Source organism: Trichosurus vulpecula, chromosome 3 (genome assembly GCF_011100635.1).
Source record: "Trichosurus vulpecula isolate mTriVul1 chromosome 3, mTriVul1.pri, whole genome shotgun sequence".
Lineage (NCBI taxonomy): Eukaryota > Metazoa > Chordata > Mammalia > Diprotodontia > Phalangeridae > Trichosurus > Trichosurus vulpecula.
This window is the reverse complement of record NC_050575.1, coordinates 246761792-246905970: the sequence shown is the minus strand read 5'-3', so window position 1 is coordinate 246905970 and position 144179 is coordinate 246761792. Positions and strand designations below refer to the sequence as shown.

At 37.0% G+C, this 144179-nt stretch overlaps 1 protein-coding gene across 1 annotated transcript; it reads right to left on the bottom strand.

Annotated features, from left to right (window-relative positions):
- Positions 1-104203: 104203 nt before the first annotated feature.
- Positions 104204-105227, bottom strand: LOC118844113 (breast cancer metastasis-suppressor 1 homolog). Its single transcript, XM_036751943.1, has one exon. The coding sequence runs from the start codon at positions 105218-105220 to the stop codon at positions 104384-104386; it is 837 nt and encodes a 278-aa protein (XP_036607838.1). The 5' UTR covers positions 105221-105227; the 3' UTR covers positions 104204-104383.
- Between the last annotated feature and the right edge of the window lie 38952 nt (positions 105228-144179).

Genomic DNA, 144179 nt, shown 5'->3' with positions numbered 1-144179 from the left:
TGTTTCAGAAATCCAAGTAAGTAGTAATCGTAATTCAACGTAATCAGCTCACCTTGTTTCATTTGACAGTTCTAGTACATGCAATTATTGACTCTACTTTGTAGTGTCATTGGCCAGAGCACTGCTGCAGGTTGCCTAGGGTCATTCTCAGAGGCTCTTGCATGACAGTGCCATTCTCCAGATCTCTTCTATAAGAGAAGCACACATACCCTGAAGGTCATAGGGAGATGGAGCAAGATTGAGGGAAAAAGCCCAAAAAGGAGAAAGCCTTTGAAAATGTCCTACCAGAAATGAACCAAAGCAGAACCCCTGATACCTGCCCTTTATCATAAAGACCCATTCCAACCCTTACAATTTTGCAATCTTGTGTCCCTTTCCTGCCTAAGATCTGAAAAATACATCTAAATCCTGAACAACTAGAGACTGCTTCAGCCTGAGTACATTGATGATCATGTGTGTGTGTGTATATGTATGTATATATATTTACTAATTAATTTATTTGTAGTTTTCAACATTCACTTCCAGAAGATTTTGAGTTCTAAATTTTCTCCCCATCTCTCCTCTCTCCCCACCCCAAGATAGTATGCATTCTGATTACACTTTCCCCCGGTCTGCCCTCCCTTCTATCAACACTGCCCCCCATCCCCTTACCTTCTATGTTCCTGTAGAGCAAGATAGCTTTCTATACCTCATTGCCTGTGTATCTTATTTCCCAGTTGCATGTAAAAACAATTTTTAACATTTGTTCTTAAAACTTTAAATTCCACATTCTCTACCTTCCTCCCTCCCCACCCACCCTGATTGAGAAGGCAAGCAATTTGATGTAGGTTATACATGTGTCGTCATTCAAAACACTTCCATAACAGTCATGTTGTGAAAGACTGTTTCCCTCCATCCTATCCCACCCCCATTTAGTCTATTCTCTCCTTCGACCCTGTCCCTCCTCAAAAGTGTTTGCTTCTGATTATCCCTTCCTTCCTTTTCCCCTTTCTTCTATCATACCCCCTCTCTTATTCCCTTCCCGCCTACTTTCCTGTAGGGTAAAATAGATTTTCATACCCAATTGAGTGTGTTTGTTATTCCCTCCTTAAGCAAAATCCGATGAGAGTAACATTCACTCATTCCTTCTCACTTCCCCCTTTTCCCCTCCATGGTAAAAGCTTTTACTTGCCTCTTTTATGTGAGATAACTTACCCCATTTCTACCTCTCCCTTTCTCCTTCTCTCAGTATATTACTCTCTTATACTTTAATTTTATTTTTAGATATCATCCCTTCATATTCAAGCTTCCCTGTGTCCTCTGTCTACACACATACACACACACACACACACACACACACACACACACACATTCCCTCCAACTACCCTAATGCTGAGAAAGATCTCATAAGTTACAAATATCATCTTTCCATGTAGGAATGTAAACAGGTCAAATTTAGTAAGTTCGTTATGATTTATCTTTCCTATTTACCTTTTCATGCTTCTCTTGAAATTTGAAAGTCAGATTTTCTATTCAGCCCTGGTCATTTCATCAAGAATGCTTGAAAGTCTTCTACTTCATTGAATATCTATTTTTTCCCCTGAAGTGGTATACTCAATTTTGCTGGGTAGGTGATTCTTGGTTTTAATCCTCACTTTTTTTAACCTCTGGAATATCATATCCCAAGCCCTCAGATTCCTTAATATAGAAGCTACTAAATTTTGTGTTATCCTGATTGTGTGTCCACAATACTTGAACTGTTTCTTTCTGACTGCTTGCAATAGTTTCTCCTTTACCTGGGAACTCTGGAATTTGGCTACAGTATTCCTAGAAGTTTTCCTTTTGGGATCTCTTTCAGGAGGATCTGGTTCTAGAATATCAGGACAGTTTTACTTGATAACTTCTTGAAAGATGATATCTAGGCTCTTTTTTTGATCATGGCTTTCAGGTAGTCCAATAATTTTTAGATTATCTCTTCTGGATCTGTTTTCCAGGTCAGTCATTTTTCCAGTGAGATATCTTACATTGTCTTCTATTTTTTCATTCTTTTGGTTTTGTTTTATAATTTTTTGATTTTTCATAAAGTCATTAGCTTCCACTTGCTCCATTCTAATTTTCAAGGAATTATTTTCTTCAGTGAACTTTTGAAACTTCTTTTCCATTTAGCCAGTTCTGCTTTTTAAGGCATTCTTCTCTTCATTGGCTTTTTGGACCTCTTTTGCCATTTGGGTTAGTCTATTTTTAAGGTATTATTTTCTTAAGCACTTTTTCGGGTCTCATTTTGACTCATTTTTCATGATTTTATTGCATCACTCTCATTTCCCAATTTTTTCTCTACTTCTCTTACTTGATTTTCCAAATCCTTTTTGAGCTCTTCCATGGCTTGTGACTAGTTCACATTTTCTCTTGGAGGCTTTGTATGTAGGAGCTTTGACTTTGTCATCTTCTTCTTGTTGTATGTTTTGATCTTCTTTGTCACCAAAGATTCTATCGTCTGATTTTTTTTCTGCTGTTTGCTCATTTTCCCAGCCAATTACTTGACTTTTTAGCTCTCTATTAAGATGGGCCTTTGCTTCCAGTATGGAGGGTGTACTGTCCCAAGCTTAAGGTGTTTTATGCAGCTGTTTTCAGAGATATTTCTAGGGATCTATACATTTACAGTTTTTCCAAGGTGGTGTAGTCAAAGGAGAAGTGTTTACTCCTTTCCTGGCCTGTGCTCTGGTCTCTGAGTGACCATAATCACTCTTTTCTGCCTTGGAACTGTGAGTAGAATTCCCTCTCCTCCACCACCACAAGCTCTGCCACATTAGCACTCTTCCTTACCCCAGGACCACCATCTAGCACTGCAACATAGATCCATCCATAGGCAAAGCAAGAGAATTCTGTCTCAGAGCCATCAAAGAGTTCCCTGTGATTTCCCTCTGATAAGCCTCTTGATCCCTCATTTGTCTGTGGGCTGAGAGACCACTGCCGCTGAAACCACCCCAAAACGGGGGTCATTGGGCTCCTCTCTTACCCATGTCTGACAGACCTTTCCTACTGACCTTCTAAATTTTCTTTGGTGTTTGTGGGTTGAGAAATTGGGAAACCACCACAGCTGCCAGTGATTCCATGCCCTGAGGCCTGCTGCAGGTTTGCTAGGGCCAGGTTTATGTCAGTGTGGCCAACGTTGGACTGAGCTCTTCCTCAAACTGGTGTAACAGACCTTTCCTGTTGATTTTACAGGTTGTTTTGGGTTGGAAATTTGTTTCCCTCTGTCATTTTGTGGGTTCTGCTGCTCTAGAATTCATTTAGAGTCATTTTTACAGGTACTTGGAGGGGTTTAGGAGAGAGCTCAAGCAAGTCCCTGCTTTTACTCTGTCATCTTGGCTCTGCCCTCAAATATATATATATATATTTTAAAGAAGGAGATGGAAAATTCAGGATTATAGTAGCCAAAATAATCTTAATGCACAGGTCCATGTAACTGTTCTGTCCAAGAAGTGCCAGTGACTCCCTACTGCTTCTAGTATTTTTTTTTTTATAAATTTATTTATTTATTTTTAGTTTACCACACACGGTTCTACATAGTTTTGAGTTCCAGTTTTTCTCCCCTCCCTCCCCCCTCCCTCCCCAAGATGGCATGAAGTCTCATATAACTGTCATGTATAATGTCGCATTGAATTAATTTATGCAGTAGTCAAGTCGTGGAGAAGAATTTTGACCAATGGAATGAATCATGAGAAAGAAGAAACAGAACCAAAAAAAAAACCCCAAAAACAAAAACAAAAGAGAAGCAGAAAAGGCGAGCATGTAGTGTGCCTCAGTCTGTATGCAAACTTCGCAGTTCTTTGTCTCGATGAAGATAGCATTCTCCATCGTGAGTCCCCTGGAGTTGTCCTTGCCCCTTAGGTTGCTGAGAAAAGCGCAGTATGTCAGGGTTGGTCCTCACGGAATCCATATATCTGTGGCTGTGCACAACGTTCTCCTGGCTCTGCTCCGCTCACTCAGCATTATGTCGTGTAGGTTTTTCCAGGTTGTTATGAAGTCTGCATCATCCCCATTTCTTATGGCACAATAGTATTCCATCACCTTCATATACCACAGCTTGTTCAGCCATTCCCCAATTGATGGGCATCCCTTTGATTTCCAATTCTTGGCTACCACAAAGAGAGCTGCTATAAATATTCTTGTACATATGGGTCCTTTTCCCGCTTGCATGATTTCTTTGGGATACAACCCTAGAAGTGGTATTGCTGGTCAAAGGGTATGAACATTTCTATAGCCCTTTGGGCATAGTTCCAAACCGCCCTCCAAAATGGCTGGATCAGCTCACAACTCCACCAGCAATGCAACAATGTTCCAATTTCCCCACATCCTTTCCAGCATTTATCATTCTCCTGATTTGTCATTTTAGCCAATCTGACAGGAGAGATGTGGTATCTAAGAGTTGTTTTGATTTGCATTTCTCTAATCAGCAGCGATCCGGAGCATTTTTCCATATGCCTGTAGATAGCTTTAATTTCTTCCTCTGAAAACTGCCTGTTCATATCCGTTGACCATTTCTCAATTGGGGAATGGCTTGTATTCCTATATATTTGGCTCAGCTCCCTGTATATTTTAGAGATGAGGCCTTTATCAGAGATACTAGTTGCAAAGATTTTCTCCCAATTTTCTGCTTCCCTCCTAATTCTTGTTGCATTGGCTTTTTTTGTACAAAAACATTTCAATTTGACATAATCAAAATTATCCATTTTGCATTTTGTAATGCTCTCTATCTCTTGTTGGGTCATGAATTCTTTACTTTTCCACAAATCTGATAAGTAAACTATTCCTTGCTTTCCCAAATTACTTAGAGTATCAACTTTTACTCCTAAATCATGAACCCATTTTGACTTTATTTTGGTATATGGTGTAAGATATTGGTCTATGCCCAGTTTTTGCCCTACCATTTTCCAATTTTCCCAACAGTTTTTGTGAATAGTGAATTATTAGCCCAGAAACTGGCCTCTTTGGGTTTATCAAAGAGTAGATTGCTAAACTTGTTGATTTCACCTACTTGTGTACCTATCCTATTCCACTGATCCACACCCCTGTTTCTTAACCAGTACCAGGCAGTTTTGATGACTGCTGCTGTGTAGTACAGCTTAATATCTGGTGTGGCTAAGCCACCATCTCTAGCATGTCTTTTCATTAATATCCTAGATACTCTAGACCTCTTGTTTTTCCAAATGAATTTTGTTATTATTTTGTCCAGCTCAGTAAAAAAAATTTTTGGTAGCTCGATTGGTATGGCACTGGATAGATAGATTAATTTAGGTAGAATTGTCATTTTTATTATATTAGCTCAGCCTAACCATGAGCAACTGATATTTCTCCATTTATTTAGATCTGATTTTATTCGCGTGAAAAGTGTTTCATAGTTATGTTCATATAGGCCCTGGGTTTGTCTTGGCAAATAGACTCCCAAATATTTTATAGTGCCTTCAGTAACTTTGAATGGAATTTCTCTTTCTATCTCTTGCTGTTGGGCTTTGTCAGTAATGTATAGGAATGCTGAGGATTTATGTGGGTTTATTTTATATCCTGCAACTTTGCTAAAGTTGTTTATTATTTCAAGTAGTTTTTTACTTGATTCTCTAGGATTCTCTAGATAAATCATCATATCATCTGCAAAAAGTGATAATTTAGTTTCTTCTTTTCCTATTCTAATTCCTTCAATTTCTTTTTCTTCTCTTATTGCTACAGCTAATGTTTCTAGTACCAAATTGAATAATATGGGTGATAATAGACATCCTTGTTTCACCCCTGATCTTATTGGGAATGCATCTAGTTTATCCCCATTACAAATAATGCTTGTTGATGGTTTTAGGTAGATGCTATTTATAATTTTGAGGAAGGTTCCACTTATTCCTATGCTTTCTAGTGTTTTTAATAGGAATGGGTGTTGTACTTTGTCAAAGGCTTTTTCTGCATCTATTGAGATGATCATATGGTTTCTGCTAGTTTTGTTGTTGATATGGTCAATTATGCTAATAGTTTTCCTAATATTGAACCAGCCTTGCATTCCTGGAATAAATCCTACCTGGTCATAGTGTATTATTCTCGTAATGAGTTGCTGCAATCTTTTTGCTAATATTTTATTTAAAATTTTTGCATCAATATTCATTAGAGAAATTGGTCTATAATTTTCTTTCTCTGTTTTAACTCTACCTGGTTTGGGTATTAGTACCATATTTGTGTCATATAAAGAATTTGGTAGGACTCCTTCTTCACCTATTTTCCCAAATAGTCTACAAAGTATTGGAATTAGTTGTTCTTTAAATGTTTGATAGAATTCACATGTAAAACCATCTTGCCCTGGAGATTTTTTCCTAGGGAGTTCGTTGATGACCTGCTCAATTTCTTTTCCTGATATGGGGTCATAAAGAAATTTCACTTCCTTCTCTGTTAGTCTGGGCAGTTTATGTTTTTGTAGATATTCATCCATATCTCTAAGGTTGTCAAATTTATGGGCATACAGTTGGGCAAAATAATTCCTAATTATTGTTTTGATTTCCTCTTCATTAGAGGTGACCTCACCCTTTTCATTTTTTATACTGGTAATTTGATTTTCTTCTTTCTTTTTTTAAATCAAATTGGCCAAAGGTTTGTCAGTTTTATTGGTTTTTTCATAAAACCAGCTCTTTGTTTTATTTATTAATTCAATAGTTTTCTTGGTTTCAATTTTATTAATCTCTCCTTTGATTTTCAGTATTTCTAATTTGGTATTTAATTGGGGGTTTTCAATTTGCTCTTTTTCTAGCTTTTTCAGCTGTATGCCCAGATCATTGATCTCCTCTTTCCCTATTTTATTCATGTAGGCATTTAGAGATATAAAACTTCCCCTAAGAACTGTTTTTGCTGCATCCCATAAGTTTTGGTATGTTGTTTCATTATTGTCATTCTCTTGAATGAAATTATTAATTGTTTCTCTGATTTGTTCTTTGGCCCACTCACTCTTTAGAATTAAATTATTTAGTTTCCAATTAGTTTTTAGCTTATTTTTCCATGGTACTTTATTAAAAATGATTCTTATTGCATCATGATCTGAAAAGGATGCATTGACTACTTCTGCTTTTCTGCACTGGATTGTGAGGTTTTTATGCCCTAGTACATGGTCAATTTTTGAGTATTTGCCATGTACTTTTGAGAAGAAAGTATATTCCTTTTTATCCCCATTCAGTTTTCTCCAGAGGTCTATCATATGTGCCTTTTCTAAAATTCTGTTTACCTCCTTAACTTTTTCCTTATTTATTTTGAGGTTAGATTTATCAAGTTCAGAAAGGAGGAGGTTGAGGTCTCCTAATATTATAGTTTTGCTGTCTATTTCCCTTAACCTCTCCTCTAAGAATTTGTATGCCTTACCACTTGGTGCATATATGTTAAGCAATGATATTGCTTCATTGTTTATGGTGCCTTTTAGCAGGTCAGCGTCTTACCGGAGCTCTCTCACAAGGTCTGTCAGATTCCTATAAAAAAGTGAATTTGAGCAGATTTGAGAGAGTCAGAAACCGTGAGCAGTCTGCGTGGGGCAAATTTCCGAGCCGGGAGAGTCTGAAAGGCTGGAGGAACGAACCTGCAGGCTCGGAGAGTGCTCGGTGCGGAGCTGCTCCAGACCAAGGCGGAAGCGGCTGGCCAGGAAATCCACGTGGGAGACGGGCTGGGAGAAAGCTGGGCGCCCGAAACCGGCGAAGATCCCCAGGACTCCCAACACAGGACGGCAGTCTGTGGAAGTGACGAGAGGCGGCGCAACGCCACCGGCCATGAAAACACCCAGTCCTGACGCTTGCAAAACCCAGGAACTCAGCTTCTTGAACTTCCAGAAGACTCAATGGCCAGGTAAAAGGCTCTAATCCCTACCCCCCTCACCCAGAGAATTCCTCGGGAAAAAAAAAAAAGAGAACTGAAACAGAGGAGAGAGTAGTGGGGCCTCACAGGACAAATACTAGAAGCTCATTAGTCCCATAGGGGCAGAGTTGGCAGGGGTCAACACAGGGAGCCCAGACGTAACCTTGCTCCCCCAGGGGAAGTGCCAGACATCAGCTCAAACAACAAACAGCTGAGACCATTGCTGAAAAGCAAGTGCTGAAGAGCACCCACAGGGAGTGAGACGCCAGGGAGCCAGATCCCTCCCCCACACCTCAGGAAACTGAAGGTTATAATTCTAGATGCACGACCCCCAGAATAAGAAAGCTGGGACAGAAAGCCCTGAGGCCTAAAGGTAGAAATTTGTTGTAAAGCCAGCAAAAGGCAAACCAACATGAAGAAGAACACAAAAAAACCCAGGACAATAGATTCTTTTTATGGAGACAGGCAGGATCAAAATACAAATATGGAAGAGGAAAGTAATGATACTGTAGATACATCAGATGCCTCAAAAGGTAATATGAACTGGTCTCCAGCCCAAAAAGCACTGCTGGAAGAGCTAAAGGAGGATTTTAAAAACCAAATTAGGGAGCTAAAAGGAAATATGGAAAAAAATCCACTGATGAAATCAAGTCCCTAAAGAATAAGATTGGTGAAATGGCTACGGAGATTCAGAATCTAGAGAGAGAAAAGGACACCCTGAGAGGTGAAATCAACCAATTGAAAATTGAGGCTCAAAAGCAAAATGTAAACACTAACTCATTTAAAATTAGACTTGAGCAAGTGGAAGCTAATGAATCTATGAGGCATCAAGAAGTAATAAAACAAAACGTAAAGAATGAAAAAATAGAAAAAAATGTGAAATATCTGATTGGCAAAACAACTGACCTGGAAAATAGATCCAGGAGAGACATTTTGAGAGTTATTGGTCTACTGGAAATCCACGATGAAAAAAGGAGCCTTGACAGTATCTTCGAAGAAATTATCAAAGACAACTGCCCAGACGTCCTAGAACCAGAGGGCAAAATAGTCATTGAAAGAATTCACCGATCACCCCCTGAAAGAGATCCCAAACTGAAAACACCAAGAAATATTATAGCCAAATTTCAGAGCTATAAACTCAAGGAGAAAATACTGCAAGCAGCCAAAAAGAAGCAATTCAAATATCGTGGAACTACAGTCAGGATCACGCAGGATCTCTCAGCTTCCACATTAAAAGACAGGAGAAATTGGAATATGATATTCCGAAGGGCAAAGGAGCTTGGACTACAAACAAGGATCAACTACCCAGCAAAACTAAGCATAATTTTCCAGGCAAGGCGATGGACATTCAATGAAATAAGGGAATTCCAGACCTTCCTGATGAAAAGGCCAGAACTCAATGGAAAATTTGATCTCCAAATACAAAACTCAAGAGAGACATGAAAAGGTAACCAGGGGGAAAAACCCCACAAACCTCATTAACCAATAAGCTTAGGTTGTTTACATCTTTATGTGGGATTATATCATCTTATGTATGTTTTTTATGTATATATATATATATACATATACATATATAAGTCATTCTTGTGAATGGTACAACTATTATGACAAATGAAAGGGATATACATAGGTTGTGAATGCCCGTATAAATTAACTGATGTAAAGATATAAAATATAAATAAGAGATATAAAGGGAGGGCTATGAGTGAAGTGGTAAGGAGGTAGTAGAAAAGGGTAAATTACACCAAAGGAAGTGGCAAAAAAACATATTATAGTAGAGGGAAAGAAGGGAGGGAGAAGAGCAGTATTTGAGCTTTACTGTCATCTGATCTAGTTCAAGAAGGGAATAACATACTCTGATAAGTTTAGAAATCTAACTTGTCCTACGGGAAGTGGGAGGGAAAGGGGGGAAAAAGGGAGGGGGGAGGGCAGAAGGAAGAGGAGAAGTAGCAAGTGGGTAACGGTAAGATAAGGGAGGGGAATAAAGAGGGAGGGTTAACTGAGGAAAGCGGCAGTCAAAAGCAAAACTTTGTTGAGGAGGAGAAGGGGAAAGGGCGAAATAAAAGCCTAAACAGGGGGAATTAGGATGGAGAAAAAGACACAGATAGAAATCATAACCCTGAACGTGCAGGGGATGAACATTCTCACAAAACAGAAGCAGATAGCAGAATGGATTAAAAACCATAATCCTACAATATGCTGTTTACAAGAAACGCATCTGAAACAGGGGGATACACATAGGGTTAAGGTAAAAGGCTGGAGTAAAATATACTGTGCCTCAGCTAAAGTAAAAAAAGCAGGTGTAGCAATCCTAATCTCAGACAAAGCAAAAGTAAAGATAGATCTAATTAAAAGAGATAAGGAAGGACATTATATCCTGCTTCTAGTATTAAATGCAATTTTCTCAGGGTGGCATTTATATCTCTTTGGAGTCTTATTTTACCCTATCTTTTTAGTCTTAATTAAAATCACCCCTTTCACTTACTCTATTCTAGGAAAACCTATCTACTTCCTGTTTCCTGAACTCAATATTTCATGTTCCATATATATATTTTTGCATTGTCTGTTCAATTTTCTAAGAGCATCCATTCTCCTCACATTTTCCCTCTTGGAACATTTTGCTTTTATTAAGGATCATATGAAGTGTTATTTCCTCCAAGGAACATTTTTCCTCCACCAAGTAATTAGTGTTCTCTCCCTTCTCCAGTGATCATACATACACACATGCATGCAGACATGTGTATAAATATTATCTCCCTCAATTAGAAGGTAGGCTCCTTGATGGGAGATGCTTTTTTTTCTTTACCTTTGTATCCTTAGGGCCTTGCACACATTAGAAGCCTAATAAGTACTTTTTAGATTGAATTCATTCTCAGGTAAACACAAGCAAAGTTTAAGTCTTTTAGTTCAAACCGTCTAGTCAATGTACCTTCTGCCACCTAGTGCCAGTACATCTTAATGATAGTTCTATTCGTTTGAATTCTGAATAAATCCTTGAAAAGATATATCACTAAACTTAAACTTAAAGTAATAATAGTAATATTAAAGTCACCAAAGACAATAAAATTAAATTCACTACACCTCTCCCAAACTGTTTCATTTTCCCAAATTATCTTTGTCACTGACACAAATCAATTTGTCATCCAGGTTTGAACATCTTGAAGTCATCTTTAACTTATTCTTATTATTCATCACATATTCAGTCCACCACTAAACCATCCTGGTCTTTCTTTTTATATCTGTCTCCTATATACTTATTTATCTACAGCTTCATGTCCAATATCCTGGTTTAGGATCTCTTTACACCTAATCAAAGGAGCATAGATAAAGAGAAGAAAGGGAACTTAAGAGGTCATCTAGACTAACAGTTTCATTTTGTAGATGAGGAAATTGAGGTCCAGGGAAGTTTATTTATGTACTTGAGGTCACATACATAGTAAGTGTCAGGGCCTTTATTAAGACTGCTCTGTGTCTACCAGGCACTCAACTTTCCCATGTGGCTTCAAGAAGCTATAGCATGTGCAGGGACCACACCCTGGTAAGCCATCTTAGCACAAAGGCTATACCAGGTTGAGAGTAATCAACAGGGCACAAACCTTTCAGTGAGTTGGGGTGTGTGTGCCTACTCCAAGTACGTGAAGACTTCTCCTAGAGGAATGGGCAGATGAACAATTTGTGGAACACTTTGAGCTGTGTCTAAAACACCAAGGTTATCTACTGTACGCCAGGCCATCATGAATCATCCTGACTTTTGTCTTGCCACTGGACTTTGATGACTCTGGAACAGAGAGTGAGGCTGACAACTTTGAGCAACTCTGCCTTACTTAAATCTAATTCATGTACCACCCATGATGTCTTTGGTTCTCTTCAAAATCAAAGGACAAACAAGTGTCAGGAGAAGGATTTGAACCCAGGTTCTCTGACTAATATGTTTTCCATTGTACTGCACCCCTACTCTTATTGATCCTGCATACTACAGCCAGACTAGTTCTAGTAGTCTTAAAATAAAACAGTCCTAAGATTCAACTTTCATCAAGCCATTTGCTTCCTCAAGAATTTACAATGGCTCCCTATTACCTTACAGAAACAAGTTAAAACTTCTCTGTCTGGCTTTCAAGGTACCTACAATTAGTCCTCATTTTACTCTACATTCAGTACCCCAACTCAAATCCTTTACTTCATTAAAGCTAGTCTCATCACTCTCCCCAGCATAAATTAGATTCCTGACATATAAGCTGTGTTGTATATTGAAAATGACACTAGAGGGAAAGGGCAGACTAGAAGATAACAGAGAGAAGTCAGGAAGTTGCCTGAGTTTTTCCCAGTTTCCCACAGAAATAACGTTAAATCAAGCCTCCAAATGGATTTTGGAGTGACAGAACCTAAAAAAAGATGGAATGAAACAGCTTTCCAGCTTAAGATAAATTAGATGGACTTCAGGAAACATCTATTTCATTTGGGTAAAGGGGAGCTCAGCCCAGTGCAGTTGGTGTCGAGGCAAGCCAGTGGGAGGCTCTTAGCCACAGCACAAATCAACAGCCGAGGCCCCTCATTCCTGGCTCAGCAGACCAGTGGTACAGCAGGCCAGCTGTGAGGCCTCCAGCCCCAGAACAGAAGGCAACTTGCCAGCCCCAGAAACAACAGGCATGACTATGCTGGGCCACCCCAGTGCAGTGAGCAAGCTGCCAGCACCTGAGGCCCCAGTGCACAAGGCCAGTACCAGGCCTCTGGCCCTCAGGACAAGAAGCTTGGGACAGTGTCACCTCTGCCCCAGGAGGAGAGCTCAATTTTAAAAGCCAAGAAATAGGCAAAATAATGAGTAAGAAGCAAAAAAGAACCTTGACCATAGAAAATTATTATGGTGACAGGGAAGATCAAAACAGAAACTCAGAAGAAGATGGCAATGTTATAATGCCTACATGTGAAACCTGGAAGGGGAATATGAATTGGTCTCAAGCCCAAAAAGCCTTTTTGGAAGAGTGCAAAAAGGATTTCAAAAGTCAAATAAGAGAGGTAGAAGAAAAATTGGGAAAAGAAATGAGAGGTATGCAAGAGAGAGTCAACAGCTTGGAAAAGGAAGGACAAAAATTGACCGAAGAAAACAACTCCTTAAAAAGTAGAATTGGCCAAACTGAAAAGAAGGTACAAAAGCCAACTGAAGAAAATAATTCTTTAAAAATTAGAGTTGGGCAAGTGGAAACTAATGACTCTATGAGACATCAAGAATTAGTCCAACAAAATCAAAGAAATGAAAAAAAATGCAAGAAAACATAAAATATCTCACTGGAAAAACATCTGACTGGAAAATAGATCCAGGAGAGATAAGTTAATAATTATTAGTCTACTGGATAAAAAAGACCCTGGACAACATCTTTCAAGAAGTTATCAAGGAAAACTGCCCTGATATCCTAGAACCAGGGTAAAATAGTCATTGAAAATCCACTAATCTCCTCCTGAAAGAGATCCTCAAATGAAAACTCCAAGGAGAGTTCCAAATTTGAAATTCTAGAAATATCAGATTAAGGAGAAAATATTTCAAGTAGTCGGAAAAAAAGCAACTTAAATATTGTGGAGCCACAGTCCGGATTACACAGGACTTAGCAGCTTCTACATTAAAGAATCAGAGGGCTTGGAATATGATATTCCAGAAAGCAAAGGAACTTGGTTTACAGCTGAGAATCAGCTACTGGACAAAACTGAGCATAATCTTTCAGGGGAAAAGATGAATATGCACTGAAATCAGGGACTTTCAATCATTCCCACAGAAAAAAACTGGAGCTGAATCTTCGAATACAAGACTCAAGAGAAGGATAAAAATGTAAACAGGAAGGAAAAAATGTTATTCAATAAGGTTAAATTGTTTATATCCCTACATGGGAAGATGATATTTGTAACTCTTGAGAACTATATCTTTATTATGGCATTTAGAAGGGGTATATGTTGACAGCGGATATGGGTATAAGTTGACTTGATGTCATGATAAAAAATAATTAAAAAAAGAATTGTACTGGGAGAAAAAGAAAGAGGGAGGCAATAGGGTAAATTATATTACATGAAGAGGTGCAAAAGACCTATTACAATAGAGGGAAAGAAGGGATGGAGTGAGAGCATTGTTTGAACCTTAATTTCATCAGATTTGGCTCAAAGAAGGAATGGCATACACATTCAGTTGGGTATAGAAAACTCTCTTACCCTATAGGGAAGTAGGAGGAGAAAGGAAAGGGAGAGGGTGGATAGAAGAGAGGGCAGAAGGGAGTGCAGAAGTAGTAGGGGGAAGGAGAAAAAAGGGAGGGGCACTGATAGAATGGAGGGAAGATTGAGGGAGGTGGTGGTCAGAAGTAAAACACTGGTGAGGGGGGAAAGGGTGGAAGGAGAGAGAAAAACATAAATGGGGGAGGGAATAGAATGGAGCGAAAGACACAGTTAGTAATCATAACTGTGAATGTGAATGGGATAAACTCTCCTGTAAAATAGAAGTGGATAGCAGAGTTGATTAAAAACTAGAATCCTACAATATGTTGTTTACAGAAACACATTTGAAGCACAGAGATTCATGGAGAGTAAAGGTAAAAGGCTGGAGCAGAATATATTATGCTTCATCTGAGTTAAAAAAAGCAGGGGTAGCAATCCTGAACTCAGGCAAAGCAAAAGCAAAACATAGATCCAATTAAAAGAGATAAGGAAGGAAATTACATCTTGCTAAAAGGTACCATAGACAGTGAAGTAATATCTAATTACAGTCCTAATACATTGTTGGTGGAACTGTGAACTGATCCAACTATTCTGGAGAACAATTTGGAACTATGCCAAAGGGCTATACAATTCTACAATCTTTTGATCCAGCAATACCACTATCAGGTCTGTATCCCAAAGAGATCATAAAAATAGAAAGGGACCCCCATGTACCAAAATATTTATAGCAGCTCTTTTTGTGGTAGCAAAGAATTTGAAATTGAGGGGATGCCCATCAATTGGGGAATGCTTGAACAAGTTATAGTCTATGAATGTAATAGAATACTACTGTTCTATAAGAAATGATGAGCAGGTGGATTTCAGAAAAACCTAGAAACACTTATAGGAACTGATGCAGAATAAAGTGAGCAGAACCAGGAGAACATTGCAGACAGTAACGGCTACCTTGTGCGATGATCAACTCTGATAGACTTAGCTCTTCACAGCAATACCATGTCAAAGAATTTCAAAAGATTCATGATGGAAAATGCTTTCTACATCCAGAGAAAGAACTATAGAGTCTGAATGCAGATCAAAGCATAGTATTTTGTCTCTTTTTTCTGTTTTGTGGTTTTCCCTTTTTTGTTCTGATTCTTCTTTCACAATATGACTAATGTGGAAATATGTTTAATATGATTATACATATATAACCTATGTCAGATTGCTTGCTGTCTTTGGGAGGTGGGAAGGGAAGGAGGGAGAAAAAAAATCTGGAACCAAAGTCTGATAAAAGTGAATGTTGAAATCTAAAAACAAAAATAAATAAGTTTAAAGAAAATAACATTAAAGTTGTCATCAGAGAATCTGGGTTCAAATCCTATTTCTACTAGTTCCTAGCTGTGTGAAATTGTCAATGCCACTTGTACGTTGAAAGACCTGGAGCTAGAAGAGTTTTTAAAAGTAATCTAAACTAACCCTCCCACTTGGCAAATGAGGAAACTGAAGCACAGAGAAGTGCCTAAGGTCACAGCAGTAGTAGGTAGCAGAACAGGATATGAAAGAATATACTTTGACTCCAAATATGATGTTTCTTTTGCTGCATCAGGCTGCCTACATCTCTATGTTGGTTTCCTCTACTTTAAAATGAGAATCTCTAGAATAGATTTTTGGACTAGAAGATTTCTATGTCATTTTTTTCTGTTTTAGATCCTTTGATCTCTGGGCCTTAATTCCATTTTTTTATACATGACTAGGTGTTTACAAAGGTTTATACAGGGTTACACAAAGACCAAGTCTTTATCGTAATGTCTATTCCAGCAATAATAGTGTATGAATCTCAATGCAGCCTAATACTTTGACATACCACTATGTTATAGGACCCTAGACAAGCAAATCTACTGATAGAATAGCAGGATGGGGAAAGTATTTTTAAGTATAACTTATTCTCACCTCTGCACTTTTGTATGCTGTTTCCTTGTTTGGAATGCTTCAGCAGACTTTCTTTTCTAAATCTTACCCACTCTTTCAGGTCCAGTTTAAGTCCAGCCAACATAATAATCTGAATTCCTGTAATACCTCTTAACACAGAGCACAATGTAGCTGTTACTGTGTACAGTGTTCTCCTGGTTCTGCTCACTTCACTCAGCAGCAGTTCTTGTAAGTCTTTCCAGGTTTTTGTCTGAGATCTTCCTGCTCATCATTTCTTATAGAACAATAGTATTCCATTACATTCATAGAGCACATCTATTAATTCTAGACTGGCTGTTATTGTGGAATCCTAAACTATATTGTAAACATAGAATCCTAGATTTAGCATGTGAATAGGTTTTAGAATATAGGATCATAGATTTAGGGCTGTATGCTAACTTAGAGGTCTTCTGGTCTATCAGTTTCATTTTACAGGTGAATTGATTCAATGGCCTGCCTAAAGAATGGGGCAGGTCTCTTGATACCAGGACCCAATACTCTCTCCACCCCACTTCACTTCATCAAATCTGATAGTTTTGTATTCTCATTGATGAGTAACACAATACTAGATACAAAGTGGGAGCTTAAGAAATATCCATGGGATTGATTGATGAGAGCCTATGTTTAGTTCTTACCCTACAAAACATTTTTCAAGACCTTTACAATTCTTAATTTTTAAAAACATCCAAACTGAGTATTTTAAAATATGTCATTTTAAAACTTAGAAAAATAGAAAATATTTGAGTTGAAGAATGTGAGATCTGTATGAAATTCAAAAACTACAGTGAAATTTCTGGAAATCTACATACATGAATATTATTGCACTATTGGAGGAAAGGTTCTTGGGAGCAAGAGAAGAGGAGAAATCATGACTTCATAAATATGCATTCAGCTAAAATGTAACATGAATTCTCAGTACCAATTCTTTCCATCCTTCTATACGCAGCCTAAATTTCATCTTTTCCATGAACTCTTCACTGACCAGTCCATTTGGAAACAATCTAGACCTCATCTGCAATCCATGGCATTTTGTTTATATCATTCACATGGTTCTTAAAGCATCCTGCCTTACATACTTGTCTGTGATACTGCTTTATCTGCTTGATTAGATTGTAAGCATCTGAAGGATATGGACTGTACCTTATTCATGACTCTACTTGCACATTACTCAGAAAAGTACTTTAGTGAGAGAATGACAGTTTTCAGACCCAGAAAGGGAAATTCTAGAATTTAGAATCATAGTTCTTTTTCTGGGTGGCTACTCTGAAGGGCCATTCTATTAACTGAATAAACATTAATCACATATTTGCTAAATGCCAGCTATGTGAGGAATACTTTGGTGGAAACTACAGGCATGGTTCTTGTGTTCATTGAGTTCAGAATTTACTATGAGACAAGACAGAAGCACAAATAGCCGTAACCTGAATTGTTATATGATTAAGGCATTAGAAAATGAAAAAAAAGGTGCTAGGAAGGTATGAGGAGAAGATCACATTGTCCCAGGGATTCAATTGTCAGTAAACATCTATTAAGGAACATATCTCCTTTTGCATATACTTCTGTGTTTTTTTTTTGAGGGAGGAAGGTAGGGCAATTGGGGTTAAGTGACTTGCCCAAGGTGACACATCTAGTAAGTGTGTCAAGTGTCTGAGGCTGGATTTGAACTTAGGTCCTCGCGACTCCAGGGCCAGTGCTCTACTCACTGCACCACCTACCTCCCCCACTGCATTTTGCATATACTTCTAACATTCTTTGGCCTTTTGGAGTAGGAAATCTTATAGTCTATAGGACTATTTTCTACAGAGGAAAAAAAAAGGAATAAGGCCTACCAGCTTTTGCATCTCAGATGTATAGGAGAAGACAAGTGTTCAAAGATCCCATCCACCTTGGAGGAGGGTGAATGCTCCTTTCTACAAATGCCACTGTCTTAAGAACTATGCAGGTCTCTAACTTCATTGATCATGGTACTCTATACTCTTAGTATAAGTAAAAATTAGATATAGGGAATTGGATTAGCCCTAGGAAGGTGTTGCCACTCATACTTGGCCAGCTTTGTGTATATCAGGTAAACCAAAATGTTATTAGTGAAAATATGGGTTCTCATTTGTGCCCATAAGAGGAAAAGATAGGAAAAAGATAATAACGCTCCAGTTATTGCCAAACTTTTGCCCGTAGTTGGAAGAACTAAATGAAAATGGCAGGGTATAGTTCTTCCATCCCTTGTGCTCTTCTTCCCTCCTGCATGGAAATAGTTAATGATCAGCAGCTGGGCTTGTTGCAGCACTAGGGGAAACAGATTTCTCAATATGACTCTAGTTACTGGATGTTAGATGCTCGTAAAGTGCTCTTTCTGAACGAAAAGGTAATTACAGCATTTAATAGCAACTCCAGTAAGTGTGTTTTATAAAACTTTATTTTCTTTTCTTTAGCTAATCGAAATACACCCATGCACAGATCCAGTTCCTTCACTGATCCAGGCTGCCTTTGGATACAGTCTCTAAAGTAATAATCCCTTGGGGCATACTTCAGAGCAAAAGCAAAACAAAACAACAAAAACACAGGCAGGCAAAAAGACACCTATTAGTTATACTTGCTCCAAAGAATCAGTTTTTTCTGGATGGCAGTTCAAAAATCTCTGGATTTTTGACCAGACAGGACAAGTTAGTTATCTGTCTCTTGCAATTTTCCTATTGTGTTTCTGAAAATATTTGTCAAATTCTTAAATCTAAAAGTTTGTTGCAAAAAGAAAAAAAAGAGTTAAGTATGAGCTGAAGCTATCGTAGTTCAAGTGCTGAATTGGGAGACAGAAAGCCAGGACTGTGTCCCTCCCCAGCTCAGTCACTCAGTGACCTCCAATGAGAAAGTAATTTAGCATCCTTGAGTTTTTAATTCTTCCTGTTAGTGAAATTGGATTAATAATAGGCGCCTCCTCCTTGACTCAGAAGGATAAGAAAATTAAATTCAGAAAAGCATTTTGATGTCCTCAACGAAAGGTACTTTGTGAAAAGATGGCTCTATTATCTTTCCCTATCCAATGCTTCTCTATTGGAAGATTTTTAATGGAACAAAATTCAGTTCAACAAATATGTAGTATGTTCAAGATACTGTGCTTAATACTGAGATGTTGAGATGATGAAGTCTTTGACCTCAATCAGCTTTCAGTGTAATAGTGGTTAAGAGGCTGGACTGGGTCAGACCTTGAGTGTAGAGGATAGATAAATGCAAATATGAATGAAAAAAGGAGACTATGATAGAGGCAAAACAGAGATCCAGGCAAAGTGTTAAGGCAAATATAAGAATGGGACAGATCATTTTCATTGGAGGTGGTTGTTGTTCTTCAATCTTTTCAGTCACATTGGCTCTTTGTGATACCATTTAGGGTTTTCTTATCAAAGATACTGGAGTGATTTGTCATTTTCTTACCCAGCTCATTTCAGAGATAAGGAAAGTGAGGCAAACACAGTTAAATTACTTGCCCAGGTTCAAAGGGCTAGTAAATTTCTGAGGCTGGATTTGAACTCAGGTCTTCCTGCCTCTAGGGCTGGAGTTCTGTCTAGCACCACATAACTGCCTTCATTGTAAGGGAGTGGGGAGGATGGAGAAAGGGAATCATTTCCCTCAGTGTACCTGGAGGGGAAGGGTGCTGAATCCATTTCAGTAATGGGGAACTTCGCAGAAGGTTAGCTGAGAATAAAGGATTGTAGCAGAATATTGAATCTTTAAATGGAAATAATATATATTTTAGAATCAGAAGACATAGAAATCATGCCCCTTTCATTTTACAGATGAGAAAAGTAAAACCCAAGGAAATGACATGACCTCCTTGAAGTGATCCAAGTAGTAATTGAACCAAATTTTGAATTCAGATTTTCTGGCTCAAATTTTGTGCTCTTTTCTCAAATCTCTATCCTGTTCATACTTTAGCCCACAATAACTCTCCCTTCTCCAACTCTTTTTGTAATTGTTGTTTTGTTCATTAATTTATGTGTGTGTCTTTTGTCCCCAACATATTATAAACTCCCTGAGGGCAGAAACCAGAATCTCCCTCTGTTATATCCTCTATAGTATCTAGTGTAAAATTATGCCCACTATAAAATTCATGAAGTTACACAGACATTTATTATACACTTATATGTCAAAGGAACGACACTGAGAGCAAGGGATACAAAGAATATGTTTGAGAATTTTGGCAAAGTGTAAACAACTGCATACTTTGGGGGCACTAATTTGCTTGCTGTTGAAGGTTATATCCCTGGCTTTTTTTTTCTTCTTCACAAAGTGTCATGACATTCCCTTGATACTGGTATGTGTGACAGAAGAAATAAATCTGGGTGGAGTGAAGTAAGGAAGGAATGTAAACTGTTAGAGCATTTCCTAATGTAAGCTCCTTGAGGGCAGGGAATGTTTCATTTTGATTTTTGTGTGTCTAGGATCCAGCACATTGTCTGATGCATTGGAGGCACTTAAGAAATTCTTGATGAATAAATGAATGAATAAATGACAAAGAAGTGGTGTTTGTGATTTAAGTCTTTTAGTATGAAGAACTTTAGTATGCATGTGAGGGAGAAAGAAGGGAAGAGTAGGAGGAGGAAGATGGGGAGGATGAGGAGGAGGATAGGGAGGGGCAAGAGGAAGAGAAGAAGAAAGAATGGTATCATGAATGAGAATCATCTTAATGTGTGTGTGTGTGTGTGTGTGTGTGTGTGTGTGTGGTGGTGGTGGTGGTGGTGGTGGTGGTGGTATTGTTGGAAGCTTGAGAACCCAGCTGGTTTGAGCTGTAATGTGCACAGGGTAGAGGAAGTGGTGGAAGTGGAAGAGGAGGATAATGAGGAAGAATGAATTCATGAATGAAGGGGAAAGTAAGAGAATTATAGGGAGACACAGATAGAGACTAAGAGAGAGTAATTAGGTTGGGAGAGTGAGTTAAATGAGGAGAGTCAATGTGAGTTATAAATTTAATCTGTGGTCCTTGCAAGTAAGTGCCCACAGACTTGATATGAGAATATTTGTGTTGGCTGTGTGGTTGAACTTTATTCAGTGTTTTAGTGGCCACCCTCTTCTCTGAACAAGGCGGGATTATAAAGTAGAAAGAGCTGAATTTGGTCTCAGAGAATATAGGTTCAATTCCTGTCTCTGTCACTATACAACCTGCATGACCTTGAGCCAGTCACTTAACCTCTCTAGGTATCAGTGTCCTCATTTGTAAAATGTGCTTTTTGGATGAGATGCCCTCTAAGGTCCCTTCCATCTTGAAATCTATTCTTCCATAATCACTATTTAATACCAGAATTAGGAAGTCTTGATGGGAAATCATGGTAAGATTTTGTCTGAATAGTGGATTTATAAGCCCGTGTAATCAACACATAGGAAGTATATCATGAGGTAGTTGGGAATTCAGAGGGGATTTAAACATAGAACGTGAAGGTGAGAATAACACGAGAATACATGACTGCCACACTTACAATCTAGTAGGGAAAGAGAAGAACAAGAATGAAATTAATTCCATACAAGGAGGAGTGAGTTAAGTAAAAAGTAGAGGTCCTGGAAAAAAGCAATAAGAAATTTGAGGAAGGAAGAATAATTTTCACCTGGGGATGGGGAGAACAGGGTATCTGGGAAATTTCTTGTAGAAGGTGTAGACCTCTGAGCTGAGAAAAAAAAAAGATTTCTTTTTAGATGTGTACTTCTTTTCCTAAACAATTTCTTTAATGAAATAAGCAACCTCAGTATATGCCAAATTCTCAATAAATGTGTATTAGACAACTACATGGCAAAGTGGTTTGAGTGTCAGACTAGGAGTCAAGAATACCTGAGCTTATTTTATACTAGCTGACACTGGGCCAGTCACTGAACCTCTCAGGCTCAGTTTCCTTATCTTTAAAATGAGGATTATAATATAACTTACTTCATAGGATTTTTGTGAGGATCAAATGAGTTAAGGTTTTGTATAACTGAAAGTTACAAAAATTCTAGATATGATTATAACTTATAATATATTTGCGTGAACGTTATTTTTTTTCTAGATCTGCAAATTTGCTGGCGTAAAGAACTCCTTCCAGTGATGCAGATAAGTAATTCATTTGTAACATACAGTTTGAGGGAGTTTCCCAAGGATTTTAAGAGTGTGATTTGTCTGTGCCCATGATGCCACTATGTGTCAGAGGCAGGATTTGTACCCAAGTCTTTAAGACACTAATATTGTCCCTCTATCCTCTATGCAACACTGGCTTTTATGTGCATCTATAACATGTATATATTTACATTTATATGTGTCTACTTATGTTCTACTCAGATGCCTTACTGTGGTTTGAAGGCAAGCCCGGGTTGGTGAAGTTGTAGGAACAGAATGGAATCTTGGGCAGCTATTACCAAGTTAGAAAGGTTCTTGACCTAGTATTTAGGTTTTTGTACTTATGATAGATCTCAGAAGCCATAGAGTCCAAACCCCCCATTCTATAGTTGAGGACAGTTAAGAGGCCTGAGATAAACATATGCACATATATATATATATGTATATATATACATACATATATATATATATATATATATATATATATATATATATATATATATGTGTGTGTGTGTGTGTGTGTGAGTGCATATACTGGGTCAATCTATTTTATAAATTGTGTGTGTGTGTGTGTGTGTGTGTGGCCTGAGGCCACATGGGATTCATATGGGACTTGAATTGAGGTCCTGTAACCTCAGTCAATGTCCTTCCCACTGTGGCATATAGACTTTGAGTTGTAGATTATAGGTATGGATTGCATGTCTATCACTTGCAAGATCAGCTTTGCTAAGTTTGGAGAGACTCGTCATCAGATTGTTTTCAAGTTTTTATCCATAACAGCTCTAAGTGGTGTAGTGGATAGAGAGGGCTGGGTCTGGAGTTAGGAAGATCTAGCCTCAGATACCTCCAAAATGTGTGACCATGGGCAAGTCACTTCACCTCTATTTGCCTTAGTTTCCTCAACTGAAAAATAGGGATAATACCTTGCAATATTGTTGTGAGGATCAACTGAGATAATATTTGTAAAGCTTTTAGTGCGGTACCTGACAGCACTATATAAATACTTTTCTTCTTCTTCCTCTTCTTCTTCTTCTTCCTCTTCTTCTTCTTCTTCTTCTTCTCCTTCTCCTTCTCCTTCTCCTTCTCATCCTTCTTCTCCTTCTCCTTTTCCTCCTTCTCTTCTCCTTCTCCTTTTCCTTCTTCTTCATCCTTGTCTTCATATACACAAAAATTTTGAGACATGTATCAATGGAGGGAACACCTATACCAAAGAAATAATAGCTCCTAAAAGTATCACAGTGCAAGTAAACATATATATATATGTATATATATATGTGGGATTATGATGTCATAGCTATTAAATATCCAGCTGTTCATCTTCTTGCACATTTGTTTGTGTTGTGGGATCATAAACCTACATCTAAAGCCTGAAGGCTCATTAACTGCCAGCTAGTCCAACCACCCTTTTTATCTGTGAGGGGAGGTCGAAAGGGATTAAGTCTCTGTCTCCTTATGTATGTCTGTATTTCTATATGACTGCTCTCCTCTCTGACTCCTTTTTCCATGCCATACCACTTCATTACTTGCTGCAGTCTTCTCTGGCTGTCTGGGCACATAGTTTGGTCTCTTCTGAAGTATGTGCAATTCCCACCATAAGTGTGGTTCTTAGTTGATCTGTAATTGTTGTTGTTTAATCATTTTAGTCATTTCTAACTCTTCAGGACCCCATTTTGTTGTTTTCTTGGCGAAGTTACTGGAGTGGTTTGCCATTTCCTTCTCCAGCTCATTTTTACAGATGAAGAAACTGAGGTAGAGTTCAGTGACTTGCCCTGGGTCACACAGTTAAAAAGGGTTGGAGGCTGGTTTTGAACTCATGAAGATGAGCCTTCTGATTCCAAGCCCAGAACTCTAACCATTGCACCACCTAGCCATAGTTCCTTTCTTTCATGTCCAAAATAAGTCTTTATGCTCTTCAAATGCCATTAAATGCCATTTTTGGCACTTCTATATCTCCTACAGAGCCTATCATACTAGACACACCCATCACTCAGTAAATATTTATTGATTTTTTTTTGAAAAAATGAAGTTGTATATCACTAGATAGTGATGTTATAATTTCACTGGAAATGTGGCTCCTGAATTTGCCACTCCTTTTTGTATTTGAGCTTGATTCAGAGTAGCTTTACAAAATTCATTCTCAAGATATTTTTTTTCAAACAAAGTCTTTCCTTAAAATAGAAACATTAAAGAAGGCTGAGTTCTTCTGAATATTCTGGACCACAGAAACAAAATTCCAGAATTTTGCCTGTTTACCAGATACTGGCAGTGAAATATCAACACTTGATATACTACTTAAACAGTTCTTGTCTTGTGATCCTATCAAGCCTTCCCACCTTTGCTAAAAGAAACATGTGTTGTAATTCTTCCTCACCTCTATAAGGGAAGACAGGATGAGTTATACTCATTCACTCAGTAATAAGATTTATTAAATTTCTAGTACAAACCCCTTCATTGTATAGTGAGGAAACTGAGGGCCAAAGAGGGGAATTATTTATTCAGCATAACACAGATTGCTAATAGAAGAGCCAGGATTTTGACAGAGATTTTCCAACTCCTATTCCAGTGCTCTTTGCTCTCTGGTACACATTACCTATCCACCCTCTACCATTTTGTATGGTGTCATTGAAGAGGTTTTAAAAATTATACTAGTATTTAACTTCAGAATATGCAATTTATACGCAGAATATTTATTTTAAATATAATTTTTATTTTAACTAAATTCTTTCATATGGTTCTAATTATTTACTTGTAATTCAAGCTTTTATGGATCTATGAGCTTATCAATGTGGACATTTTCTTTAGTGTAGACTAATGAATGAATAAAGAATTTATTAAGTGCTTACTGTGTGCAAAGCACTGTGCTGAGCTGGGGATACAAATAGAAAAGTACAAATGACCTTTCTCTCAAGAAGTTTACATTTAAATTGGGGAGTCAATGCATAGGGAGGGGTTCAGCTGTAATTTAGGTAGAAAAGTCCCATATTCCCTAGGGTACAATGGCAAAGAGGAGGTTAATGCCTCTTTTTCAGTGTTATCACTTTATATCCCTAATGCTAAGGCTTTGGGGTCAAGGTTCCTGGCTGTCCCCATCCGAGTCTGAGAGGTGGTGGTAGTTGAACTTGCTTGGTATATGCTGGATCCTGTCTCTCCCTCAGGGTGCCTTGGTGCTTTGTCTAGCTTGGCCAGCCTGTGCCATGTGTAACAGTTGATTGGCAGCTGGTGGGGATGGCTGGTCTTTCACAAGAGTTATTTCCCCAGATGATTGATGGCTATGAGAGCTAGACTAGAAACATGGTATTTGGGTTGGAGGCAGGTACAGTCTGGGTTATCACAACCAATCCATGCCTTCTCATCCTGTGAATGAATAAATGATTAGAAAAATGTTCAATAAGTGTGTCGGGCACTGTGCTAAGCCCTAAAAATTAAGAAGAAAAAGATAATCTCTACTCTCAAGGAGATTACACGCTAATTGGGGGAGAAAACATATAATAGTTCACCTAAAAAGACTAGGAAGTGTTTAGGGCTCTATAGCAGGACTGATGGTAAGACATAAGGCATAAGACATAAGGTCTCTTGGGTTCTGTCAGATGGTCATATAACAGTGTCCAAACTCTGGAGGGTATTAAAGGCAAGCATATAGTAAGGTCTAGACAAGGTGGCAGGGCAAACGGTAAAGTGCGGTGGTCTCGTGTCACACTAGGAACAATAGAATTGGTGACTCTCATATTAGCCTTACATACCCAATGGCTTGAAACTCTTTCTCTAAGTCTTTTTATATTTCATTGTGAAGGATACATGTGTCCATCTGTTATTCCTTACTTTCATCATGTGAGAAGACCATTTCCTTTTCCAATCATTCCTTTGCTGGATACTATCTCTTACATCACTTTTCACATGTAGGTCATTATTAGAAATAGGCTGTAGCCTGCTTATGTCCACCATGTGTGTCTCCCTTGCCCTTTGTGTCATCTGCAATTTTTATTCTTCAATGATTATGATGTTGCTGGATTTGCAGCTATATAGCATCACTGGGAGGATATTTTTTGTTCAAGTGATGACTTCTGTGTCAAAGAGCAGCTTGGGATCATTGAGAACCCTGCACTAATCCCAAATGCACTCCAGCCCACTCTTCTTCCTATTTAGTTTTGGGTCCAGCTCATTGTCCATCTGTAGCATCTGTGCTGGACATATGTATTGATATGCTAGCTCAAGACCACCATGAAGATAATTGCAGCTTATGTACCAACATCTGGTGAAGGGGATGGAGTTAGGAAATTCTTTTAAGAATATGACAAGATCCTCAAACCAAGTTATTGACTCCCTTGGATATTTAAGCAAAATGCAAGGGAAAGCAGTGTGTGTGTGTATGTGTGTGTATGTGTGTGTGTGTGTATGTGTCTATCTGTCTGTGTCTGTCTGTCTGTCTGCATGTGTGGTGTGTGTGTGAGTAGTAGTAGTGGTAGTAGTAGTAGTAGTAGTAGTAGTAGTAGTAGTAGTAGTAGTAGTAATTTATCTCAAGTAATATCTTCTCATTCTATAGTACCTAGTACTAAAAAACTCCAAAACCCCTTTCTTCACAAGAGCTCTGTTAATTGTGAAGAGCCAGGATCATTACCCTCATTTTAAACATGAGGAATCTTAGCTTAAATTTTACATGGTAGTAATTTTCAGAAGTGGAGTTTGAACCCAGGTCTCTCTTAACTCCAAATTCATCAGTGTTTCCATGACATCATATTGATCATTATTTAGGTGGGAGAAATACTGCTATTTCATGTTCCAAAAATAGTATTTATTCACAGAAGAGTCATATATGAATGATATGTAAAAGTGGTGCATTTTTTTTCCTGTGAATGTTTCCAGAGATCCCAATTTTAGGAAACATGAAAAATAGTGAATTGTCGATTCAAACAATGAGGCAATTCTTAAAAGAAAAACAAATTCAGGATTACTTTCTTATGAAGAAGGTTGATGTTTGGATTCCATAACTTTTGAATACCTGAATATTCAAGTGGATCTTTGACCTTATCAATATGATTGTTGCCTCCATTAATGTAAATCATAATCCATTCATGTGCATTCATTTTGTGTAATTCAGTCATGTCCTCCTAAAAGTCATCAAAGAGAATTAATCCAACATTTCTGGATCCTGATATATTTTCTCTTGACAACAAGAGGAATGTCAACTATTAATTAGTTATCCTATACTCTCAAAAGGTCACCTACACATCTTTTTTGATCATAATAATTTTTGATGACACACCTTACACTGGATTTCCTTTACAAGTCCTTGTTTGTTGTGTATTTAAGCCTGCTAACGTACACATCATGCACATTTCTATTTCCTTTGGGTGATCCTCACTTAATTTCTTTGAGGACTATAATATTCCATGACTCTTTGTCATAAAACAGCACAGGAAAAGTATTAGTATTAAATAAAGATGGGTATTTTGTTTCAGGGAGATGCTTAGGAAGATTAAAAGAACTTTGAAGTTTCCCAAAGGCAATTCAGAGCACTACCCTCCTATTAAATTATATGCATGCATACTTACTTGGTTCTATATACACTTTGTAAAAAGTTGCCATGCCAGCCAATTTCATTATTTCATTTCGTTATATATGAATATGGTATATTAGAACATAGCATACAAACAATGTGAACATACACATATATACACATGTATGCATGCACACATGTATAGGTATGTATACGTGGCAATATATGTATACACAGGAATATATGTTCATACATGCACATATGTATACTCATTCACATATGTAAGTATACACACACACAATGAAAGGCAACCTTGGAGTCAGTTAAACCAGAGTTTATGTCTGGCCTTTGACATATCATAGTAGTTTGACCCTGCATAAGTCAATGAGTTGATTCCCTTAGTGTCTGAGGAAGTACTCTAAGACTATAAATTCCAAAGCACTTGCTGATCTTTATTCATACAAAGTTGTTTAATCTAAAATATCTGCGACAGTGAAATTATGTGTGTGTGTGTGTGTGTGTGTGTGTGTGTGTGTGTGTGTGTGGGCAGCTAGGTGTCACAGTGGATAGAGTGCTGGGCCTGGAGTCAGGCAAATTCATCTTCTAGAGTTCAAATCTGGCCTCAGAAACTTACTGGTTGTGTGACTCTGGGCAAATCACTTAATTGTGTTTTCCTCAGTTTCCTCATCTGTAGAAGGAAATGGCAAAGCACTCTAGTATCTCTGCCAAGAAAACCCTGAATGTGGTCATGAAGAGTCAGACACAACTGAAAAACAAGTTAACAACCACCAAAATATATATGTGTGTACACACACAGACACACACACACAGACACACACACACAGACACAGACACACACACATTCTAATTGGTAAGTTGCTGTATATGTGCATATGTATGATGATATAATATATGTTTATATTTATTACTATGAGAAGGCTGGGGTTATTTAAGGTGAAAGCTGTGCTTCTTAGTTGTACTTGGGGGCAACAATATTAAACCTCAACCCTCTTTTCTATTGGCTTATCTTCAAGTTAATTCCTTCTCACACTCTCTGGGTTTGAAGGCCATCTAGTGAGTATGTGCTGGAATGTTCTCAGAAAATAGCAGAATTTTATAAATTCTCTAAGTGGCTTGGCCCTTGCCCTGTAGTTGCACTGGGGAAATCTCTTTTTCTGTGGTATAGCTGGTTTCTCCTATATCTATCTTAAACTATGAATTTATTACTGTTGGTGGATGTGTCCTCAATTAGGAGCATCAAATGATGGGGGGACGGGAGGAATATTTCTATCCTAGGTGATAGAATTACAGAAGAAGATAGTTAATAGACAGATGAAGTTTTAGAGTTAAATGAAGTTTAAAGATATTTTTAAGCCCTATTGATCTACAAGTGTGAAGGAGTTCCCCTTGATAGAGTTAAAGAGGCAGTTTTTTCATTGGTTGCCTGAAGATTGACCATCCTGAAGTTCCTTAAAAACTAAGTTTGCTAGCCCTGAGAGTCAGTCAAATAACATTTGAAGCAGAAAATAGCTTTGTGGAGACAGTTCTGCCAAACAATAACAGTAAGGAGGGAGACCAGAATTATTTGTCTCTCCCCCTGCTACCTTGATTTTAGTAGTCATTATTCTTATCATACTATCTTAATAAATGACTTTGCTTTTAGTTAATTTTGGCTATGGGCTGACTCTTAAAGCTAAGTAAACCAGTAGGGGCTTATCTATAATTTTAGGAATATAGACCCACAGTCTACCTTTTGAACCTGGGAAGAGTAGCTATTCCCTGGGAGAATGAATCTATGAATGTAAGTGAAAATTGGGGGAAGTAGTCCTCAGAGAGGGAGCTATGCAAGTAACAAAAGCACAGATAAATATTCAAAAAGGCTGTCATGGGAATCACAGCAAAGATCAGCTTTGTCTACTTCATCCTCCTTCCAGGTCTGTTTCTCAGTTAATATTAATTATCATGTCAAATTTAATTAGACTTTGGAAATTGGTATTTACTAAGGACATTGTAATAAAAATAATTGACACAAATATTCCCCCCAAATGGGAACATACTCTCCCATACAGGGACCAGGGGAAAGTGGGCTGATGCTTAGAGAATTCATGTGGCAAAGGGGTGAACTCAAAACTATGACAGATGTTTTTCTCTTTTCATGGAGTCCTCACAAAGTCCACCATCTCCTTAGGTTTAGTGTAGATTTGTGCTGGGTTTTTTGTAGAGTTCTGAATCTGGACTTGTGTAATTTCTTCTTGGCTCCTGCTACGGATATCACCACTCATTCCTTTCATTTCAGGGACACTACAAGGACACTGGTAAAGAGGGCAAATGTTCTAGACCCTTTGAAGTTTGCAAAGTCTTCCTCCGGCTAAGATTTGTGGTGTAGCATACTAAGGCACTTCTTCCCAAACCATCACTCTCAGGGGCATGGCTGAACTGCTGGCCCAGCCTCTGAATGCGCACGTTCTGAACTAGCTTGCTATCTTATATAAGACTCACAGGCATGACTAAATTTCCTCAATCCATCTCAACACATCTGTGTAGTATCACTGTTTCATCCAATAACTTCCACTCCTTTCAAACTGATCAAGGATTTCTCCCTGTAGTATAATGCCCTTGATTGATTCATTGATTCGATGCAGGGGTCTGGGCCTTGTTCAAATCCTGTTCATAGCTCAGCTTGATTAATTCATATGAGAGATCTGAGTCATCTGTAATATTGAGGTAGGAGGAATGGAGCACCCTTCTTACGTACATAATTACATGTGTTTATTTGTTTATATTTACATGCACTGATGGATGAATACTACCAGTTTCCTAGTCAACTGCATATTTTGGGCTCAACTTTAAGTCTGATTAATAGACATTCTTCATTCTCTTGGGTTTTCCTTTGTGGATAGTTTGGTGCAACATTTTAAAGTGATAGTGGATCTCATATAGGAGGCTCTGCAATGTTCTGAAACTTGATGTAGTCAGCATGATGTCCTCTGTGAACAGCAGCATCTGGAGGAGCTCATAATGGAGCATCTGAGTGCTCAACTTGGACTCTGTGCTGTACCTCTTCCATGATAGTGGTGAATAATTTTGATGAGTATTTTTCTTTTTGTTTATGCTTCCCTTTGTATTAATGATCAGAAGACTGTTGAATAAGATTGCCCTGAGTGCTCAACTTGAACTCTGTGCTGTACCTCTTCCATGATAGTGGTGAATAATTTTGATGAGTATTTTTCTTTTTGTTTATGCTTCCCTTTGTATTAATGATCAGAAGACTGTTGAATAAGATTGCCTCTATTGTTATATATGTAGATAGATCTATCCATCCTCTCTATCTCTCTTTATGATTCATTGGGGGATTGGGAAATTCTTCTTTGGAAAGTTGTGTTTGATTTCTGTCTTGGAGGGAGAATGGAATTCTGTGAGGATGAGGTGAGAACACAGTGGCTTCCAGGCATGAGGGATGGTTAGTGCAAATGCCAGCAGATAAAAAAGAATGTTTAAGAAAGAAAGAGAGGGCCAGTTTGGTTGTATCAGAGTTTGGGACAAAGAGGCTGAAAAAATAGGCTAGGACCAGGTCATCAAAAGCTCAACAGAAGTTTATATTTTGACAAAGAGGCAAAAGGAACTACTGAAATTTATTGAGTAGTGACATAGACAGAACCTGTGGTTTTAGAAAGTCATTCTGGCCATAGTTTGGAGAATGGACTAGAGTGGGGAAAGAGTTTATGAAGGTAGACTAATTAGGAAATCATTGAAATACAGCAGAAGAGATGAAAAGGACCTGAATAAAGCTTGTGGCTGTGTGATTAGAGACAAGAGGTTGGATGAGGTAAAAATGAAAAGATTGGAAAAATGTTTTGATAAGAGGGAGTGGGATGAAAGTGAAGAGTCAAGAGAAAGAAGGCATATGGGCCAGTAGTTTTCAAAAACAATAGTTTTTTTTTACTGTATCCCTTTTGAAGTAATAAGATTTTCCCACAACTTTAATATCTTTCCCTCCTTAGATATTTTGAGAACTGATCTCAATACTTACTAGATTGTATTTTAGCATAGACATTCTATGTGTATACTTGATCTTCTCAAATGGCTTTCCCCATTTTTGTCCTCTTTAGTGCCATTTTTCACTATAAGTATAATCTAGGATTACAATATTAGAATCTAAATGAGGTCACTGTTTTGTCCTTGATGGTTAAAAGAGAAAGTCATGAAAAAAATCTTTGCAGAGCTTTTCCATCTTTTGTCTGTCTTCTCTCCAGGTTACCCTTCAGTGCCCTTGGTATGACTTTGCTTAGTCAGATTTCTTATACATGTAAGTTGTTCTTTGCTGCCACATCTTTCTTCTTGGCAAAGAGGGAAAATGTTTATCAACTAAGAAAGTTTTAATAATCTTTTGCTCTCTTCCTTATGATGATTTACATTGGTTAAATTTCTGTATACAATTGTTATAGCCTATCTCAATCTCCTTTTATCTATCCATTTTCTATTATTTTTCAATAATTAATTAATTTGGGTCATATTGGATATGTTTAAATTGGATGCCATAATTTTCATTCTTTCTTTGAATTTTGCATTAATTTTCACTTTGCTGTAATGAATTAATGATGTGACTTTATAAAGGCAGCTTATTTCAGAATGATGACCACATCAGTAGTGAATCATTCTCTATTTGTTAAACGATAATAAATTTCATTTTTTTGGTGCTACTCTTTGGTATTTGTCAAGTCTAGCACCTCATAATTCTTTTATCAAATGAGGTGTTCTTGATATATAGATATGATGCTTCTGTGTGGGTTACAAGGAAGGAAAGAAATAAGCATTCATTAAACACTTACAATGTGTCCAGGCAATGTGCTAAGCACTTTACATACATTGCATGAGTATTGTATGTCTTTGACAAAATATTACAAATCATTCCTGACTAAGAATTAAGAACCATATTTTCCAACATTTTTTGATCCCAATTTCATATTGAAATCACCAAGTATCAAAGGATATGTTCATTTAATGTGCCTTTTCTTGTTAAGTTCTTTTGCCTCTTCATCTACTGCAACTAATGCTGGCAAATAAACTATAATTATTTTCACAGCGGTCTTTTTGTAAATACTTATCATAAGTACTGCAGTACTGCAGTTATGTTGCAACATAACCAAATGTTTTATGAAATTATGTTTCTTGATGATCATCAATAATTATTAGCTTGGGGTGGTATGCTATAGGAACATAGTGGGGTAGGAAGTAGGTATAATGAACTCCCAGAGGAGGAAATGCCTTTCTTCAATTAAAGAGTTGTCTAGAACATTGAACTGTTGAGTGACTTGCCTAGGATCATATAGTATATCTGTGTCAAGGGCAGGATTTGAACTCAGGTCTTCCTGTCTTTGAGGATGGCTATCCACTAAGACATGCCACCTATCATAAAAAATGACATGTTATATATACATATATATGTTTATATTGAATATTAGGAAATTAGGGATATTAGGAAAGTAAGTACCTGCATACTTACAAAAAGATGAAGGCTCTCACCCTTATATTCAATTGTTAAATTTTGCTGATTCCAACTTTATAATAAATCAGGCAATTGCTCCTTCTTTCAGTTGCCATTTAAATTACTCTTTGTTAAGGTTTCAGTAATAAATTTATGAACTATTAACTTGTCTTTCTAACTCCAAGCTCCTCATATTCCTTGTCAATTTAATCATAACTAGCGACCACTCTCAAAGCAATATTCCTATTTTACCACTCTGGTCATATCACTCCACTACTCAACAATCTTCTATGACTCCCTATTGTCCACAATTTGTAGCCAGAGACCCAATCTAAGGTTCTCTGTGATCTGGCTTCCACTTACCTTTCCATCCTTTTTCTCAGACTAGTCTCCCTGACTTTTTTATATTTCTTAATATGCAATACTTACCTCATTGATATGCAATATAAGTATATATGGCAAGCTATTTTTATAGTGTTCTACCCCAGAAGGTCACTTATTTACTAAAGGCAGTTTAGAATTTACTAAAGGCAGTTTTTATTTATGAAAGGCAGAATGGCATAGTGGACAGAGAGCTGACCTCTTCATCAGGAAAACCTAGGTTCAATGGCCACATTTTACGCCTACTGACTGTGTCACTCTGGGCAAGTAACTTAACCTCTCAGTGACCCAGAGAATTCTCTGACTCTATAATACAGAGAAGGTGCCAATCTACATTGCTAAATGAAATATCTCAATGTGGTCTCCCTATACTAATTAAATTGCAGGTATTGCATAAACATGTATGTATGTATATATGTATATATCTATTTATCCATCTATCTATCTACTACATAATTACTTTAAGGATCCATGTTTTCTCCAGTGTGGGTATCCTACCCCACCCTCCAATAATCTATATAGCAACCTTTTAAGGTTTATTATTGCTTTTCTGGTTTACTATGGCTGAACTGTTTGGCCACTGAAGCCATATGTCTCTCTGAACTTAATTAGAATGTAATTAGAAAGCTTGCTCCTCTGATGACAAACACATGGTCTATAACAAGACCCATACCTAAAGCCTTTCCAACTCAGGCCCTACTATCATAGCCTTTGAGAACCCAGACTCACCTCCATGTCATGATGAGGCATCTCAGTGGAGCTCTGTATATAATTTTAGCTACTATGGCTGGCTTTAAAAATTGAGCTGTGGAGATGTGCTGTGTTTGATGCATTCCCTTTGAGTCATGGGCAAAATAGATTTTCTCTCAGCTATCTCTCTCAATTGAGCAATATTCAACATCTAAAAGCAATAATAACAGAACTCCACACAAATGCTTAGAATGGGGCTACCATGGAGACCACATTTTCTCTGATCTATCTTAGCTACAAATGCCTTCAGGATTAGTGGTTATAGAAATGGATGATTTTAGTCAACACTGCATCTCAACTATCCAAAGGAAGAGAATCCTATTTTGAGTATCATGTCTGTTTGAAGCTTCAGTAATTTTCAATTCCAAAATCAGCAGTGAGGCCACTATAGGAAGTCTGCCATAAAATGAGATTACTTGTCAACATGTGGGCTTTGTAGTGATTGTAGTCATCATTATTGTTTTTTAAAATAACCTTTTAATTTACAAGTTTCTGTGTTAGACTTAAAATATGGATGATATTTTCATCTTTTTTTTTCATTTGTGTTATTTTGGGTTTCCTGGTAGCAGTATCTTGGTTGTCTTAAGGAGGGGAAAAAGGAACTAATCAAAAAAGGCAATGCATCTCCTCAAAGACTCACATAAGTTGAAAAGTCTGACTAAGGAAAATGAAAACTTTGTGTTTTGATGTTTTAACTTTAATAAGTTTGTTCTTCTGGAAAATGTCCAAGAAGGAAAATTTTCCAGTGTTTTACAAGGCTTCAGGATCATAATCATGGAGTCTCCGAATTGCCAGGAACTCCAGAGATCACCTAGCTGGGAGGACTTTGGAATCAGTCAAAGGGCCACACTTGAGGATCTGGGAGCCACATGTGTCCTCAAGGATACAAGTTCCCCTGTCCTAGACCAACCCATTCCTAAACAGGAATCCTTTTTTATCATAACCACAACATAGGGCTATTTAGACTCCAGTTGAAGATCTCCAATAATGGGAAATCTGCTGCTTCTTAGTTACCTATTCCACTTTATATTTACAATTTTCTTTAACCTTTCATTCATTTCCAAATAAATTCCTACTTATTGTGTTATCCTTTATAGTAAGGTTTAAGCAAGAAAAGAAAAAATAAAAGTTCAGCAAAAGCTGATATATCAAGCATGTCTGACAGTATATGCAACAAATCTTATTTTTGAATAGTTCTAATCATTAGCAAGATTTTCCTTATATTTAGTTGAGGTCTACCTCTCTGAAACTTGTACTCATTGTTTCTAGCTCTGCCCTCTGGAGCCAAGTGGAGCAAGTTTGATCCCTTTTCTAAAAATCTTTAAATGCTTGAAGACAAAGTTGGCAAATCTTCAGGCAGAGAAGGGGAAAGGGAAATGATCTGGTGAGTGAAATCAAGGACCGTTACTGTTTTTTTTCACTATTTACCATTAAAATTCTGATCAAAGTGTTAACTAAAATTAAAGAGATTTAAAGAGTTGGTTTTTTTGAACTAAGGTCTTCTTGATCCCCAATATTTTGTAGGTAGGAGAATATAATTATAATTGTATACTAGTATACATACTAATGAAAGAACTCTGTGATTAGAGTCAGGAGAAATGGCTTTGAACTCCTGCTTTGTTAATTAGGGTCTTCAGACTCTGTGCAAATTTAGATAGATCTCAATTTCCTTATCTGTAAAATGGGGATAAGAATACTTGTATTATTACAAGGTTTTTATGAGAAAAAAGCTTTGTGAGCCTTCTTGCACTGTAGTAATATGTGGTCATATTATCATATTTATACAATACCCCCTTCTGTATTTAAAGATCCTGCCTTGGCACATAATAAGTACTTAATAAGTGTTTTTCATCCATTCATTCATAAATGCTTTTTGTTCTCCTTTATATGAATGTAGAAATTACAACTGGCTATATTGTAAATGGTTTTACAGAGGAAAGGTTGCATATATACATATATACATATGTATGTGTATATATGTATATACATACACATGTATATTTATATGTATAATAGAATAAGTAATGTTAGTCTATATAATAATACCAAAGAATTTGAGAATTGGAAGGGACCTCAGCAGCCATTTTGTCTAGTCTGTATGTGAAAAGAATACCTATTGTAGCATATCTGGGAAGTAGTCATCTAGCCTTTGAGCGAAGACTTCCAAGAAGGGAGAACCCACCACTTCTCAACACAGGACTTTTGGACAGCTCTAATCATTGGGGAATTTTTCTTGACATCAAGTCAAACTTTCATCTTTGCCACTCCCACACATTGCTCCTAGTTCTGCCTTCTAGATTCAAACAAGACAAGTCTAATCTTTCATCTACGTGAAAGAGAAGTCCTCTTTCCTTCCAAGCTCTCACAACAGTCCCATTCCTCATTCAATCACCAGAGCATCAAGTCATCATTCTCTCCTGCAAAGAGAAGAATCATACACAAATCAGGCTTGAAATGCAGGCTATATACATATGCACATATACCCATATATCCTGCTATTCTTTGTTTTTGTGCCTAAAGCCACTGATGCCATGACATGGCACTATCACCAGTAGATCATAGACTTCTGTCTGTTTTCATTTTTCTAATGGAGAAAAACAATCTTATTTCTCATTGCTGCAAAACAGGTGGGCTTATTTTGGGCCCTTCTTTCTCAGTCATCTGCTGCTCCACTCAGCTATGTTCTGCCCACTTATTTGAAGTGGTGCTTTCATGAGTTCTACAGGGCTTGCTTCTCTCCATCTTGTCAGCACCTGCTCTATTTAAGTCCACCCTAGAGTGATTGCATGGATGTTCTGTTGTCCTTCTTTCATCACATATGTCCCACTTAGCAGTGTCTGGCTGTACCATGTATAATGGAAACCTTCACTTCAGTATTGGAAGATGGGCTGAATTCCAGGATCTTGTTTGCAGCAACACTGCCTACCTACTTAATGTTAAATGCTGTTGAGACTTTTCACATTAAGTGTGGGTGTTGGTAAAGAAGCTTCTTCAAGATATGGTTAGCTGTTTGGAAGGTTAAACATTACATCTATCTGTGAATCCTTCAATTAGACCTAGTCTCCTAGGTGCAGAATGATATAGACCATAGAAAGATAAAGTACAACCTCTTAAAGGAAAACAACAACAACCTTATTTTTCCATTCTTAGCAAAGGACCACCTGTCTTCTGCTTAAATGCAGCCAAAAACAATGGACTTATTACCTAAGGCAATCATTCCTCTGTTAGGCAGCTACCCTTATTAGAATATTTTTGTGTTAATTCCAAATTTGCCTACCCATAATTTTTACTCATTGGTCCCTAGTCTCTGGTACTGCGCAGAATAAATCTTATTCTTCTTCTATGTGAAAACATTTCAACTCTTTTAAGATAAGCATCCTATGTTTTCTTATTCTTTTCTTATATAAGGTAATTTTTGATTCCCTATTTATCTTGATTGTCCTTAGATCAGTCCAGTTGATAAACACTCTTCTTAAAATGTGATTAGAACTCAGAATTGAACATAAAACTTAAAGCGTTATCTGATTCAGGGCAGTGTATGATGGGGGGGGGAGAGGATTGCAAGGTATGGGAGATGTGCATTTGCTAATATATAATATAGCCTTAGGTTGTAGGTTCTCCACTACATAAGATCATAGATTTATATTGAGAAGGTACCATAGAGACTGTGTAGTCCAAGCTCCTCATTTTACAAATAAGAAAAAAATGAAGAGACTTGAATAAAGTCCCATATGGAGTAAATAGCAGAATCAAGATCTGAACCCAGGTCCTCTGAGTTCAGATTGAACATCCTTTACATTTTGCCACATTGCTTTCTACAATCTTTTTAATGCTTCATTGCATTGTGGAAATGTCCCTGGACTCTTAAAAACTATACCATCAAAACAGAAGTTCTTGTGGGCCCTATGATCCTGAAAAGGCTTCATGATATTAGCAACACACTGTGTCTATCTGAGTACTATCCTTTTTGTATTCAGATAGGCTCATCACTAGGTTGATTGCTCTGTGATGAATGATTTGGCCATAACAACTCATGGAGAGTATATTCATTTTAAGGAAGTGGTTCTTATAATTTTTAGTAGCATGGACCTTTGGTAGTCTGGTGAAGTCAATGGATCCTTCTAAGGATAATGTTTTTGAATGTATAAAATGCATGAAATTACAAAGGAAAGAAAAAAATGATTGAAAATAAAGATGTACGATCCCATGGAAACTGTCAATGGACCATTTGAAGTCTCAGTAGACTCAACGTTAAGGGCTATTCTAAAACATAGAGAGATGGTGTCCCACATTGGAAGAGAGAGAGTGAGAGAGAAAGAGAGAGAGAGAGAGAGAGAGCGAGAGAGAGAGAGAGAGAGAATTCTTATACTTATACCATGATTTATCCTTGAAATATTGAAGAAAAAAGTTGTATTACTTTTTTTTTTTTAAAAAAAAGCAACTGGACCACACTATTGGCTTATCGTAATCTCTCAGATGATCAAATTCCTTAGCTCTTCACATGGACTGTTAAAAAAGTAAAATCCTGCCCTTTGCCCTCCAATTATAAAAATATGCAGGTGATTTTTTTGAACCTGATTATAGGTCTTTATATTTTCCCAATTAAAATTTCACCTATTTCAGCCAGTTATGCTCTCCTGTTAAAAGCATTGTGGTTTTGATATTTATCAAATTAGTTCTTGCTTGAAATTTTGTGTCATCTACAAATTTGATAAGCATGCTAATTGTGCTTTCATTTAAATTATTGATGGTGATTTTGAATAGGAAAGGACTAAAGGAAGAACTCTACAGCATACCATGAGAGAATTCCAACTAGTTCACCCAGAGCAGTTAATCATCACTCTTTGGACGTGATTGTCCAACCAGCTATAAATATACCATTCTCCATCTTGTCCACAAGGAGATCCTGGGAGACTTTTTTAGATTATTTGTTGAAAAGTTGTCTTCTGATCTCTTTTTCCTGATTTATTATCTTTGAACAGCCTGCTACGCGATTGAGGAAGTTGGGCTGGGTTTCTAGATGTAAATTCTGAAGAGGAAGTCTATAGCTTAATGTCTATCTCTTACTCCCCTTTTCTCACTAATGCATCCAAGAACATTGCACTGCTACCTTGTTGATATCTTATCTAGTCTCTTCAAATACATGGATGTGATGATATGGAAATCCTACTGCTTGTTTCTACATATGCTGAGGTGGTTGTTATGGTGTTTAGTAAGGTAGTAGGCAGGGACAAGAGGACATTGAGTCCAAGGTCACTCTAACTGTTATGTGCCATTTTTTTTTCATTTTCTAGAAATGGAAGATAGAATATTCCCATCTTCCTAAAACAATATTATCTTCCTACTACAATACAATATCCCCCTATGATACTTAGCAATGGAAATTTTCCTTATATTTCCAGTTCTAACTTCTTCCATGGAGCCTTATTTGATATCTCTAAATGGAAATGATCCTTGCAAAGTTAGCATTCTCCTAATGCCTTATTCCAACACTTATTTTTTGAATTTTTATTAGTTTTTTTAGTTAGAATATTTTCCTTTACAATAAATTATAAGCTCTATGAAGGAAGAGGCCAATTATTATTTACTTTTGGATTTCCTCACCCCACATCTTAAGTGTCTAGTACAGGTCTTATAGGTAGTAAATGTTTAATAATTGTTTAATGAAAACAAGCAAAAGACTGAATGAATCAAGTCCCTTGTATAGCATTTTATCATTCTATCTGTAGTTTCGGAGTTGGCTTGCAGGATTTGGGGTTGAAGGGGAGAAGGAATTATAGTGTAGCATATCAGTAAAAACAATCACCACTCAAGTTTATCACTTGGGTGAAGTTTCCTATGAGGGTGTGCACAAATCTATGAGCATGCATGACTCATATAACTTCTACAATGCAACATCTCACATTGGGTTTGGGACATCTGTTCACTCTCCAGCCTGGTGTTATTCTAACATGCCCTCATACTGGCAGGTCTGGGTTCCTAGAGAAAGATGGTGGTTAACAATCTGGATAAACTCAAATTCTTTTCAAGGTCCTAGAGTAGTATCCCTGTTGTGGAGAAATATGCTATGGCTACTCCTCACTATAGCTTTCAAGTCTCTCCTGGTGCACTTCCATTTATATAAAACCAGCCACTTATAATCATGATACCCTTAGACCTTAAACATAATCATTTACTTAACAATAAAGCAAAACAAAAATGTATCCTAAGCACTAACTACAAACCAAATGAATAATCACCATATCACAGTCCACTTAAACTTGAGTTACATTATCCAATCAATGAACTCAGCATCTATGGAGGGAAGGTGTGCACTCACAGAAACCTGGCCTAGAGACACTATTGTGGAGGAAGCATACTTTCCCACAACTTTGGACTATAGGTCCTTATGTAATTGGTCCATTTGGCAACATCTATACCACATAAAGCTGGCTCTCTGATAAGTACTCTACTATGAAATTTATAAAGCAAGTTAAACTAACAATCATTTTTATTTTTTTCAGGAAAAATATAGTATTTTATTTTTTCCCTAGTTACCTGTCAAGAAAATTTTTATCATTCATTTTTACAAGATTTTGAGTTCCAAATTTTTCTCCCTCCCTTCCCTCCCCTCAAGTTTGATGTAGTTTATAGATGTGCTAAAATGTAAAAAAAATTGCATATTAGTCACAGTTGTGAAAGAATAAACAGATTAAAAACCCATGAGAAAGAATGAAGTGAATGAAAAAAATATTCTTCTTTTTGCATTCAGAGTCCATCAGTTCTTTATCTGGATATGGATAGCATTTTCCTTTGTGGGTCCTTTGTACTTGTCTTGGATCACTGTATTGCTGAGGAGAGCAGAGCCATTAATAGTTGATCATCACACAATGTTCCTGATACTGCTAACAATCATTTTAAAAAGGATACTGAGAAAATCTTACTGTATTGAAGCAACCTTTCACTTTAATCCAGAGAACTGCAAAACTCAGTAGGCTGACTCTCTCTGGGTGATATAGACAGGCACACAGGCAACTTTTCACTTGTTGGATTCTGAATATTTCAATGAACTATCAGCTTTCTAATTCAATAGCAAATCAGCTGAATAGTCTAGTTTTTTCTTCTTTTATTTCCTCCCCTTACCCAATAGAGCATCAATAGAGAATAAGTCACTACTGAGAGACTTGACCTCTCTTACTCTACAGACTGAACAAGAGGGCAATAGCTGTTTTCCAAAGAGAATCAGCCTTTTCCCAGCCAATCAGGAACTAATGGCTAAAGCCTACTTCCAAGGAGACTCTTTTGCTGCTATTTTCCTCATGCAGCTTTGTCATAGGCAGCTTTTCAGTCACTGTTGGGTTGCTATTCTTCTACTTAGTCCTCCCCTTCTGCCCTTTATGGACCATTTCAATGGGTCCTAATTATTTTGATTTCTCAAATCAGGGGCTCCTGGTACTTGGTGCCTCATCTTTTCCTTATGAGAGAAAACAAAAAACTCCACCAAACTTCTAATATGTCCATTTATATTAATTATAAAACAAAAAATCTTTATTTAATCAACACATAGCCTTCAAACACTTATGTGTTTTTTTTTATCATTTTGTGAGTTTTAACCTTTTAAGCCTTAAAATAGTTTGGATATCATACAGCCATGCGGCGCTCAAAATTGAAAACCATGTTTCATCAAACTTGTATTTTTTATTTGTTTTTAAATAATATTTTATTTTTCTCCAATTACATGTAAAAACAACTTTTAACACTTTAAAAAAAATTTTGAGTTCCAAATTCCAAATACCTTCCTCCCTCCCCTACCCCTTTCCCTGAAATAGTAAGTAATCTCATACAGGTTATACATGTGTAATCATGTAAAACATTTCCATAGTAGTCATTTTCACACTTTTGTTTTTAAGTTTTTGTTACATAAATGTTCTTTTTCTTCTCCTTTCAGACCGTAAAATATTCACATAAGAAAGGGGCATCACCCTATGTTCCTTAGAAGATGATTTAAATCTTTTTTTAAAAAAAACAAAAGCCCATGAAATGGCAAGTAGCTCATCTCATCTAAAATCTACTTCTTAACATTCAGATTTTTGGGGGGTGAGGATAAATATTTCTAGAGCACCTGTTATGTGCCAGGCACTGTTTTTTTCATTTTTAATTTTTTTTTCAGAATTCACTTTATTTATTTAATATATTTAGTTTTCAGCATTGATTTTCACAAGAGTTTGAATAACAAATTTTCTCCCCATTTCTACCCTCCCCCCCCACTCCAAGATGGCGTATATTCTGGTTGCCCTGTTCCCCAGTCAGCCCTCCCTTCTGTCACCCCACTCCCCTCCCATCCCCTTTTCCCTTCCTTTCTTGTAGGGCAAGATAAATTTCTACACCCCATTGCCTGTGTATCTTATTTTCTAGTTGCATGCAGAAACTGTTTCTTTGTTTGTTTTTGAACGTCTGTTTTTAAAACTTTTAGTTCCAAATTCTCTCCCCTCTTCCCTTCCCACCCACCCTCCCTAAGAAGTCAAGCAATTCAACATAGGTCACATGCGTATCATTATATAAAACCCTTCCACAATACTTATGCTGTAAAAGAATAACTATATTTTGCTCCCTCCTATCCTGTCCCCCTTTATTCAATTTTCTCTCTTGACCCTGTCCCTTTTCAAAAGTGATTGCTTTTGATTACCTCCCCCTATCTTCCCTCCCTTCTATCATCCCCCCCTTTATCTTCTTCTTCCTCCTTCTTTTCCTGAGGGGTAAGTTACCCAATTGAGTATGTATGGTATTCCCTCCTCAGGTCAAATCTGAGGAGAGCAAGATTCACTCATTCCTCCCTCATCTGCCTTCTCTTCTCTTCCTACAGAACTGCTTTTTCTTGCCACCTTTATGCAAGATAATTTACCCCATTCTATCTCTCCCTATCTCCTTCTCTCAATATATTTCTTCTCATCCCTTAATTTGATTTTATTTCTTTTAGATATCTTCCCTTCATCTTCAACTCACACTGTGCTTGCTCTGTCTCTGTCTCTCTCTCTCTCTCTCTCTCTCTCCATATATATATATATATATGTAATACACATACACACTCATTCACTTATACATATATATATATATATATATATATATATATATATATATATATATGCATATTCCCTTCAGCTACCCTAATACTGAGGTCTCATGAATCATACACATCATCTTTCCACATAGGAATGTAAACAAAGCACTTCAACTTTAGTAAGTCCCTTGAAGTTTCTTTTTCTTGTTCTTTTTCTTAATTACCTTTTAATGCTTCTCTTGATTCCTGTGTTTGAAAGTCAAATTTTCTATTCAGCTCTGGTCTTTTCACTGAGAAAGCTTGAAAGTCCTCTACTTTATTGAAAATCCATATTTTGCCTTGGAGCATGATACTCAGTTTTGCTGGGTAGGTGATTCTTGGTTTTAATCCTAGCTCTATTGACCTCCGGAATATTGTATTCCAAGCCCTTCGATCTCTTAATGTAGAAGCTGCCAGATCTTGGGTTATTCTGATTATGTTTCCACAGTACTCAAATTGTTTCTTTCTGGCTGCTTGTAGTATTTTCTCCTTGATCTGGGAGCTCTGGAATTTGTTGACAATATTCCTAGGAGATTTCTTTTTGGGATCTATCTGAGGAGGTGATCGATGGATTCTTTCAATTTCTATTTTGCCTTGTGGCTCTAGAATACCAGGGCAGTTCTCCTTGATAATTTCTTGAAAGATGATATCTAGGCTCTTTCTCTGATTATGGTTTTCAAGTAGTCCAATAATTTTTAAGTAATCTCTCCTGGATCTATTTTCCAGGTCAGTGGTTTTTCCAATGAGATATTTGACATTGTCTTCCATTTTTTCATTCTTTTGGTTCTGTTTTATAATATCTTGATTTCTCATCAAGTCACTAGCCTCCACTTGCTCCAATTTAATTTTTAAGGCAGTATTTTCTTCAGTGGGCTTTTGGACCTCCTTTTCCATTTGGCTAATTCTGCCTTTCAAGGCATTCTTCTCCTCATTAGCTCTTTTGCCATTTGAATTAGTCTATTTTTTAAGGTGTTGTTTTCTTCAGTATATTTTTCAGCATTTTTTGGGTCTCCTTTAGCAAGTCATTGACTTGTTTTTCATGGTTTTCTTGCATCCTTCTCATTTCTCTTCCCAATTTTTCCTCTACTTCTCTAACTTGCTTTTCCAAATCCTTTTTGAGCTCTTCCATGGCATAGGACCAGTTCATGTTTTTCTCGGAGGCTTTTGTTGTAGGCTCTTTGACTTTGTTGACTTCTCCTGGCTGTATGTTTTGGTCTTCTTTGTCACCAAAGAAAGAATCCAAAGTCTGAGACTGAATCTGGGTGTGTTTTCACTGCCTGGCCATATTCCCAGCCAACTAACTTGACACTTGAGTTTTTCAGTGGGGTATGACTGCTTGTAGAGTTTAGAGTTCTATGTTCCACACTTGGGGGGATGCGCCAGCTCTGACACACTAGCACTCCTCCTTCCCCAAGAACCCCCAACCTGGACTGGACTTAGATCTTCAGCAGGCTCTGCATTCCTGCTCTGATACACCACTTAATTCCTCCCACCAGGTGGACCTGGGGCCAGAAGCAACTGCAGCTGTAGTTCTGTAGCTGCCCCACCTCTGCTGCCCTCGGGGCAGTACCTAAACCGGGAACTCCTTCCACTCCTGCAGCTTTTCCCACTAACCTTCTCTGTTGTCTTTGGTGTTTGTGGGTTGAGAAGTCTGGTAACTGCTGCAGCTCACTGGTTCAGGGCGCTAGGGCCCGCTCTGTCTGGCTCCTGGTCTGGTTGGTCCACACCGCTCACTCTGGGCTCTGCTCTGCTCCCAGCTCCATGCGGGATAGACCTCACCCAGAGATCATCCAGGCTGTCCTGGGCTGGAGCCCTGCTTCCCTCTTCTGTTTTGTGGGTTCTGCAGTTCTGGAATTGGTTCATAGCCCTTTTTTTATAGGTTTTTGGAGGGACTCAGCAGGGAGCTCACAGTAGTCCCTGCTTTCCAGCTGCCATCCTCAGGCACTGTTTTGATCACTTTGCAAATATTATCTCATTTGATCATCACAACATCTTTGTGAGGTAGATGCTGTTTGTTATTGTTTCCAACTTATATTTGAGAAAACTGGGGCAAACAGAGATTAAGAGATTTGCTCAGGGTCACAGAGCTTGTAAGTGTTTCAGCCAGATATGAACTCAGGTCTTCCTGATTCTAGGCCTATTAATCTACTTACTGGGCTACCTAACTTCTTCATTTTAATGGTTTTTATTTTATTATTTACATTGTTTTAGTAGTTTTGGTTATATTATTTATATTATTTTGGCAGTTTTTATTTTTAAAAGTTATTTTTCTTCCCCCTTTTGATTCTGAACTTGTCATATACAAAAGGAGCATTACCTGACATTCTTCTCGAGTTGATTTATTTCTTGATTATGTAGTACCTTTTATGTACCTTTCAGCTGTAAAACTCACTTCTTAAAAGATCAGTAACTTACACAAGAAAGGATTGGGCGATTTTAAATTGACTATAGAATACATGAGAAAAGGGAAAGGAAGTTGGTATGACTGTTTAGTTCTTGACGTGATTAAAGGCTATATATTTATTGACAAGGTGTCACAATAAGCTTATTTACTTAATAAGGTTCATAAATAATATAATGATATATAATCTAATAATATAATAATGAAAATAAATAAATATAGTTAATCTTGAAAAGAAAGAAAAAATGACTGAGATTCATTAAGTGAAGGCAGACAATATTCCTATTTGTTCAAAGACATGGCCACTGACAGTTCTCTGAGTACAAAAAAGCTAAAACACATCTATGTTCTTGGAATTTTCTTTCAGACATACAGTGGAAGTCTCTATTTCTTCTACCGTACTTTCATTAGCTCTACCATAGAGAAGTTGAGGTTAAAAAAATATGAAATTACAAAAGCAGAGTTTGTATATTTTCTCTCTCTGGCTCTAAAATATTCCAAACCATCACAACAATCTCCTCCACCTACTCCAAAGTGTTCACTCTCAACAAAAACTTAATCATTTCTGGAAAGAGGATATAGCCACCTCAGTATTCCAAAAGGAGGAGGAGAAGAATGACTAGGACAAGGATGAGGATCACGATGAAGAGGAGGACAAGGATGATGAGGACAATGAGAAGGTGGTGGTGGTGGTGGTGGTGGTGATGGTATTCTCTTCAATGAGAAGACAATGGGAAGGAAGTACAAGTACCACGTATTTTAGCATTTTTTTTGCATTCAGATAACAGTATTTGGTCCAAGACGAATAAATATTTTGTTGGAGTCCTTTTGTGTCTGTGAATCAGATCTTCCTTGGACATAGAGTGGTTTGAATATCCTTTTATGCTTCTGTGGAGTATGAGATGATTTTTCTTTAAATCACAACTGTCTCATGTTGGTCCAAGTTCTTAAGCTGCTTGGTATTTGTCACATAATGGGGGGTGAGTAGGCCAGAGTGTCCATCAAATAGAAACCTCAGGTTACTCAGATGAATGAAAGTCCAACTTAATTAAAAACTCGTTTCTACTCCTGAAGAAGAAAATATGTAAGAAGACAGTTCAATTCAATTCAGGAAACACTCATTAAGCACCTACCCTGTGCAATGTATTGGGGATACAATGATGAAAATCAACCCTTTCCCACACAAATACATTTTGGGAGGATCAATAAACTAGTACATCCTTTGGTAAAAGCAATGCCTATGACTTTAGACCAGAAAGAACCCCAAGGAGGCCAAAGTGCCATCTGTACCAAAACATTTTTCACAGTAGCAAATAACAGCAAACAAAATAAATGCCTATCAATTAGGATAATTGCTAAATAAATTATGGTACATTAATGTAATCGAATATTAATGTGCCACAAGAAGCAATAAATATAAAAAATGCAGAGAACCATGTGAATATATATGAATTGATGCAAACTGAAGTGCACAGAACAAGGGAAAAAACTAACTATAAGAATATAAATGGAAAAAATAAAAACAACAACAAAAAACAGAAATTGAATGTTATACCTTTTGTCTTGAAGAATAACTCTTTCCTTTTGCATAAATGGTACACTATTAGTGTACCACATATACTGTCAGACTTGGATAATATAGAGAATAGTTTTGTGAAAATGCCTTAATTCTTTTTGTTCTTTGATACAAGGGATGGCTCTCTGAGAAAGGGAAGTATATATTTTGAAAATGAGGCTGTAGAAAATAGATTGTCAGTAAATACTTTTAAAATGTGCATTTGAAAAATGACACTGTTATTGCTTTCAAGGACCTTATAGCCTAATTATGGGCTGTGACATATACACATAAAAATAAAATACACAAAGAGACAAGAATAAAATAGAGCTTTAGTCAAAGTGTTCCATTCCTCATTCTCTAGATTTTGTCTCTCTCTCAACAGCAGCTTTCTATCTGTCTTTCTATTTCTAGGAGAAAGAAATGGCCTCTTTCATCTGGAGGAATCAAGGAAAGGTTCATGAACCAGATGATGACTGAATTGGACCTTGAAGGCAGGTAACAATTCTGAAACACTGAGATGAGGGAGCACATTCCAGGCATAGAGGATAACTTGTATAAATATGCATAGGTGGGAACTGGAATGTCAAATTCAGGAATGGGCTAATACTCTAGTATGGCTAGAATATAGAATGTATAAAGGGGACTGTAAGAAACGGGGGAGCAGTTTTGTTTCCACAGAGTTGAAAGTATTCCTCTTCTTCCCCCTCCCCCCTCAGCTTTAACAGAATTTAAGTCAGGTGACTGGTTAGAATTAGTTCTAATCAAAGCTTTAGGGTGAAAGGTCAGAGGCTTGTACCTGTGCTTAAACAAGCCACTTGAGGAGGGCATGATGTAGGCAGTCGGGGGTTTGTATCTGGCCAATGAAGAGCCTAGCAGGGAAGGAAGGGTCTGTAAAAGGACTGGCTTCCATCTGAGTCCTTTGTACTCTTCTGTACTCTGTTCAGGGGATGTACCCATTTATTCAGATCAAATACATGTAAAAATATAATTAGACTGCCCCCAACCTCTACCACTTGGGTGGTGTCCTTTCTCATGAGAACGAATAATAAATGCTTTCTCTGATTTCAGGCTCAGACTCCAAACTTTTTATTGTGTTATTGCACACAGTTTTGGAGGTCCTACCAAAATTTTCCTGCACCTCTCTCCGGGGAGGGGAGGACTTCTCAACCCTGACTGACCGGCAGGATGTCCCACTGACCATTTCTCAGTGGCCCTCAGGTGGGCTGGGGGCGATTCTCCTCTGCGGGGAGTAGGGCCAGAAGGGAGGACAAGACTGGAGCAAAAAACGTGGTGGATGCTCTACATTCTCTGTGAGTGATCGCGGTCATGTAAGCCCATGCACGAACCCAAGTAAGGGAAGCTTGGGTGACATTGTGAGGGTGGGATTGGTCGAGTCTGGCTAGATATTGAGGAGACCGGGAGGCTTGGGTTTTTGGGGGACCTCAACGGGGGGGGCTTTCGACGAAGACTTCTCAGACTCTAAGCCTGGGCACCCGTATATCTGGACCAAGAGACTGGCACAGTTTGGCCAGATCTTGATCTGCGGGGAGGAAGGCATGCAGATGAGCCTCCTTCCTAGTCTCCAAGATAAGGGAAATTTTGCTCTACACCCTTGAGCAGGCTCTCAAGAAATCCCGAGCAAGAAACAGAGAGTCCTTGTGAGGACTGGCTCTGTTGAGTTTGCGGGGTTGAGGGAGGAACCCAAGAAACCTCGACCAAGAAACAGGGATTCTCTCTTGAGACTGGCACGATTGAGTTTGTGTGGTTGAAGGAAGACAAGAACAATATGGGTAAATCGCAGTAACATATAAAGGAAGGGAGCTCTCAGAAGTTATGACTGAATTCAAATTCTGCATCATTTGTGTGCAGTGTCTTGTCCACTGTCTTGTCTGTGTGTTTAAGAAAAGTTTTTTTTAACTTCAGGATTTAAGATCAGGAAAGAACTCCTATTTGTCTTAGGCTTTTATTGGGAAATTAAGATTTTTTGGTTCCAACACTGGCCAAGTTGGAATACCAGACTAGAAGTTGAATTGTGAAAAGCCTGTAGATTTTAGAACTGATAAGGAAACAGAACCAAAGCAACCCACCCAGAGGAGGAGATGGCTGATAAAGAGAAGAAATCTGGGAGCTCTAAATTAAGGTTTGATTGGGTCCTAAAGGTTTAAAAAAACCTGTGTGTTTGGATTGACTTGTATCTAACATCAAGCAAAGTGTTTTAAAACTGTAGAAGTAAAGGGGGTCTTCTGTATGATAATTAGATGATTATTTTAAAGGTTCAGTCATCTGTTTAGAATGTGATTAAATTGTTAAGGTAAAAAAAGCAGCTTGAAAAGAAGCTTGATAAGTATAATTTTTTTTCATTTATTTGAAATGTCTGAGATAGTTTGGGTCAAGATTAGGAAAGAGATTGAAATTGGAGTGAGAATACAGAGAGTAAAATGTTTCAGTAAAAATTAGGAAAAAAAAGAGAGATTGAAATTATTTGAGTGGGAGTGAAACTATAGCTAAGTCCATGTGGCTTTGAGTCTATGTGCTCTTAGCCACCTCTCCCCTTATTCTGCATTGGAAGACTGTGGGTGGGTCAATCAGGAGCTGGGGTTGAAAGAACCTTGTAGGCTGATTGGAAAATAAGGCTGATTAGTTAGTAATGAAAGGTCTTACTGAATTTGGGTATTGACTATAGTAAAGATATTGATTTGTATAATTCTTAGACTCTTTAGCAATTGAGAAAAATCCTTTCTCAAAATTATCTGAGGCAGAGAAATGGAAAGGGAAAGAAAGTATTTTAGCTTGGTCCTTTTTTCTTGGAAGGGAAGTGGCCACACCTCCTTAAAATTCCTTAGGCATTTTGTGAATTGTGAGTAAGGAATTGGAATGCTTAAAATGAGGCTCGGAGAAAGCATGTTGCCAAATTCAAATATGGATGAATTATAAAAGCAAGTAATGATATGAAATAAAAATCTTTTTTTTTCTAAGTTCACTCATGGCCAGGCAAATACTAAAACCTAGGCCAGAGGCAACAATTGGCTTAGAAGAGCTATTCAGTGTATGTATTTAAGGTATTAATGTAGTAATAGATGTTACTATGTTAATCTATTAATATATGTTATATGTATTAATATATGAATACCAAAAGTAGTAGGAATCTGAAAATGTAATTGAGGTTATCTTATTTATAAATTGTATTTTTAGAGTTCTTTTAGCCTATAAAATTTGAGAGACCCTTGTGAGGTCTGAATTTTGTCATATAGGAATTGATTTAAAAAAATAGGGGTATGATTTTCCAACCTGTTTCACCTAAGGAAAAGCTTGGTAAACTTTGTTATTGTTATTTGTTATTTAATTGGGTATGTTAGAAACGAAGTGTCCTCTCCACTACAAACACCTTTTTGACTAAGGAACTTTGTGATATTTAGGGATTCTGTAATAACTAGGAATTTAGTTTCTTGATAGTGCTTTGAAATTTGTGTTACTTAAGGACTTTTGCACCAACTCAATTTTAATGAATTCCAATGTTTAAAGATTTATTTTTGCTTTAAGGAACAAGAAAGAGATTTCTAACATTTTAAAACTTTCCAATTAATTTTCTTCATAAAAGTTTAGTGTTTATTCCTCTTAACATCAGGATAAAATTTTAAACTGTTTTTTTTAAGAAGGGGAAATACTTCTAGAAATGTTTTGAAAAATCTCTTGTGTGATTTTTAGAAGGCCTACTGTGAATTTGTAGTCATTCCATGGTCTAAGCAAGAGTTAAAATTAGTGTTTGAACTTATCATATGTAAAAGATTTAATTCCTGAAGTATCTCATTCTTCTAGACTGAGTATAATTAGAGAAGAATAGACATGCATATGAAACAAGGACATAAATTGGTCAACCTGTGGGGTTAGTCATTAACCTCTTTGCTTTGTTTAAGCTGGAATGGGATTCCAGTACAGTAGTTATGTTAGTAAAGGGTAATAACTTATGAGCTATCTTGTCTTATGGTTGAAATGTAAAGGAAGGCTGAATTATGGGTAGTTTCAAATTTTGAATACATGAAAATGTTTAAGGCGTTAAATTTGTATTGTTTAAACATACATTTGTATGGTTTAAATGTTGTTAAGAATTGTATTATCAGAAAAATGATAAGGAGGTTTAAAAGCTGTTATTGAACTATTATTGAAATTAATTTTTGTCAATCATGTACACTGTTATAATACTTTAGGAATTTATGAACAGTAATTCCCCTTATAATCTAGATGTTGTTAGATTAAGAATTGTACTTAATCAAGAATTGAGGCTGTTAACTAAAACAATGATTTTGGATGTAAATTTTTATCAACCCTGTGTAAAATCTTGAATTTTATGAGTCTGTGGTTGGGACCAAATGCTAGGGAGATATGCACAAGCTGAATGTGCCCCATAGGGATACCCAGACAGGTCTAGGCAAATGTTAACACCCCCTTTTGTTAAGTGGGGTGGAAATTGATATCTCTTTGATCAGGATCCAGTCACCTAGGTCTACCCCAGAACTCACTTTAATATAGCTCCCCTCCTGGAATATAAGCCTGTCAATTGGCATTGCTTGGGAACACCTACTCTTTGGTAGAAAGGAAAGAAGGGGGATGGGCAGCAGTTACTGAGATTTAAGTTTTACTGAAAGAAAGAGAAGATCAGGAGTCAGAAGCCAGCCTACCTCCAAACCTGGCTTTTTAAAGTCAGTGGAACTGATTCCTACTGATGGGGTTTTAGGATAAGATTAGATTTTGAGATGCGGGTCCTAGTAAAGTATCAAAATTTGCCATCTGATGTAAAAGAACCCACCCTCTGGGGGAGATGATATGATGCTGCCTTTTTTAATGGCAGGTCTCTGTAATCAAAAATAATTAGTTAGTGATAAAAGGAAAGGTATCTGTCAGAATCTGTTATTGTTGTGAAATGAAGTTGTGATACCTACAGACCTAGACGGTTTTATGGGAGAAAATGGAAAATCTGATTAATGCAAATATGTGAAATCTTGTTGTTTTTAATCAAATGATTGGGTTAATTGGTACTCTTGTATAGTCATATGAAGGATAATATTCTTTCTAAGTATTAATGGGAGTAGTTAGACAAAGGGAAAACAAGTTTGTGAAATAAAGACACAAATGTAATGTTGAGTCATAATCCCATAGGCTAAGGCTGGGATTTAAAGTTACTTTGTATCTATGTAGAATAAGGTCCTTAAAATGTTTCAAAGTGATATAAGAGCAATTGGGTATTAAGACAAATTGTATAATTAGTTACTGTGGTTAAATCAGAGACATTTTCAGTTTGGGGAAAATAATTTCAGTGTTCCTTAAAGAGAGATAAGTTGTAGAATATTTTTGCATTGATGGGAAAAATTAGATGTGGCTATTTGGATTTGAATTCATTCCATGGTCTAAAACGTAAAGATAGAGTTAGTATCTGAACCTATCATATTTATATGATTCAATTCTTGAAGAATATCTCATTCTTTCAGACCAGGCATAGTTAGAGAAGAATAGAAAAGCCTGGGAAACTGATGCGAATGTGTTAGAGCAATAACTTATGATATTAATGGGAAGATTTTATCAACAAGGGAGGAGATGCATGCAAGCTATTTAGGGCTCACTTTGTAGATGTTCCTTAAGCAATATGAGATTATAGTCATAATTTAACTGATTATTGAAACTTGCTATTCAAAGACTTAATGGTACTGCTAACTGACTGTTTCTGAGTCTAACTCCAGGTGTGAATATCAAGGAGGGTTGTCTGAGCCACTGATCCATGATGCCAGCATCCCTGTGAAGGGGCAGGCATGAACTGCAGGTATGATTTCACGGTAAAGTTAAGAGGGCAACTATTCCACGTATGCGGAGGTGGTACTCTCTTGACTTGATTCCTTAACTGTAACCTGGCAGACTTTAAGCCTGGTTCAATTCAACTTGCAGTTTGACACAACTTCTACCTGGAGTTGACAGGAAGTTGGGGAAATACCATCCCCTCATTATAAGTCCCTAATCTTTTGGTGGCAAATTTCTATAATCAGGAGGTTTTGTAAGTTCAGTAACAAATCTATTAAAATAATTGATTATGGAACATCTTAGGTTACCATAGGACTAGGACTAGTGCTCCTGTGTGTGGTCTTGTATAAGTTAGGGCCCTTTATAAGGGCCTTGTATAGGGTCATGTTTGAGTTAGGGTCCTTTAATTCTTGGTAATGGTATGGAGACAATTAGGTCAAGGGCTTGTGAGAATATTATTTTGTTATTTGGTTAATATCATGCTTGTCTAAAGCTTTGTTACAATTAATAATGCTGAAAGAAGAATGGTTTGTGGTTTATTTTGTAAATGCCATCAAAGAAACATGGTATGAGTAAAAGGTTAAGGTTTTATAAATACTGTGCTAAAAATTTACTATTTAATGTATTTATCTATGTACTAGAGCCTGTTAATTCCTTAGTGAAATCTCATCCTCCTGGTGAGGAAATTAATAATGGGTTAATGTAAAGTATAAGAAACTGGGTTCTGATGTGAATACTTCTTAAACATGACAATTGTTAGAGGTTCCAATTTTGAGTTCGTAAAAAATGATCAGGGTATAAGGATTAGCAATGGTAACTTAAAATTATGCTAAGGTCACTTTTGTAGGAGAATGGAAAGAAAGCTGGCTCCTACAAGGGGACAAGAAGAAGAAGATGCTGAGATGCTGTGCTTCAGATGGCTGGAACAAATACCAAGACCAGAGGACTTCATTGATGATATTGCCTGTCAGACAGATGTATGGGAAGAGACTTTTGAACCTTAAAGGGACAATTGCATTATTGTTTTCTTTTGGGTCTCTGTTTCTGTATTTATAAAGGGGACTATCCCCTTTGATTTGTCAATGTATTGATCAACCTTTACCTCTCCCTATATTTAATTAAAGGGTTTATGGTTAAGGGAAAAAAATTCAGATGAGAAAGAGAGTAAGAGAGTATTAAAGATGTGGAAACAAAAATTTGAATAAAAGAAGAGGGGGAATTATAAGAAATGGGAGAGCAGTTTTGTTTCTACAGAGTTGAAAGTATTCCTCTTCCTCCCCTGTCCCCCTCAGCTTTAACAGAATTTAAGTCATGTGACTGGTTAGAACTAGTTCTAATCAAAGCTCTAGGGGGAAAGGTCAGAGGTTTGTATGAATGCTTAAACAAGCCATTTGAGGAGGTCATGATGTAGGCAGTCAGGGATTTGCATCTGGCCAATGAAGAGCCTAGCGGGAGATTTGAAGGAAGGGTATATAAAAGGACTGGCATCCATCTGAGAGTCCTTTGTACTCTCCTGTACTCTGTTCAGGGGATGTACCCATTTATTCAGACCAAATAAATGTAAAAATATAATTAGAGGGCCCCCAACCTCTACCACTTGGGTGGCGTCCTTTCTCGTGAGAAAGAATAATAAATGCCTTTTTTGATTTCGGGCTCAGACTCCAAACTCTTTATTGTGTTGTTGCACACAGGACTGATGTGAAATATTATTGTTCATCCTTTGTTCTCAAAGAGCACCAATGACATTATGAGGGTGATGGCTTGACTTGTGTGTGAATTAGATTTAAGTGAGCCAGAGCTATACAAAGTCATCAGCCTCACCTTCTTCTTCAGTCATTGAAAGCCAGTGGCAAGACAAGATTCAAGATGGCTCGCAATAGCCCTGGATGCAGTGAGTAACATAAGCCTTTTTAAATTAAGATCTTTCTAGGTCTCACTTTGTCTGAGGCAAGACCCATTCAATGACTAAGGGCCAGGTAAGAATTGCCATCACAAAAGAAGACTCTCAGAGTTTGTGGCCAGAACAAAAAACAATTGCTATTTGTACTCTAAGCCATCAAAACCCAAACAATGAGCAACAGAGGCTTGGGCTGGGGCCTATTATTGGCCATTGAATGAAAGCCAGAGTGATTTGGGTTTAAAGGCATAGTGAAGCAGCTACATATGAATACAATGGATTTTTTTAAAAGTCTGTATTTTCAGAATTATATTTCAAGAAATCATAAATAAAAACTGCATAGGACAAAAAGAAAATTGTCCCAGCTTTTTGAAAAAAAATCTAGCCCCTCAAACCCCAAGACATTTTGCAAAATATAAGTGACCAAAAGTTATATTCCTTTGGACAGAGCACCCACATGTGAGGGTATGATGCCCCAAGTGGAGAGAGGGACTACATGTGGCAATGAAAGGAGGAGGAGGAGAAGTAGTAGTAGTAGTAGTAGTAGTAGTAGTAGTAGTAGTAGTAGTAGTAGTAGTAGTGAAATAAGGCTGAAAAGATGGGTTCATAGTACCGTTACAGAAAAATTAATATTTCCTTGTCAAAAAGGAGGAAGATAATGGATAGACATTCCCAGAGTACAGGATAAATATGAAAATACTTTTGAAAAAAGAACAGACCTCCCTATTCAAGGCAACAATAATGGCTGACAATTGGTATTTGATACCAAATTTGTTGAATCTAACAAAAAAAGTTTATCCTTGGAAACAGTTTATGAAAATGGTAATGATCCAAAAGTGGAATCAAAGGGTCCTCCATGGGTAACCTCCCCATGAATGCCAGCAACATTCATCAAATGACTGAACCATGGAGATTTGTTTATGGAAATGGAATAGTGATTCAGAGTAGTCATTGCCACCAGAAATTATAGAAAGGTATTCCATGAAAAGTCTGGACTTATTAATCATTTCAGCTCATACAGTGATGTTATTTTGTAATTACATCAAGAGAATGAGAACTATGTTGAAATCTGCTGAGACCTGCATTCCTTTTCATTTCATGCTGTTTTAGTTTTGAGGGCAAAAGCATATAATGTACTGGCAGATATATGACTTCAGATAAGTTTAATAAGAATGATGGTAATAACTCTCTTAAAGTTTAAATCATTGACCATGGTGTGTAGAAAATACAATGGCAAAGTAGAGGAATGTCAGGAAGTGTTACATATAGGCAAAGCACATGTCCAGAAACCCTTATGGAAGCTAAGAAGTCCTGGCAGGAACCTTGAAACCCTGGAGAACTAGGCTCTGGTGATACCACTTATTAGGTTAGCATACCAGTTCATGTGATACAACTGCTCCCAATAGGCAAAGAAATAACACATTTTAAGGTTTCAGGTGAGCCCTGTTAAAAAACCACCATGATAGTAAGCTTGAGAGGGAAGATAATAGTGAATTTTCTAGGACCACAAGTAGGCAAGATATATTATAACAAGTCAGAAATGCCCAATCCTCTACCTACTGGAAATGTTTCAGAGCAGATGGCATTGACTATTTAAGTGGTCAGACTACAAATGCTCATGAAGTGACTGATGAAATGAATATTTTGATTAGGTTATTACAACAAAATTGGAAATAACATCTTGCTAGTTATAGTTAAAAGTTTCATGCTGCTTCTTCTCAATAGTAGTCTCAGCTATAGGTTAAACAACAGTGTCATGCCAACCATTGCAGAGCAATAATAAAAAATAACTTCATCCCTAATCCTAGATTAAAAAGAAAAAAATGAGATAAAATCAAGAAGCTATTTAAGTCTGAAGAGGCAACAGTTGAAGAAACTCATTGAGAATGAATTTCAGGAAATATACTTATGGAATAAAATGGAATGAAGTGTACCTAAGGCAGCATGGTAGAGGGATTGGGTAAATATTATTTTGTAGAAGAAACTTTTGGAACTCCTGAAATGAAAGCACACAAGGATGTCCTGACTCTGCTTATTCTTAGACCCCCAGCTATACATTAGCCATCAGCTACATTTTGTGAGAAATGTGATGATCATGAAGAAAAGTAAGTTTTTTGATGATGTTGTAGGACAAAACTGAGGCTTTTACAAGTCCAACACAGACTTTTCATAGAGCTTCTGGCTTATGAAGTGCCATGTTTTCATGATCAAAATCTTTGAATGGAATGCAGCTGCACTTGTCAGACTTTGGCTGCCTGCACTGCCACTCATGCAATGGACAGCAATTAAACTAGTCATTGAATGCAACAGCTTTCAAAGGAAATAGTTTTCTAATTATTGAAGCCAGTTTTGATGATACTAGAAATGAAATCTTTTCATTCCTAGAAAATGAGTGTGTGTGTGTGTGTGTGTGTGTGTGTGTGTGTGTGTGTTTAAAGAGAGTACTTGCTGACTTTCTGGAATCTCTTAAAAAAAATTCCTGACATTTTAGTTTTGCTTTTCTTTATTAATGTCCCATGTTTAAAATCCACCATGTGCTTATGGGAGGATCTAATAAGGAAAAAGAGACTGTTCCACTGTGTCAAGTTAGGGTTGACTTATGGCAGCCTTACCATGTTTATGACTTTTCAAATCTCCAGTGGTTTTTCAAAGTTCTGGGATGTTATAAAGTGAAACATTTTTTTTTTCAGTTCAAACTTACTCCTGTTTTGTTTTTAAACTATTTAATTTTAAACTATATCTTTTGAGATGCCATGGAATCCTAATATTTAGGATTCATTCATACAAATCATAAAGCTGCCATTTTTCCAAGTGCTATTGGGAACACTAAATAGGCATTGTGGCATAGTGGATAGAGAACTGGCTTTGCTGGATACTTGTCAAATTTTGCTTCTGACACTAGTTGTGTGACCATGGGCAAACCATTTAACCTTTCCGGGCTACAGGCAACTCTCTAAGACTATGAATTTAAGATGCATTGTAATTTTGCATTGGTATAGGAAGTTTCCATAAAAGGGAGATACACCTGTAGAATTTGTATTTTTTGGGGGGGAGGGAGGAAGATTGGGTCTTCCTACTATGCATAGGCTCAAAGCAAGTCAGGCACTCATGGATCCAATTCTAATATTGATTGGCATGGGATCTTTGACCTTCTCTTTTTCTGACCAGGGCAGATTTACCCTTCCTTTGGCAGCCTCTTAACCTCACTGTTCCCAGGCCCTTACTACATTGAAGCTGAACTTGTGAAAACCTAATATAGATAGTCTACTGCATCTCAGAACTCCTAAGCTCAAGCTATCCACTAGCTTCAGTCTCCATAACATCAGGGTTTGTAGGCTTGTGCTACCACACCTAGTGAAATGTTTACCTTTTCTTATACTCCCCCCCATCCATTCCTATTCCCCCATTCTGACTCTCTAAGAAAGTGATTCATAAGTCATAGGTCTAGAGCTAAATGGGATCTTTAAGGTCACTTATTTTATAATCTTATTTTATAGATGAGAAAATTGATGGTTTGATTTGTAATTTACATTCTTGAAGTCACACAGGGAGTAAATTATAAAACTATGATTTGACTATAATCTTTATTGGGATTCCTTCCTTTAGGAATCAAATTTATGTTTTTCCTTGAAAAACAGTTTTAAAAATGCATGTGTCTTAATTGTTTAAAAGGAAAAAATTTAAAAAATTCTAATTAGTTCAGTCAAAAAGATCATGGCTGCAAATGCTAGTATTAAAACTTAGTCCTATTCTCTAGATTAAACAGAAATCAAAATTTCCCTTTGCTTTTTCCTTATGGAGATTTCAATGTTCATTCCATGAAATAAACAGGAAACTGGGCCTGAAATGAAAATTCAGAAGGACCCTTCATCTTCTTTTTAGGGTGTCCCATTTTGTATGTAAAGGAAACGTGTACATGTTTTTGAGAAACTATTGCACTAAATTAAATAAACACCATGGGGCGAGAGTTAAATCTTAATGATTTAAGATTTCAGGCCCTTGGTGTTTTCCCCTGAAACCACGCTGACTAAGGCACCTGTCTCCAGGGCAGCTCACTAATCAATTCTGTCAGCAGGGCTTTTCCAATAATGTTCAGGGGATCTAAACGTGATCAACAACTGCATTGCTTTGGGGAAACAATCCATGCTTCAGACCTTGAAATTATGTTCCCCAGGAAAGCTCAATGCTGAGATAGGCAGCATCTGTTTTTTATTGGGGTCTTGCTTCTACCTAATTGTACAGCTGGGTTGAGTGAGGAAAAAGCATGTCATGAAAATTTGCTTGAAATCGCATGGGGAGGAAGTGGTTCGGCTTCTATTTGAACTCTAGAAAGGTCCCGAGAAATAAATCCTAGGCCACTTCATTTCCCCTGTTAAATAATGTGTGGCTCAGTATTAAAGAAACTCCCCCAAACTACCTTTGTTATTAAGGTAAACAAAATCAATATGACAATAAGACAAGTATAATTTGTTAGTAAAGAGTTTTAATGCTTGAATATTTAAAGGCATCCCTAATATAGATCTAAATTATTCTTCTAGTGTCCATCACATTGTTTCTCTTGTTTAGAGACAAATTAGACTATTAGCCTCTTCCAAGTACAAAATGGTATCTCTGACCTCCATGCATTTATGTAATTCATGTGCCGTGTCTAGAATATGCTTTATCTAGAATATCTATATCTTTCAGAATTTTTATTTTATTTCATGATTCGGGTCTGGTGACATATTTTTTTTATGAAGCATCCTCTGAACCATCTACCCCCCATCCTATTCCCACAACTAAGAACATTACTGCCCTGCTTAAATTCCCCCAGAAAACTTTGTTTAGATCCCTCTTTTATATTGTTTAGGCTATACTATACTTATATCATGAGTTTGAAGGCATTCCCCAGATTCCACATACTTCTCTGAATGCTTTCTAATTCCTTAATTTCAGTCCTGGTACCCAGAACTGAGCACAAAACTCCATATATGGTCTGACCAAAGCAGAGATCAATGGGACTATCTTCTCCTTGTTCGGGGACACCATGCCGCTCATAAGATAGTCTCAGGTTATATTGATTAGTTTCTCTCATGCCATATCATTGACTCAGAATGAACTTGCAGTTGACTAAAACCCTCAGACTATTTTCAAATGAGTTTCTGTCTTCTCAGTACTTACAACAGCGTAGATCATAATCCATCCTTTTCATTTAATCTCTGAAACACAAAAGCAAACCCAGGAATGAACCATAACTTTGTCAGCATAAGGAACTCCCAACATGATAACTTCCTTCCCTATTCCAGATCACAACCTATGGATTTAAGATAGATTTCTTAGGGAGCCACCTAAGAAAACAGGTATTAATAAAAATAGCTAACTTTTTCATATCCTTTTAAAGTTTGCAAAATGATTTATTTATTTACATACATATATATACATATATATATATATGTATATATATATATGTATATATGAAATTTCTTTTGTTCCCCACAATAACTCTGGGAAGTAAATGCTATTATTATTATTTTTTTTACAGATAAGGAAACTAAGACTGAGAAAGGTAAATGACTTACCCAGCCAAATAAGTGTTTGAAGCAGGATTTGAATTCAGATTTTCTTGACCAATTTCAGTATTCTATTCACTGTACAATGCTATTCCTGAAACATCTGTCATTATATTAATAACTCATATTTACATGTTTGTTTAAGCATTTAAAATTACTTTCCTGATAGCATTGAGAAGAGGGTAGTGCAAGTATTACTATCCCTATTTTATAGAGAAAGAAACTGAAGCTCTATGAAATTGAATATTTTGCTCAAGATCACACAACTGGTAAATATCTGTTGGGATTTAAGTACTTGACAAAAAAAATCAGAGAGGAAAATGTCTTTTCCCAAATGATGGTAAGATAATTTATCATATAATGGATTATATACCTAAACAAGGACCCTTAGAGATCATCTTGTCCAGCCCCATTATTTTAAAGAAGTAGAAACGGAGACTTAGGGAAAGTTGGTTGTTCCCAGTGGGACAGAAAGTAAAAACCAAGTTCTGATTCCAAATCAAGTTCTCTTTCCATTGAACCTTATGACTGTAGAATTCCATTTAAAAGGTTGTGAATTGCATTGATCTTTACAGACAAAATGCAGGAAAAAAGTTGATCTTCATATGCCTATGTACATGCCTCATACTTTATTCCAGGCCTATAATAGTCTTTTAAACTAATTTGAGGATTTTCATGACAGTTCCCTCTTAGTAGTGCTTTTTTTGATTATGTTTCTTCCTTCAAAGCTTGGCTTAAGTGTCACCTACTCCATGAAGTTTTTCTTGATTACTCCATTTTGAAATTCCCTCCCTCAATTCTCTCCCTCAATGTTTTTTCTGAAGAATTTTTTCTATGTATCTGCTTTGCCCATTGCATCCTAAGCTGTATCATACTTAATGGAGAGCATCCCTCACCCTTCCTGTTAGATTGAAATCTTCTAGTCAAAGACTGACATTTTTCATGTTTGTGTCCCCAGTGCCTATCATAAAGCCTTGTAAAAAAGAGGCATTTAATAAAGTGTTTTAGAAATTGTCACATTTAATTTTAGTAATTGAAATAACAAAAGTACAATCAAGTAAGTGTGAGAAATGATAGCTATGTTTTAAAATAGAAAAAAAGAAGTCATCAAATACTTGGAATAGGCGACAATGAATGGCTAACATTTTTCATTAGAAAGTACTTGGTGAGTAATTTACTCATCTTAGCAGAGTGCTTCAGTGATAGATTCTTGAGTAGATCTAGAGAGATTTGAAAATTACAACTCTACCCAGGAGGGAAGAAGCATTGTTTTATAAGGAGGTACACAGATATAGTTTTATTCTGTTTGTTTTGTTTTTGAGCCAACCTTTGAAGTTACGAAGGGAAAATGTAAAGAAGGCATTAATGGTTATAACAGATTGCCTTCTCACTGTTTCATAGTTATAAATGGCTATCCCCCATGACTGAAATGATCTCCCTCTTTGTCTCAGCCTCTTGGCTTTCCTGGATTCCTTTATGTTTTGGCTAAAATCCTAGTTTCTACAAGAAATCCATCCCAACATCACTTAATGTTAATGCTTTCCTTCTCTTGATTATCTCCAATTTTTCCTGTCTATAACTTGTTTCTACATAATTGTTTTTATGTTGTCTTCCCCCATTACATTGTGAATTTCTTGAGAACAGGAACTCTTGCCTTTATTTGCAGTGCTTTATACAGTGCTAGGAATATAGTAGGTGCTTAATAAATGTTGTTAAATGAATGCCTGAGCACTCAGAGGAATAACTACTATATCCTGGGGATTATTACCCAGTCATCCAAATATCCCAGGATCAGGCCCTCATGACCACCATAGAGATTGTGGATTAGTTACACACATATTAGATGACAGAGTCAGAATAGTGTTCTGAAAATGCTAGCCTAAAAAGAAAGTATATATCTTTTAGAAGGAAAAGTCAGTAAGGTGACTAAATTTTTTACTAGGTTTGTATATTAGGAGATAATGTGGTCCAGTTTAACATATTAGACCCGTAGAATTCCTTGGTTAGGGAGGGTCATTAGTTCATAGCAGTTAGGCCTGGAGATGATTTTTAGACCACGTAACCCAGCTCTTTCATTTGGATAGAAGAAGAAACAGACTCTCAAAGGAGACAAACCTTGTTCAAATCTACATGGGTAATATTTACTAAAACAGTGATTTGAACTCAGGACCTCTGATTTCAATTCCCACTGGAGCTCTTTTCATCACTTCATGATTTCTATACTTTGAATTACAAGGACCTGTACATTGCAGTGTGATACTGAGGTCATTATTAAGGAGTAATGATAATAATTCACATTTATATAGCACTTTGGGGCTTTTGAACAATCTTCACAAATGCTTGGCAAGACATATAATGAAAATATTTTTACCTTCATTTTATCCATAAGAAAACTGAGACTTAGGAAAGTAAAAGGACTTGCCTAGTCTTACATCATTAGATAGCTGACATAACTTATATTATTTGAGAGCCAGGACACAAACTCAAGTCCTTATGACTCTAAGAAAAGCAGTCTTTTCACACTTTTCTTAATAAAAGCTTAATGAGTATCTGCATGACCACACAGAGAAACAACTATTACGTCCCAGGGATTATCACTTGGACATTAAAATATTCCAGGGTCTGAGCCCTCATGACTGCAATGAAGATTGTGGATTATCCCATAATGGATAATAGATCCATAAAGTATTTTGAAAGTGCCAGCTTAAAAACAAAGTACAAAGATATGTGCAATTGTAAGGCCAATCAGTAAGCGAAAGATCTTTCCCATCCATTGAATAGGCCTCAGGTGGGGCCAACAAAGAGAGGCCTGATTAGAGGCAGGCCCACACCCTTTCACTAACTAGGTGTGAGGCCCCAGGCCCACATCCTTTTGCTAGTTAAGCCTATGTAGATGTAAAGGCATCAGGGTCCTAAGGGGAGTTGCTAAGGCCAGAGCCAATGGTATATGCACTGAGTTCTAGTCAATCAGATGCAGGCTAGGACTGTATAAAAAGAGAGCCCAGAACTGACAGCAGCAGAGCAGCAGAGCTGAGAGCATCAGGATTCAGAAGCAGATATCAAGTGGACATTGAGAGGGTGAGAGCTACAGAAATTGGAATTCAGCCCAGGGAGAAGGAGCAGGAACTCTGAATCTATAGAGCTGCAGAAGGGAGTGCTGATTGGAGAGTTAGGATTCTTGAGTGATTGTTTACAGGAAGGCCCTAGTGGGGGAGAGAAAGTTACAGGATGATTTGGCTCCTTGCTATAATATTGTGTTACAATTTCCTTGTTGCTACATTGAGGTGGGCTTACTGGCTTTGGAATATTATTGTTACTGTATGGAATTGGAATTACTGGTCCTGGGATTGGATTCTCTCATGTCTAAATAAATGTTATACTTCCTCTGCCTTCTACCTAGAGAATTTCTTATACTTTGTGATTCTGAACCATTCAGGCATGTTCATCCTTGAGGTCATGAATCTTGCCTTACTGATATAACAGTACAGTGATGAGGGGCTTGGACTAGTTGACCTTGAAGGTAGGTACCTTTCAGCTCTAAATCTTTGATCTTATGATACTATCACACACAACAAATAATAAAAGAAGTGTAGTAGTAGTAATGATAATAATAGTAATAGCAATGACAACGGTAATACAAATAAATAATCCTGGAGTAAGTCCATTTGAAAATTATTGTCCCATATAAAATGCACTGACATATGACTATCACAACCACATCTTCCATTATAGAGATAATTAGCAGCTCTAATGAACTGCTTTTATTTGGGACCAGCCCTAGGCAAACTTGTAAAGCAGCTGGACTTTGCCATCTGAAGCTCCTCCTCATCTTTCCACAAAACTTCCTTCACTGTCATTAATTCCTTTTACCTTTCTGGTAGCTGAGGCTTTCTTGGTGTTTCTGTTCCTTCTGTCTCAGGGAGCTATCTAACAACAAATTACAGAATCACATAGCTGCAAAGAAGTGAAGAAACTGTCTATTCTATATCTGAATAGAAATCCAGTAGTGCTGTGGAAAGAACACCAGCTTAGGAGTCAGAGGAACTGGGTATAAATCCCACCTTTACTACTTGTGTATGACCTTGGGTGAGTCACTCACAGGTAACTTGCCTGGACTTTGGCTTTCTCATCTACAAAATAAAGGAAGTGGACCAAATTGTCTCTATGGTGACCATGCAGATATTTATCTATGATCCTGCCATAAATTTCATGACACAGTGGGAAAAGAACTAGATCTGGAGTCAGTAAGCCTGGGTTTGAGTCCTGCCTCTTTTTCCTGTGTAACCTTGGGTAAGTCATTTAGCTTCTTAGGGCCTTGGTCTTCTCATTTTTAAAATGAACATATTGGGCTGGATGGGTTGGAAGTTCCTTTCAGTTCTAAATCTTTGGTCTTATCATCTTATGATCCTCTATCTCATCCCTAAGAAGTGACACTTCTGTAGAAAAAGGTAGCATAATAGTCAGTTGAAAGCAGTGGAGTATGGAGAATTGGGCTTGAATCCAAGGGCTACCTTGTAAACCCTAATAAGTATGGGACTCAGTTTTATTTTCTATAAAATTATGAGTTGTAATAGATACTCATTTAATTTTTAAATTAATATACATTTAAAAATCTGTCCAGTGGTCTGCTGGTAAATCTTTTACAACTTGCTCTCCAAAGGAAAAAAAATGAATGAATGACACACTTTTAAGTTTGTTATGCATTATTAACATTTTTCTCCATCACTTAATTAGTCTGAACAATCAGCAAAGCAATAAATCAGTACTGATTTATGGGATTTGCTGGTTCCCAAGGTATAAATGTTCATACTGAAAATTTAAAAATTGACTCTTGCAAGCTGGGTCCAGCTGGCTTAAGCACAGCATTGACTCTATTCCACCTAATACCCCTGTTGAACAAATTAAAAAAAATACTAAATTCATAGCTGCATAATCTAGCAAAATAAAATCTCACATCAGTCACATTAAAAAATATATGTCTCCTTCTGAATTTTAAGTTATCACTTCTCTGTCAGGAGGTGAGTGGTATGTTTTATTTTTCATTCTTTTGATTTATCATTGTGTCAACAAGAATTATGCTTTCTTTCAGTTATTTTTCTCTATGATGTTGCTATCACTGAATAAATTGTTATCCTAGTTTCACTCACTTTGTTCTCCATCACTTCACTGATATCTTTTCAGTTTCTTTTGAAATGGTGCATTTCTTCATTTCTTATGGCACAGTGATATTCTATTACAGGCACAGGATTCATTTAGCCATTCCCCAGTAAATATGCACCCCTTAGTGTCTAATTATTTGGCTAGCATAAAAAGAGCTATTTTAAATATTTTTTTTAGCTGCAGATCCTTTCCATCTTTCTTTGATTTCTTTTGGATATAGATCTATAGTATATCTCAGTCAAAGGATATGCATAGTTTGGCAAATTTCTGGACATCTAGATTTCTTTCTAAAATGGCTGTATCAATACGTAGCTCTACCAACAAGGCATTAATATACCTGATTTCCCACAATGATTCCAACATTCCTCTCTCGCTTCAGGTACACAGTGTATTTCATTTTGGTGCCTCTAGAATCATGGTTTGTCATTACACTGATCACTTATAAAATCTTCTCAACTTTTTTTCTTCTATTTAATGTTGTTATTTGTATAAATTGTTCTCCTAGTTCTACTCAATTTATTCTGAATCAAGTCTTACAGTCATTGCTAGTTTTCTCTGATGCAATTTATTTCATCATTACTTATGTCAAAAAATTCATTATATCTATATACAATCTATAGCTGACTTAGCCATTCACCATAGGTGGCCATCTCCTTAATTCCCTGCCTTTTGCTATTAAGAAAAGTCCTGCTATAAATACTTTTGTACACATTGCTTCTTTTCTTTCTTTGATCTCCTTGAGATATAGATGTGATGGTTCAAAAGGTATGCTCTGTTTAATGACTTTTTGAGAAAAGTTCCAAATTGATTTCCAAATAGATCAGTGCATTTGTTAGTGTGCTGAATACATTATTGATGCCAAAAAGTGTCTAGCTGCCGAGGACTTGGATTATAAGCAGAATCAACAGGATTTCCAAAATGGTAGAGTAAAAATGGAAATTGCCAAGAAAAATTCCTACTTCCTTCACAGTTGGGGCACATTAAAATGTAGACATCTCCAGTGAAGTGTTTTACCCCAAAGGCCTTTAGTCTGTGCAGTGGCAGCAAATATAGATGGGTCTGGCCTCCAGCCTTATGGGTTTTATAGTTGAATTTCCAAATAGTTTTATGAAAGACAGATTTGTGGTAAAGGCTTTTCACCATTGCTATGTTTTATGTATTCAGGAAGAACAAATGCTGCTTTGCTCACACCCCACATTTTTACAAGCAATTAATTTTACTCCTACTATGGCTGACTCAGTGATCAAGTAAAAATTCTCTTTCTTTCTTTTTTTGCTTTATACACTTCCAGGACTTTTAGTTTCCTCAGTAGAATGAAGAAAGCAATCCTTTTATAACTCACAAAATCAACTTCGAGAGTTGTTGTGGCTCCAGAATTTATCACCCTGAAACAAACCTGTTGATAAGCCATCCTGAATTTAGCTAGGCTGGATAAAGAATGATAAATCAACAGAATCATTTCCTATTAAATGTTCACAATAAATACATATTCCTTGTTATCTAACAGTTTCTTTGCCATAGTATAGCTCACTAAATTATAATCCATCCCAAAGGACTTCATAGCTATTATCTCACTTGATCCCCACCAGAAAACCCTGAAGAACATAGTACAGACATAATTTTCATTTAATAAGTGAGAAAATGAATCTCAGAGTTTTGTGACTTGTCCAAGGTCATATTATAGTATCTAAGGTTACTGTAGTATGTGGAAGAGATGAGATTTGAGCCCAGATCTTCTGATTCAAAATCTAGCATTGTTTTTCCATACTCTTCCTACATTGATAAGTCCATTTATATGCACAATTCAAATAAATATCTTTGGACTATCTTTTCCAACTTGTCTCCATAGCTGAGAAATTTTTGCTTATGGACATTTCTTCCTTCTAGAGTTTATCTCATTTCCTTACCTCTCCTTTTGATTTCTTAGGGGAAGGGCTGTTTTATAATTTTTTCATACCATTCAAAAGAGAAATCAACTACTGACTGAGGAGGTGGCTTTACTCAAAGCTTGGTAGACCAAACTTTGACTAATAAAGAGAGATAACAAATTCCAAAGAGGCAGAATCAGGACATATTATGTTCAAATAGGCTTTCTCCAAGCTATCACTTGTTAATTCCTAGATTAAGGTCATTACTGCTAACTATCAAGAGAAACATGTATAGTAAGACTATACCCCTTGAAATGCCAAGATTTACCACTAATAATATTTGCCTTGAATAAACAAACCCATGCTTATTGGTGGCATCTCTAGAACTACATCTTTATATGAAATATTCTTAATCTTGGGTGACTCTCTTCTTTCAGCCTTAGTTTTCTCTTCTGAACAATTAAGGCATTTTGCTATTCTTTCATGATACTAACAACTCAATCCAATCTTATCCAAATCTTCTCCTGCTCTGCCCTGCCCCCTCCTCTCCTCTCTTGACCTATGCTCTTCTACCCTATCCTATCCTTCTCTGTCCTATTTTATCCTATCCAATCCTATTCTATCCTTCATTATATGCCTAACTACAATATGAGCCTCATTCTTCATGTAATAAGTATATGTGCTTTCCAAATGATATACAGCTTCCTTGAAAACAATGATTTTCAATGAATAGGAATAGAATGAATGGTGGAGTGTATTTTATATTCAAGGGTCACTGCCCAATATCTTTTACCTTTGGGCATGCAAAGTTGTTTTCATTTTTATTAGTTACCTGAATAAAACTCAGTTTGTCATAATGATTCACTGGGGAGTGATAAAAAGCAAACCATAGGGGGGTTTTAAAAAAATGGAAACACTTGATTTGTCCCCAAAGCTAGAGATGAAGCTAATGCACAGAGCAGAACATAAATATCTCACTATTGAGGCCTAACACCTGGAAATAAGTTAGCTGTTAACAGTCTTGATTCTTGTGTAGTGTCTATGAGACTGCAGGGATTTCTTTCTCCAGTGTGTCTGGAGTTGTTGCCACAGGTTGGAAACTTCATAATGATTCAGTTTGGAGGATTCTGAGGTGTGAAAACAGGAGGGAAGATAGTTCTCCCCCTTTGTGAGAAATACAGATGACTTGTATATTACAGTAATTGTACAGTCAAAGGAAAAAGCAACTTTCAGAAAAGAGCATGGTGAACTTAGGTCATTGATGACTTGGACTCAAGAAGAACTACTTTCAGGGTCTACTCATGGAATATTACTAGTTGTGTGACCTTGGGCCATTCAAATAAACTTATTGAATCTCTATTTTCTCATCTGTAAATTAAAAATTTAGATGTCTTTATTAGCTACCTAAAAAGATTGTCATGAGCTAGACATAAGCTAATGTAGGTTGTGTTTTGGAAACCTGAAAGGTAAAATGTTTTATATATAAATATAGCAAAATCATGACCCAGAGTAAAAGTGCACGAAGTCTAGAAAAGAAACCTAAAGTTTTAAAACCTATGTTTTAAGAATAGTAATTTGACACCAGCATGAAGGATGGAATTGAGGTGAAATGATGACACATCTATTACTCTGGACTCTGGTCATATCTTAACATCACCATCCTAAATTGTTCCAATTTTAGGGTCTGAAATTCACTGATAACAATCTTTTTGCTTCTACTTTTTCCTCTAATTTTTCCCAAATCTGATCATTTCTATCTCTATATCTATCGGTATCATATGTATGTCTATATTTGTGCACCTATTTTTCACCCATCTTTTACCCGTTAAGTCATTTGTCTCCTAATCCTCAACCCAGCATCCCCCAGATGAATATATAAAAACCTCAAATTCTTAATCAATCAGGAGTCTTTACCTTGAGGAAGCAACAAGAGGCTTCAGGAATTTCTAATATTATTTAAAAATGAAGAGGCCTCCTGTTTCTTAAAGCATATGGTTGTCCTTGCTGATAAGCAAAACCTTAAATAATTCAAGGAGTTAACACAGCTGCACTTCCTTTGAAGTCCTTTCCCTTTGATGATAAAGTATATCTATTTTTTAAAAACTACAAATGGATAATTGTGTTAATTGGTGGTATCTTATTTTTGAAATTATTGAAACCTCTGTTTTTCTTTATGGAGAAATGTCTGTTTCTAAATTAAGGCCTCATTTTTTCTCTATCATGGAATTACAAAATAAAGTCTTACTTTTTCCAGTGGTAATTCACTTCCCTAGGAATTTTTTTTCCCTTTACAATCCCTGCTATCTCCCTTTGTTCAATTACTTCAGAATTGCTACTGGTGGAAACTGTTGACCAGGTCTACTAAAATTTTGATGCATGGTAATTCTTTTATTCATCTTTGACTTACAGTCCCAACACAATATCCATAGTTTCAGTTCCGATCTTGCTTCTCTTTTCAAGTCTCCAACTCATCTGAGCTCTTTGTTTCTTTCAGACCTTACTACATTGATTATTTCTTCTCTGTCTTTCATCTTCAGTCTTTCCCCAGATATTTCTCCCTCTACAATCATGCTTAGATTTTTGTGGTTATTCCAAAGTCTTTATTTGGTCCCCTCATGCCCTCAAATTGTCATCCTATATTTCTCTCCCTTTCCCTGCCAAATTTCTATAAGGGGGAGTCAATAATCATTGCCCCCCTTTCCCTTATAAAACAAAATTTCTGAGTGCCGTACAGTTTAGCCTCTTTACCAACACTCTGCAGTCCTGACTCTCTCCAATATCAAGAGCAATCTATTAATTGCCAAAATAAATGACCATTTGTAAGTCCTCATCTTTCTTAATGTTTCAGTAGCATTTGATGCTGTTGATACCCTTCCTTATTAAAAACTTTCCTCCCTTACATGCTGTGAAACTACAATCTCCTGTTTCTCCTATTTCATATCAAACTACTTCTTGGTCTTTTTCTTTTACTCATATTACTTTACCTGCCCCCTCACTATTAAATATTCTTCTCAGGCTCTGTCCTCAGCTTTCTTTGTAATCTCATTTATTCGCACGTCTTCAATTGCAACTCCTGTATGGATGACTATGCATGGTGTCCCCACAGGCTCTGTCCTGGGCCTTCTCTTCACCTTCTCACTATTCTGGTTTTAGATTTTTTCATGGATGCAATTATCATCTCTATGCAGATGATTCTCAGATTTATTTATCCAGTCCTAATCTCTCTACTGACTTCCAGTCTCACATCTCTAACTACTTATTGGACATCCCAAACTGGATATCTCACAATCACCACAAACTCAACATGTCTAAAAGTAAATTCAACATTCCCCACCCCCTCTACTCTGCCAACCCCCACCAAAAAGAAATCAAAATCTTTCATATTCCTAACTTCACTATTGCTGTCATGGGGACCACTATCCTGCATTCATCCAGGCTTACAACCTGTGTTGTCCTCAATTCCTCATTACTCTGTCTTCCCCCACCCCCATTCAATCAGTTACCAAGTCCTGTCGATTTTACCTTTGTGGCATATTTTTCACATTCCCTCTTCTCTACCCTGACACTGGTACCTCCTCTGGTATAGACGCTTGCTACCTCACTCTTTTTTTTGAGGGAGGAAGGCAGGGCAATTGGGGTTAAGTGACTTGCCCAAGGTCACACAGCTAGTAAGTGTGTCAAGTGTCTGAGGCTGGATTTGAACTCAGGTCCTCCTGACTCCAGGGCCCATGCTCTCACTGCGCCACCTAGCTGCCCTGCTACCTCACTTTTGGACTACTGAAAAGCTTGTTGGTTCTCTTTGATTCAAGGTTATCCTTACTCTAGTTCATCCTCCACTCAACTGTCAAATTGATCTTCCTAAAGCCCAAGTCCAGTCATGTTACCTCTTTGCCTCCTTATTTCATAAATGCCAGTGTCCCTTTCATCTTCAATATCAAGTATAAAATAGTGTTTGACATTCAAAGCCCTGATTTATTTTAATTTTTTCAGTGTTCTTATGCCTTATGTCCATGTGCTCTGTGACCTGTTTGCCTCAGTTTCCTCAAATGGTAATACTAATAACACATACCTTTCATGGTTGTTGTGAGGATCAAATGAGATAATATTTGTCAAGTGCTTGGCATAGTGCTTGGCCCATAGTAGGCACTATGTAACTGTTAGCTGCTGTTGCTGTTGCTGCTTCTGCTTCTGTTGCTTATTATTCTTCTCCTTCTCCTTCTTCTCCTTCTCCTTCTCCTTCTCCTTCTCCTTCTCCTTCTCCTTCTCCTTCTCCTTCTCCTTCTCCTCCTCTTTCTCCTTCTCCCTCTCCTCCTCCTCCTTCCCCTCCTCTATCATCATCATCATCATCATCATCGTCATTATCATCTTCTTCTTCTCTTCCTTCTTCTTCTTCTTCTTCTACTACTACTACTGTAACTACTAGTACTACCACTATAACTACTACTACTACTACTTCTCTTCTCCATAGTGAACATACTTAATTTTTCCAACTCATTCTTGAATTGCACCTTAAGTGCCTTGATCTTTCTTGTTACCCTCCAGATACCTTGTGAATCATACTTGCTGTTTAAATGACTAGAGAAATGGAATAATGAAGGAGTCTGTATGCTAAAATTATTTATGAATTTATAGGAATGTTTATAAAATGTTTTCTTTAAATACTTCAATACATATTATAGCACTGTAAATCTTTATTGACCATGACTTCCTAAAATTCCTATAGAGTCCATTTGCTTTAGAGGCACAATGTAGAAGATTGAATGAAGGCTCTCTATGTGAGTTCTAGGAGTTTTAAGATAAAAAGAAGACATGATCAATAATTTCTACTTATTTCAATTACTACATTTGATGGAAAAGAACTCTCAATATTAGTTAGAATGTAGTAATTCAGTACCCAAACTAAGGAAGGAAAAAGTAGAAACCCCATGCACAAAACTTAAATATCAAAATGAGCTTGGTTAAAGGATAGCCTGTATAGTTGAAGTCCTCAGGAATACTGGCCATAGGATGGGAGTTCTGTGGTCTTTCTAATCTGTTATATGGGGTGGTGTTGTTGCAGCTTTCAATATAGCTTCCTAATTTTCCCTTTTGTAAAGAAAAGTTCCATCTCATATATGTTACAGGTGATCCCTTATTTTTCAGGCATTCCTTGATGGTTATTGGTGAGAAAAGAAGATATTATCTGATACCTTTTTGAAAATCTACACTTTGAGCTGCTTGAACAACATAAAAGGTAAAGGAGAGAAGGGAAAGAAGCAAGCATTTATTAAGCACCTACTGTGTGCCAGGCAATGTTAAATGTTTTATAAATATTATTTCTTTTGATCCTCATAACATCCCTGGGAGGTAAGTAGTATCATTATTTCTGCTTTACAGAGGAGGCAACTGTGGTTCATAGGATTGGAATCCTGTGAAGTAGGAATGTTTTCCAATCTATGTGAGGATCACAAAAGGGTTAGGAAGAATTTTATTTATGATCCAAATTGTTATAAGTCCTCTTGGTTCCAGTGGGATCCTTATCTATGAAGTTATATTTAAGCATATGGGGTTAACCTTTTCTGGTTTTAAGAATGAAAGTAAAAATAAGTGTGAACCAAGTAAAACTACATTGGTATATAGTAGATCAGCCAATTAAAATGATCATGAGCCATCTCAGGGAGTTCTGCCTTTCAACTGCCTGGCCATTGCTAGGAGGATAGCCTTGGGTTGTTCTCCATTATGAGGATAAAATCCCTTCTAATGGAGGCATTTATAATTTCCTCTTGGGTTCTACATTTATATATTAACTTAGAGACTTTATGGGGAGGGGAGTGTACTAACTTCCAATACATAAGAACCTTAACATGGAGAAAAGGCCTAGGTTATGAATATAATGACACATAAATATGTTCATGAAGTTATATATTCTCTATCAAGCAATATAAGTTAATTTGCATTTTTCAGAGAAGAATGGTACTTCTAGTTACAAAATTCTAAGAAGAACATACTGCTATTTATCAAAAGAAGTGTCATAGAAATAAATGACCAGATGCTACAAAATCAGTTGTGGCAATTATAGTTTAATGGGCCCTGTAACACCATTGCACTGTGAAAAGAACTCTAGTATTAGAATTAAAACATCTGGGATTGAGTGCCAGCTCCAGTACTTACAAAATGTATGGCCAACTAATATGTCAGAGTTTTCATTTTCCTATTATAAAAATGAAGGTAATAATACATTGATTACCTACCCCTAAGTTTATATTGTGAGGGGAATGCTTTACAAGTTTTAATGTGCTACAGAAACATAAGTAATTATTATTCATTATAGATTCAAAAAGTGATTTAGAGTTGTAAGGTATATTAAAGATCATTTGGTTGAACTCCCACATTTTATAAGTGAAGAAATCAGAGGTCCAGAGAATTCAATGAAGTGTACAAGATCATAAGTATCATAAAGCATTTGACATTTGGACCCAGGTCCCTCGAGTCTGAATCTAGTGGATTGTTGTTGTTGTTTTTCCATCATAGATGATGATGATGACAGTTGTGGTGGTGGTGGTGGTGGTGGTGGTGTTTATGACAACAAAGGTCATACTTCAGTTTTAATAATGAAAGCAAATGAGAGTATGGCCATGTTGAAAATATTACTGTTCTTTCACAAGAAAATATTCTAAGATGCTGCTTCTGAAAGGGAGGGAAAACATTCAGCTCAGTTCAGATGATTACAAAATACTTACATATTTTCTCCTTTTAAAAATTTCATTTTTATAGCAAAGAATCTATTCAAATACAAATGGAGAAGAAAATCAAAATAATATTTATTTCAAATAATTGTTACTTCCATATCTCTACTTTTAATTTGTTTTTTGCTTTTTCCAAACAACAACCCCTGATTCTGGCAGAGATTCTTGAAGCAAACCAATGGACATTTTTTCCATGTGTTATTAGATGGTATTTTCTCTTTACTTCATATTAATTTAATTAATATCTTGTATTTTACATTAACTCCCTCCATATAACTGAATAATCCCTTATAACAAAGAATAAGAAAGAAATAGAAAAAAAGTACTCCAGCAGAAGTAATTTGTGCAGCAAAGAAATTTGAAAGTATATGCAGTGTTCTATATCTAGCATCCCAAGGACATTCAAGGATGAAAAAGGGAAAAAAATTATAAACTGAACAAAAATAGAAAATATTTTCCAAAAATATTTCAACCAATTGTTTTCTGCACCATCCACCTACTAGCATTGAGTTCTAACTGAGGGACCCAAGAACTCTCTATTTCTCAAACTTATGATGCATTCTCCAAGGTTCTAAACATCTATATCATGGTTCTTGTTGAATCACCTATATTCATGGACAGAAATACAGATCATAAGAGGCAGCCAGGGTCTTGATATACATTCACAGGTTTACTTAGCCAGGTTTATTTATGTGTTTGATGCCATTCCAATTTCTCCACAGTGAATTCCAAGAAGAATTCAAATATTTACATGTAGAAGATTGTTATAAGAATGAAAGTACTGAAATTTTATCTCTTTTTAAACTTTACTGATTGGGCAGCTCTTTTTGGCTTGGTGTTATATCCTATCTGGGTTAAATCTAGACCTTTTCCCTTTGCTATATCAGGAGCTAAGGAACTATGATATCACCCCCAAGCTCTTTATTGCTCAGTAAATGGCTCTAGAGAAGTAGCCAGAAGGAACTCATCTCAGCTTCATACATCCTCCAGGAAGTAAACTCTACCCACTTATATAGCACAATAATTATCAATTAAATTCATGTCACAACTTGTTTAGTCACTCACTAATCAATAGTCATCTGTATTATTTCCAGTTCTTTGATATTGTAAAAGGAATTCTATAAATACATTGGTGTATATATAATCTTTTGTTACAGTATATTACTGACCTCCTTGGGAGATATACCAGGAATAAGAGTGGAAAAATGTGAGACACTCATTTTATAATTCCAAATTACTGCCCAGAATGGTTTGATCAATTCACAGTTCCATTAAGAATGGACTAGTGTATCCATCTTTCTATAATCCCTTTAATATTGGTTATTCCCCTCTTTTGTCATCTTTGCCAAATTGCTGTGTATGGTGAATCAGTTATTTTGATTTGCCTTTCTCTTATTGTAATTTGGAGTATTCTTTGATATGGTTGTTAATGGTTTAAACTTCTTCATTTGAAGACTGTTCATTTTTATCCTTTGACCAATAATTTGTTGGAAAAGGCTTTTGGCATTATATATTTCTGTTTTTATATATATAATTGACTCTGTATCTTGAATAAAAGAAGTTTCTTAAAGATGTTGATTACAAGGGCTGTTTACCCAGTTGATTATTTCCTTTCTTATCATAGTCACACTAGTTTTGTTTATGAAAAAAAATTTCAAAGGTCATTACATACTTGAAATTGTCTCTTTTCTAATCACCTCCATCTTGTGATTGGTTAAGAATCAATCCTCTACCTATTGTGATGAAAGATGCCTGATCTGATTTCCTTCTATTTTTTTACAGTAGTATTTTTAATATTCAGATCACATGCCTATTTGGATTTTATTGTTACACATGGTATAAGATACTAGTCTAAGCCTAATATCTGCCTATTTTTCAATTTTTCCAGAAATTGCAAATGTATAATTTAACATTTATTAAGTACCTATAATGTGTCAGGCCTTGTGCTGAGCACTGAACATACAAAGAAATGAGATGAAATGATAGCCCATGTCCTTGCAGTGCCTTACAATATAGTAAAAAACTAAACAGCATGTAATACAAGCAAGCATAATTCAGGTGAGAATATGATTATGTGCAGAGGTGATTTCAAACAGATGCGTGACATTTGTTGAGTGAATATTTCTAATTGGAGACACTAGGATGTAACATTTATGCTAGCCTTTGATAGAAGAAAAAGATTTTAACAGATGATGACAAGGGAATAAAATGTTTTAGCTCCAGAGGTCAGCATGTATGGAGGCAGGATGATGTAGGATAAATACGTGAAGAAGAGTAATATAAAATAAGATTAGGGTGGGTTGATGCTAATTTATATTAATTTATTTGTCTATTAGGCTAAGGAGTTTGTTTTTTATTCAGCAGGCAAGGGAGAACCACTTATGATTTCAAGAAAGGTGAGTACAGATATTGTCAGATCTGTATATTAGGAAGCTTACTAGGAAAACTATGAAAGTGGAAGAATCTAAGAGAGGTTTGGTTGCAGGAAGACTGTTCAAGTGCACATGACAGTAGTGCAGGAGAGGTGATAAGTACCTAGACTTATTTGATGTCTCTATTTGGGTGGAGAGAAAGCGGAAAGTGGGAGGTAGTTTGTGGATGTAGAATTTAGAAGACTTGACAACTGTTTGGGTGTGGGGAGTGAGGGAGAGGGCAGACTCAAAGGTGATTGCAAGGCTTAGAGCATTATTCACTGGGAGGATCCTAGTACCATTGACAGAAATAGGGAAGTTAGGGGGAGAATATTTGGGGTAAAATAAAAAAGAGTTCAGTTTTTAATATGTTGAATTTATGGTCTCAGAAGACCCTCAAAGTGGAGATGTTGAGCAGGCGATTTGAAATATGGGCCTGGAATTGGAAAGGGGGAAAAGAGTAGGGCTATGGATAGTTTTGAGAGACATAGAAATAAAACTGATTTTTGAAGCTGTAGGAGGAAATTCTAGTAGAACGAGAGATCGAGTAGAATGAAAAAAGGAGGAGAGATAAGAACAGAACCTCGAGGGATAACCACCCTCAGAGGGCTAGAGGAGTGAGAACCAGGAAAGAAGATTAAGAAAGGGTCATTTGATGGTTGAGAAAGGTAGTTGAGAGCAGTGTCATGGATGGGAGTGATGCTTAACAGATTTAGATGCTGCAAAAAAGAGATATCTCATTTGGCTATTATGAGGTCATGGAGGACCTTGGGAAGAGCAATTTTGATGGAGTAGTATGAATGGAAACCAGACTGAAAAAATAGAGAAAGGCATGAGTGGTAAGGCATTTGAGGGAGCAAAAATTCTTTCTAGAAATTTATGAAAGGGAGGAGAGGTTGAGAGGAAAGTCATATCAAAACCAAATATTTTGTTTGTTTCTTTGGTTGGATGTAAGCATATTTATAGAAAGAAGGAAGAGATCAGTTTTGCCTATGGGGTAGGGTATAGAGGGCAGGACAGAAAAGAGAGACAGTATAGCACAGTGGTGACAAGGGGAGATTTTAGAATCTGAAGGCCTGGTTTCAAATCCTGAAGCTGATGCAAACTAGCCATGTAACCGTGGATTGTCACTTAGTCTTTTAATGCTTTGGGCAACTAAGGCTGTAAGTTATAAAGACCTCTGAAACTGCATTTCCAACTTAAGTTTTTTTAAAAAGAATAATACCTGATCTGTAAATAAAATAAAAATGAGGCACATTATCTTTCCTATATGCCCTTCTTTTTCACTAATTGGTCCTTTTCTCTTCAGAATGTAAAATTCTTAATGTCAGGAACTGTAGTTTTTTTTTGTGCTTAATAGGATCCGACACATAATAGGTGCTTAATGAGTGTTTATTAATTAATTTGAACTCAATATTGAAGATTGTATAAGATTTGGATGGTGGGAGCAGAAGTGAAGTGAGTTCTGTAGCATAGGGAATGGTATGAAAAAAAGTTCTGGAGGGGGAGGGGATTGTTTGAGAAAATGTTTTATCATTTTCAAAGTAGGCAATAGGTTAAATTTAAAAGGAAAGTAGATTCATTTAAAAGGATGCAGTAAGGCACCTTGAGGAAAGATAGGTGGTAGCATGTGCCAGGGAAATCAAACCACCATTTTGCCCTTGGAAATTGCCCCCCAAACTGTTAGACCTGTTTTCAGCCACATGCCTATAGCCATCACTGAGGGGAAAATTATGTGGAACTGGGTGCCACCTTGTTCATCACCATAAGCAACAACTACTGACCAATCAATAGGTAAGTTCAGGAACTCTGGGAGTGTGAGCCCAGTCTTTACAGCCATCATACAGGGAAACGACTCCTGTAAAGAAAGGGTCCAGCCATTCCTTCCAACTGCCATGCACAGAGCTGACAAGCCAGACTAACTGAAGCAGCAAAGCACCCTGAGGGAGAGATAGGAAGCAGCATGTGCTAGGCAAGTCAAATCATTAGCGACATGGCATTACCTTGACCATCATGTTCCCTCAGACCCTGATGGAGATGGCCCAAGACCCTTAACCTTAACCAAAGAGCCTTGAGAAATGTAATACTTTCCAGCCTAAAGCCCTCAGATATCATCTTAGGGAATTAATTCTTGTGGAGAGACCACCTGATAATTACTCCTCTAGGTGACAGAGCTATAACTACTGAAAACCCAGAAAAGAAAGTTCTTGTCCACAAAGTCTTTCATGCTATCAAGTGGTTATCCCAAATTGATATCCTTTTATCAGTGGAAATGACATTAAAGAAGAGGCATTAATGTCTACTTTCCTCCTGAGGCTCCTCCTTGTGTTGGGGTGGTTTCTCCCAGAACTTCCATTTAAGGAGGGCACCCTGGCCAGCCATCTCTTCATTTCTCTACCAGTCCATAGTCTGGATTTCTTCACTTTGCCTTCAGGTTAGGTCTTGCCCTCTCCCTTTCAGCTTCCTTTTATGTATTGTATTTTTCCATTAGAATACAAGTTTCTTGAGGGCAAGACTTTCGGTTTTGCTAGTATTTGTATTCCCAACACTTAGCACAGTGGCTGGCACATACTAACTGTTTAATAAACTATAGTTAACTGAATGGTTGACTGTCTCTTTTGCTGCTACACCCTAAGAATCATAGGCCTTTTACATTTTATTAGCAGATGAAATCTTCTATATATTTTGTCTAACCCTTTAGAATGAGCATTGAGACAAGATTCTGCCTCATTTTACTATTTGTAACCCCAGAATTTAGTACAGTGCTTTGCATACAGTAATACTTAATATCAATAGTGAGGATGGGGGGGCAAGAACTAGTTATCATCATTCTGTTATACCCCCAATATATCTGCCTTTCACTTATCCCCTACTCATTTTTTCTTAACTCTTCTTTCTACTTCATTGCTCTTTTTCCAATAATGCCTTTTACTTTCTGTGGGTAAATATGCATAATTACCTAAGACCTAAATTCATGGCTGATCCTTATTCTCATGAAGAGTTAAAGGAAACAGCATCCTAAATGTTTCAAAGTCACATTTTCATTGCTTTCTAAATTATATTATCTGTCTATCTCTTTATGCTAAAATTACATAATTTTAGAGTTGGTAGGAACCTTAGCAAGATCTAGTTCAATCCATACCCTAAAGGAGTCTGTACTCCATGTACTGCACAAGTGTTCATACAGCCACTTCCTGAAGATCCTCTATGAATGCAGAATCCACCACTACCTGAGGAAGCCATTCTATTTTTGGACAGATCCGGTTTTTAGGAAATTGTTCCTGATGTCAATACAAAAATTGTCTCTTTGCAACTGTTACTGTTCCTGCCCTTTGGGACCAAGTAGAACAATTCCAGTCCCTTATCCTTGTGATATGTCTTTAAATACCTAAAGACAGCTGTCATATTTCCCTGAGTCTTCTTTTAGAATAAATACCTCAGTTCCTTCAAATGATCTCTGTATAATATATTTTCAGATCCCTCAGCATCCTGGTTGTCTTCCTTTGGGATACTTTCCAGTTTGTTGATTATTTCTAGTTTATTTTATATATACCTTGTTTGTACATGATTAGTTTCATAATATGAACCTTCTCCCACCCCCAATCAGGCTGTGAGCTCCTCAAGAGCAGGAACTGTCTTTTGGCTTTCTTTGTATCCTTAGTCACAGCTCCTGGTACATAGTTGGAGTTTAATAAATTCTTATTGACAAAATAACTGCTTTATTTGGCCTCTCAAAGATCAGGTTAAAGCAAATACCCAAGTTCTGGATTTCTAGAAAATTGGTACTCATGATATAATCATGAACTTTATCGTTATGCTACACAGCAAGAGGCAAACAAAACATGCAAAATATATGACAAAAATAAACAGCCAGGGGTTTGTCTCCACACACAAGAAGCTCACCTTAACCTGAGGGTGAGGGAAACAGTGCTGGTAAGAGAACATGCTCAAAGTTGGGGTTCTGGTGGCAAGGTTATGTCTACTAAAATGGACTTGGTTAAGAACCGCTAATCGATGCCAGATGTAGGAGGGGTATTTATTCCTAATCAGACCATGATGTGGTGGAAAAGTTCTTGGGGTACCTTGTTGATATCACAGTTGGATGAAGTTTGGGTAGGGGGTATTTCTTTATGGGGACCAAAGATTGGTGGCAAGATCCAATGTTAACTAAGGCAGTAAAAGAATAACTCAAAGGCCCTCCAGAAGGTCAAGAATTCATCCAATCAAAAATCTGCAAGTTTTATCTTCTTGATACAATTAACAGTGAAAAAGTACAACTGTCTGATTTGCTCTTCTATGAGCATTAGGACCACTTAGCTTATGTGACTCCATATTGGAATCCTATGCTATAATTCTAGTATGAAACAATAACTATGACATTGAAGAGTAATTATAATGTCAAAAATTCAAATATAAAATATTACACTAACAATATGCAAAACTGAATATAATAGTTGAAATATGATCTCTCCAAGACAGAGTAAAGAGGAAAATCACCTCCTTACTCTTGGAAGGGAGGCCTCTATATATATGCATCCTAAAATCATTTCAGCTTTTTTGGCAGCCATATCATATTGTTGATTCAGAATGAACTTGCAGTCTGCTAAATGCCCAGATCTTTCTCAGATTAAAATGATGTCTAACTATGTCTCTTCATCTTAGACTTTCTCTGTTTATCCTTTTTTCCCTCCATTACTTTTGAGGCATTGCTATTTTCTTGTTGTATTCTTACCTCTCTGACAAATTGTTCTTTATCTTCTGTACTGCATCATCACCCAACTCAAGCAGCCCTAAAACACAGGTATCGTCAAAGACTCTTTTCTTAATAAACTCTACCTTTCTGATTTCATCCATGCCTATGCACTCAATTCTCATCTAAATGCAGGCTCCCAAACCTATGCATTTATCTTTGGTGTCTCATTTGAACTTTAGTACCATGTATTTATTGCCTTCTAGACATCTCAGTCTGGATTTTGGTGTGGTGAAAATGCAGTTCATTATGTTTTATCCTAAACCTTCCCTACACCAAACTTCCTATTTTTACAGAGAACACTACTGCCATCTTCCCTGTCACTAAGATTTATAACTTCATTTTATTTTGATTTGTTTCTAGATCCCCAATATCTAATCAGTTTTCAAGTCTTGTTTCTACCTTCACAAAGTTCTTTCACTTCCTTCTCATTCTTTCCATTCCCATAACCATCATTGCCTTATCCCATCAGACATAGACAACTTGAACAGTCTCCTTGGTTATTTTGTCTTTGGTCTCTCATCTTTCAGATATTTTATTCATGTTGATTGTGTCGTATCAATGATATTTCCAAGACACAGGTTGGCCATACAACTTTCCTGTTCAGAAACCTTCATTGTGTCCTAATTGCTTCTAGCATAAAATACAAACTCCTCAAAGTAATATTTAGGACCTCCACAATCTGCCTCTAACTTTTGTAGCTATATTTCTTAATCTCTTTTATGCATTTTCTAGTCCAGGTAAACTGGACAACCAGCTGTTCCTGAAATTCAACATTTCATTTCCAGTCTTTCTGTCTCTGTATCTACGTCCCTTTTCATCCCTCAATTCCCTCACTTTTCATCTCCACATCTCTCAATTTTTATTATCCTTTAAGACAATTCAAATTTTATTTCCTCACTTTACTTTCACCTTTCTTCTTTTCTTATATTACCTTGTATACATTATAGGTGTACATTTTATATTTCTTCTAATAGAATGGTTATGTCTTGAAGACATGAACTGTTTGATATGGGTCTTTCTAATTTTAAAACCCAGCACAATGCCCTGTACACAGTAGGGTATTAATAAATATTTATTGGCTTGAATTCAGGTGACTTCTATGTTTTTTTTTCCTCTTTCTCCCAGGAAAGCCTGTGGTTTGAGGACCACATTATTTTTTCCCATTTTTTGTTTTTATAGGGTTTCTGTGACTGAAAAGAAGCCTCAAGCTGAAAGCTTGGAAGTCATGCTAGTTACCTGAATACTTGGAACACTACTAGGACCTCAAAGGTACCTATTTTTGTCTTAGGAAAGAAAAAAATTAATAATTAAACATTGAGCATCATTTCCTCAGTGATATTTCTAATATTACTTCTCTATAAAAATCTAGTCATCATATGTAAGGCGGGTTGTCAGGTAGACCCTAGGGAGTCATCTGTCACCTTCCTCTAATATCTTTAAGAATGAAACTAAAATCAGGAGTTGTATTTCCAACTTTTTGTTTCCGGTGTTTTCATTAAAATTTTAAATTCTCATTAAAATACAACTACTAGCTACTAAAATGAATCACGAATTACGATCTTCCACCAGATCTTTGAGAACAATGAGGATGTTTGTGAAATCTGACTTTTGAATGCTTTCCTTTAAATATCAATGTACTACATAATTTTAAAGTAAAAAGAAAAATATGAATAACAAATATTTCCCAAATCATGAGAGCCCAAAGATATTATGAAATTATGATCCAGATGTGTCCCTTCCATGAACTGTAACATATTGGAGAATTAGCCCCTTATAACTGAATTACTCAGCTGACTGAGAAACAAAATTCAAAAAAATAAAAAGAATATTAAAAACTCTTGCCTGAAGGCAGCATTGTACACAACATGTGGTTGTATGAGTTACTTGCCATTAGAGTGTTTTTTTTTCAGTGTTAAGGGGACTGCCTGATCTCTAGAAGAAAAGAAAGAGAAAGTCCTTCCTATCGCTGTGTAAGGTATATTCTCTTAAGTTAGTGAGGAAAATGTCAGTATGAGATCAAATGGCTAGAACATATCCAAACATTACTTCCATTAGGATGTATGCTTATTAGAAAGGCAATATGGTGCAGTTGGTATAATAATAGATAAAGTCATGAAGAACTGGGTTCAAACCCTGTCTTAGATACTTACTATCTGTATGACTCTGGGGAAAGCAATTAACTTCTGTACATCTCACTTTCCAGGGGTGTAAAATGATGGGGTTATACTTGATGACTTCTAAGATCTCTTTTAGCTTAAAATCTATTATCACATGATCCTTTAAGGTAGTGAATGTTTTGTTTTTTCCTTTGTGTTCCCAGAATTTAGCCATGTCTATTGTTAGTAAGTTCTGAATAAAGCCTCCTTGAATTGCTAACCTTCCATTTTCACAATGTCACTATCAATTGAGTACAAAATTTATGGTGATTACTCCAAAGTCAAGTGTCATGTTAGGGCTAGTAAGGGTTAGTCAGTTTTAGTTTCCACTATTCTCTAACATGTTTTCCCATTTTTGCTCCTCAACTCCTCACCTAAACTGATTATTTTCTTCTTACTGTCTCACAGATATTCAATGCTTATTCTTATCCTTCTGCTTTCCCATGTTATTCCCCTCTTTGGAGTTAATTATTCAGTTGTGTCCATCTCATCATGACCCTATGTAACACCAATCATGGCAGCACACTTGAGGACTGCTGCTATGAATAGCTTTAAGGGTCTAATCCCATAGTATAATGAACTCTCCATTTATTCAGAACTAAACCTTATTCAGGAAATAAAACATAACATTCACGACAACATAACATAACAAATTTTTACTAAGGTGGCCACATAGTCTTAAACAAAACATATTAATCAGTGTATCTTATAGCATTCCTCAGAATATTCACAAAGCATATATCATTACATGCCCAAAATACTTGTTTACACAAGCAGGAGGTCCCAGGCCAGGGTCTTCCCTAGTACAACATATCATCCTTAAGGGGTAGCAGAAAATAAAAATGCCATCCACCCCTAGGTCACAGTAAGTTACAATCTTCTCAATAAATACAGAGTGTCCAAATAAAGTCCTCTTTCATCTTGACTCGGGGCTGACTTCCAAATCCCAGTTTCTTCTCTTTGGGCTGAGCGCTCCCAGCTCTTGCCTGGGTTCACATACAGGTAGCTCTCTGCTCCTGCTCCTTGTCTCAGCTCATGGGGACTCCTCCACTCCAAGACAGCAGGCTCCAGGGGCTCCTGCCTGTAGCTTCTATTTCTAGGACAACAAAGTTTAACAGGGCTACAATAATATTTACACACATTATCAGTACTATCATCTCAATTCACTCATAAAGACCAATAGACAGGGCTTCTGTCTGAGAAATTAACACAGACCAATAGACAGGGCTTCTGTCTGAGAAATTAACACAGAGCAACACTGGCATCACAAACATTCTTTCTGCTAGGCTTCTTCACAATCAAGTTCCCCTAACCCCCTCATGCTTGCTTCTCTCTCTCAGCTCTGCTTCTCTCTTCCCTCTCAGCTCTACTTCTCTCTCCCTTAAGTGCTGACCTCCAAGCTTCTCAGCACTAAAGTAATCAAATGCCTTTGATTGAGTCTTACCTTTGATTGCAGAGAGAGTCTTTGATTGGAAACAGTACATATTACATTGCTTGGAGGGAGAGAGAGAGAAGCAGAGCTGAAAGTGAAGAGAGAAGAAAAGCTAGATGGTAAAAGATGCACAAAAATCAGTGGAAAAAATAACTCCTTAAAAAGCAGAATTGGTCAAATGAAAAAAGATATACAAAAATTCACTGAAAAGAGTAACTCTATTAAAGGCACAATTGTCCACATGGAAAAAGTTGCACAAAAAATATTTGAAGAAAAGAACTCCTTAAAAAGTAGATTTGGCCAAATGGAAAAAAGGTACAAAAGTTCACTGAAGAAAATAATTCCTTAAAAATTAGAGTTGGGCAAGTGGGAGCTAATGACTCCATGAAATATTAAGAAACAATAAAATAAAATCAAAGGAATAAAAAATAGAAGAAAATGTGAAATATCTCATTGGAAAAACAACTTACCTGAAAAATAGATCTAAGAGAGATAATTTTAGATTTATTGGACTACCTGAAAGCCATGTTCAAAGAAACAGTTTAGACATCATATTGCAAGAATTTATTAAGAAAAAATGCCCTGATATCCTAGAAACAAAGGGCAACATGGAAAATGAAAGAATCTACCAGTCACCTACTGAAAGAGTTCACAAAATGAAAATTCCCAGGAATGGTATAGCTGAATTCCAGAGTTCCCAGGTCAAGGAGAAAAGATTTTAGGAAACCAGGAAGAAACAATTCAAATATGATGGAGTCACAATCAGAATAACATAAGATTTATCAGCTTCAATATTAAAAGATCAGAGGGCTTGGAATATGATCTGGAGGGCAAAGGAGTTAGGATTACAACCAAAAATTGCTTACCTACAAAACTGAGTATAATGCCTCAGGGGAAAAAATAGACATCTAATGAACCTGAGAACATTAAGCATTCCTTTTGAAAAGACCAGAACTAAATAGAAAGTTTAATTTTCAAATATAGGATTCAGAAGAAACATAAAAAACAATAAGCAGGAAAAATACACCAGAAGGGATTCAACAAGGTTAAACCCTTTACATTCCTACATGAGGAGATGGTACTTGTAACTCCTAAGAACTTCCTTATTATTAGGGCAGCTAGAAGGAGTTTACATAGAAAGTGGCCACAGGTGTGAGTAGAATATGATGGGATGGTATCTAAAAAATATAACATCAAGGCATGAGAAAGAAGAATGCACTGGGAGAAGGGGAAAGGGAGAGGTAGAATGGGATAAATTGTCTCACAAAAGAGGCACAAAAGAGCTTTATAAGATAGAAGAAGGGAGTGTGTGCTTGAACCTTACTCTCATCAGGATTGGTTCAAAGGGGGAACAACATACACACTTATTTGGGTATAGAGTATGGAAACACAAGAAGAGGAAAAGGCTGATAGAAGGGGAAAAATTGGGGGAGGTGGTAGTCAGGAGTAAACAGGATGAAAGGAGAGAGAGAGAGAGAGAGTAAGATAAATGGGGGGGATGAGATGGAGGGAAACCCACAGTAATCATAGCTATGAAAACATTTTTATTGCAAGTTTCTCTAATAAAAGCCTCGTTTGTCAAATATATAGAGAACTGAGTCAATTTATAAGGAGGCAGGTCATTCCTCAATTGATAAATGGTCAAAGATATAAACAGGCAATTTTTAGATGAAGTAATCAGTTATCTATAGTCATATGTTAAAATTCTTTAAATCACTATTTATTAGAGAAATGTAATTTAAAACGACTCTGAGGAACCACCTCATACCTATCAGATTGTCTAATATGAAAGAAAAAGAAAATGACAAATGTTGGAAGGGATGTGGGAAAATTGGGACACTAGTATACTGTTGGTGGAGTTGTGAACTGATTCAATCATTCTGGAGAGCAATTTGGAACAATGTCTAAAGGGTTATAAAACCTTGAATACCCAGCAATTAACTCAGCAATACCACTATTTGGTCTGTATCCCAAAGAGATAAAAAACAAAAAAGAAAAGGACCTATATGTAGGTAAATAAATGTAAATACATGTATATAAAAATATTTACAGCAGCTTTTTTGTGTTTGCAAAAGATTGGAAATTGAGGGGATTCCCATTAAATGGGGAATAGCTTGTTAGTTGTGATATATGATTGCGATGGAATACTGTTGTGCTGTAAAAAGTGATGAGCATGATGCCCTCAGAAAAACCTGAAAAGACTTACATGAACTGATGTAAACTGAAAAGAGCAAAATCAGAACATGGTACACAGAAACAACAATATTGTATGATGATCAACTCTGAACAACTTAGCTATTCTCAGGAATACAAAGATCCAAGACAGTTCTGAAGGACTTCTGATGAAAAATGCTATGAACTTCCAGAGAAAGAACTAATAGAGTCTCAATGTAAATCAAAGCATATTCTTTTTTTCTTTTGGGGGGTCTTATTTTCTTTCACATCATGACTAATATGGAAATATATTTCGCACGACTACACTTGAATAACCCAAATCAAATTGCTTCCCATTTTCGGGAGGGGTGGAGATAAAGAAAGAATTAAAATAAATTAGAATAAAATTAGATAAATATGAAATAAATTAGAATTAAAATAAATTAAAATAAAAAAGGTGTTAAAACTTGTTTTTACATATGATTGGGAAAAATAAAATATTAAATTGAAATAAAAAAAAACCAACCTGTGATTCTGGTAATTCTTGGTTCACCTATTGTGAAGTTTAGCTTGCACGATATTAAGCATTACCTCACAGGTGTGTGAAATGAGCATAATTATTCATTCCTTGACATTACCCTTCTTGAGGATTTGCTGGCATATTGAATGCAGCACTTTAGTAGCATCATCTTTTAGTATTTTAAACAGTCTGGCTGGAATCATACCACTTCCACTGGCCTTGTTGTTAGCAATGTGTCTTAAGGCCCATTTGACTTAAGTCTTTAGGATGTGTGGCTCTACGTCAGTAACCACACTATTGTGTTTATTGTTGATGTTAAGATCTTTTCTGTATAGCTCTATATAGTCTTGGTGCTTCTTAATCTCTCCTTCTCTTAAGTCCTTACTATTTTTGTCTTTTATCGTACCCATTTTTGTGTGAAACATTCCCTTGATATCTCCAATTTTCCTAAAGATGTCTTCTATTTCCATACTGTTTTTCTATTTCCTTTCACTGCTCATTTAAGAAAACCTTGTCTCTTTTTGCTATTCTCTGAAATTCTGCATTCATTTGGGTATATCTTTCCCCTTCCCCTTTGCCTTTTGCTTTCATTCTTTCTTCAGCTATTTGTAAAGCCTCATTGGCATTTTGTTTTCTTGCTCTTCTTTTTCTTTGGGATATTTCTGTTGCTTCCTTCTGTACAACACTGCAAACCTCTGTGCATAGTTCTTCACACACTCTATAAGGTCCAATACCTTAAGTCTTTTCATCACCTCCACTACACATTCATAAAGGTATGTTATTTTGGTCATACCTATACAGTCTGATGGCTTTCCCTACTTTCTTCAACTTAAGTCTTAATTTATCAATAAGAAGCTCATGATGTGAACTACAATCATCTCCAAGTCTTGTTTTAACAGACTATATAGAGCTTCTCCACTTTTGGCTGTAAAGTATACAATGAATTCGATTTTAATATTGAACATCTGCTGATGTCCATGTGTAGAGTTACCTTTTGGGTTGTTGATAAAGAATATTTGCTATGACCAGAGAGTTATTTTGACAAAACTCTATTAGTCTTTACCCTAGTTCATTTTGTATTCCAAAGCCAAACTTGCCTATTATTCCCAATTATCTTTTAGTTGCCTACTTTAGTGTTACAATACTCTATGATGAATTTGATATCTTTTTTCCATGTTATTTCTGGAAGAAGTTTTAGGTAAGTCTTCATAGAACTGAGCAACTTTGGCCTTTTTGCCATCAGACTTGTATTACTGTGATGTTGAATGTTTTGCCTTAGATTTGAAAAGATATTCTGTCATTTTTGAGATTGTACCCCACTAATGCTTTCTTTACCCTTTTATTGGCCATGAGGGCTATTCCATTTCATCCAAGGGCTTCTTGCCCACAGTAGTATATGTAATGATTTGTTGAATTCAATTTACCCATTCCCATCCATTTATAATTACTGACACTCAAGATGTTGATGTTTAATCTTTGCATTTCCTGTGCGACCACATCCAGTTTACCATGGTTTATAGATCTTACATTCAAACTACCTATGCAATATTGATTTTTATAGTATTAGATTTTTATCATCAAACATATCCACAGATAAGCTTCCTTTCAGTTTTAGGCCCAGCCACTTCACTCTTTCTAGAGCTATTTGTAGTTGCCCTACACTCTTCACTAACATGTTGGACACCTTCTGAACTGAGAGACTCATCTCCTAATGTCATATCTTTAAACATTTTTAAATTGTCCATGGATTTACTTGACAATGATAGTAGAATGCTTTGCCATTTCCTTCTCCAGTGGATCACCTTTTGGACTTTTGAGTACCCCCAGTCTATACAGAGCCTTCCCCTCCTTCAAGAAGCAACTTGGATTGCACTTTCTCAAAGAAACCTTTCCTGATAACCTCAAAATTCATTGATCTTCTTCTTCTTCTTGATGTCTACCAATAATAATTGTAGCCAATCCTGGTTCAATAGTACTTTTTGGTTTACAGAGCACTTTCCTCAAAACCAAAACTGTGAAATAGGTAGTTCAAGTATTTTTACTCTCATTTTACAGATGAAGGCACTGAGGCTCAGAAGGGTTGAGGGTTTCATCCATAGACACACAGATAGTGAATGGGTGGCAGAGTTAGGACTTGAAGTGAGCTTGTCTGACATGCAAGTCTGATGCTACTAACTTGACTTTTGCAATAGGTATACAGAGCACCATGCAATTTAATATCTACTTGTATTTTGTCTTATTTCTTATATATTAAACTCATATTCTCAATTAGATTGCAAACTCACTGAGGACAGAGTATACTTTATTTCTGTTACATCTTCCACAATACCAAGCAGAATATTGAATGCAATGCTGTTTTGTAATCATCATTGGCATCACTAGTATATAGCATATCTGTTATATAATAAGAGTATTTATTACCATGTTAATTTATACTCAACTGTATACCATGCATTGAGTTGGGCACCAAGAAAATGGATATAACAAATGGCCCATTTTCTTTTTTAAACTGTTTAGTCTTTTTTTTTATTTAAAAAAATTCTATTATGTGATATTTTTAGTTTTCAACATTGATTTCCACAAGATTTTGTGTTACAACTTTTTCTACCCATTTCTACCCTCCCCCACACTCCAAGATGGCATATATTCTGTTTGACCCATTCCCCAGTCAGTCTTCCCTTCTGCCACCCCACTCCCCCTGCCCCCAATCTTCTTTCCCCTTACTATCTTGCAGGGCAAGATAGATTTCTATACCCCATTGCCTGTATATTTTATTTTCCATTCACATGCAAAATCCACTTTTTTTGAACATTCACTTTTAGAACTTTGAGTTCCAAATTCTCTCCCCTCTTCTCTCCCCACCCTCCTTCCCTCCCTAAGATGGCAAGCAATTCAACATAGGTCATGTATGTATCATTATGCAAAACATTTCCACAATAATCATATTGTGAAGATTAATTATATTTCCCTCCATCCTATCCTGTCCCCCTTTATTCAGTTTTCTCCCTTGACCCTGTCCCTTTTCAAAAGTGTTTGCTTTTGATTACTTCCTCCTTCAATCTTCCCTCGCTTCCACCTTCCCCCATTTCTTATCCCCTTACCCCTACTTCCCTGTGGGGTAAGATACCCAGTTGAGTGTGTATGTTATTCCCTCATCAAGTCAAATACAATGACAGCAAGATTCACTCATTCCCCCTCACCTGCCCCCTCTTCCCTTCCAACGCAACTGCTTTTTCTTGCCACTTTTATATGAGACAATTTACACGATGCTATCTCTCCCTTTCTCCTTCTCTCAATATATTTCTCTCTAAGTCCTTAATTTAATTTAATTTTTTTAGATATCATCATTTCATATTCAACTCACCCTGTGCCCTTTGTCTACGTGTGTATATATATATATATATATGTATATATATATATATATATATATATATATATATATACATATATATATATATATATATGTATATATTCCCTTCAATGACCCTAAAACTGAGAAAGGTCTCATGAATTACAAACATCATCTTTCCATGTAGGAATGTAAGCAAAACAGTTCAACTTTAATAAGTCCCTTATGATTTCTCTTTCTTGTTTACCTTTTCATGCTTCTTTTGATTCTTGTATTTGAAAGTTAAATTTTCTATTCAGCTCTGGTCTTTTCACTGAGAAAGCCTGAAAGTCCTCTATTTTATTGAAAATCCATATTTTGCCTTGGAGCATGATACTCAGTTTTGCTGGGTAGGTGATTCTTGGTTTTAATCCTAGCTCCTTTGACTTCTGGAATATCATATTCCAAGCCCTTCGATCCCTTAACGTAGAAGCTGCTAGATCTCGTGTTATCCTGATTGTGTTTCCACAATACTCAAATTGTGTCTTTCTGACTGCTTGCAGTATTTTCTCTTTGACCTGGGAACTCTGGAGTTTGGTGACAATATTCCTAGGAGTTTTCTTTTTGAGATCTTTTTGTGGAGGTGATCCACGGATTCTTTCAATTTCTATCTTACACTCTGGTTCTAGAATATCAGGGCGGTTTTCCTTGATAACTTCTTGAAAGATGATGTCTAGGCTTTTTTGTTGATCATGGCTTTCAGGTAGTTCAATAATTTTTAAATCATCTCTCCTGGATATTTCACATTGTCTTCCATTTTTTCATTTCTTTTGTTCTGTTTTATAATTTCTTGATTCTCAGAAAGTCACTCTCTTCTACTTGCTCCAATCTAATTTTTAAGATAGTATTTTCTTCAGTGGTCTTTTGGACCTCCTTTTCCATTTGGGTAATTCTGTCTTTCAAGGCATTCTTCTCTTCATTGGCTTTTTGGAGTTCTTTTGCCATTTGGGTTAGTCTATTTTTTAAGGTGTTATTTTCTTCAGTATTTTTTTGAGTCTCCTTTAGCAAGTTGTTGACTTATTTTTCATGATTTTCTTGTATTTCTCTGATTTCTCTTCCCAATTTTTCCTTTACTTCTCCTACTTGCTTTTCTAAATCCTTTCTGAGCTCTTCCGTGGCCTGAGACCAATTCATATTTTTCTTGGAAGCTTTTGATGTAGGCTCTTCGACTTTGTTGACCTCTTCTGGCTGTATATTTTGATCTTTTTTGTCACCAAAGAAAAATCTATAGTCTGAGTCAGAGTCCTTTTTTGCTGCCTGGTCATGTTCCCAGCCACCTATTTGACCCTTGAGCTTTTTGTCAGGGTATGACTGCTTGTAGAATAGAGAGTACTTTGTCCCAAGCTTGAGGGGTTGCGCTGCTGTTTTCAGAGCCACTTCTACTCCACCATCACCACAGGCTCTGCCACACCCATGCTCTTTCTCCTCCAAGAACCACCAACCAGGGCTGCGACCCAGATTCAAGCAGGGCAAAGCAAGAGAATCCTGCCTCTGTGCCAGGGAAGTGCTCCTTGCACTCCCGCTCCAATCTGCCACTCGATTAATCCTGTGGCATGGGACTGGGGCCACATGCAGCTGCCTCTGGAGCTCCAGAAATAGCCTCTGGGGCTGGGGACAGATCGCACACTTCTCTCACCCTCGTCCCACAGTTTTCCCACTGACCTGCTCCATTGTCTTTGGCATCTGTGGGTTGAGAAGTCTGGCAATTGCCACAGCTCAGTGATTCAGGGCCGTATGGCCTGCTCTGCCCGACTCTCAGTCTGGTTGGTCCTGGTACAGTCCATGCTGGGTTCCACTCTGCTCCCAGAACTGTGCAATAGGCCCTTCCCAGTGACCATCCAGGCTGTCCTGGGTTGGAGACCTGCTTCCCTCTGCTATTTTGTGAGTTCTACAGCTCTAGAATTTGTTCAGAGCCATTTTTACATGTGTTTGGAGGGATCTGGGGGATAGCTTAAGTGAGTCCCTGCTTTCCAGCCACCATCTTGGCTCTGCCCCCCTCCCCAAACTGTTTAGGCTTGAGGAATAATAATGTTACCTTGAATTTGTAAGCACTTTCACATAGATGATGTCATCTGGGCCTTTTAACAAGGTATTGTGGTAAGATGTGTAGACTTTATTAACCCCATTTCATAGACAAAGAAGCTAAATCTTATAGAGAAGAAGAAACTTATCTGAGTACATATATCTAACAAATTATAGAAGGGGTATTTACCTTATCCAAATTTAATTTGTTGCAGTCAAATGAACAATCACTTTATAGTCAGAGGAACCTGGTTTTGAAGCCTGGCTTTTCCATTTATTATCTGATTTTGAGCATCTCACTTCATTTCTCAATGAATTGGCTTTCTCAATAAATGTTGAGAGTGCATATGTGGTAGAGAAAAGCTAGATTAGATTACTCAAAAGTCTTTTTTGGAACCAAATCTATGATCTTATAACTTCAATGATGATTTTTATTTCACTCTATAATACCTCTTTATGTATATTTGCATTTGGCTCTGGGAAGGGTTACAGAAGAAATTGTATTCATAGCTATAATGATTTCAATTTCAGGCAACTGAACTATATTGAGCCCAATCTGAAGAGAATAATTGGCTCACTTTTTATAGGTAATTACAATTTGGGGGTTTCATCACAAATTCAGTTCTCTTCACCCAGAGAGAGATATCATTAGCTTCCTTTTGAAGGCATTCTATTGACAGTTGTATTTCTGTACTTAGTGTTCTAGGACAGGCCTTTTTGAGAATGAGTGAGGTGCCCATCTCTGCCTTTGCAAAGATGATCAGTGTCCTGTAGTGGTTCATTAGCTGCCCTGTACTTTGTTGCATAGCTTCTAATGGGGCTTTGGCATGCCTTAATGCCATTTTATTAAACAAACTGGAATTCAGTGGTTTGCTAGCATTAACAGATCTCTAGAAGACAGATAAGATCTTCTTCCCACTGTACCTACCTCCTACCATAAGCTAATACCATCACTGCAAAGCTGCCTTGTCCATTAACTCTTGGGGAAAAAAATACTATTCTATCTCTCTAAAGATTTCAAGAAAAAAATGATGGGATACCTTGAAGAGAAGAGAAAATGTACCTTTCTTCACTCTTTTCAGCTTTGAGGGATTAATGTTATAGCATATTGCTCATATTTTCAAACTTGGTTGTTGTTTTGTTAGTTGTATGTAATTCTTGTTTATTTTTCTTTTTTCTTTTTCCATTCTTTGCCATGAGGGATAGTTACTTGGTTTGGAGCTAGAGTAGAAAGGACACATTCAAAAATGAAGGTTTGATTAAAAAACAAAAGATATCTATAAAGAGGAAAAGAGGGGAAAAGGCCCGTTTTCACTCCACTTCCCCTATTCATAAAGCAGAAAATTCTTGGTATAAACTCCAATCCTGAATGTTTTTTAAGGGGTTGATTTTGATCTTTGGGTATGCTTTTCTATGAATTCACTTAGCATGTAAGCAGAATAAAATCTATATAGCTAAGAGCATTTTAATTCACCTCAGATACTTCTAAAGAACAGTGCCTCAAAGTAGTCACTAAGAGAAAGTTCTGCCCTCAGTCTCAGTCTAGACACCATCTGATTTTAATAACTGGATGTTGGAGATTGAAGTGATTACTAATTTACCTTTGTTTTTTTCTGCTCTCATATCTCTCAATCAATAAGACTTAGAGCTGATCAGTTAGTCACACACTCTAGAATTTAGAATAAGTTATTGCTCTGCAAGCAAGAATGAATCTAATATCCCCAGATACATGGTCAATATTTCAGATGTAGATTAAGATATGATACTATCTCTCAACTTGTATTACAGAATTATTCATTCAACTTTCTAATTTAAGCTCAGGTCCCAGCCAGACCCTGTCAGTGCCAAAATATCAGAAGACTTCAAACTGTAAGATACCTTTAACTCTTGGTCACTACTGAATTCTTTTGTGAAGGTATATACTGGTGTTGCAGATATCACAAAATTGACAAGTTTTTATGACACACATCATTTCATACGTGCTACAGTGACAAGGGACCAAGGGAATATAAGAAGTTATCCCAAACCATCCTGTAGGTGTAGTAAGAGATATTGGCAGGATTTGAACTTGAAGTCACAGAACCTGAGTTCAGACCCTGTCTATGCCAGTAACTTCATTTGGGACATTGAGTAGTCTTCCTTAACCTCTCTGGCACTCAGCTACTCATCTGTCAAAATTGGGAGGTGGACCAGATTACCTCAAAAGATCTTTGACATTCCATATCTATAGTCCTAATCTTCTTACATAATAGTGAGGAGAACTGTAAGAAATGCTGAGTTTACATTCAGCTCATAGCAGTGTAAATGGAGATCTGACCCAATTGAATTCGTCCCAGATGCAGTGAGACTCCTAAAAGGCAGTACGACCATTTTATTGGGTGACATTACAGTGTAATGGATTACTGTGGGCTGTCAGACCACCTGAGTGGGAGTATAATCTCTACCACTTTCTAGCTATGTCTTATATAATTTGATTATGCTATGTATGTTAGTTAGCTAATCTGTCAAAGGGGAATAAAAATAGTTGTTTTGCCTACTTGAAAGGAGTATCAATTCCCCATGAACTCAAAAGATTAGAATTGTTTCTTGTGGCCTAGAACTTCTCAAGGACCCTGGGAGCACGTGTCTCAGATCTATTCCTGCTCTTTAGCCCTACAAGGTTAACTTTTTTTTTTTTGGTTTGGCCTGTTGCCCCTATATGGAGTTGCTCCATGAAATATACTCAGGGTATAGCTTGTGTCTAGCTTTCCCCCAAATTAGTCAGTTAGCCAGTAAGTAAACAATTATTAAGAGCCTACTATGTGTCAGGAAGTGTGCTAAGCAATGAGGATACGTAGAAATATAAGAGTATCCATGCTCTCAAAGAGCTCACAGCCTAATGGGGAAGATAACATGTAAAAAAAATTACATTCAATCCAACTATATACAGAACAAATATGAAATAATAGAGGGAGGGCACTAAAATTAAGTGGGATCATGAAAGGCTTACTATAGAAGATAGAATTTTAGTTGAGACTTGAAGGAAGCCAGAGAAGTTGGGGGGAGATATGAAGAGGAAAAACATTTCAGGAATGAGATATAGATAGTGAATAGGGCCAAATGCAGGAGATGCAATGTCTTGTTTGAGAAATAGCAAAGTAGCTGATGTTATGGTATTACAAATTATGAATGGTGGAGGGATGAGTGTGTGAGAACACTTGAAAAGTAGGAAGAGGCCAAGATACGTAAGGTTTTAAAAACCAGAAGATTTTATGTTTTTTTCTTGAGGCAATTGTGAGCCACTGGAGTTGATAGACTAGGAGAGTGATATGGTCACACTTGTCCTTAACAAAGCACATTCTGACAACACAGCACAAAGTGACTGGGTAGGGGAGAGACTCGTGGCATAAAGACCAATTAGAAGGTGATTGCAATAGTCTGTTCATGAGATGAGGTGATTGGGGGTGCACCAGGGTAATTGCAATATGAAAAGAGAGAAAGGGGTGTATATAAGAAATGTTACAAAGGTAGAAGCAACAAACTTTGGGAACATGTTGAATACGGGGGTAGGGGACAAGACAGCGAGGAATCGAGGATGAAACTAGGTTCAAGCCAGGCACACTGAAAGGATATTGGTGCCCTAAACAAAAGAGGGGAGGTTTTTGGAGGAAAGATGGCGAGTTCAGTTTCGGACATATTAAGTTTAAGATGTCTATAGGATAACTAGTTTGAGGTGTTCAGAAAGCAATTGAAGATGTGAGACTGGAGGCCTGCATAGAGGTTAGATAATGCTAGATGGGCTTAGATAAGAAGATGTGGGGTCAGCTAGGTGATGCAGTAGACAGAATGCCAAGCCTACAGTCAGGAAGACTCATCCTCCTGAGTTTAAATTTGGCCGCAGAAATTTACTAGCTGTGTGACCCTGGGCAAATCACTTAACCTTCTTTGTCTCAGTTTCCTCATCTCTAAAATGTGCTGGAGAAGAGAATGACAAACCACTCCAGCATCTTTGCTAAGAAAACCCCAAATGGGCTGAGGAAGAGTCAGATGCGAATGAAAAATGACTGAATAACAATGAAGAAAATATGTGCAACATCAACATAGAGATGATATTTGAACCCATGGGAGTTTTTGAGTTCAACAAATGAAATAGTATAGAGGGAGAAGAGAAGAGGAGCCAGAACAGAACCCTGGGGGACAACCATGGTTCAGGGGGGTCTGACAAGGATGAAGATTCAACAAAGGAGACTGAAAAGGAGAAGTCAGATGGGTAAGAGGAGAGTAAGAGAATAGCATGATGAAAAGGTAGAGTATAAAACAGAAGAAGGTGATTAACAGTGTGAAAGGCTGCAGAGAGTCCAAGAAGGATGAAGACCACAAAGTGCCATTAGATTTAGCAATTGAGGAATCATCGGTGACTGGAGAGATAAGTTTCATTTGAATGATAAGGTGGGAAGCCAGACTCCCACACAAGTACTCAAGTCATCAAATGCCAGAGAAAATAATATTAAACATAAAGGACACATGAGAGCCCAGAAATAAACAAAACATATCAGATAAATAATAGCTCCTCAACTCTGGCTGCCACCCTCTCCAAGAAAATTGACCTTGAGAGAGTTAACTGGACCCTGACTCATTCCAGTTAAATCCCCTTCTCTTCAAAGTGCCATTCATAGTAACTTCAAGTCTCAAGGTGCTGTCCTGTGATTTAAATCCCCCCGAAAGGTGAACATACTTTAGGTGCTATTATGAAGCAATCTCTTTCCCCAAAGACTTGCACTAATTTGCTGTCTGTCTTTGCTTTTCAAATAAGATACAAGGCATCAACTCTGTGGATTACCCTCTTCTTTCTCCAGGCATCAATGAGTCTCCATCAAGAAATTTCCTTCTCTGTAGAAATCTCATCCCTGAAAGTTCAAATTTGGGAATGACTAAACTAGGTGTTATTCAAAGAACTATTCCCAAAGGTGATGGCTGTCCAAGAAGTCTTCCTACTCTGGCTAGAAGGCTAGATTCTAGGATCATACAATTAATGGAATCGAAACTTTCCTCTTTTCTCCAAATAGGAGCTGGGCCTCATGAATATTGTCCATGAACTTTCCCCTTTGGCCGTGCAAGCATATGTCTACCTTTACTATATGCTTCAGCAACAAATCACAATCAAGCACTCCTGGGGAAGAGAAATCGGTGGAAACTTCTCATGGAAATGTTTCCCCTCCCTCTGTCTCCCTTCCTGAACAAAGGTTTGCTTTGCTGCATGTTCATCTGTCTTCTGGAGAGAGAGAGAGAGAGAGAGAGAGAGAGAGAGAGAGAGAGAGAGAGAGAGAGAGAAAGAGAGAGAGAGACAGAGAGAGAAGGAGAGAGACAGAGAGAGACAGAGAGAGACAGAGACAGAGAGACAGAGAGAGACAGAGAGAGACGGAGAGAGACAGACAGACACAGAGAGAGCCAGACAAACAAAGACATTGAGAAAGTGATATAGAGGCAGACAAAGACACAGACAGAGAGACAGAGAGACAGTCAGACACAGAGACAGAGAGAGACAGGGTGAGAGAAACAGAATGAGAGAGACTGTGAGACAAATTAAAAAAAAAAAGCAGAGACAGAAATAGGCAAAGCAGTAAACAAACATAGATAGATACAGAGACATAGAGAAATAGAAACAGAGCAAAACAGACACATACAGATGAAGAGGTACAGACTGAGACAGATGGACACAGAGAAAACAGAGACAGAGAGGGCCAGAAATATAGAGAGACAGAAAGACAAAGACAAAAAGTCCTCAAAAACACAAACACAAAGTAAATCAACAAATTAGCATTTATTAAGTGCCTATTATGTACCAGCACCTGCTAAGCCTCAGAAATGAAAAGACAAAGATGAAAAGTTCCTACCTTTACAGAGTTTAGCTGGGGTGGGGAATCTGAGTCCTCAAGGTCACAGATGGTCCACCTGTGCCCCTAGGCCACACTTGAGGACCTAGAGGGCTACATGTGGCCTTGAGGCTGCAGGTTCCCCACCCCTGGCTTATAGTCTATTGAGAAAAACATTTAGTACACATAGAATACAATCTAGACATTTTATTGCATTACTATGGGGAAGTCACAGATGAGGGAACTTCCTTTATCGATGAAAGTCAACACTCATTGAAATTTCAACTCTTAGATATTGCCTAGAGCAGTGGTATCAAACTCAGATAGAAACTGGGACCACTAATCCACACATTGGCATCCCTGCCACCACATATTGACTTAGTTTGAAAATACATTATTATCTATGTTTTATTGTATTTTGTCTACTTTCTTTTAAAATCTCCCAATTATATTTTAATCTGTTTCAGGCAACGCTGAAGAGTGTTAGTGGCTATGTGTTTGAACCCTCCGGACTAGAGCACTGAGAGGTTAAATGTTTTCACAGAATCACTTAGCAAGCAAACATGTATCAGAGGCAGGTCTTGAACTTAAGTCTTCCTGGCTTAGAGACCAACTCTCTAGCTGTTCCACTATACTGACTCTTATATACATATAAGTACGTACAAAACATATACAAATTAATTCCAAGTTAATGGAAGAAGGTGCTGCCAGCTGGAGGAATTAGAAAAGTCTTCATCTAGGAGGTGGTGCCTAAACTGGCCTTTGAAGGAAGCTAGGGATTCTAAGAGGTAGCAATGAGGAGGAAACAAATTCCAGGCATGGAGAATACTCTGCACAAAGGTATAGAAATGGGAAGTATTATATTGCGTATGATGTATATCAAGAAATCGTCTGATTAGAATGAAGAATGTGTGAAAGGGACTAATATAGAAAGGTAGGCTTGAATTAGATCGTGAAAATATTTGAATAATAGAGTCCATAATTGAATCTGAAACATTTGGACTATTTTAAGATATAAGAGGGTAAAACTGACAAAATGAACAACTATGTAAATTTTTGAAGAACAAAGAATAATTAAATAAAGACTTTTGATTTCATAGAGGAGAACTGATGAGTTTTTACCTCATAAATGAAATGTGAATCACTGAATACCATGAGGCAATCATTTGAGCCATTGAAAGCATAATGAAGAATTTCAAAAAGTGTGTGTGGGGTTGGCAAGACTCCACAGGAAAAGAAAGACTTGTCAGGGTATAGACAAGTAGCTCTGTCAAAACTATGGGAAGAAACCATGAGCAGGAGCAGTCAGCTGACAGGATTTCAGATACTAATTCTTGATGGACTGAATGAAAACTAGAGCTCATTGTAAGAGAGCTTCAGTTCCAGGTATTGCTTTTCACAACCACCCAGGGTTTCAGAGAAGTGAATCCTCTTACTTGGGCCTCTTTGCTGTCCTCTAGTTTGAGTGAGAAACATTAAGTCTACTGTGTACTTACTTACTGCCTACAAGCACACCCATATCTCCGGTATCCTCAAAAACCCCTTGCTTAATCCAGCTCTCTTTGGTAACTTTCATCCTGTGTCTTTTCTGGCTAAACAAATTGAGGAGGCTATTTACAATCCATGCCTCTAATTCCTTTCATCTCACTCCCGTCTTAACTTTCAGCAATATCTGATTTCTGATGTCACCATTCAACTGAAATTGCTCTCTCCAAAGTTCCCAATTATTTCTTAATTGCTAAATCTAATGGCCGTTTCTTAATCATCATCCTTCTTAACCTCCCTGCAGCCATTGGCTCTGCCAATCATTCTTCTCCTTGATACTCCCTTTTCGCTAGGATTTTGTGACACTGCTCCTACTTATTCTCTTCCTACCCATCTGACCATTACTTCTCAAACTCCTTTGCTGTATTTTCATCTGGGTCATGCTTATTAACTGTGAGTGTCCTCCAACAATCTATCCTTGGCCCTCATCTCTCTCTGAACTATTTCACATGAGTTCATCAGCTTCTAAGAATTCAAGTATAATCTCTATGTTGATTGTCAGATTGATTTGTCCAGTCTTAACCTTTCTGTTTACATCCAGTTGCATCTCCAGTTGGCAACTGGACATCTCAAACTGAATGTTTCATATATATCTTAAATTCAATATGTCTAAAACTAAATTCATTGTCTTAAATTTCCTATTATTATGGAGAATGTCACCATCCTCCCAGTTATCCATGTTTGTAACCTAGGTGTCATCCTCACCTCCTCTCTTTTTCTCACCCCGTATATCCAATCATTTGCCAAGTTCCAACATTACTACCTTCATAACATCTCTCACATATGCCCCTATCTCTCTTCTGATGCTGCCACTATACTAGAGCCAGCCATCATCATCTCACACCTGGTCCCTTGAAATAGCCTGACCTTTGGTCTCCCTACCTCAAGTCTCTCCTTTGTCTAGTTCATTCTCTACTCATCTGTCAAAGTGATCCTCCTAAATCGCAAGTCTAACTATATCACTCCTGTATTGTTAGTGTATTGTTAATACAATTTGAAGATCTTCCCATCCATTAATAGGACCCTGTGACCTGAGTCTGAGTCACATGGAGCCTGTGGTGAGAGGAGCTTGCCAAATGGGTGGAGCAGGAAGGGATAGAGCAGGAATTTGGAACAAGTTACAGCTTGGGGGGAGAGAGAGAGAGAGAGAGAGAGAGAGAGAGAGAGAGAGAGAGAGAGAGAGAGAGAGAGAGAGAGAGAGAGAGAGAGAGAGGAGGCAGAGAGAGTAGCAGCTAGCATGGGTGAGAGACGGGCATTTTACCTAAGGGAGCTTGATTTGTTGGAAGGCCCAATGGAGGGAAGGCTTGGGGATGTCGGTACCCCCTGAATTGCTAATTTGTATAGATTTCTTTGTTGCTATGATGGATTTGGATTTCTGGTGTTGGGATTTGGCTTTCTGGTGTTTGAATAAACATTTTGGTTCTGTCTTCAGTGAAGAGAGTCTGCTATATTTTGTGATTCAGAACTACACCAGCATATTCAGAGACACTGTAGACGCTGAGTATTGCACTGGCGCTATAACTCCCTTATCAAATAAAGTCCAATGGCTTATTATTGCCTCTAGGATAAATTATAAAATCCTTTGTTTGACTTTTAAAGCCTTTTGGATCCTTCTATATACCTTTCTAGCCTTCTTACATCTGACAACCCCCATCCTCTAACCTGTGAACCAGTAAAACTGGTTCTTTCTTGTTTCTCAAAATAAGCAGCTAATTTCCTGACTCAGAGCCTTTTCACTTACTGTTGCCTATATCTGTGATTCTCTCCCTCCTCATCCCTACCTCCTAGTTTTTCTGGTTTTCTTTAACTCTAAGGTAAAGTTCCACTTTCTAAAAGAAGTCTTTTTCTTCTCCCCTTAATGTTAATACCTTCTCTCCTTTGATTATCTCCTGTGTTTGTACATAATTTTCTGCATGGAAATGGAAATGGAAATCAGGAACTGTCTTTAACCTTTCTATGTATGTCTAGTGCTTAGCATGGTGGCTGGGGATTTAACAAATGCTAGTTTACTTAGTTATGGAAAGACAGGTTTTGCAGATGTTTTTGCTGTACAGTAATGTCTATTTTAAGAATGAGGAAACCAGGGGCTGTAGTCAATAAAACTGGGAACTCACAAATTCTCTTTTATTTTTGAGCAAGCTAATCAATTAATCAAACTTTATTAAACTCCTAATATGTGCCGACACTGTGTTAAACACTGAGGATACAAAATAAGGCAAAAGATAGGTCCTGCTCTTAAGATGCCAATAATCCAGTGAGAGAGACAGAATGCAAGCAAATACACACAAAGCAGGCTATCAGGGAAAGGTAATTTTAAAAATACATATCTCACTCCAAATTGAGCAAACAAACTGTTCACATGAGGAGAATAATTTCCTTGAGTATAGAAGAACTGTTGTTTGCATGTTCTTCATTAATAAATAACCTGGTGAGAGAAAAATAAACTGGGTTTCTTTTTCAGTTAGTATTTATTTGCAAGGATATCCTATTCAGATATAAATTTCATTCATAGAGTAAAAGTCTCAAATTGCATTGAGTACTGCAATTATTTATTTATTAGTCAGTGTCTGTGAAGCAGTAGAGTTTGTAGATGGGAAATTCTATAATTTTAAATCATCCATTCATTCAACAATCATTTCTTAAGTGCCTTTTATGTGCAAAAATCATGGTAGGCTTAGTTACAGATACACACATTTCTTCCTCTATAAAATGAGAAAGTTGGACTGGATAATCTTTAACATCCCTTCTCTTTCTAAATTCCTAAATCTCTAAAAGTCCTAAAGGTCTGAAATTTATTTGTATGAGGGATTACATCCTTGCTTCATTGATCATTCTGTGCTAAGATACTGTGTCACATTCCTGAATAAGGACTCTGTTTTAGCATCTCTGAACAGTGAAAACTATTAGGAATCATGGTGATATGGTCTAACACCATGCAAAATTTCACCAATTTTTTTACCATACTTCTACCCAGAATAGGTTTCTACTGGATGCTATGCTATGTGGTGGGGGAAGCTGGACATAGAACTCATATCTCATTCAAAAATGCAGTAGCTACTGTCAGGTATCTTACTCATGGCATCATTTCTGGAATAACCTGAAGGACCCCAACTCTGATATTCATAGAGATCTTCATTTACCAGCTGGTTAATTCCTGAAACATCATCATCAGATTGTCATCCATTTAGGAGAAGACTTTCCTCTGGAGCCAGAATTTTGCTAGATGAGGCAATGAATAGAGTACTTGACTCAAAGTCGGGAAAGTCTTAGGTCTCATCCTACCTAAGAACACTTGCTTTGTGACCCTAAACAATCTCTGAGCCCCAGTGTCCTCATTATAAAATGGGGATAATAATAGAACCTACCTCACGGGATTTGTTGTATCCAATAAGATAAACTATATAAAGTGCTTTGCAAAACCTAAAGTGTTATCTAAATATTTGTTATAATTTAGATTCTGTCTCTGTTGATTATTACCTGTGTGACTAACAATAATGCTGCTTGCCGCTATTGTGGCTATGTAAGGCCAATAACACCAGCACACTGGATGGGTACTAGTACAGATTCTTTGATCTGCTTTTCTTTTTTTTTTAATTATTAAATTTTAATTATGTTACCATGATTCTAATCCCCAGGACCCTAGGAAAACTTGGGTTCCTTTGTTCTCAATCCAAAAATATGTCATTTAAGGGACAGCAGAGATTCAGCTGGCCCCGGGCCCCTACCCCTGGCAGCCTCAGGTCAACAAGACGGCTTCCAGCCACCCCTGGGCTGGGGTAGCAAAGGCTGGCTGTCACTGGGCCATTCTAAGAGTCTACTGGCTCTGGGAGAAAGTGACAGGGGACCCAATAGTCCCCTATGTTTGGGGACTGGTGTCAGCCCTGCATCTGGAGCCTGGTGGCAACCCAGCTGTCAAGAGGCCAGACGGTGGAGGAAAGGCTGGTGGAGGCCAGGCCATGGGGTCATCTGGTGGCTGGTGGGCCCAGGAGCCGGTCTAGGAGCCCCAGGTGTCCAGTCAGGCCATGGCTGCAGCTTGTCTGACCTTCAGAGGCCTCAGGTTTCCTCTTCTGTGGGGACACAGCCACCTTAGCCTTCTTAATGGCCGTCCAGTCCTCCAGAATGTCCATATCCTCCAGCATGTAGACAATATAAGGACCAGAGACCAGTGGTGCCTTCTTCCGCTTGCCCGACTGCAGGGCCTCCCAAGATCTCGAGCTCCCCTTCGGGTGCACCTTGTCATCCCCCCATTCAGAGTTGATGTCCATGCTCTGGCGGTCCTCCTCCAGCCGCTGAATCCGCTCTTGGAGCTCCCCCTGGAGGGCATTATACAGCAGCAGCCACTCGCTCTCCAGGTGCTGCCGGGCTGCCTGAAGTTCACACTCATACTTGTTCCTGATCACATCTAGACAGAAACTCTTGTAGATGCCTGCCACCTGAATTCGAGTCTTGAGACTCCGCTGCAGCCCCCCAAGGGGCTCGGTGTACTCAGGGGCACGCTCGGCCCCCACCTCCTCGAGCCGGAAACGCACCTGGCTCAACCGTTCCTTGAACAGCTTCTCCTTGAGTTCCGAGAACTGCTTCTCCAGGTCAGACATCTCATCGAGGCACTCGACCCGGCGACGCTCACAGTCCTCATCTTCCACTTCTGAGCTCTCGCCGTCGGACTCCGCCTGGCTGGCACTCTGCCCGTCCTCACTGCCCTCCTCCTCCAGCCCGTTCATCTCTGGGGCAGAGTCCCCATCCCTGTCCCCGTCCCCCTCCATGGCCCTGGCTTCTTTGCCCAGGGGCTGGCTTGGCATGGTCCCTTTCGCTGGGGGTCCCGGATCCAGACGGCTGCTCCGGGGCGGGGGCGGGGGGGGGGGCGGTGCCGGGGGACGCGACAGGCGCAGCCGGCAGCCGGCCGTGTCCCCTTGATCTGCTTTTTTAAGGAAAGCAACTGTAAGGGGTTTACAATCTCACATTAATCAAACATATTCATATAATTCACTTAATTCAAGGGAAAAAGCACCCTGAACTTCAGAGAAAACACAAACAGAAATTACATGCAGAAATTATGTAAACAGAGCGAATAAACATAAATCAACAGAAAGGCTTCTGTGTGTCTGGCCATAACAATACATACACAGTTACCAGAGAGAGAAGTACCAACATCTGTGTTTTCAAAGCCCAGGGGGCTCCTTAACAGTGGCTACCCAGAGTCTCATCTAGTCAAATAACACAACATTTTTTCAGTGAGTGAGCCCCGAAGCAAAACCTCTCCGCCCACAGTTCTGAGAATTCTAGCTTCTCAATTCTCAATTCTTGATTCCCAGTTCAATGGCTATCCTCTGGGTATATATACCATTTTTCAGGGGCCAGAGGGCTTCACACCTCTCAAGGACTTCACACCTTTGGAGTGCTTCACACCTCTTGTGACCTGATTAGCAAAAGCTTGTGGGCCTTCCTACAAACAAAGGCAAGACTCAATCAAAGGCACTTGATTGCCTTAGTACTGAGAAGCACTCCAAAAGAAAAAAAACAGTAAAAAGTCCCACTTTGCTTTCCCTTACAGTGACTTTGGGTAAATAATTTAATCTTCTTGAGCCTCAGTTTTCTCATGTGTAAAATGAGAAGGTTAGACTAGATGGCTTCCCTTTTAGCTCTAAAATTATGATCATATTAAAATCCCTCCATGAAGAATATTTTAAGTTGTTGGATTAGCCATTTATTTGCAAGGATATCTTATCCTTGCCACTGATGGCTCTGGGATTGGGTTTCAGCAGTGGAGTTTGTGGTACTGGGCACACAAAGAATGTGGAACAGATGAAGTAGAATTCCCCAGGAGAGAATGGCCTAAGTCAGGAAGCTACCAATTAGAAAATAACCTTAATTTTGAAATATTTCAGATAATTGGCTCTGGCTTGTTAATGGAAGTGCTTCCTTAATTTTTCCCATACCTCCTACACCTACTTAGTAGAATTTTCCTCATTAGTGGGGTCACTTTCAACTTATTTGTGTTACCCAGGGTACTGAGAAGTCAAGTGACTTGCCCAGGGTCACATAGCTAGCACATGTCACAGGTTTTTCTAACTCGGCAGTTGGCTCTCTATTCACTATGCAAGGCTGCCTCTTGAACTTATGAAGATAATTTGCTTAATAAATCTTGCTGTGTCATGGTCAGCATTTATTAAGTGCCTATTAGATTTAAGTTATTATGTTGTGTCCAAAAAACATGAAAAATAATAAAAGCATTATTATGATTATCGTTCTGGGATTAATATTAAAACATACCAATAACCCAATGATACCTTTAAAGAACTGTTATTCTGGTTTTGAACTCCTTGTCCTACTGTTTGCCCTGCTTATTTTTTTTTTGAGGCAATCAGGGTTAAGTGACTTGTTCAGAGTTACACAGTTAGTAAGTATCTGAAGTCACATTTGAACTCAGGTCCTACTGACTCCAGGGCTTGTGCTCTATCCACTGTGCCACCTAGCTTCCCCTTACCCTGCTTATTTCATAAGATTGTTGTGAGTATTAAATAAAGCCAAAATGAGATAAAAATATAAAAGGTCTTTGTAAATGGAAAGAGTCTATAAGAACAGGGACTTGGGCAATTGGATTTTGTGGCATCAAGGGTAAGGAAGAGAGTGGTAGTGTATACTGCTAGGAATTCTGTCTCACAGGAAGTAGCAATGACCCACAGAGTTTTAAATTTTTTGCTTCCATTCCCCTTGTACTCCCACCAGTAAAAGATTACTTGTGATTTGAAGCTAGTTTGACATTATCCTACAGAAGCAGAGGATATGGTATAACTTATCTACGTGTGATTGGAGAGTGATGTTGAATTCATTAATGAAGGAAAATATATTTACTATGGACTTATCCAGGTATAGTTTTAAGCATAGGGATACAAATACAAAAGCAAGATCACCTTTACCCTCAAAATGATTACATTTTAAAAGGGAAAGACAACACATACAGGTGAGTGATGGCTATGGAGGTATGTTTTAGACTCACAGAAATGATTAATGGAGTCACAGGACAATTGAAAGAATGATAATATTGATTGATTATTGTCCCCAGAACTAGAGGGTGAAATGGATGGTGGTGATTGTGGAGGGAAAGGTATGGATGAGGAGGCATCCTTATGATGGCTGAAGAACAGTTTTGGTGGGTGTGGGTCCAACTAGCTATTGGGAACTCTGACCAATCAGAAATGAGAAGAAGAGACAGGTGGGAGTAAAGGAACCTTTGCATGAAGATGCTGGGGAGTAGGATTACAGTCGCAAGCATGTTATTAGTCAGAGAGCTCATTTTCTTCTCTTACATGTGAGCATTTTGTGACTTCTAAAAAATTGAGTAGGTTCAATAAAACTCCCAAAATTCCATGTCTACGCAAACTTGGGAGAATAGGCTTTGGTATTTCTTTTGTCTGGAGTTATAGGAACAGTTTAGAGCAGAAACTTGGAAAGTGTCATTTATTAAATGAGCTACCCCCAAACATCAACTGTGTGCTTCATCCCCGAAGCAGCCTCAGGAGATATTCCTATTGCCAAGGGAAGTCTGCACAGCAAGTATCTCATTACCTTTGTATAAATTGCTTATTCAAATGTGAGCCACTATTATTAAGTTATGATTACTAGCTATTTTTTAGTTCATAGCTTTCAAGCTGATAAAGATTTAATGACCAGTGCTCAAAAAATGTACATGCAATACAGTTTTAAGTTGAATCGACATCATTAACGTTTTTTCCATCAATTTCATAAATCTAGACAATCAACAAAACAATGAATTAAGCTCTGATTTGTAGAGTTCATCAATTTTCAAAATTGTAAATATACTAAAATTGCTCTTTGAGCTGTCTATGGACCTTCCCTTCTCAAAATGTTTTTAAATGCATAAAATAAATACAAAAGATTACAAAGAGATCCAATTATAATGAAATATATGTCAATATTGAAAGAAATATCAAAATAGGAGAAAACAAATAAAATAAAACCCAAACTCATAGGCACCTTGGTTACAAATCCCTGAGATAGGAGGTTGATAATGTTCTGGAGAATCCTAGCAAGGTAAACATTTTTACTGCCTCCTGGGGTTGAGTGGTCCTGGCCTCTTAGGTATTGATTGTATTTAGAAAGAGCTACAGTATTTAGTCTTGGGTGGACACCAGATGGTGATGCTAGAATGAACTCAATTATATTTTTCACTTCACTGTTTTGTGGCTACTAATTCCAGAGATAGCTCAGGATTTTGCCCTATTATTAGAAAAGTGGCTAGTCAGTCAGGTACACATCAAAGGACAGCTAATGACATCATTGGCTCTTGACTGAAAATAGAAAAGACAACATAGATTTGAATGAGATATATTAATGTAAACTCCATTGGAAAGTGGAAATTAAGGCAAGTTTTGAGTAAAGGAAATAAGGTTCATAGAGGGAAGCCTTTTAAAATTAGGCTTACATGGGAGTTTTATAAATGCTGGTAAGGAAACAGAAGCTTTTAAAATTTATGATAGCATTCCTTCAAGAGGTAATCATTTATAAAATCAAGATGAGACAGTGTAAACAGGATCTGGAACCAGCTAGTAAAGTGAACTCCTCCAAAGGTGCCAAATGAAAGTGTTTTTAAAAATTTTTTAAATAGCTGAAATAGAATTGTGATGAAACAATACCTGTATGAAAAGGAACATTTTGTTTCACTTTTGATTCTATTTAAATGTCTTGTGGGAACCACAGGAGTACCTCTCAATAAGCTGGAAGAAGAGCAATGAGGTTCTGCAAGAATAATATATAGCCTACCTTTAATTTTTTTGAGTGTGCTTGTTTACTTGAAGCATTGTTATGTTGAAGGGTGACTGCATAAAAGAGCCTTTGGATGCCTCATAAGAATAATAGCCAGGATTTATTAGTACTTTGAAGTTTGCAAAGTACGTTACATGTCAATTGATACTCACAACAGCATTATTATCCTCATTTTACAAATGAACAGTCAAAGGAAGGTTAAGTGACTTGCTCAACGTCATTCAGTAAGTGTTTGAGGCAGGATTTAACTTGCATCTTTCTATCTACCTGATTGGAACATAGCAGTGTCCCTTGTGAAACACGAGTTTCTTCAGGTCTTATGAAGCTCCAAAAGTTTTAAGTCAACACTCATCACTGAAATGTGTTTCTAAGATCCTAGGAGTTTTTGTTTGTTTTGTTTTTCAGGACAGTCCCTTCCTTCATCTCCCTGGCCGGAAGTCTAGGGGCTACTGATTGGCTCCTGAGATTTGACTTGCTCCATTTCTGACCTGAGTTGGTTTGCCTCTACCTAGGCAACCTAAATTGCTTGCATTTTGAGGGGCTCACCATATTAATTCCAGACAGTGGAGACAAATAAATAGTTTAGCCTACTAAAACCTCCAACTTTAGATCTCAAGAAATCTCCCAAACTAAGCCCTGCTATTAGCAGGTATGACAGGATGTCTGGTCATAGACAAGTCTGTTTAGGTGTACATAGGCTTATGGTCAGAAAATAGATAAATAGGGGATATGTTTTCATAGTTTCCATATCAAAAGATCTTTGTATCTAGTACAACCCCTTCATTTTATAGATGAGGAAACTGAAGCCCAAAGAGATTAAGTGATTTGTCTAACATTACACTGGCAATTCGTAATAGAGTCAAGATTTGAACCCAGGATCTGTGTTTCCAATGCAATGCTTTTTGTGCCACAACAGATCATGTCAGTCCTTGGTGTTATCTTTTCGTTTTGGCTTCAAGTTCTTTTGAGCATTAGGGTAACAGATCCTGTTTCATTGTGAATTTGCATGATCCATGAAATGCTGGCCTTCTTCATACCATCAGTCACTGAGATAGCTCTAAAAGTTATTGAAGTGTGTTCTTTAAGAGCTAAAACTTTTGTAATTTACTTGGGATAATATCTATCCTTAAAAATTGTAGAATTAAAGATATAAAAAAGAACAATGACCCATATGTGCAGAGTGTGAAATCCAGGACTAAATGATGGAGAACAAATTAAAGGTGGGAATTCAGCCCAATTTGGGATCATCCAGTGATGATCTTGATAAATCAGATATTCTGATTCAGGCTGTATCAATAGATACACACATATCAAAAGTATTTCACATCTTTAATATTTTTCACAGCATTATGTTTGTGAATGTCATTAATATTTCCAGTCAGTTCATCTAGGAACTTAACAAAAATAAAAAGGAATTAATTTATAGGGTGTGTTTTGATTTTGATTTGTTTTGAGATTTTTAACTTATACTGTCATGTTTCTTCTACATAATGCTCCATAAATTATTACATGGATGAATAAAATTACTTTTCTGTATTTGAATAAAACTATTAGGACATAAGTACAACCCCTGTAGTCTCAGTGCAAATATTCTAGTAAAATCCCAGCCACAAATAAGATACCAGGTATAGTATTCAGTTCATCTTCACATATGATTAAACAAATATTTATTTTAAATATTCTTTTCTTTTTAAATTTTGAGTCACAAATTCTCACCCTCTTTTCAATATTCTTCACCACACACTGATAAGGCAAATAATACGATATCAATTGTACATGCAAAATCATGCAAAATGTATTTCCATATTAGAAACATCACAAAAAAGCAAAAAAGAAATTAAAGCAAGAAAATTATACTTCAATTTTCACTTAGAGTTCATAAGTTCCCTCTCTGTAGGTGGATAGCATTTGTTCATCAAATTCTTTGGAATTATTTTAGAACATTGTATTTCTGAGAATAGATAAGTCATCAATGGTTGATCATTGTATAATACCATTTTTACTATGTACAATGTTTTCCTGGTTCTGCTCACTTCACTCTGCATCAGTTCATGTAAGTCTTTCCAGGTTTTTCTGCTTATAATTTTCTGTTTGTCATTTTCTGCTTGTCATTTTTCATAGAACAATATTATTTCATTACAATCATATGCCACTTCATGTTCAGCCATTCCCCAGTTGACAAGCATCCCCTCAATTTCTAGTTCTTTGCCATGGGAAAAGAGCTACTATAAATATTTTTGTAAAATTATGTCCTTTCACCTCTATAAAAAAATCTTTTTGGAATACAGACTTAGTAATGGTATTGATTGGTCAAAGGGTGTGAATGATTTTTATAGGCCTTGGGCATAGTTCCAAATTGTTCTCCGGAATGGTTGGATCAGTTCACAACTCTACCAACAATGCATTAATGTCCCAGTTTTCCCACATGCCCTCCAACATTTATCGTTTTCCTTTTCTGTCATATTAGCCAATCAGATAGGTATAAGGTGGCACCTCAGAATTGCTTTTTTAAATCTTCTTTTGGAGGGGGGAAAGCAGGGCAATTGGTATTAAGTGACTTATCCAATGTCACACAGCCAGGAAGTGTTTCAAGTGTTTGAGGCCAAATTTGAACTCAGGTCCTCCTGACTCTGGGGCCAGTGCTCAGAATTGTTTATAATTTGCATTTCTCTAATCAATAGTAATTTGGAGCAGTTTTCCATATGACTATAGATAGCTTTGATTTATTTATCTGAAAATTGTCTGTTCATATCCATTGACCTATTATAAATTGGGAAATATTTGATTGTTTCTTGATGTTTCATGGATTTATTAGCTTCCACTTACCTTATTCTAATTTTTAAGGAACTGTTTTCTTCACTAGCTTTTGTATTTTCATTTCCATTTGGCCAATTCTAATTTTTAAGGAGTGGTTTTCTTCACTCAATTTTTTTACCTTTTTTCTATTTGGCCAACTCTTCTTTTTAAGGAATTCTTTTCAGTGGATTTTTGTCCCTCCTTTACCACTTGGCTTATTCAGTTTTTAATGTGTTACTTTCTCTTACCAAACTGTTAATTTTCTTTTCATAATTTTCTTGCATTATTCCCATTTCCTTTTTAAAAATTTATTTTATTTTAAATTTATGGACTAAAACAAGCATTTCCATAATATAATGTAATAAAAAGATGATTGCATTTGAAACTGCAAATCTATTATGTACAACTTACTATTTTTCTTATGTTATATGTTATCATGTAAATTTCTATTTCTTTTTCTTTTGTCCCCCACTCTTTCCTAGAGATGGCTACCATTAGACACAAATAGGTCTATATAGGTAAAATTATCCTATACATACTTTTATTTATCATTTCTTTCTCTGGATGTAGATAGCAATTTCTCCCTAATTTTCCCCCTACTTCTTTTCTTTGATTTTTAAAATCCTTTTTGAGCTCTTCCAGGGCCTGAGACAAATCCATTTTTTTTACTTTGATGCTCTGGTTGTAGCAGTTTTGGCTTTATTGTCTTCTTTTGAGTTTGTTTTTTAATCTTTCCTGTCACCATAATAGCTTTCCAGGGTTAATTTATTTTTTTCTGTTTGCTCATTTTCCAATGTTAAAGTTGGGATCTGCTCTGTGGGTAGAGGGGGCACTGTTCCAAGCTTCAGATTTTTCATGCTGTTGTTTTTAGAGTTAGTTCTGGGGATTATTAAGTTTTTGGTTTTACCAAGCTAATATGATCAAAGGAGAGGCACAGTCTCCTCTGCCCTGGCCTGTGCTCTAGTACTCTTCTCTGCCATGGAACTGTGACCAGGGTTCCTATTCCTCCCAGTGCTCCTCCTTGTTCTGAAAAAGCAACCCAGAACATCATACACACAATGAAAGAATCCTGCTCCCTGTGCCACCCAAAGATACCCTGTATTCTCCTTCTGACCAATTGTCAGACCTCCTTACCATCTGTGGCCTGAGCTCTCAAAAAATCACTGTCACCTATTCAGTCACCCCAAGACTTGTTGCTGGCTTGTTGGGGAGAGGTCTATACTGTCATGGTCTGTGCTGTAGTGTGCTGCACTCTCATCCTAGTGAAACAGATGTTTCCTGCTGTTCTAAGTTTTTGTAGGCTGGAAAATTGTTTCTCCCCATTCTTTTGTTGGTTCTGCTACTCCAGGATTTGTTTTGAGGCATTATTTTAATGTTGTTGGGAAAGGAATTTGGGAAAGCTCAAATGAATCCCTCTTCTTATTCTGCCACCTCCCTCTTTTCACTTAAAAAATTTTTGTTCATGTCTGTATATGTTGAAAAGGCTTTTAAAAAAGTTATATGTAGGTTTGAGACCCTTTGTATTTTGGATAGGTGTTTAAAACATGTTTCTTGAATTTTAATTGATCTATGTTATATTTCAGCGATTGCCCAGTCAGTGGCAAAGGTCTGATTCCAATACATTTACTAAACAAATTAGTCAGCTAGGAGGGACAGTGTCCAGAACATTGGACTTGGTGTTGGAGTTCAAATTATGCTTCAGACAATTAATGGCTTTGTGACTCTGGTCAACCCTTACTCAGAATTAATTTCCTCAATCTTAAAATGAAGATAATTATTACACTTACCTCCTAGGGTTGTTGTAAGGAAAGAGATAGCATATAAAAAAGTGTTTACTAAATCTTAAAGAGTTATATACATACTAGCTATTATTACTATTGTAATGTTTGTATTTGCAATGTGGGGATTTATTGTCTTGTTAGATATGAGGAAATAATTATAATGGATAACTCTAGCTACTATGTCATTTCTTGCTTGGTATTCAGAATGTGCTAGATTTTCAGACTGAATCGATGTGTTGCACTATTCCTACCTCTCAACAATATGAATAGATCACTAAGTCTAGGCTCTTTAAGGCTTACGCTTCTATGGTTTCTGGTGTCAACTACCTGACCTTGAATCACAGTAAAAATATTCCCCTTTTCACAAAAAAACCCACACAACTCAGTCAGTCATTCAAGATTTCTTTGGTACATTGTTGTCTAAATTCATGTAGTGTTTCCTTGTGAAGGACCTTTTGAATCCCTTGGATCCTAATCAAGTCATAGTCTTCCATTTAGAGGTAAAATATTTGGTTACATTAGATAAATCCAATGTGGTAGATATGTTATCAACCTTAACTATTACTTACTGAAGTGATATTGGCTTATTCCAAAGGTATTTTTAGAGATTTTGGGCCACATTAACATATGTTGCTACTGTCTTAATATTCACTTTCCTTTCTTTCACATCAAAATCTTTAATTTTGAAAAGTTTCTGTTTAATTCTATTGTTTATTAAGAAAAAAACATAACATTTGGAACTATATGATTGTAAAAGGTTTGTTATTTTTTTAAAATAGAGATTTATTTTTTAATTCCAAATTGTCTCCCTCTTCCACCAGAGAAGATATGAAAAACAAAACTTATTACAAATGTAATCATGCAAAATAAATTTCTACATTAGCAATGTTTAAAAAAGAAAATAAGCAAACAAAAGAGAAAATGAATGCGCTTCAATATTCACTTTGAGTCCATCAGTTATCTATCTAGAAGTGGAAAACGTGTTTGATAATGAGTTCTTTGAAAGTGTGGTTGATCATTATGCTGATCAGAGTTAATAAGTCTTTCCCAGTTGACTTTCTTTATAATATTGCTCCATGTACATTGTTCTTCTGCCTCTACTCACTCCACTTCGCATCAGTTCATGAGTCTTCTTAGGTTCTTCTGAAATTACCTCTTCATCATTTGTTAAAACACAATAGTGTTCCATCACATTCTTATACCAAAACTTGTTCAACCTTCCCCAGATGACAAGAATTCCCTTAGTTTCTAATTCTTTGCCACCACAAAGAGCTGCTAAACTATCTTTCCCCTGTTTCTTTGATCTCCATTTAGTATAGCCCTAGGAATGGATTTGTTGGGTCAAAAGGCATACATAGCTTTTTCTTCATAGTTCCAAATTGCTTTCTAAAATGGTTTGACAAATTCACAACTCGTCCCACAGTTCATTAGTGTGTCTGCTTTCCAATATCCCCTCCAGAATTTGTCACTTTCCTTTTTGTCATTTTATCCAATTTGATAGGTGCTGGTTGGTACCTTAGACTTCTTTTAAATGGCATTTCTCTAATTATTAATGATTTAGAGCATTTTTTTCATATGGCTATTGATAGCTTTGATTTTTTTCCTCTAAAACTATCTATTTATATCTTTTGTCACTTATCAATTGGGGAATGGATCTTATTTTTGCAAATTTGACTCAATCCTCTATGTAGTTTATTTTAATATTTTTATTTAACATTTTAGTTTTCAACATTTATTTCCACAAGATTTTGAGTTACAAATTTTCTCCCCATTTCTACCCTCCCCCACCCCAAGATGGCATATATTCTGATTGCCCGTTTCCCCAGTCTGTCCTCCCTTCTGTCACCCTACTCCCTGCCCCTTATCCCCTTCCCCTTACTTTCTTGTAGGGCAAGATAGACTTCTATACCCCATTGCTTGTATATCTTATTTCCCAGTTGCATGTAAAAATGATTTTTTAAGCATTTGTTTTAAGAACTTTGAGTTCCAAATTCTCTCCCCTCTTCCTTCCCCACCCACCCTCTTTGAGAAGGTGAGCAATTCAACATAGGCCATACATGTATCATTATGTAAAATACTTCCATAATAGTCATGTTATGGAAGACTAACTATATTTCCCTCCATCCTATCCTGCCCACCTTTATTCAGTTTTCTCCCTTGACCCTGTTCCTTTTCAAAAGTGTTTGCTTTCGACTACCTCCTCCCCCAATCTTCCTTCCCTTCTATCATCCCTGCTCTTTTCCCCTTCCCCCTATTTTCCTGTAGGGTAAGATACCCAATTGAGTGTGTATGTTATTCCCTCCTTAAGCCAAATCCGATGAGACCTTTTCATGCTTCTCTTGATTCTTGTATTTGAAAGTCAAATTTTCTATTCAGCTCTGTTCTTTTCATTGAGAAAGCTTGAAACTCCTCTATTTTATTGAAAAGCCATATTTTGCCCTGAAGTATTATACTCAGTTTTGCTGGGTAGGTGATTCTTGGTTTTAATCCTAGCTCCTTTGACTCCAGAATATCATATTTCAGGTCCTTTAATCCCTTAATGTTTTCTATAGTTTAGAAATAGATCTTTATCAGAGAATCTTGCTACAAAGATTTTGCCCCTACTTTCCTGCTTTTCTTCTGATGTCCTCTGTGTTATTTGTGTTAGTGCAAAAACTTTTATATAATAAAACTTGTCTCTTTTACTTCCCAAGAACCTCTCTATCTCTTATTTGATTATAAACTCCTCTCGTCCATAAATTTCAGAAATAGTTTCTTCTCTGGTCCACTAATTTGCTTATAATATTGCCCTTTATGTTTAAACCATGTACCTATTTTGAGCCTATTTTGGTAAACATTGTGAGATACCTAATTTCTGCCAAACTACTATCCAGTTTTCCCAACAGGTTTTGGTTAAATAATGAGTTTTTGCCCCAATAGCTGGGATCTTTGGGTTTATCAAACATTAGGTGATTGTGTTCATTTCTTTCTGAATATTGAGGACTTATTCTGTTCCACTAATCAGCATCTCTGTTTCTTATCCAGTACAAAATTGTTTTGATGATTATGGCTTTGCAGCATAGCTTAAGATCTGGTTCTGTTGCTACATACCCTTTCTTCTATTTTTTTTCATTGATTCCCTTGATTTTCTTGACCTATTGTTCTTCCAAAAGAATTTTATTATTTTTTCTGACTCTAACATGATTTTTGGTAGTTTGGTGTGTGGCCAAATATTGGCTCAGCCTAACCATGAGTAATGAATATTTCTCTAGTTATTTAGACATATACTTACTTATGTGAAGTGCTTTATAATTGTATTCATATAGCTCCTGTGTATAGCTTGTGACAGTTAAAATATGAGATGACTGAGGAAACAAGGTTCGAGCTTTCAAGCATTTTGATTGATTTATTAAGTAACATATGCCAATTGCATAAAAAAAATTGTGATCAGGCCTCCTCAGCTTTGGCCCTGGACCCCAAATACCTATGCATTAAGGCAATTAAGACAATTAATTAATTAAGACAATTAATTAACAGAAAATAATTAACTGGGTACAAAACAATATACAAAATTAGGTCATCTGAATTCTAATTTGAGGAAAGATTAAATTTCCAAGTTGGGAGGGGGATAGTGAACAGGTGTAATTCCCTGAAATCAGAAGATGTGTCCTACTCCCCCCAAGTGTCTGCATTCAATCAAAAGAATATTGAATCAATAATTAATTGATTAGTACAGGCCAGGTTTCAGATAAGACATATTTGTTGCTTGAGATGTATAATTGTTAGAAAACTCCTCACATCAATCTTTGGATCTGACCAGGTTTCTGGTTAGCATAACCTGGGTCCTTAGTTAAAGGTCTCTAAGCAACAGGTATAGGTGGTTCACCTTCTCAGCCATACAGGGCTAGTTTCAAACAAGGCAATAAAATTTTCTCACAATTACCATAATTGGATAAATTTTCTCACAAGACAGAAATTGAACTGGATCCATAATTGTATAAAAAGGGAACTGAGCTAGAGCTAGATTTGATTCACAAGATGAAGTCAGTGTGATTCTCTCAATTCCCACAATTCCCTCAATCTTGGCAGATATGTTCCCAAGTTTTTTGATACTTTCTGTAGTTATTTTAAATGGAATTTCTCTTTTAATCTCCTCCTTCTGGATTTTGTTATTAATATACAGAAATGCTGATGATTTATCACTGTTTTCCATGAAGAACTATTTATCATTTTGTAATTGCCTTAGGCTTATGAGGTCCTATGTTTTATTAATTGTGCACTTTTTTGAGTAGTTTCCAATTTTTAAGTAGTCCATTTTGTAATTCTGAAAGTGTATGTTAAGCCTTGTATTGAATAGGTGTTAATTGCTTTAAATATTCTTCATAATTATCATTGATTTTAGACTCTTAGGATGTTCAACCAAGGTTTCTTTCCTTGGAATATTTAGCTTCAATGTATCTCATCTGGAGGATATTAAGGTATTTCTAACAATTGTATTCAGCCATTGCCTCCAAGTGACTTTTAGATTTAAGTTACAAGGATTGAGGATGTCTCTAAAATTAAAAATTTTACACTTACTGAGATCAAATGAAATTTAGATATCACTGAAGAAAGATTCCATGACATTAAAAAGGTGTTTAACTTATCTTTTCAATGGATTAATAAAGCTTTGCTTTATTAATGCATCTATATGCATCAAGTGGTGAATAAAATGCTTTACTTTAACTCTTTTAATTTGGAACACATATTTATATATAGGAGAGATGATAGTGGACTCAAAGCTAGGTTGAAACATAGTTGGCTTGAACTGTCTCCCTGGAAAATGCTGCATTTTACATGTATACTATTTGACATTTTTTCAGTCAGTCAACTAACATTTGTTACATGGTAAGCACTGGGGTTACAAAGAAAGGTAAAAAAAATGTTGCTACTCTCAAGTAGCTCCCAGTTTAAAGGGGGAGGGTCATGTAAACAACTATGTAATGTGTGTGTGTGTGTGTGTGTGTGTGTGTGTGTGTGTGTGTGTGTTCTTATAGAAGAAAATATTTTAGCTGGAATTCTAAAGAAGCCTGGAAAGTCAAAAGATAGATGAGGAGGGAGAGAATTCTCAGCATATGGAACAGCCCCTAAAAATTCTAAGAGATAGCCCCAGTGGAGTGACATCAAGGAGGCCAGTGTACACCCACTTTGTGTAGGTGACATATTTTAGAAAGAGAAGAGTTTTCCAAGTGAACACCAAATGTTCTAGAATTTTCACTGTATTTCATATGATTTTAGTACATGAGTACAAAGAGCACAAAAAAGTGTGGAATTCATTCAAAGGTTTTGCTGTAATCAACAAATTCAGTATAAATGTTACTGTGTTTTCAATCATTTTGTTCTATAATAATTTAATTGATAATAAATTACTCTTTCCACCACTAGGAATTTTTGGCTCATTTTTTTGGTTCCTCCACCTATATTTTTTATGTATGTATGTATGTGTATTCAAAATTACATGATCTGTGAATGCTTTGTAAAATGCATAAATTAATGCATCAACTCTTTTGGAAGAGGCTGCTAGTATTATCTTTTTTTTGAGAGTTATGATAGCATCTGCTAAGAAAGGACAATATTTAGTCTGTGAAGAAGCTGGTTAAGTACCTTGATGGTGATTCATGAAACATTGTGAGAAACCTGTTACGATGGTCATGAATGATATCTGGCCTTACCATTTTCCAGTTTGGAATCTAGGTTAGAGTTTCAGTGCCTCTATTTATGTATCTTACTGTTATTCATTACATTAATCATGCACAAACTTTCCCATTTCTTGATTTATACCTGTATTTTCATGATATTGGATATCTTGCAACTGTAAAGTTTTTTATTGATATTGCATTGTTTATTTTGTTCTTTGTTGTGGTTTGACCCCTGGAGTCATCTTAACCTTTTAAATTTGCTTTTAGTTTTTTTTAAAGTGGACCTAGAATTGCTGGTATACTTTCCCCTTCCCAAGAATCTCTTTTTTCCTTCTTTGTTGTTGTTATTCATTAGATGATAGATACTGGATAGATAGGGATGTTGTTATTCTCTTCTTTTATATATCCATAACCACTAGTTATATTGTCATGCATTTCATTTCTTCACTTTGAATAAATTGATATATTGCCCATTTTCCCTTGCTTTCTGACAAATGTTTGATAAATTAGATAAAATTAACTGAAATTCATATCTGCCATGTCTTAGGGTGTGTTCCTTATTTGTTTAACTCATGGCTTGCTTCTGGATTGTAATCATCAAGAATGCTTATGAAATTTTGTGTGTATGTGTGTGTGTGTGTATACATATATATATATATGTATTTATTAAGAGGATCCTTAGTCTAGTGATATTAGAATAAGCCTAAGTTAAAGGGCTTGAAGACTTTTTTTAAACTCTTATTGAATATTGAGATATTGCTTTCTAAAATCACACCAATTTCCAGTATTCTCCAGCAATATAATAGTTTATTTTTTTTCTCCCTAGTTCTGCCAAAATGGAATTTGATCATCATCTTATGTACTTTTGACAAGCCAATGGGTATCAGGTGGTACCTCATAGTTGTTTTATTTTTGCATTGTTCTAATTATTAGAGAGTCAGAGCCATTTTTTTTCAGACTGTTATTGGCAATCTGCATTTCCTCCTGATTTCATAAGCCCTGCATTACCTTTCTGAGCAAGCCTACACGCATCATTTACTGCCACTAGTCTTAATCAGTGATTCATTTTTAATAGGAAAGAGCAACAATCTCAATGTTTCTCCTTAGGACATTAATGTGATTTCTGCTCTGTAATTTCCTTTCCATTGTTCTTTTCAAACCATTTAATATTTCATATTCGTTATTAGCAGATTCTCATTATTTAGTCCTAATTTTAATCATTCCATCTATTTTTGTATTTACCATTTTCAGTAAATACAAATACACATAATTTCTTCTAAAATCTGATTTTGTTAATTCTCATTATAGATATGTAATTAAGATGATTGCACTACTTCAGAAAATTAGTGTTGTTACTATAATGTCTTCTTTAAAGAGGAGTTTGCTTCCAGTCCACTAGAGCCAACTCTTCTGTACTGAATCAGTTTCATTTCCTTATTCATCCACTCATTCATACATTTTTTCATCCACTTATTTAAGATTTTTTTGAGGCCCTCTTATGTGCCCAGAAATGGACCCTAGCACTATTGAAGCTATAATAACATATAGACCCTCCTATCAACTTAAAAAAGCAATTAAGAGATATTTAAAAAACAAATAATAATGCCAGGAAACATTTGAGTAAGTGCCAAATGAGTATGATTTAGAGTCAGTGAGCAAAATGGGTCAGTGAAAGTGAGTGAATAGATTCTCTCACTCCAAAATTACTAGTGCTATACTTGGAAACAGGAAGTTCTGTATTCAAATTATACCTTTGACACTAGCTTTGTGATCACATGTTCCCTAGTCCTCAGTCTCATGTGAAAAATGGGAATAAAAATATGGAGCCAGCTGTACTGTTAAATTTCTGATGTGAGCATTTGTTTTTATTCAGTTATTTCAGTTATATATGATTCTTTATGAGCCTGTTTGGGGTTTTCTTGGCAAAGATACTAGAGTGGTTTGCCATTCACTTTTCCAGCTCATTCTACAGAAAAGGAACTGAGCTAAGCAGGGTTAAATGACTTGCCCAGAATCACACAGCTAGTAAGTATCTGAGGCTGGTTTTGAACTCAGGAAGATGAGTCTTCTTGACTTCAGGCCTGGCATTCTTTCTACTGTACCACCCGGCTGTCTTTATGTGAGCCTTTAGACCCTGGGAACCAGCAAGTGCTACAAATCAGGGCTTGATTATCTACACTTAAGAAAGTGATGGAGAAAATGTTAATAATGCAGATTAAACTTAATAGTGCATTAAAGTGTATATGTGTGTATATCATATATATCTATATATCCTTGCTCTTCATAGAAAGCCCTGATTAAACATTTACCAGCAAATTCTTGACTATATTACAAGTGTGAGCCTTGAATCATGTAATATTGCTAAATACATTTATACTTTAAAATACAACTTAAAGATTAGTTACCACTATTGTTGCTGCTATTACTACAATTCCCTTGGGAGGAATGGGGTCAGCAATAACAACAAATAACAACCAAAGACTTGTCTGTCTCATGATCTTTTCATCACCAACACCCTCTTCCATTTACGTAAATGCAATAAAACCTTATGGACGCACCCTCGCAGTAAACACTAGTATTAAATAGACTATATCATTGTAAAGGGAAAAGACAGACAGAATGTGAGAATGACAAAGGTGATGTGTGGAGGCAAAGTGCTGGACAGATCAAAGATCAAAGACATCATCTCCCAGCTAAACATTTACATTCAACAAAGCAGTGGCCCTAAGACAAGACAACTATCATAAAAGGAAATAGGTCGTCCTGTAACAATCGTAGCAGAGTCTCTTTTAGTCATTGCCAGCAAGATTCTTGACAGAGTTCTTCTTAATCCTTTATCTAGAAGATGGTCATCTGTCCAAGAGCCAGCGTGGCTGCAGAAAGGGTTGAAGAATGGTCAATATAGTGTTTGCTACCCAACAACTCCAGGAGAAATGCCAGGAACAAGAAAAAGCTTGCAGAAGATCATGGCAATATTTGTTTGCTTGGAGAAGTTCATCAGTAGTGTACAGCACTTTAATGATGGAATGATTGCATGGGTTCTGGATAACAGATGATGCTTTTGAGTCTTCCCACTCATCAGTGGAGAGAAGGAGGGCTATAAGACAAAGCTTTTGAGCCTGAGATGCAAGAGTAAAGATTGATTCTCTACCACTTGTGTTAATTGTTTTGACAATGAACACACACACACACACACACATACCACACACACACACAAACAAAAACAAAAAAGAGGTTCTCTATCAGCCCGAACTGTATCATCCATACGTGGAACCACTGGTTATAGAGAATGGAGAAATTTTGAATGTTATAGATAAGCTCACTTACCTTGGCAGTATACTTTCCAGGGATGTACACAGAGATGACCAGGTTGACATGCAAGTTCTAAGAGTTAGCTCAGTGTTTGGGAGGCTCTGGAGAAATATGGCGGAGAGAAAGAGGTGTTAGGCTGCTTACCAAACTGAAAGTCTATTGAGCTGTTTTTCTGACCTCATTGTTGTATGCCTGTCAAACCTGCATGGTATACAAGGCCATGCCACAAAACTGATAGCCTTCATTTGAATTGTCTTAGGAAGACTCTGAAAATCACCTGGCAGGATAAGGTACTGGACACTGAGGTTCTTCCTTGAGATGAACTGCCAAACATTCAAAATCTATTGCAGAGAGTGCAACTTCAACGGGTTGGACCCATTGTTGGAAGGCCAACTGTACTTTTGCCTAAAAGACTATTTAATGGAGAACTCATACAAGGCAAGTGTTCACACAGAGATCAGGAGAAGTGATACAATGACACTCTCAATGTCTCTCTAAACAACTTTGGAATCGATTAAGAGACATGGGAGATACTCATATAGGACCTCTCAGCATGGTGTGCCTGTATCAAAGATGGAGCTATGCTCTATGAGCAAAGCAGAATTGCAGTAATTCAAATGAAATACGAAATGTGCAAATTTAGAGACATCTGCACTCCAAATGTTTATATGGTCCATTTATGCCCAACCTGTGGTAGAGCCTTCCAATTTCCTATTAGTCTATCAGTCATAGTTAGACACACTGTACCTTGACTCTAACACAGTGATGTCATTTTCATCCTCTCTGAGCATGCTGGACAACTACCATCCACAATGTGCACTACAATTCCCTGTGGGCTATTAGGAATTTTACATAATCTGCATTAAATCTTTTAGGTTAATGATGAATTTTGAACAGATCATTTTATGTCAGTGTAAAGGGAATAGAAATCAACAGGATTAAAAAAAACTTTAAATGTAAGTCAGAGTTCTTTCCTAATTACAATTTTATATTTCTGCTAGTGCATGATACGGAGCTATGCATATAGTAGATATTTCATGAATTAATTCATTGTTACTCCACTAAGACTCATTTTTTCTGGGTTTAATGTATTTACTTCTATGGATCACAGATCTCACTGATGTCCGTATTCTCCTTGCATCAGTACAGATTGTATCCCATCTAGTTATCCCATGTTATTCTTATCTGTGGCTTTTCACAAATACTCCATTTAGTATCTACCCAAGGTATTAAAAAGAATAACAAAAGCTAAGATTTCCATAGTACTTATTATATGGGAGGCACTATGGTAAGTGTTTTACAATTATCTCCTTTGATTCTCATAACTGCCCTCCAAGGTAAATGCTATTATCTTTCCCATTTTATAAATGAGGGAATAGAGGCAAATAGATGTTAAATAAATTGACAGAGTCACATACTCAATATGTGTTTGATTCTGGACTTGAACTCAGGCTTTTCTGACTGTTAGCCTAATGTTCACTCCACTGTGATACCCAGCAGCCCTTTTAGAAACCTCAGTAAAAGTCATTTGTAACAAAAATAACAATATTGATGTTTTCCATCTCCTCCAATAGTGTACCAACTTATTGAACATAGGAACAAAAATCTCACTTTTAGACTAAAAACAGTTAAATTGATCTTTGGAGATTATATAAAACTGTGTTTCTTAAAACCCCCTGTGCTCAGTTTTGTTTCTACAGGCCAATCATAGAGGAAGCAGGAGTCCCCTAGCTCTGGGAGACATTTATGTTTCACTGTAAATGATGAGCAAATGGTTTCAGATTTGACTTTTTAGACAATTGGCTGTTTAGCAAAGGTCAAAATTAATACCATGTTTGAAAAAAGGATAAAGATGAAACATCATTTTATGCCTTTACAATGGTGCCAAACAGACATAATTAAATAAGTTGTCTATTCTGATAAATAGGAACTGGATAAACATTTATTTATTGACTCAGATTACTTCCATTTGTTAAAGGGGCTTAACTTATGTAAAACAATGGCCACAATGAGGAGGTCAAACGATTCCACAAACCACAGAATCAATAAATTTTAAAGTTATGAAGAATCTTATTGGCTATTCAGACTAATTCACACCCAAACTGCTTCAGCCAGAAATACAAAACAAAACAAAACAAAAAGTCTATCTCTTTGTCAAATAAAGAAGTCTGTCATCAAAGAGCAACACTGGTTTAGAATATAAAATTACTCATAAAATATGATAGACACAACTGTTTTTTAAGTTGTTTTCAGCTATGCGCAACTCATCATGACCTCATTTGGGGTTTTCTTGGCAAAGATATTAGAGTGGTTTGCCATTTCCTTCTCTAGCTCCTTTTACAGATGAGAAACAGAGGCAAACAGGGTTAAGTGACTTGCCCAGGATCACAGAACTAATTACGGTCTGAGGCTGGATTTGAACTCATGTCTTCCTGACTCCAGGCCTGGGACTCTATTCGCTTTGTCACCTAGTTGCCCTAGAGGCAAGTAGTAGAAGGTTTTAATCAAAATCATTTACAGAAAAATGAAGGTAAGTGATGGAGAAAAGGAATCACAGAGAATTTGATGTAAGAACCAGATAACCTATATCCTTCCAAGATTACATAGAGAGGAAACTGGAAGGAGCACAAACAGTTCTGAAATTAAATAGATCTGTAGAATTCTCATAATCATTGACTCTCATCATTGATTGAGTAATTTTCTCCTCTTACATTCAGCATCATAGGAATGAAGGCAGCATATGGTAGGAGTCAAAAGCTAATGTCAAGACCGAAAAGCAGACCTGCACAAATTTGCTTAGACTGTCACCTTGTAGTGTATTCTAAAATAGATTTAAAATTGATAAGTGATTTATATATTACAGATAAAAAAATCAGGAGACCTTTCATAGCTATAGAGAAAGGAAATTTTGCATGAAATTGAAAAGCTTTTCCACAAAGAAAATGAATGAATATGGGCTAATGATGAGGAGCACAATGACAAATCGAAACAACTCTAAAGTTTAACCACACACCCAGAAAATTGGCAAAAATGACAAAAAGTGGGAATAGTTAATGTTTGAAGGGTTGTGAAAAAACAAGCACACTGTGCTGTGAAGCTGTGCAGTATTATAATCATACTGGAAAGCAATTTAGAATTACATAAATAAAATGGCTAAAATAGGCATACCATTTGACCCAGAGGTTTACTTGCTATGCATATGCCCCAAGAATTTCATTAATAAAAGGAAAGGCTTCATATATACCAAAATATTTATACCAGCACTTTTCATGTTAACAAAGAACAAGAATCAGTGTACATCCATTAAATTGGCAATGGCTAAGCAAATTGTCAAATGTGAATATAATGGAATACTACTGTTGTATAAGAGATAATAAATATGATGAATACATAGAACCATGGAAAGACTTGCATGAATAGATTCAAAAGGAAGTACAACCAGTAAAACAACCTACACAATGACTAAAACATTGTAAATGGAAAGAATAATCATAAAACAATCCAAAATTAATATTGTGAAGTCATAATAGGCTTGGCCCCAAAGAAAAGATATGAAAAGACATCTCCCCCTACTCCTATGGAGAGGTGGAGGGATCCATAGGTCTGTGACATTGCAAAATGTCAGATTTCTATATATTTATTGTCTTTGATGAACCATTTCTCATCTTGCTATTTTTTCCTTTTCTTTTAAAAATACTGTTATAAAGAATTTTCTTCTGATTGAGAAAAGGAAGAGGATTAAAGGAAAAAATCTAGGAAACACAAAAACAAAAGATTGTCAGAGTATAGATTTTAACCTAGGTCAATAAAATTTGACATATTCATTTGCCACAATTTATTCAAGCAGTTTGTTTCCTAGTTGGTTGGGATACATTTTGTCACTTCTTTATTTTTTAATTGATAAAAAAGTGCTTTTAATGGTTCCTTTCCCTTTGTATTTGACTTGGGATGTCTGTTTAACAATGGTATTCCTGTGTCGTTTGCACAGTTTCCCTAAAGTTATTTAAGCAATGACTTGCTGACCCCTTGTTGATGTTATGTAAGATGCCATCATTAATGCATGGGTTGCATTAGGTATTCTCTGAGGTCTCTTTTAAATCTGAGATCTTGAATATGTGAAGGTAGGATTAAATACAACAAATTGAGGGAATAGATAGTGTTCCAATTTGGCTAGAACCTATGATGCATGAAAAATTATAATGATAAAAGTAAAGTCATTTAATATTTATTATTTCATATGATTCTTGTATCAGCTCTGGGAAACATGTGGCACATGCATTATTTTCACGATTTTGCAGATGAGGAAATTGAAACTTGTCATATTTTCTTATTTTTACACATGACAACACAATTAATATTATCTGAGATGGAGTTAGAACTCAAATCTCCTTTGAATCTAGGTACAGATTTTTATTACACTGACTGCACCATACAATATTTCTAAGTATATAAAATGAAATTAGTTCAAAAAAAATAGATTTGAGTGAGACTGTGGGAGGTCTCAATTTCCAGGTTGGGTTCGTGTTTTCTTCCATAAATAATGGATAGCTATTGAAACAGGTCCAGCAGCTTGCTAGGTCTTCATAAATGACTATTTTGTCCGTTAGGACCATTAGAAGGGAAAGTGCAGTAGGAGAGAGAGGATCCTGTTAAAGATCATAGTCAGGTTTAGAACTGGTAAGTACCTTAGTTATCTCTGTGTCCAAACTTCTCATTTTACCACTGACCAAACTGATGCACATATGTCAGTCAGTTAAAAAACATTTATTTATTGCCTACAATGTGCCAGGCACTGTGTCAAATACTAAGGATACAAAGAAAGGCAAAAGATAGTCTCTGTTCTCAAGGAGCTCACAGTCTAATAAGGGAGACAATATGCAAATAATTATCTACAAACAAGATAGACACAGGATAAGTTCAAGAAAATTAATAGGTGAGGCATTAGGATTAAGGAGGATCCAGAAAGACTTCCTGTTGAAACTTGGGAATTTAGCTGGAACTTGATGGAAGCCAAAGAAGCCAGGAGGTAGAAATGAGGATGGAGAATATTCCAGATATTATAATCCTATGTTTTCAATAAGGTATCTGATATGACCTTTGGCCTTGTGATTACTTATCCTCACATATGTTGTTTGAAGCTGTTTGTAAAATACCTACACTTTCAAAATAGATTTTATTTAAAATTCTAAATCAAATTTGTGCATGGTTTTATAAGCTGGATTTCTAACCTGGAAAACTGATATTATCTAGGAAATAGGACCACACAATGTCCTAATACAAACTATTTCAAAGTCAAACGCACATGATTTTCTGGGAAAATTTAAACTTCATTTCTGAATCATAACCATTTTCAACCTTCCCCTTTTTCTAAAGAAGATTTGTAACTATCTTTTTTGCTTTCCTTTTTCTGCTGAATGTACCCTTGTCCAAGTCTATTTAACTCAGAGTGAAGGTTACTGGCCTCTTCCCTTTCAAAGACCTGGTGTATGCAAAGGAGAAAATTTTAGTTCTTTTATGATGTTTAAAAGGTAGGAAATAATAATCACATGATGCACTCTACTAGTCACACTAAACACGAAGTATTGCAGTTTCTAGTCCTTATCCCTGCACATAAAGATGGAGGTGGATAAGTTAAAATGTGTCCAGAAAGGAGCTACCTGCATTGGTGAAGGGATTTGCATCAATGACTTTTGCCTTTGTATGCCTAGCACCTGGGCATACAGTGTATATCAGTTGGTATATAATGGGTATACATGCTTGGCACATAGTAGGAATTTTATAAAAGCTCATTGGTTAATAAGCTGTAGTTTGAACTTGATCACTAAGGTACTTTCCAACTCTTATTGTATGATTCTAGTCTAATCTTTTCCCAGATAAGTTCAGTTTAGGGTGTTTCCACTATATCTGCCCAAAGACTATTTAAAGTTAGATTAGATCTTATCAGTATATCACAGGTTCTGAAATTCAGTCCAAGTTGGTTAATTTAAATGCCATTTACATAAAGAGAGGAGTCTCTCAATCCTCTGTGTCTGAGTCTGGAGAGGATCTTTAAGTGACTTCATTTTTTGACACCATAGGTTAATAGGTAGAAACCCTAAGTTAAGTCACAGAGGAAATGAGTTGTTGAAGGCACCTTTAAATGATCAGTCTGGAGATAAAATGGCCAGTTCCTGTTCCCAAGTATTCTTATAGATATAATTCAGAATGTGCTGCATGTAGAATTTACTCAGCAACCAGACTGTTGTTTGCACTCCTGAAGCAAGCAAGGAAGTGATAAATATTTTATTAGCATGGTGTATGATAGTGGTACTGGACATGCTGTTAGGAAAAGCTAGGACTGGTTCTTATCTCTCTCGCTAGGTGGAGAAAAATGAAGGAATGGGGCTATCCATGTTTAACTTCAGCCATACTTTCTCCATGGAGACCATAACATTGAAAGTGTTCAACAATTAAATCTTCTTCACTATTATAAATCTCTTTAAATTTTTTAAAAACTTTTTAAACAGAAATTATATCTTTTAAATTATCTTAGTCTATGATAAGTGTTAATTCAATCAACAATTATTATGATGAGTAGCAAATTATTAGAATTAAGTAAGAGTATTAGGTGACAGCTAGGTGGTCCAATAATTATCACAATTGGTACAATTAATAATTGTATCAATTTATGTGTTATTTTTAATTTTATTAACATGTTTACCTCAAGTACCTTGTTCATTATGCATATAATAATAGGTTGATATTTGTTGGGGGTCCTCGACCATCAAGGACCCCAATCTCGGGACACGAAGGATGAGGCGGGAGTAAAGATGCAAGCTACTCTGATTTATTGGGAGAAATCATCCAATTTTATAGGGTTTGCACTCCATGAGCAGAAGCAAGTGGTCAATGGGTAGGAGGATGACAGCATGGGAAGGAACAGAAATGTTGCAGAGGGACAGGATAGAAATGTTGCAGTACGGGTATATTGTTGCACTTCTATCCAGTATGGGTATCGGTATAGGTGTGGGTATTGGTATAGGTATGGGAAGGATCTGGATTGTTGCAATGTATGGTACACTGTGGTATCTGCAAGCGTATGGGAAAGGTTAGGACTGTTGCAAGATGGTCTCTGTAGGGGTTTGGGAACGAGGAGGGATGTTCCCCTACAGTATCTATGAAGGGATGGGAATACTCGGGCATGTTGCAAGATGGTACCAGAGCTGTGTGAGCTACGTGAGACATGAGGCAGGATGTCCCCGTAAAGGATCAAAGATGTTCCAGTAAGTAAAGTAACAAAGCATTGTGTCAGGCATTGTGTTAGACACTGGTTCAAGAGCATTAGGTAATGGCCAGCTGGGTCTCTCCTTCTGGGCTTGTGAGTCCCTTGTGGACAGACTCTGCCTGCCTGCATAGGATGACTACAGGGGCTGTGAAAGGCGGAGGCCCTCCCTCCGGGTGCCTGCTGTTCCAACTCCTACTAAGCCTGTCTGGTTTTACCCAGGAAACAGGCCAAGTGCTAGGGTCCTAACAGCCCTGGGGTTGGCACCAACCCCTTACAGGTATTCCCATTTTACAGAAAGAAAAAATAAAGATGTTTAGAGATTAAATGACTTTTAATCAACCAATAAACACATTTATTGAAAGCATACTATGTGATTAATACACATATACACACACTGTTATGGTAGACAATGTCTGGAATACAAAGAAGCATAAATAAGATCATTGCCCTTGAGGAACAAATAGTATAGCTTGGGAGTTAAGAAAAAAAAGTCCTGAAGAAATTATTTGAGGTCAGATGAGATAAAAAGAAGCAAAATAGATTCAAAAGAAGAATTGTGAGCTGGAGTGTTTAGGGAAGGCTTCACAGAAAAAAATGGGTTGTGCTAGGCCTTGAATTAATAAGCTTGGAATAGGTGAAAGGGGCAGGTAGGTTGAGCAGTGGATAGAGTGCTAGGCTAGACTCAAGAAGGCTCATCTTCCTGAATTTAAATCTTACATCAGACACTTACTAGCTGTGTGGCCCGGGCAAGTCATTTAACCCTATTTGCTCAGTTTCCTCATCTGTAAAATGAGCTGGAGAAGGAAGTAAACTACTCCAGGATCTTTGCAAAGAAAAACCCAAATAGGGTCAACAAAGTGTCAGACGCAACTGAAAAACAACCAGCAACAACAAAACCTCCAATTCCATTTTTGACCTCTCTCTTAACCTGTATATTCCACAAACACTCCAAAATCACTATGTTCCAAATTTAAGCCCATTATCTTTCTTCCTAAACTTTTTCTTGCTTCAATATTAATGCTTGTGACTCCATCACTAAGTCTTCCATGTTTAAAAAGTTGGCAATAACTTTGATTCTCCCTAACCCCTCATACTCAGACCATTACCAAGCCCTGACAATTCTAAGTCTGCTATATCTTTCTTATCCAGTCCTTTCTTTCTATTCCCATAACTACCACCCTAGTATGGGCCCTTACTACCACTCTCCTAAACTACTACAAAGGGATTTTAAAAGATCTCCCTCCATTATTTTCCCCCTCTAATCTTTCATGAACTTCGTTAACAAATTAAAACTTCTACAAAGATTTGGTTAGGCCATTCCTCTTCTATGATCAAAACACTTCAATGGTTCTCTACTAGAGACTGAAGTTGAAACTTTCTGATATTTAAAGACCCTTCCAGAATCTGTCTACAGATCATCTGTCTGAAGTTATATACATTTGCAAACTTCTCTCATTCTATCCCCTCCATAGACTCTATAGCTGAATCAAAAAAGAAAATTCACTGTTTCTGATATACACATCACACTTTTCCATCTCTGTGCATTGACATAGATGTATTGTTCCTTTTGCCAGTGTCAAGCAAGCACATATACCTACACATGTGTTGTATCTGTGTATATGAATGTATATATACCTATATGTGTGTATTTTCTACATATGTATATATGCTTGGATTATAAGCTTATAATTTAGGCTATTATATGAAGCTATATATGCATATATATCTATATTTATAATATTTTTAGGTCACATAAACTTTTATCAATTATTGTAAGATGTAACATGTGAGAGTATGAGTTAGCCCAAAAAGAAAGGAACTCTGTACTGTTCAAGTGAATTTTTGACTACTAGTCATTTCCTACAGTACCTATACAGAAAACATATAGTCAAACTTTATGTATTGTCTGCTATTTGCCTTGTGGGCAGTTTATTGTGTTCTGGAGGAGGGAAGGCAGGCTTCTTAACATGCTAGAATATCATTGGCCTCAGTGTGTGGGGAAGGGTAGACTGTCTTTTTGCTGGACTTGCACAAGAACTTGGGCAGTGTAAAGGAAACCAAAAACAAAGTAGGAGGAGATTTCTGCCCATTTACACTGAAATGAAGATTTATTTTTTTAAATGGAGTTGCTAATGTCGAGAGACAGAGACAGAGACAAGGACAGAGAGAGACAGACAGAGAGAGGGAGGAAGGGAGGGGGAGAGGGAGGGAGGGGGAGAGAGAAAGAGAGAATACAGTTGCCCGATCTTCCCTGACCCCTAAAATACACTCAGCATAATACTAGGAATGCCTTCCCCTTCCTTCTGCATCTATGTATTCAACAATTGTTTAATGTCTATCATGTGCAAGGCACTATACTAGACATTGGGGATAGAAAGGGAAAAAAAAAAACCCTGTGTTCAAGGGGTTTACATTCTACATATCTTTTAAAGTACAACTGAGATACCACCTCCTCCATGAAGCCTTCTCTGACCTTCCCCTATCAATGATGACTACACCCCACCATGTACCTCACATGACAGTTGGCTTGCAGCTTTCAGTGCTTTTTACAGGAGGGGTAGAGCACTGAAGTGGAAGTTAGTGTTAGAAGCCTTCTCACTTAACTCTCCTGGGCACAATCTCAGAAATTAATGGATATTTTCTTGTCTTTTAGAAGTGGGGTATGACAGCTTCACGGCCCTAACTTGACTACCTCTAGAAAACTAGACTCCAATGAGCTATCTGCTTAGTTTAAGGAACATACTTTTGTAAATATAAAACCTTCTGTCCCTTGAAAAGAGAGGTGGTAGAGGAAGGGAAGGAGGGGCACTTTCACTGATCCCTCATATCTGGCACAGATTTTGGAATGAAGGAAAAAAATTAATTTATTTCCAATTTAAAAGCATTTTGAGAGCCAGGCTCTATCTACACAAAAGAAAGCTATTGACCAATGATCTGACTAAACAGGGAGCAATGGGTGGGGTTTAAATGCACAAGATTCTTCTTAACTCCCTCTTGGTCTACTCAGACCTTTCCTTATTGGCAGAGTAGCAGCTGGCAGCAATCTTCCTATAGTGGGTAGAAGAGAATACAGATGTTTAGGAGGAAGAAGAATGCTAAATCAATAGCCTGCAGTATTCTGTAGAGGAAAGATCATTTTACAGATGAGGAAACTGAGGCCCAGAGAAACAAAACAAACTGCTTCACTTTCTGGATTCCGGCCTTGTCCCTGATACTCACTAGCTATATGTCCATAAGCAATTACTTGTCTTCTTTGGGCCTCAGTTTCCTCATCTGTAAAATGGATTTAGTAATACTTTATTTTAGATTTGCTATGAGGAAAAAAAATTATGAACCGGAAAGTGATATAGAAACATGAACCAAAGCTGATCATATTATAAATATAATATCCAAATACGATCTTTTAAAAATAATGCTAATAAATATAGAAAAATTTGCCAAGCTGATAATAGTATTGTATTTACTTGTTTATTCACTTATTTATATCAGGGCCTTACCATTTTACCTGTCATTGCTCTCCCAGGTCCACTGAGCCTTCCATTTGCCTTGTTTCTATGCTCTCTGATCTCCCAGGCATGACTACTTGACATGACTTTGTACATTAAGTATTCCTCAGCTTTGTCATCCCTCTTTGTCACAATATCCAACTGACCACCACCATGCAGCTGAACATTCCTGTAGATATTCTTTCTTGACTCGAATGTGAGATCTTTGAGCACAGGAACGATCTTGATTTTCTATTTCTATCCTTAGTGTTAAGCATAGTACTAAGACTTTAAAAATGATTATCCTTTCTCTATCTGTATGTCTCTCTTTCTGTCTCATTGTCTTTGTTTCTCTCTCTGCCTTTCTGTCTTTCTGCTTCTCTGTCTCTCCCGCCTTCTCTCTCTCCCATATCTCTGATATCCTTAGTGTCAATAAACACCAGTGTGGAAACTCTATCCAATGATTCAGACAGTGTTTTTTAGAAAATTGCCTAGGACACAGAGAGTAAGCATGGCTTGCTAATGGTCATGTTGCCAACATGTGTCATGGTCAAGATTTGTACTTTGGTCTTCTTGACTCAAAGGCCAAGTTGTCCCTCTAATATTATTTTATTCTTTAGTCATTTCAGTTGTCTCCAACTTTTTGTGGCCCCAGTTGGGGCTTTCTTGACAATGATACTGGATCGGTTTGCCATTTCCTTCTCCAGATCATTTTTACAAATGAGGAACTGAGGCAAACAGGGTTAAGTGACTTGCCTAGGACCACACAGATATTAAGTGTCTGAGGCCAGATTTGGACTCAAGAAGATGAGTCTTCCTGACTTCAGACCCAGCCCTCTATCCACTGCTGAACCTACCTGCCCCTTTAAACTATTCCAAGCTTATCAATTCAAGGCCTAGCAAAACTCTTTTTTTTCTATGAAGTCTTCCCAAAACACTTTAACTCACAGTTCTTCTTTTGAATTTATTTTGCTTCTTTTTATCTTATCTGAGCTCACATAATTTCTTCAGGACTTTTTTTTTCTTATCTCCCAAACTGTACTATCAGTCCCTTGAGGTCAGTGATCTTCATATTCCACACATTATCCACCACAATGCCTTTTTAATCTCTAAATATCTTTGGTTTTTTCTGTATAATAGGAATACCAACTTGCTATTAAATGTATAATGAACAAGGAGCTTGAGGTAAACAAGTTAATAAAATTTAAAATTAAAAATAAGGCATAAATTAATACAATTATTTTTATATTTGGCTTGCTAACAGATTTTTTTTTGCCTTTCAAATTAATGCTCCCTTTCCCTCCCCCACCAAATGGATTTCCTGCTTAAGCCAAATTTAATAGAGCTTAGTTTTTGTGATACACTGTAAGAACCACTGTGATATTTCCTGTTACTAAGAGAGAAGACAAGCATTTCCCGTTAATCTGTCTGATTGCTTTTCAGAGCAAGTATTTCTCTTATTGTTTTGGAGAAATTCTTCTAGGAAATATACAGTAGAGCTACTGTGTTGTCATTATAATAAGAGTATATAGATGATAGAGTTGGAGTAAATCTGCATCACCAGCACGTGGACACAAGTGCATACATACTTATAAACATACACACATATATATTTATCCAAACATTACACCTTTATTTTGGGGTTATTTAAGACTTACAGGTCTATTTGAGATTAATAGAGCAGCCATACCAGATCTCCAAAATAGGCCAAGATTAAGTGAGTCACTTATTTACTACTTTGTTCCTTGAATAATCCTTTGGACAAGGACTTTTCAGATTGAGTGCATTATCAAATGGTAGCATCTGTAAAGCTCTTTGTTGACCTTAAAATGCTATACATACATGCATACACACACACACACACACACACACACACACACACACACACACATATATATATATATATACACATATATATACATACATAATATATCTGCTGCATATTTTTATTGCTTTTCAAATTACTGACATTAGTAAGAATGATAGACTTTGAGTGGGAAGAAATGCTAAACCACAGGAGTAAAAGGGACTTACCTTACCTAGAGATCAATAGAATGTAAGATCATTGAGGGAAGGCAGGGACTTTTTTGGTTAGATGTCTTTGTATTGTACAACCTTCAATAAGCAGTATATATGCTTTTGCAGGACATGTAATTTCATGAATATAAGGAGTTTCTGGTCTAGGAATTTCTTCCACAATGAAAATCACTGATCATAATGTAATGGGTAAATCTCAGGAGATGGCCAAGAAAAAGAGATTAAATTATTTGTCCAGGGTTATATAACTAGGGCCAAATGTGAGCTCTGACTCCCACTCTTCCTGACTCTTCTGTGGTACACTGTCTCTATAGGTGCCACACATTTGGCACTTAACAAAGTGGTAATGAATTGATTATAGTTTTATTGTCTATTATAACTCCTTCTACAGATGAAACAACTGAAGCCAAGGATGTGAAAATGTCTCCATTTCCTGCCCCCATTAGAATCATAGAGCTTAAGTGACTTGCCCTGCATCTCATAGCTTGTTAGTGTCAGACCTAGGTCTCCTCATCGCTTGTTACTCACATCATGCAAGTAGAAAATAAAAGAGCTGGGATTCTAAATAAAGTCAAAGAATCATAGATTGAGAGCTCAAGAGATCAAAGAGGCCATATTCTCCAATTCTTTAATTTTAAGGACAAAGAACCCATAGAAGTTGTATAGTTTCCTCATGGTCACACAAGTATTAAGTGGCAGAAGTAGAATTATTATCAAGTTCCTAAGATTCCGATCCCAGACACCTTTTTACTGTGCATCTTTGCCTTCATAAAAATTGTCTGATTCCAAATCTGAATTGCCTTATTTAATTCAAGTAATTGTTATAGTATTTACTGTGTTTCCTTGGTCAGGTCACTTAATTTCTGTTTGTGATCCAACTTGGGGTTTACTGGCTACATTTCTTTCTTCCTTTCTTCCTTTCCTTCTTTCCTTCTTCCTTCCTTCCTCCCTCCCTCCCTCCCTTCCTTCCTTCCTTCCTTCTTTCCTTTCTTCCTTCCTTCCTTCCTTCCTCCCTCCCTCCCTCCTTTCCTTCTTCCTTCCTTCCTTCCTTCCTTCCTTCCTTCCTTCCTTCCTTCCTTCCTTCCTTCTTTCCTTTCTTCCTTCCTTCCTTCCTTCCCTCCTTTCCTCTCTCTCTCTCTCTTTCAAAACCTTAAACCCAGTTCACTCTGCAGCTCATGGATCGGAACACAATAGGTCCCTGCATAAGCTCTACTTAATGACTGTATTTTGGGCCCCCCGGCTTAGAGTGAATGTCAATGGTAACTGTTTCTCTTTGGAACAGCAATCCTGCCTTCACCTTCCACCTTGATTTTTTTTTCTTTTTTCTAATTAAAGGGGTCATCCCTTGACTCACTTCTTAAAGAGGCCTATTCACTGAATAGTCATTACCTCAGTCTAAGTGAGTACATAAAAAGGCCTTAGCCTAAAAGGGCCAGGGTCTCCCATTGCATCCTGGGTCATATCCAATCATCCTGATAAATATCAGGCCACTGGACCCAGATGGTTCTGGAGGAGAAAGTGAAGCTGGTGACCTTGCACAGCCCTACCTCACTCAAATAAAGTCAACTACAAGTCATGTCATCATTTCGCTGATGCCATGGTCTTCTTCGAAAAAGGACAAACACAGCCAGTCTTTTTATTTGGAAAACGGGGGAGAAAGTACTAGATAAACTCAGAGGTCCCTTTAAGCTCTAATTTTCTACAGTGATTCTTTTATTCCTTTTATTGAGGGGCAAAGTGGCTAAAGTCTTCATTGTCCTCAGACACAAACAACTCAAACATTTAAGTCTGAAAGAGCTAGCACTTTTAAGAGCATTCCTAAGAATGACAGAAAGACAGTTTTTCCTTAGGTCCCATTCAATTTGATTCTCTGGTTTGTACTCTTTTTGTTTTTCTGGTACTCCCCTTACTCTATTTCCCACTCTCTATTCCCTGAATTTCATAGTATCATCTACTTGCCTAGAAAATTATAATCCTTTTTCAGCCCAGAAGATACTCTAAGTTTGAGGCCTTTCTTGGCATCTCTCCCACTCCCTGCTCATTAAGTATAGAGTTAGCCTAGCATGGGGGCATCATGCTAGACATAGAATCAGAAATTCCCATGAAGACTTTAGAACATGTGCATCTATAACTATTTCCTGTCTGTTAACCATCTAGTAAAGATTGGATTTCTGTGAAGGAATTGGCATACAATCAAAAGACACTAACTGTCCAAGGTTATTTTCTTTCCTGCCTGATATTTCAAGTGGGGAAAACCTACTGTATGTCTCTGGGTGGCTAGAGGACTTTAGGTCCTTTCCTCCTAGGCCACAACATGGCCTGTGAATATCTGTATCTGTATTCATCTATTTTATTTGTTTCCTCCTACTATTAGGTGAAAGAGTATCAGACAAGGCTATGGCCTTATGAGCTTCAAAGAGTAAGGAGAGTAAGCTTCTAGACATCTGGGAGTAGGAGCCTATACCAATTTTTGCAAACCATGTAGCCCAGTGAGGAGTGCAGTTCAGAGCAACCTGTGATGGCAACTCATTCATCAACTCTGCCATATTTGGAAGTGAGCCTTGGATGAATTCTTTGTAGCAACTACATTTAGGTTGAGCCCACACCCCTCTAGAAGCACGGTGGTATAAGACATTGTATGCCCTAGGTGTTTGGGATAAAATCATTTGAAACTTCTATGCTTGCTATATCTTCTCAATAAACATCCCTTTGTAAAGGTTGATTGATGGTAATTGGTTAAATGAAATGGAAATATTAATACTTGGAGGTTATAGATGATATAAGAGAGATATTACCTATAAATGGCAATTGATATTGGGAATAACTAGAATGAGGGCTTGAGTTAATAGCGTCAAAAATTATCTCAACTCTTCAGGTATATCCCTAGCAACCTAGTTGGGGAGACGGGTAGATAGCTTTGCCTGGGGGGACCTGATTCATCAGTGTGATAGAAGTTGGGATCAGAATCTTAAGAGCTTATATTGGTTACACAAGTTTCAAAGTGCTACATAAATGTTAGCTGTTGTTAATCAATCTATTCAGTGGCTATATAAAGCTCTATAAGGCTCAGCTGTATCTTAAAATTGATTTGCTAATTCAAGGATCCCTTGGATAAAATTTGCAATTTACTTTTGGGTAACTAGTGCCTTAATTCAAATAAATGAAAATTATAGACATTTTGGGCACCCAAAGTAAAAAAGAATTGTTAGCCTGTTTCTCCTATTGATAGCCCTTAATTCAGAAAATATCCGAGGCTCTGATATTTCCATTTTCATGTAAACTGGCTCTCTTGTCATCTAACTTGAGGGCAAGATACTTTAATTGGAGAGGTACAGTTACCACCCTGCAAGGAAATACAAACAAATAAACAAGCAAACAGTTAAGGTATGTGTGTGTGTGTGTGTGTGTGTGTGTGTGTGTGTGTGTGTGTGTGTAATAAGAGTAGGAAGGGACTTAAAAATGGGAGTTTTACCTTGCAAAATGTGATAAATTACTAACAATGGCAAATTATTTTTTTCTTGAATAGATCCAAGTTTTCACTTTTTCTAAGTGATGCATTTTAGTTGCTGATAGGAATGAATTTTTAAAAGAAATTTTTACCTGGGATACGTTTCATGGATAGCTATGAAAACATGTTATTTGTATGTAAATATGCACAGAGGAAATTGTGGCATTATATGCTTAGAACTATGATAAAATTTTAATTTTATGTCAGTAGAGGCACTGTTTGGTACTTCTTGTTACTCTTAATTAGATGAAAATGCTACTTGTCTTGAACATTATCTTATTACGAGTACTTCACAATTCAGTAGCCCAGAAACAGCAGGGCTGTAGAAGTCACAAACAGTTTTCAGAGAAAATGTGGTGTTTGTGTGTGTGTGTGTGTGTGTGTGTGTGTGAGAGAGAGAGAGAGAGAGATAGATAGATAGAGAGAGAGAGAGAGAGAGAGAGAGAGAGAGAGAGAGAGAGAGAGAGAAAGGGAAAACGAGAGAGCTTATTTAAATATATTACCTCTAATCCAGATGTTCTCAGATTGCTATAGATCTTTCTCCAAGAAAGGAGAAGTAATTCGATTGAATGGAGCATGCATTCCTCATTTTGTTCCTAAGTCAGAAACAATGCATCTTTCTTTGTTAAATTGAGTTAATAAAAGATTTATGGCATTTTCCATGGCGAGAATTACATGCAAATATGGCATGTTCCTGGAAGAGGAGTGAGAAGACAGTCGTTTAGAATTGGGATTTTAAATTGACTGCACTTCCCATTCAAGTTTATAACACTGTACATTAAGCCATGCACACCTCACCATTATACCAAATGGACTTGAAATGAAAAAGCCCAAATTATATTTGAAGAAAAAAAATCTAGGCATTGGAAGCAAGATAATTTGTGCTTTGTAATGCATTTTGCAATCAGTTGGATTTACTCTGAGGTGCTAGACACACATCTAATTGTTTCAACATTTTAGGTCTCTGAGTTCTGTGCTACAGCAGCATTATTTTAGAGGGCATCGACAGCTGTAATCCATATTATAAATACATAATATATGCTAGTGCAAAACCCAGTAATTATGTCCTTAGCCAGTTTTTATGAGTAGGGGTTTTAAAAGGCACTGAGATAAGCTGGCCAGAATGAGGCAAAATGAGTTTGTAGTAACCTATAGTGTCCAAGTGTAATAAAATCACTGATGTGGATGGAAAATGTTAAGGGGGGGATCTCCTCTTTTTCCTTCACATCTTGCCCCAATATTATAATATAAAATCATCTCTGAATTGGACAGAAGTCAACTGAATAACTAAAGCATTGAATTACATTGAATGTTTTCCAGCTTGCTCTTATGAAAGTCGTTTCTGCTTTTTGATCATTTTCACTTAATTTACAAACATTTGAATATACCAATACCAAGACATGAAGGACTCAGAAATTGGAAATTGTGGGGGTGGTGGCAATCACTTTGTTACTCCTAAGAACCTCATATTTGATGCTGCCTTATCAACTCACTGTCACATTCTCTACAGCGGTTCTTCCAAACCTTTTCATCCCTCTTCAAACCTTTTCCTCATCCTGCCCTCTCAGCTAAGATCCTTTCCCTACATTTTACTGAAAAAGTCAAAGCCATTCACATGAGCTCCCTCTTCTTCCCTCTTCCTCATCTTCTATTACTTAGATGCCTTTTGCCACTCACTGCTATCTCACATGATGTCCTTACTCCTTACTAAGGCTAACCCTATTCCATTCCATCCCATCCCCTCCAACAAATTGCCTCCTCTGTCATCCCCACTCTTTAACTTAGTTTCAATCGCTTCCTATCTACTGGCTCATTTTCTGTGTTCACACATGAAAATATGCCCATTTCTCCCTAATCTGAAAAAACCCTCACTTTATCTTTTGATCTCAACTATAATCTTATATCCTTTCTCTCCTTTTTTATTGTTGTTTGCTTGTTTTTTTTCAGTCATTTGACTGTTGATGACCCCATTTGAGGTTTTCTTGGCAAAGATAATGAAGTAGTTTGCTATTTCCCTCTCCAGCTCATTTTACAGATGAGGAAACTGAGGCAAATAGGGTTAAATGCCTTGCCCATGGTCAAGTAAAGGTCTGAGGCCAGATTTGAACTCAGGAAGATGTCTTCCTGACTCCAAGATTGGCACTCTATCCACTGTACCCAAGTTGCCTTACCCAAAAAGGCCATCTACAATATAGCCTTGTAGCTGTTATTTTCTTCTTAATACCTTAGAATCTGACTTCTGACCTCATTCTACTGAGACTTCTCTTTCCAAAGTTACCAATAATTTCTTAGCTGCCAAATCCAATAACCTTTTTCTCGATCCTCGTTCTCCTTGATCTTTCTGTGGCCATTGATAATGTTGATGATCCTTTGCCCCAAGTACTCTCCTCTTTCTAGGTTTTTGAGACACCATTCTCTCCTAGTTCTCCTCCTACCTATCAAACTGTTCCTCAGTCATCTTTTCTGGATCCTCATCCAGATCACTCTCACTAAGGATGGGTGTCCCATAGGACTCTATCCTGAACCCTATTCTCTTCTCCCTTCATATTATTGGTGATCTCATCAGGTCCCATGGATTTAATTATTTTCTCCATGCTGATGATTCTCAAATCTATTTATTCTGCCACAAACTCTCTGCCCACCAATCTCACATCTCCAGTTTCCTTTCAGACATCTCAAACTAGATGTCCAGTAGCTATCTTAAATTCAACATATGCAAAACAGGCTTCATAACCTTTCCCCTTAAGTCCTTTCTGACTTCTACCTTTCCCTATTATGATAGAGGGCAACCATCGAGACAAGCTCACAACCTAGGAATTATCTTAGATTTCTCACTATCTCTCACCCCCTATATACAAGGTGTTAACCGAGGCTTGTTGATTTCATTTATGTAGCATCTCTCAAATATGTTCTCTTCTCTATCCTTAAACTGTCACCATTCTAGTGTAGGCCATCATTGTCTCACACCTGGGCTATTGCAATAGCTTGCTGGTAGGCTTGTCTGCCTCAAGTCTCTACTCATTCCAACCAATCTCTATTCAGTCACCAAAATTATTTTCCAAAAATGAAAGTCTGACCATGTCACTCCATCTCCTCTTCCCCTCCGCCACAACTACTAAATAAACTCTAGGGGCTCCTTATTGCCTCCAGGATCAAATAGAAAATGTTCTATTTGGCATTTAAATAGCCCTTTTAAACTAGCCTCCTCCTACCTGTCCAGTCTTCTTAAACACTACTTACTGATACATTGTCTTTGATCTAGGTCTCCTAGCTGTTCCACTGAGACACTCCATCTCTCACCTCTGGGCAATTTCTTAACTGTCCCTCATTCCTGGAATGCTTTACCTCTTTAAGTGCACCTACTGAGATCCCTTGTTTCCTTGAAATCCCACCTAAAACTTCATTTTTTACATGAAGCCTTTCCTAATCACTCTTAATACCAGTGCTTTCCCTCTGTTAATTAGGTCCTATTTTTCCTGTATACAACTTGCTTTTTATTTGTTTGTATGTTATCTCCCCCTTTAGATTGTAAGGTCCTTGAGGGCAGGAACTATCTTTCACCTCTTTTTGTATCCCCATTGCTTAGTACAGTTCCTATTGATTACTTGATGTAGATGCTCTTTCCAGTAATGCAGATAACAAACTGTAGATATTTGCCTATGTTATTTCTTTAGTCTATGTCTTTCCATAATCATTTTTATAGAAGTTCCATCCAATGCACTAGGAGGGTGACAGAAGACTATCATATTTTCTTATCTCATGAATCAGTTATTTTTTAAATTAAAATATGTATTTGTATCCCTGGCACTTAGCACAGTTCTTTACATTTAGCAGGCATTTAAATGATTTACCTAATAGCCAAATTTGAAATCTGGCTCTGTCTGGCACAATTGCAGAGTGGTAAGTACAATTTGGTTAGGGTACAAAGAGAGACATATGTTAAAAGCTTTGGAATATGGAACTTATGTAAGAAAGATGAAAAGAAATTGAATAACTGAGGCCAAGAAGTTTATGCAAAGTTATTAGAACAAGGAAGGCCTCTACCCTAAGTCAAATCAAAGTAGGAAAGAAGGATTTTTAACTCTATCATGAAGATTTGAAGATTTTTTTTCTTTTTGTTGGATGTAAACAATTTTTTGGCAATATGGGTTTTGTAGCATTTGGAATTAGTTTTTCAGGAATGTAAAAACAGTGTCAGCTGAGACCTGTCAGTCCTGTTTCAGTGAGATAAACTTAAAAGCTTGACAGCTCTTAAATTTATGAGCAGACAAGAATGATCTCTATCATTGTTTTTTTTAGGTAAACAGGTTCCAAGGAAAAGGGCACAGTATCCAATGTTAGGGCATCAGTCAGTCAACTAGCATTTATTTAGTACCTGGCGTATGCCAGGCCCTGTGTTAGGCAGTAGAGACACAAAGAAAAGCAAAAAAACAACAAACAAACAAACAAAATACTATGTGTGCTCTCAAAGATCTCATGGTCTAAAGGGGAAGCAGCATGCAAACAACTATGTACAAATGAGATGCAGACAGGGAAAATTAAATTCCTTCAGAGAGAAGTCACTAAAAATTAAGGAGGATCAGGAAAAATTTCTTGCAATAAGGGACTTTAGCTAAGACTTGAAGGAATCTAAGATAGCTTGGAGGTAAAGAAGAGGAAGGAGAATTCCAGGTTTGGGGAATAGCCAGTGAAAATGACAAGAGTCTGGAGATGAAGTTATGTGAGGAATAACAAGGAAGTCAGTGTCACTGCACGGAAGAGAGTAAGACAGTTAAAAAAAGGTACAAAGAAGCTAATTTATGAAGTCTTTGTAAATCAAACAGGAGACTTTATATCTGGTACTGGATGAGATAGGGAGCTATTGAAGTTTATTAAATGGAGGTGTGGGGGTTGATGTGATCAGACATACATTTTAGGAAGATCAATTTGACAGTTGAGTCTAAGTTGAATTAGAATGGCAAGAGACTTAAGGTAAGGAGATAAATCAGTAGGCTATTGCAATAGTCTAGGGATGTGATAATTAGGGCTTGCAGAAGGATGGTGTTAGTGTCAGAGGAAAGAAAGGGACCATTTGTAAGAGATATTATGATAAAATTAATGAACCTTGGCAATAGATTGGAGAGATGAAATTTGA

What these genes read in the sequence shown, in the direction of transcription:
- LOC118844113 (XM_036751943.1), bottom strand. Translation starts at nt 105,220, where the DNA reads ATGCCAAGCCAGCCCCTGGGCAAAGAAGCCAGGGCCATGGAGGGGGAC.